Genomic DNA, 144,179 nt, shown 5'->3' with positions numbered 1-144,179 from the left:
AATAATCGCGGCGCCTGACCAACAGGCTATCCAATCCTGCCCCGATTGTCAATGATCATCTTGGCCTTTCTCCCTCTTTGTCTTCTTCTTCGCTTTCTTCTTAAGTAGAGGCTTGCGAGAGAGAGAAGCAGAGCAAAAGCCTGCAAACTTTCTCTGCCACCACTTTGCAACCTCTTTCTTTTGCATTACTCTCCTCTGTCATGGCCTCTGCACACGGTTCTCTCATAATTTTTCCAGACCTAAACGAGTCCACCATAAAGATGATCGACTCTGACTCCCCTGAACCTCAACCACGGGTTCCTCCTCATTTCCCTGTCTTTAACTTTCCAACGATGTCAGTTGAACAAATCATGGCGGCACAGTCTGACATCGAAGCAAACTCGTATACGCTGAGGTCATGTGTGGAGACCGTGACTGCGGTCTCCAACTTGTCTCATCGACTGCAGAACAGGACGTGTGAGGTACATCAGTTAAATGCATAACTCTCTCTCCTCCAACATATGTTCAAAGACGCTTGAGTAGAAATTAGTGCGCTAAAAAAGAAAAGCAAAGAACTGAAACGACAAGCCACCTCCGTGGCTCGATTCGGAGTGTCTTCGCACAACCAATTTGATGGTCGACGAGGAATAATCTCCTTCGGAAGCCCTGCCAAGTCCGAGGTAGAGTCTTCAAGAGTTCCGAAGGAGTAAAGATGAAGCGAGGCAATTGATGGTAAAGTCGGGCAACGAAGTTGTGTACAAATGAAGCCGGTTGTAATCTTCGTCACCGAGCTGCTGCCGAAGAAGAAATAAGAAAAAGAACCCTCTCTCTTTCTCTTTGTTTTTGTTTTTGTTTTTGTTCTTGTTTTTTTCTCTTTTTTTCTTATTATTATTATTATTATTATTATTATTATTGTTATTATTATTATTATTATTATTACTATTATTATTTTTTTTTTAAACTTTTTTTTTTTTTTTTTGCTTTTGTTGTTGTTTCTTTTTTTTTTTCCTTTGTGTATATATTTTGTACAAATGTGATCGGGGTTAATCCCTGAAATTAATAAAACGAGTTTGATTGTGAATCCGAATGGCAAATCAAAATGGTTTGAATATTTAGATGTTAGAAATGGTTGTATTTCAAACCGGACAATTTGAGCCTATTACTAAAAACGTAAAAGAAAACTCAATGAACTGAAATTAGGCAAAACACACTTGCGAATAAAATAGACACAAAACGGGCACAAAAACAAATTTATGAAATTTTTATTTTATTTTATTTATCTTTTTTTGTTTTTTGTTTTTTTGACCAAAACAAAACAAAACAAAACAACAAAAACAAAATTTTGTTGTGAATTTAATACACACAAAATAAATTACGACCTATCGGGACAAAAGAAACGAAAACAAAACAAAAATAAAATGCTTCTTTTTTTTCAGTCATTTTTTTTCCAGATAAATAAACCCCCCCCCTTTTTATACTACAACCCCAACAAAAAACCCCCCTTTTTTTTAGATAAACTAAAACCCCAACCAAAAACCCCTTTTGTTTTTTTATTTTTGCTTTTTAGTTTAAACACTAGCTTCAAATAGACTCTTTTCTTTTTGAAAGACTTCTCTTTTGTTTTTTATTTTGTAAAACAATGATCGGGCTTGGACCTGCTAGTTTTATTGCGGATGATCTCTTCTTGCAAATATCTTGTACTGTGTTTGCATATGATGACTGGATAACACTTGCATGATAATCTTTGAAGAACACTTGCGCTTGAATTGGTTCATGAATCGAATAATAACATTAACCAGACAAGATGGAAAAAAAAATACAACTTGATAACAAAAGAAACATAATGAAAATAACTTGAACATATTAAAACAAAAGACTTGGTAATAAAACAAGACTCAAAATACAACCACAACACCAGAGGACAAAAGGACACAAGAAGACAAAGGGAATCTTTTGGGAGTGCACTCCACAACTGCAACACAATGTTTGGCACACCCACCACTAAAGGCTATCATCACTACTCCATCTAAATTCTATAAATGGTACTCCCATAATGTTGTTTTTGGCAGAAGAGCAAGGTTTTACATTTTGCTCTCAAAATGGAGATGTTGCCCACCAATAGGCTCCAAGACTGGATAACCACTTTGGATGGCTCAGAAAAGATGAACTTTTGCAGTTTTGGCCTAAATGTTCATTTTCCGTTGAGTCACACTTCACTTTGCTTTCCATTTCTCCACGTCGCTGCTCGGTGCTGGAATCCAATCACACATATATTTCGTTTCGGTTCACAAGAGATGTGTCCAACACTCGAAGAATTTCAAGCATTGATGGAGTCTCAACATGATAAAGAAATCATGCTTCAACCCTGTTTTGGCCATGCTCAAGCTTTAGGACGAATGTGTGGGCTTACCTTACACGAAGCTCGATCCTTGGCTCACAATGGGGAACTAGATATTCCAGGTTTGATTCGTCGGTTTTCCATCACCGGTGACAAAGACGACCTCCTTTGGCGAGGTTATCGTCAGCATGCCCTTTGCTTATGCTTACTCGCACACTTCCTTCTTGCCCCTAGTCGCGGTGGAGTTAGCATTAAACTGATTGAAGTAGCCCAATGCCTTAAGGAGGGTAAGAGTTGTATGGGCTTAGTGTTGGCCGAGACTTTGACGAGATTAGATGCTTTTCAACGGGGAGAGACTACTCAATTCGCAGGGAGTCCATTACTTCTCCAGGTATTGTTTCCCACCCTCCATATTTATGATCCTTATATCACTCGGCATTCAATCTCTTTTCTTTTATTTTTTTTCTCAAAACCCTTTTTTTACTTTTCTCTCAACGTACATCTCTATATTCTTTTATCTCTCTTATTTTTTCATCCCTTTCCCCAGATATGGTTGATGGATAAGCTGAAAGTGGTGGATCCTTGCCCCGAGTACTCAGCCAGGACTTACTTTCTTCGTCCACAGCTAGTGGAGTTCTCCTCAGAGGGAATGTGGTGTGACTGGATGCACAGCAGATCTGCGGCTGACATTGCTTGGCGTAGTCCGTAGCTTAACTTGGCTAAGATGAGTTACAGCATGTCCCGGCAACCAGGTATACAGTTGATTGGCCTTACACACTGTGTATTCTATTTGCCATTCAGGTTTAGACGCCAATTTGGACATGATCAGATTTGTCCGGATGAAAGGATAAAGTACCCAGCTTCATTTCCCGTTCGTGGTTTGTACTTGCCTCGGTACCTCAGTGCTTGGAATACGAGAGAACTTCTGGCCCCTGCCCTTACTTTCAGTTCTATCCTTCCTAACGAATACTTGGTTTGGCTTGAGGATGAGGAACAGATTAGGCCGACCTCGGTTACAGAAACTTCCACAGGCATGAAAAAGAGACGAAGAACTGACACTTGACTCATCTATGCCCCTAATTTATTGCTTTGTCTTTTCTTTTCAAGTTTTTATGGAAAATCAACTTTGGTTTAAAGAATGTACTTGTGATAAATCAATAAAATTAAAGTGAGTATTGAAAAGTTTTATTTTGTGTTGTAAATGGTAAAGTTTTGAGAAGAAAAACAAAAATCGAATTAAAACTTTTCGAAACAATTTTTTTGTTTTTTTTTTCCGAAAATGGTCACCACCGGAAACATACAGAATTAATCCTAAGGCTGTACAGCCCCAAATCAGAAGATCATAACCAAGTCGACAAACTGTGGAGAATGACGGATTAATTAAACCAGATGAACAGGACAGTTGGGTTGAAAAATAGTGATGGCCGAACTTCGGGACGAAGTTGTCTACGTATCCTAAAGATGAGAATTAGGCCTTACATAGTTTGGAGAGGGTTCACTCAAGTATTTATTCTCTCCTTTTGCGCTCTAACTTTTGCCAAGGTTGCCCTTTCGGGTTTTCGGCCTTGCGAGCTCAGTTTTTTTTTTTATTTCTAATTTATTTTTATTTTTTATGCTCTAACTTTTGCCTAGGTCGCCCTTTCTGGTTTTCGGCCTAGCGAGCCTCTCAAGGATAATATTTCTTCAACTTGTCCATGTTGATCGGTTGTGAAAACTCCAAGCCATCCAAATCCATAAGAATAATTGCTCCTTCGAACCAAATTAACTTGATGATATAAGGGCCAATCCAATTGGGTCTGAACTTGCCCCTAGGGTCATGGATGGGGGCTCGGTTACCTTTGAGCACCATGTCTGCTTCCTTGAGATTTCTGGACTTGACTTTCTAAAGCCCTCGCAATTCTACGCTGGTAACCTTAGATATGATACAATGCCTTCAACCTCCTCTCGTTAAACAACATCAATTCTTCAAATCTACTTTGTTGCCAGCCCGCCTCCGCTATCTGACACTCAACCATAATTCTTGGTGACGGTACTTCAATCTCGATTGGCAGAACAACTTCCATCCCATAAACAAGAGAATAAGGAGTTGCTCCTGTAGATGTTCAGATCGACGTTCTGTAACCCCAGAGTGCAAATAGAAGTTTCTCCGTCTAGTCCCTGTAGGTTTCAACCATTTTCTGTAAAATTCTCTTGATGTTTTTGTTTGCAGCCTCAACAGTTCCATTGGTCTGCAGCCTGTATGTCGATGACTTACAGAAAGCCATGTTATATTTCTTAAGCAGGTCTGTCACCTCTTTCTTGAAATACGAGCCATTATCTGAGATGATCTCGTTGGGCACCCCATACCGACAGATAATGTTATTCTTGATGAACTTAGCCACATGCGACGCCTTTAGAACGGCATAAGATTGGGCCTCCATCCACTTTGTGAAGTAGTTGATTGCTACCAAAATGAACTCATGCCCGTTTGACCCCTATGGCGTGACTGCACCGATAACGTCAATTCCCCAGACTGAGAAAGGCCATGGTAAAGTCATATTGTAGAGTTTCGACGACAGAATGTTCATGCGATTGGCATGGATCTAACATTTGTGGCATCGCCATACAAAGCCAACACAGTCCTCCTCCATGGTTGACCAGTAGTAGCCTTGTCTAAGGATTTTTCGAGCTAGCATCACACCATTCATGTGAGCTCCGCACTCTCCTCCGTGGATAGCTTCCATAAGGCGCCTTGATTCTCCTTCCTCAACACACAACTTATGTATTCCCAGATGGCCTCTTTTGTACAACTTGTTTCCGCAGATGATGAATTGGATGGCCAGACGCCGTATTCCCCTTTTGTCCTTGGCACTTGCCCCTGGTGGGTACGCCTTTTTGTCCAGGAAATTTCAAATGTTGTAATACCAGGGGTTCGTGTCTTGAACCTCATCTATCATGGCGATGGTCTCATACGCTGGCGTATACTTCTGTTTAATGATGATCGGGTGCATCTTCACTCCAAACGGAATGTCCACCATGGAGGATAAAGTTGCCAATGCATTAGCAAATCGGTTGTTCTCTCTAAGCAAATGCGTGAATGTCAATTTCTCAAACCTCGGAATTAACACATCCAGGGCCTGATGATAAACCTTCATTTTCTCTTCCTTAACCAGCCAATCTCCGTTAGCTTGAGACACAACCAGATTTGAATCTCCGATAACATCCAATCTTATTGCCCCTAGTTCTACAGCAGCTTCCAAACCAGCAATACACGCTTCATATTCTGCTTCATTGTTGGATACTTTAAACCGGAGTTTAAAGGCTAGAGGTATGAGTGAATCATCGGGTGCTATGTGCAACACACTGATCCCATAACCATACTGATTAGACGCTCCGTCAAAGTACATTGTCCACGGTTCCTCTTCTATCTGCAGGCTGTCTTCATCTGGGAATAGATACTCCACTGTTTCATCATCTCCTTCTACTGGGTGATCCGCCAGAAATTCCGTTACAGCTCTCCCTTTGACTAATTTGAGCGTAACATACTTGAGGTCAAATTCAGAGAGAAGAAGCAACCAATGAGCTAGCTTACCCGTAAGTGCTGGTTTCTCAAAGAGATATTTGACGGGATCTAAGCTTGAAACCAAAATTACAGAATGAGCTAACAGGTAGTGTCTCAACTTCCTCGTTGCCCAAACCAAAGCTAAGAAAGCTTTCTCAAGAGGAGTGTAGCAAGTTTCATATTCTAGCATCTTCTTGCTTAGATTATAGATGGCCTTCTCCACCTTCGCTTCTGATTCTTGCGCTAGCATGCACCCCATGGTTGAATTTGTTACTGATAAATACAAGATCAGTGGTTTTGCCGGTTCTGGTGGCGACAATACATGAGGATTCTGAAGGTACTGCTTAACCTGCTCGAAGGCAAACTGACACCGATCATCCCATTAGAATTTCTTTCCTTTCTTCAACAGACCAAATAGTGGTTCACAAGTTAAGGTTAATTTTTGAGATAAACCGTCTTATGAATTGCACCTTACCCAGAAAGTCGCGCACCTCCTTTTTAGTCCTTGGTGGTGGCATTTCTACAATGGCCTTGATTTTGGAGGGATCTACTTCAATTCCCCTTTGTGTAATCAGAAATCCCAACATTTTTCCTGCAGTCACCCTGAATGTGCTTTTCTGTGGGTTTAACCTCAGTCTATACTCCTTGATCTACTCAAAGAATTTTTCCAGAGTGGTGTAGTGACCTTCTCGCTTCTTAGACTTGACGATCATATCGTCCACATACACCTCAACCTCCTTATGGATCATGTCATGCAAAATGGTGGTTGCAACCCGCTGATATGTAGCCCCAGCATTTTTCAGTCCAAAAGCCATAACTCTATAACAGTAGGTACCCCACGGCATGGTAAAAGCAGTTTTCTCTCTGTCCTCCAGTGCCATCGAAATCTAATTATACCCGGAAAACCAGTCCATGAATGAAAGCAAAGCATGGCCAGCTGTGAAGTCTACCAGTTCATCGATGTGTGGTAATGGAAAATCATCTTTCGGACTTGCTCTATTTAGATCCCGGAAGTCGACGCAGACCCTAATTTTGCCATCCTTCTTTGGAACCGGAACGATATTAGCCAACCAAGTCGGGTATTCAGATACCATCAAGAAACCTGCATCAATCTGTTTGCTAACCTCCTCTTTGATCTTTAATGCCCAATCTGGGCGAACTCTACGCAGTTTCTGTTTGACTGGTCGAGCCTCGGGATTAAGAGGGATCCGGTGCTGTGCAATCTCAGGATCTATTCCAGGCATGTCTTCGTAGGACCATGCGAAAACATCTTTGAAATCTTTTAATAAAGCAATTCAGCGCTCGCGTTCCTCCGAAGACAATATGGATCCGATCTGGACTAAACGGGGATCCTCCTCAGTACCCACATTAATTGCAGTGATTTTATCTGTGCAGGGCTTAACGCGCCTCTCTTTCTCTTGGTTAACCAAATTTTTCAAAGCCCAAGGAATTTCTTCCTCTTTGTTTAAGTCAAAATTTTGAAAATCAAAAGCAGTGCAACAAACTAAAGGCACAGAGAAGTAAGCAAACTCTACAACATTTCCATTAGTAAAGTCTAGGTCCTCGGTTACAGTTGACTCAAAAGAAAAACTAAAAGAAGACTTTGACAGGATTTTGGCATCCAAGTTACCACTCCCGGAAGTACCAGACTCAGAAGAACTCGAATCTGACTCCGACTCTACAGACTCGATGGAATCAGATTCAGACTTATTATCCGATTCAGAACTGCTGATGATGCCCTTTTCAAATTTTCAGATTAGGTGCGGAGCCTCAGATGCATCCACAATAAGTTTAGAGAAATCCGCTTCTGGTTTATCCCTGATCATTGAGATAGTAAAACTATCTCCCAAGTTGTAAGACTTAGTTCCGACAGTAGAATTTGTTAGTAGGTCAGTCAGTGTTTTTCCTAACAGCTCCTCTTCTTCAACGTTCACAGTTGCAGTCCTGCCTTGACCTGTACTAGTACTCAGGGCCATCTGCTCATCTTCCTCTTCCGGTAACTGGTACCCGAAGAAGATCTCGAACCCGGGATAGATTGTCTTTGTCTCCTGGTCAAACTAAGGCTCTGGAAATCCACAAAAGGGGAAATCTGATTCCGACTCTACATCCCGGCTTGTATTGTCATAAGCTCGGACAGCTTGAGTTGTGGGTGTGAAGTCAACAGGCCTCAAACCTATGGCATAAGCAGTCCGTGCCGGACACACATTGATCGTCAATCCAGTATCTACTAGCACTACTGGAATCCACTTCTTTCGGCTCTCCAGAGTTACCTACAAGGGCCGGTTATGGTTGGCACCCTCAGGTGGCAGCTCTTTATCTGTGAAAGATATCACTGGCGTAACATTGCCGGATGTGACTAACGACACCAGTTGGTCAGCGGTAGTGTCGATAGGCAGTTTGGTGCAATTCATTGCCTCTAGCAATGCTTGCCTATGCTCTCGGGAAGCCATTATCAATCTCCAGATTAAGATATCTGCCTGAATCTTCTTAAGCTATTTAAAAACCAGGTTGTCTTCACTGTCCTTCTCTCTGGTGTTATCAACCTCTTTGTTAGAGGATTCTGGTTGCTCTACAGCCGCAGGTTTGAAGTACCGACCACTTCGGGTCATGTGATTGATTTCGTCCGTATACCACGTATCGTCAGGGGTATTGGATTTCCACCCTTCGTCCGTGTATGCATGACTCAGATCATTATCGTCCCACCACTCTCCGGCAGTCATGGCCAAGCTTTTATCATACTCTACTTGGAACATGTTCACATCACACCCCTCAGCAACATACCTTTCCTTTCCAACTATGGTTTTGGTTTCTGGCAAGGCCATCTTTCTTTGAATTTATTCCATTCTCTCCTGCTGGAATTGTTCCAGCACTTGTTCTGTACTAGTAATGGATGTGGTCTTGGTTTTTTCCTCCTTGACCCCTTTTGTCTGTTCCACCTCATCTAGCTCTTCGTCACCAAACCAACCGTTGTTTGTTTCCGGCTGACTTGAATCCAACCAACCTATCTGGACACTGCTTGTTTCCTCTTCTTCAAAGAAGTAGAGGTTCGCTAGGTCTTCTTCTATCTGAACTAGATCCTCTTCCAATTCGGCCAAGTCATTTAGGCCTTGTTCAGGCCAATCATTCTGATGTTGCCCTAACTAGCCTTCCCCGATAGCATTGACACTGAGAACATCCGGCAATAGGACCATTGGTTTTGGTTTATCAATGGCCACAATGTATAAACTGGGGTCATACTCCTCTGCAAGCGAAGCCCCCTTTTCTATGACACAGGTATCAGATAACCTTGTCTTTAATGCACTCTCCTCTTTCTTTGTTCCTGCCACAACCTTTTTGGGTTGGATTTATAGGGCTAGATCCAACTTGCACATATCTGTGCCTTTTGGAATAACTACCTCCGGTTTCGGTAGGTGGGACGAGGTAATATATATGCTTGGGTTGAAGGTAGGTGATAGTGTTTGGATGTGGTTAATATTTCTGGGGGGAGGAACTTGGTTATGTGTAGGAAGTGGATTGGTTGTCACATTTGGTTTAGGAGGGGCGATGACTTTGTTGTCAATGAGATTCTGAATCTCATGACGTAGACGATAGCATGAATCTGTATGATGGCCATGTTGTTGGTGGAAAGTACAATATTGGGTTGGGTCGTGTCTAGCTGGCAGTGGGTCTGGGAGAGGGTGAGGATCAAGAGGCTTGAGATGCCCCTTGTCCATCAACACCATGAGGGCGCGAGTTGGACTCATGGAGGGGGCTAAAAGATCTTCGATTCCAAGGTTAACTATTTTGTGCGGTTTGTGAGTTTTTGGCAGCAGCAAAAGGCCGTGGAATAGTGTTAGTACTAGCATTAGTACTCCGAGTGAATGGCTTTTTTACAGGTTCACTTGTTCTGTGGATGATGCCCCTTTTGAAGGCGCTCTCAATTTGAACCCCTAACTCATGTGAGGAAGCAAATGTGGACAACGGTGCCACTATCATTCTCTGCAACATGTCTGGCTCGAGGTTTTGGACCACTAACCTAACTTGTTCTCTTTCAGAAGGTCTGCTCGTCATTCTGGCTGCCTTTGCCCTCCATCTTGCCACAAAGTCAATGAAGGCTTCTTTGGGGTTCTGAGTGGTTGCTTCCAGCTCACTGATTGTTACTTCTATCTGAGTATTATATGAGTATTGGTTAACAAACCCCTCAGACAGTTCTTCCCAATTCCGCTTCGTTGAGTTCTCCAGTTTGGCATACCAGATGGCCACTACATCTAACAGGGTCCTTCCAAATAATGAGAGTTTTTGTGCCCTAGATAAACCCATAGGCCTCAACACATCTGAAAATAGGCGAACATGCACAATCGAATCCCCACTCCCATCAAATCTATCGATGTGAGGCATTTTGAATTTTTCTGGCAACCTGACTGAAGCCTCAGTGTACCTGTCCTCAATGTCGAGAATTGAATTGAAACCTTGGGATTTCTTCAAGGCTTTCTCAAGCCTAGCAATTTTGATCATGGCTGGATCAACTTCATTCATATCGAAGGGAATGGTTCCCATAGAAGGTTGTACCGAAGGTCTGTAGGCTAAAGCTGTTGGAACCATCTCTTGAGGATCTGGGACCTAAGGCGTTTCCAGTAGTGGAGGGAGATCCGGATTTGGCTGGGTAGTTGGGACCGGATGTACAGTAGATGCAGATGCCCCAGATGGGCGTCGCAGATCAGCGATGACTTCATCTTGTGCGGCCAACCTTTGATCCATGGTTCTCAAAGTTGCCATCATGGCAGCAATTTTTTCTGTGTTCTATGCCAATCTTATAGGTGGGTGAGATATTGGTGAATTGCAGATATGAATAGGTGTTTGTGGAGTGCTTTGTACTGGTGCTGATGCCTGTTTGTTCTTTCTTCGTCGAGTGACTGGCGGGAGAGAAACTAACACTGGCTGACCGTCAACAAGATCTTGCATTTTACAAAGCCTATAAGAACGAGTCCAAACAACTCGGGTGATATCGAGTCTTTCTGAAGCTATGATGAAAAACAACCTAACAAAAAGAAAGAAAGAAAACATATTTTAAAAAAATAGACAGCACTTCGGCCCTAATTCTCAATTAATCACAACACGCAGCTGAACTGTGATCCCCACTGAACTTTGTTCTCAAACTGATTGCTTATTTGTACCACTACTATGAACCACCCTGTATATTTCACTATAAAAGCACATACTACATAAAAAGAACCAAAACACCCCTATGAGGGGGTAGGGTTACCTTGTCCTAGATTTTGACATGGTCTAGGTTTTACTATTCAAACAAGTGGTATCATACATCCTAGAAATGGGAGAGTATCCTGTCCTAAGTTGAATAGTCACTAGAGCGTGCTATATGCATTAGGTCAAATAGTCACAAAGGGTACCTCAGCAAGACTATCTAATATACCTCTCACACCTAACACCAAGAAGTGAAAGGAGGATCAAGCGGTATAGCGGTAATCCAGATCCAAGGGTTATGTTCCCAACTTGACAAAGCCCATGATTATAAACGTGCCCCGAGGGCCTCACGCTTCTACAGTTCGGACTTAAATGTCACAGTTCTGAATCTAATCCCGCAAAGTGCAATGCGAGACTGATAAATCACCAAAGAGTCCAAATCCGGTAAATCATTTTGGAAAACTGATTTTTAAGAAAGAAGTGTCAAACATGGACTGTTTTTCTAGATACAGAGTCACCACCTAAATATTTTATTTTGGGAGAATTTAGGAAATCCTGACTCGTTGCCTAAGGCCACGTGTCCGTCATCACCAAAGTTGCCTCGGCTCGGGAACTTGGATATGATTGGGGAAGGTCATCTATGAGCACCCCCGCTCGCCTGATCCGAAGATCGACCTGTACTAAGCATGATATCTTGTTTTTGAAAACACATGTGTTTTTATTCCGGTTATTAGCTAGCTTACTACGTGATGTGCACAGCATACAAGTATAGACCAGATCGCCTAAGTTGGAACAAAACATCTCATGTTTGTTTAGAAATGGTTTGAAGTTTGCTACTCGCAAGTAGGCTAAAAAAATACGGATTTCAATGAATTGTCCCAATTCAAGCAATCCCACCTTCACCCACAGGCATTCAGGCAGTTATATCACATAAGCAATTAGCCTTATGACAAGCATGCTGTCATGTTGACATTCACATACATGCGAGATGCTAAAGTATAAACACTCACGGTGTACTCCGAGCCAAAACAAAGAACATGTTAGTAATCAATGTATGATCCAAGTCCATGTTAAGATGGCTAATGCATCACATACAAAATGCAACTAGAATAGGCTCGGCTAGTCTAAAATGGCATGTGAGATGCGACAATTCGATACATGTATTCAACTTAGAATTGAAATACAATGCAGTTAGTATGATGCGCCGAGCCCGGTGCATGCAATACAGATGAATGATCTAAACATGCATAGCATAAGGATGCTAATTGAAACGTGCCCTAGAACTAACCGTCGTAAGCGGTTAAGTAAAAAGGAGAAAGAAGTGGAGGTTAGAAGACATGCATCACACACACGCACGCTTATTACACAATTGTGCCCTCTCGACGGAGGGACCGAAAGAATAATACAAATTACATAATTAACTAACTAACAAGCTAATTAATTATTACACAACACTTAACTAATTAAGCAAATCAATTAAGCTATGAAAACAGTAAAAACAGCCTCAGGAAGAGGGATGCATGCGTGCTCGGACGGCTTCGTTCGGAAATCCATCGCCATGTCACATGTTGCCTCTGTTTACACTGCTCTGTACCTTTGAAAACTGTGCCAACTTCTGTGACACTTCTGAACCAGCTTGGGGACTTTCTGAGAGTCCATCGGCCAAGAGATAGGGCCATCGGCTATGGGAAATTGGTCATCGACCAAATGTAAAGCGCTCGGCCAATAATGTTTAGCCGACCGGCACTGAAAATAGCCGGCCGGCCATTTCTTCCTGCAGAATGCTGTGTTGCTGCAGCAAAGGACAAACAGAGCATGGCAATACATTTACAAGGCAATGTTTGCACGACCACCTTCCTTATCATGTTTGAGACTCAAAGGAGTGTAGTCCTCGACCCTCGGACCACCAATCACGTATTTCAATGCATGATGGCCAAATAAGCCGAATGTGTAATTCAATATGGAATGAAATGAACAAAAAAAACACATAAGGGACCCCAACCTTTATCATGCTTGATCAAGAGGCAAGGGATGCAAACATGCAAGCAAAACTAATGCAACATGAAGCATGTCAAGGACAATGCCATACCAAGCTAATGGTAATAAGCATGCCAAATGTAATGCAACCTAAACAAGCATGCAAACATGCAAGGCATGTGGCAACATTCAAGGATAGGCAAGCATGTAACAACATGTAGGGTAAGCATGCAACAACATGCAAGGGACAATACATGCAAACATGCAAAGCAACTTAACAAAAGGGGCATGCCAAATGCAATATAACTCAAGCATGCAACAACATGCAATAGGCCAAGTATGCAACAACATGCAAAGCAAGCATGCAACAACATGCGATAAGGGTCTTAAACCAAAATGGACAGCTCTCAAATAGGTCCAAATTAGTGGCCAAAGTGATGAAACAAAGGCATGAAATACACATATAAACATGCATGCTAATGGTCCATTACCTTAAGCATTGTAGAGTAACTTTTAAGAACGCTTAAAGGGAGACAAACATGGATATTAGGCACACATGTTAAGCTCTGAAATCATGTTAGGAGAGCTGCCAAACCGACCAAAGTACACGAGCAAAGCATGCAAGAAAGCTTAAAGCTTGAAACTAGCCTAAGGGTTCAAACCATGGCTATACAAAGTAAGCCCCAAAGGGCCAAGAGGACCTAAAACAGTCCTAAGGCAGGTCCAAACAAGACCGAAAGCAAGCTCGAAACTAGCCAACACAAGCTAGAACACAACACCAAAACATGAGGCATGCAAGGCTACCAAAGAGGGTGTTACACTACACCTATCAAAACCAAACATGGCATAATTTAAGCAATGAAAAAAAGAGTTATGGCATGTCAAAGTAAGCCCAAAAACTCACTTAGATGGCATCCCAAAGACCTAAGCATGGTGGCATACACAATGACACATTCATGAGGCATAAAACACAAACCCTTTAAAACATTAAAGGAGTGACAAATGCAAGTACATGAGCATACTATATGGACTGAAATAATATTACAAGTGATGCCAAACCACTGAAATGATCCGAATAAAGCATGCTAGTGACTCAAACACCCAAAGCTAACAAGCTAGATTGCATGGTAGCTATACAAAACAATGTAAGCATGACCAAAACAATGAAAAACAGAGCTCAAGCATGTTGAAACAAGGCTAGAAGCTTCATGGAGTTGAGCCAAAACATGCAAGCATGGTAGTCTAAATGTTAGATACATATTAAGGCAAATGGGGGGATTGCAAGGTAAGTATATGGTGCATGCAAGAGACCACTAAACCAACTTTAAACAGAGGTAAATCATGGAAAAATAACACCAAATACTTGCTGAAATGAAGCTAAAACAAGCTAGGCATACAAGCCACCAACATAAGCCACTTTTGCCAGTATTCAAGATGACAGGGAGAGGGGATGACCCTCTCATATTTAGGACACCAAAACCACCTCTCCACCACTGAAAATTCTCTGGATTTCAGTGGTAGAGAAGCCATGCAAAGCTCAAAGCAAGGGCCAAAAAGGATGGCCTAAAACAAGTCCTAACAAGGCCTTGGAGGGGGTAAACAACCCCAAACCTCAAAATGACCTTAAACAAAGTTCAAAAGCAAGTAAAAATATAACTTTTATCAGTTAATAGCTAAGCTTAAAACAATAAGCAAGAAGGGCTAAAATCCTAAGCAAGAAAAGGGTATCTAAAGCAAGAATGCTCACCCTTGAAGAACACCTTCAAGAACACAACACTAGCACCTTTCTCTGATCAAAACTACTCCAAGAACCCTAACAACAGCTCCTTAGAACCTCAGCAACCAAGGATGGTGTAATGCTAGGTGTTTGTGTGCAATAGTATGAACAAAAATCACTTTAGGTCATAAATACACACACAAATGATAGAGATGGGGAGATATAGAGATAGAGAGAGATATAACTTTTTCTAACCCTAATTTCAGAACCTCTGGGAAGGGAGGAGGGCCTCCCCTCTTATAGAAATCCAATTTGCAAAGCTTCTTGGAGAAGCTAAGCAAAAGGCAAATCCCTCCATACACAGGGGGGTAATTATGGATGCCAGCTGTGCCAGCTGGCACAAAATATCTGCATAAAGCAGATGAACAGAGTTCGGCCACCAAAAAAGGCCGATCGACCAACATAAGTGTCGGTCAACCAAATATAGTGCCGATCGGCTAATACTTTTGGCCGATGGAAATAAAACAGGGCCGATGGCTTCAAGCCTTGGCCGATGGGTTGAGGGTATGGCAAACAAGCCACCCTCTTCTCTTAGAAGCAAAAACACAAGTGTTTGGTCCATAACCAAGCACAAAACAGAAAAGTTAAGAGATCTTGAGGCCAGGCGCGTAGCCGAGACCTCTGAGAACTCAAAACGAACACTAGCATGGATGATCATCGAATGTTCAAACGATGACGTCCGAGTCTTGAGAACGGTTAAAAATTGGGTGTCTATAATGACCGGTCAGCCTTTTGGCAAGCTTTATAGGCAAGCCTCCGGCAAACCGTCTAGGAATAACAAATGATAAACACAGGGACTTAGGCGCACCAATGCAAATGTAATGTAAAGAACATATAAATGTAGATAAAAATTCACATCATAAATTTCAAGTCAAGTTCTCTAAATCCCTAGCAGAGTCACCAGAAATTGTAGCTCGGCTTTTCGCGCTTCCTTTCGGAAGAATGAATAGCCGTTACAGTTCAGGCTCCACTTGTGTTGGTTCTGATTCTGATTTCACAAGTGCAACATGAAACAGTGAAAACACAAAAAGAGTCCAAATTCGGCAATTTCTTTTGAAAAATTGATGTTTGAATCAAATACCAAAAAAGGACTGCTTTGCCAGATATCATAGTCGCCACCTAAATATTTATTTTTGGAAAAATTAGGAAACCCATGACTCGTGCCAAAGGCCATTAGTCCGTCGTTACCAAAGTGTCTTGGTTTGGAAACTTAGGTATGAGAGGGGAAGGTCAATAATTGAACACCCCACTCACCCGATCAAAGATCGGCCTCTACTAATCATGATGTGGTTATTATGTACAGTATATGTTCTTGTTCTATTTGTAACATACAAATATAGACTAATTTCACGAAAAGTTGGAACATTTGATTTCATGTTTGTTTTGACAAAAGTGTTTTCAATCTATATCACTTAAAATGGTGATCTCATATATACATGAATCAAGTATCCCATTCAAATGATTATCCTTCATCCACAGGCATTCAAATAGGTATATCAAATAAGCAGTTAGCCTCATGGTAGTATGTTTGATATGACAGCATTCACACTTATGCAATATGCTAAAGCAAAAAATGCTTACCTTAACGTCCAAAGGCGAGTCCAAAAAGAAAGCAAATAGTTAGGAAAAAAAAGCATGATCCTAATTTTAATGACTAATGCAACACATGCAATGTGCAATTAAGGTTCGGCTACTAGTATGGCATGTGAGTCAATTCAAGGCATGTAATAGCGCATGTATGCAAGTAAGGAGTTTGAATTTGACATTTGAATAATATGATGAGCCGAACTTTTATCCATGTAAACGAATGGATGTAAATCATGAAAAATGCTAATTAAACATGATGTTCCTAATCTAACCATCATAAGCAGTGAAATAAATGGCAGAAAGAATGGGGGTTGGAAGACATATAACTTCTTATATATTTGTCCTCGCGAAGGAGGGTCTGAATGTCCAAATGTCCAAATAAATAATCATTATAAAACCGAATGAATAATAAATGAAAGAGGCTGTCTAATTTAGTACAAGAATTAATGTAAGGCAAGCCTTTACAGAATAAACTTGGTATAACGTCCGACCGAATTCAATTAATCATATTGGTTCTTTATATCGGTTGTAATCCAATTTTAACCAATTTTATTAGCCTTTTTTATTACCTGTCCATTTCTTTATCTTTTCTCCTGTTTGTACAAAAGTGATATTTACGTCCACTAAGTCCAAAATGCAATAAAGAGAAACAAGCATCAACTTAACCCGAGAAAATTTTCTTCAGGGGAAATTACAAAGGAAGAGTCAAACTTATTTACAAGCGATAAGGGATTCCAAGTCAAACTCAAGATGTGCAACAAGGACTAGTCAAACTCAAAAGAGTGATAATGACTTAGAAAAATCCAAACTTGAGTGATAATGACTTGAAATCCAAACTTGATAATAAGTGATAATGACACTTTCTTTGGTGATTTCCAAGGGTCAATTAGTCCCTTAAAAGTAAACACACTGATGAATAAAGAGAAATAAAAAATAAAAGATTGTGCTTCAATATAAGAACATGCATACATTTGGGGTAATGAACCTCCAGAGAATTTAAACCGTTAAGTATAGAACGTTTTATGCTTTTGGTAGTAAATCCCCTAAGAGATTAAATCAGTAAGCATAGGACATTGTATACTTTTGGTAATAACCTCTTAAGCATAAAATATTTTATGCCTTTGGTAGTGAATCTCCAAAGAGATTAAACCATTAAGAATAGAATGTTTTATACCTTTGGTAACGAACCTCCTAAGTATAAAACGTTTTATGCCTTTGGTAGTGAATTTCCAAAGAGATTAAACCATTAAGCATAGAGCGTTTTATACCTTTGGTAATGAACCTCCTAAGCATAAAATATTTTATGCCTTTGGTAGTGAATCTCCAAAGAGATTAAACCATTAAGCATAGAACGTTTTATACCTTTGGTGATGAACCTACGAAGAAATTAAACCATTAAGCATGGAATAGTTCATTTCTTATACTTGAACCACAATCTTAATTTTTCATAACTTTTTAATCGAAATAAGAAAAGAATGGAGGGAAGTTGCAGAGATGATTATGCGAAATTGATTAACTGGTTAGTACAAACAAACTTGATATTTAAAACATGAATCATTGAAATAAATTAAACAGCCCCCTAAATAGCATATAATGGTGTTGAAATTATAAACATACCACTTTTACTATTCACCGCCGGAGATACTATTCATCGTCGGGTTACTATTCACTGCTGGAGGTTACTATTCATCCGGTGGGGTAAATTATTTAAAGTAATAAATTACAACAGTTTATATACAATATTTAAATTACAGCGGATATGTAGGTGGTGCAGCCATCCCATTAAAGCGATAAAAAAAACAGTTATGAAAAGAAGTAAATGAAGTATTTCAACAAATTATATCACATTTTTAAATTAAATGAAAATTTGCGAAAACTCACCTTTTGGGGAAATGATGAATTTTCTGAGTCACAAACTTTCTTTTGATTACTCTCAAGCCTGTGGAATGTGTTCTCAATTCTCAGTCCAAAATCTGGAATTACAGCTTTAGTGGCTGGTTTTTGAATGGTGTATTAATGAAATGGAAATAAAAATATTGAAGAAAATATTTTATTTTCCCTCTCTCTCTCAAAAAAAAAATTAATTTTCTTTCTTTCTGATTCTTTTTCTCTCAAACTCTCTCGCATCACTTCTCTTTGTCTCACTGATTTCTCACATTCCTTCTTTTTCTTTGCTGGGCCTCCCCTTTCTTTTTTTCTTCGGACTCCCCCCTCTCCCATTAGCCTCTTGATTGCCTTATATAGACAACAAATCTTTATAATATATATAATATAATCATAAGATATATTTATATATATATACTTGATCGGGGAGATGTCGGTAGCCGAGCTGACCGACATCAAATTCTTTTATTATTTTTATTATATAATATATATAATATATTATATAAAATATATAAAAATATATAATTTATACCAAAATACTAAACATATAATATAATAATATTAAATATATAATATAATAAAATAACTTTTTATTATTTTATTTTATATATTAATAAAATATATAATTTCTACCAATTTATGTAAAAAAAAATACCAAAAATATGAACAAACACATAAAATTATGATAAATTACAAAAATACTAAACTAATGAAATATTTAGTATTTTAAAACAATTTGCTATAATGGTGAAGGTTGAGATTAAAGTTCAAATTTCATCTCTCTTACTGAGGATTCTGTGAGAAACACTTTCTAATTGTCACCATCGGGTAATCAAAAGAAAGCGCCCAAGTCTTAGGGCCGGTCAAAATGGGGTGTCTACAGTTGCCCCTCTTTGACAGAGCTCAAAGTCATTTCATAACGTAAGTGAATGTCAAAGCCTGAAGACGACCCTTTTGACAAGGCCGTAAGACTTGGGCAAACAAACAAATGTGCAAATGCAAGTGGTTGAACTAGAAAATTGCCTACATATCCCGTTTGCAAGGAATCAAACCTGCGTAGTTCAGGGGCAAGATGCAGAATGATATGTAAAACATAACTTATGATCATTCAATGAAATGCAAAACATAACTTATGATCATGCAATGAAATGCAACCAAGACAATGATGTGACACTGAATGAAAGCATAAATGTTGGATGTAGTGAATGTGAGATCCAAACGCTTCATCCGCGAGAGGAGGAAAGTGAACTTGAGATCCAAGCGCGTCTTACGCGAGAGGAGTATGTGAACTTGAGATCCAAGCGTGTCTTACGCGAGAGGAGTATGTGAACTTCTGATCCAAACGCGTCTTACGCGAGAGGAGTATGTGAACTTCTGATCCAAGTGCGTCTTACACGAGAGGAGTATGTGAACTTGAGATCCAAACACGTCTTACGCGAGAGGAGTATGTGAACTTGAGATCCAAACGCGTCTTACACAAAAGAAGTATATGAACTTGGGATCCAAGCACGTCGTACGCAAGAGGAGTATGTGAACTTAAGATCCAAACGCGTCTTACGCGAGAGGAGTATGTGAACTTGAGATCCAAACGCGTCTTGCGTGAGAGGAGTATGTGAACTTGAGATCCAAACGCGTCTTACGCCAGAAGAGTATGTGAACTTGAGATCCAAATGCGTCTTACGCGAGGGGATTATGTGATCTTGAGATCCAAACGCAGCTTACGCGAGAGGAGTATGTGAACTTGAAATGATAAACATCAAATCTTAACACGTTTCACGTGAAAAGAGGGAAGGTAAAGTCAAAATCCAAACGCGTTTCGCGCGAACGGAAGAAGTTATAGTAGAATGATTAGGGGTAACCTCTATAGGCAGAAGCCACGGATGCCATTTTTTTTTTTTTATCATATTCACAACTTTCCCTATTCTCTAACATGGTGACAGATTCGGTTGGTTCAGTATCCAAAATTAAGGCGCATACATGCTACCTCAACTTATGGGGCTGCCATACAGATTTCAAGCCGGGGATACACCCCTGGGTATTTAAACCAGACTTTAGTTTCGGAAATTCCAAACCTTTGCGTTCTAGGCATCGCCATTCGAACTCTAGTTTCCACCGTCGCAGTTGGTCTCCTAGGAACTCATTGCAAACACAGGCAGGTGGCTATACCAGACCACCTGAAGTCGTTCGGGCACGACAAATACCAACGAAATTGCACGTCTAGAGGATTTAAGGTCTCCTAGACCTCGACAAGTGCACAAGATAGTGCGATGCGCAAGATAGCGCGATGAATTGAGATTGTGCGATAGATGCACAATATGGTTATGATCATGCGATAGATGCACAGTGCGGATAGGATCGTGCGATAGATGCACAGTGTGGATGTGATCATGCGATAGATACGCGGTGCGGATAAGATCGTGCGATAGGTGCTGCGGATGTGACCGTGCGATAGATGCACGGTGCGGATGGGATCGTGTGATAGATACACGGTACGGATGTAATCGTGCGATAGATGCATGGTGCGGGTGTGATCATGTATATAAACAAAATATACACAGATATGTACATATGGTATACATATATTCATAAGCAGACATATACACAGACAGAGGCAGATATATACACAGATATATATGGTATATATATACAGTCAGATACAGATATGTACACAAATATATACGGTATATCTACACATATATACGGTATAGATACACAGAAAGATATAGATATATACACAGATATATACGGTATATCTACACATACAATGTACGGTATATATGCACAGATATATATGGTATAAAGACAAAGATATATATACAGTATATATATGCACGGATATATACGGATACATACAGGTATATACGACACAGACATATACGGACCTATATACAAACATATACGGAGATATACATAGATGGGAAATATTCTGTTTGCAGCCGTCAACGGGAAGATGCCATTACTGAGAAGGCATATTTCGCTTGCTGATGTCGGCACACATACTTCAAACACGCAAAAAAAAGAAAAGAAAAACTTAAAATGCATAGATGTGAAGATATGGGGTTTCAAACCCCTGACCTCAGGCTTAGTCTTTTGGTCCTTCAACCATTGAGCCAAACCACTGAACCAAGCCAGTCTTGTGACAAGATTTGCAAACAAATATATACATACATATATGTGAGACATATACACATAAAACCAAAACAAAACAAAAGAAGCATTTGTTGTGGGTTTCGAACCCCTGACCTCGGGATTAGTCTCTCAGTCTTCAACCACTGAGCCAAACCACTAAACCTAAGCCACTCTTGTGACCAAAATGTTCAAACAAATATATATAATACATAGATATACAATATATATACATATATGTATAAATATACAATTCTCCTGCTTCTCTCTCTATTTTTGTCTCACTCTCTCTTCCTTCATCTTCTTCGAGCATCGTGTCTGGCGCGCGATTTCAACAATCACGGCGCCTGACCGACAGGCTATCCAATCATACCCCGATTGTCAATGATCGTCTTGGCCTTTCTCCCTCTTTGTCTTCTTCTTCACTCTCTTCTTAAGTCGAGGCCTGCGAGAGAGAGAAGCAAAGCAAAAGCCTGCAAACTTTCTCTGCCACCACTTTGCAACCTCTTTCTTGTGCATTACTCTCCTCTGTCATGGCCTCTTCACACAATTCTCTGACACTGTTTCCAGACCTGAACGAGTCCACGATAGAGATGACGAATTTTGACTCCCCTAAACCTCAACCACGGGCTCCTCCTCCTTCCCCTGTTTTTAACTTTCCAACGATGTCAGTTGAACAAATCATGGCGGCACAGTCTGACATCGAAGCAAACTCGTATACACTGAGGTCATGTGTGGAGATTGTGACTGCGGTCTCCAACTTGTCTCGTCGACTGCAAAACAGGACGTGTGAGGTACATCAGTTAAATGCACAACTCTCTCTCCTCCAACGTATGTACAAAGACGCTTGAGTAAAAATTAGTGCGCTGAAAAAGCAAAGCAAAGAACTAAAACGACAAGCCACCTCTGCGGCTCGATTTGGAGTGTCTTCGCACAACCAATTTGATGGTCGACGAGAAATAATCTCCTTCGGAAGCTCTGCCAAGGCCGAGGCAGAGTTTTCAAGAGTTCCGAAGGAGTAAAGATGAAGCGAGGCAACTGATGGTAAAGTCGGGCAATGAAGTTGTGTACAAATGAAGCTAGTTGTAATCTTTGCTGCCGGGCTGCTGCCGGAGAAGAAATAAGAAAAAGATCCCTCTCTCTGTTTTTGTTTTTGTTCTTGTTTTTTTCTCTTTTTTTTGTTATTATTATTATTATTTTTTTTTTTTTGATTTTGTTTTTTTTTTTTTCCTTTGTGTATATATTTTGTACAAATGTGATCGGGGTTAATTCTCAAAATTAATAAAACGAGTTTGTTTGTGAATCCAAATGGCAAATCAGAATGGTTTGAATATTTGCCGTTTGGTAACACTTACGTTTTCAGTTTTCTGTTTATATTTACAAAAATTTAAAAAAATCAAAAAAAAATTTGTTTGGTAAAATTTTTGATTTATAAATCAGTGGTCTCAGTTTATAAATTTAGCCAAAAAATGAAAATACAAAAAATATGTTTCCATTTTGAGTTTTCAGTTTTTTTTTTTACCACCCAACACTAGCCACCACCCGCCACCATTTTCCACACCGTCTTCCACCGCCACCACCCCCTCACCACCACCTGCCACTGCCACCCACCACCCGTCACCGCCACCCACCACCCACTCGCCACCACTACTACCACCCACCTGCCATCCACCCACTACCTACTTGCCACCACTACTCACCACCCATCTGCCTCCACCACCACCCACCCACCACCACCACCCACCACCACCACCACTACCATCGCCTACCACCCATCCGCCACCTACCTACCACCACCACCACCCACTTGCTACCACCTACCACTCGCCATCGTTACCTACCCACCTACCACCACCACCTACCCGCCACCACCACCCACTCGCTACCACTTACCATCCACCATCCACCATCGTCACCCATCCATCCACCATCACTACCCACCACCCACCTGCCACCACCACCCGCCATCCGCCACCACTCACCACCACCCGCCATTTACTACCCACCTGCCACCACCGCCTACTCGCTACTACCCACCACCCGCCACCATCACCTATCCACCCACTAGCACCACCACTACCACCACCCACCACCTACCCACCACCACCACCACCAACTCGTTACCACCCACCACTCACCACCATCACCTATCCACCCACTAGCACCACCACCACCAACTCGTTACCACCCACCACTCGCCACCGTCACCCACCCACCCACCCACTACCACCACCCACCCACCACCACCAGCTACCCACTACCCACCACCCACCGTCACCACTTTCCACCACCGTCTTCCGCCGCCACTTGCCACCACTTTTCATTTCTCACTCTTTTTTATATTTTAAATTTTTTTTAAACATTTTGTCAATTACCAAACGCGTTTGTAGTTTATGTTTTTTCTAAAAATGAACAAAAAATAAACAAAAATCAGTTTATAAAATTTTTGTAAATATAAACTGAAAACGTAAATGTTACCAAACACACCCAGATGTTAGAAATGGTTGTATTTCAAACCGGACAATTTGGGCCTATTACTGAAAACGTAAAAGAAAACTCAATGAACTGAAATTAAGCAAAACACACTTGCAAATAAAATGCACACAAAACGGACACAAAACCAATTTACGAAATTTTTATTTTATTTATCTTTTTTTGTTTTTTGTTTTTTTAACCAAAACAAAACAAAACAAAACAACAAAAACAAAATTTTGTTGTGAATTTAATACACACAAAATAAATTACGACCTATCGGGACAAAAGAAACGAAAACAAAACAAAAATAAAATGCTTCTTTTTTTTCAGTCATTTTTTTTTTCAGATAAATAAACGCCCCCCCCCCCCCTTTTTTTATACTACAACCCCAACAAAAAAACCCCCCTTTTTTTTAGATAAACTAAAACCCCAACCAAAAACCCCTTTTGTTTTTTTATTTTTGCTTTGTAGTTTAAACACTAGCTTCAAATAGACTCTTTTCTTTTTGAAAGACTTCTCTTTTGTTTTTTATTTTGTAAAACAATGATCGGGCTTGGACCTGCTAGTTTTATTGTGGATGATCTCTTCTTGCAAATATCTTGTACTGTGTTTGCATATGATGACTGGATAACACTTGCATGATAATCTTTGAAGAACACTTGTGCTTGAATTGGTTCATGAATCGGATAATAATATCAACCAGACAAAACGAAAAAAAAATACAACTTGATAACAAAAGAAACATAATGAAAATAACTTGAACATACTAGAACAAAAGACTTGGTAAAGAAATGTGTTTGACACTCGAAGAATTTCAAGCATTGATGGAGTCTCAACGTGATAAAGAAATCATGCTTCAACCCTGCTTTGGCCATGCTCGAGCTTTGACGAATGTGTGGGCTTACCTTACACGAAGCTCGATCCTTGGCTCACAATAGGGAACTAGATATTCCAGATTTGATTCGTCGATTTTCCATCACCGGTGACAAAGGCGACCTCCTTTGGCAAGGTTATCATCAGCATGCCCTTTGCTTATGCTTACTCGCACACTTCCTTCTTGCCCCTAGTCGTGGTGGAGTTAGCATTAAACTAATTGAAGTAGCCCAACGCCTTAAGGAGGGTAAGAGTTGTATAGGCTTAGTATTGGCCGAGACTTTGACGGGCTTTGATGCTTTTCAACAGGGAGAGACTACTCAATTTGCGGGGAGTCCATTACTTTTCCAGGTATTGTTTACCACCCTCCTTATTTATGATCCTTACATCACTCGGCATTCAATCTCTTCTTCTTCTTTTTTTCTCTCAAAACCCTTTTTCTTACTTTTCTCTCAACGTACATCTCTATATTCTTTTATCTCTCTTCTTTTTTCATCCTTTTCTCCAGATATGGTTGATAGATAAGCTAAAAGTGGTGGATCCTTGCCCCGAGTACTCAGCCAGGACTTACTTTCTTCGTCCACAACTAGTGGAGTTCTCCTCAGAGGGAATGTGGTGTGACTGGATGCACAGCAGATCTACAGCTGACATTGCTTGGCATAGCCCCTAGCTTAACTTGGCTAAGATGAGTTACAGCATGTCCCGGCAACCAGGTATACAGTTGATTGGCCTTACACACTGTGTATTCTATTTTCCATTCAGGTTCAGACACCAGTTTGGACATGATCAGATTTGTCCAGATGAAAGGATAAAGTACCCAGCTTCATTTCCCATTCGTGGTTCGTACTTGCCTCGGTACCTCAGTGCTTGGAATACGAGAGAATTTCTGGCCCCTGCCCTCACTTTCAGTTCCATCATTCCTGACGAATACTTGGTTTGGCTTGAGGATGAGGAACAGATTAGGCCAACTTCGGTTACAGAAACTTCCATAGGCATGAAAAAAGGACGAAGAACTGACACTTGACTCATCTATGCCCCTAGTTTATTGCTTTGTCTTTTCTTTTCAAGTTTTTATGGAAAATCAACTTTGGTTTAGAGAATGTACTTGTGATAAATCAATGAAGTTAAAGTGAGTATTGAAAAGTTTCCTTTTGTGTTGTAAACGGTAAAGTTTTGAGAAGAAAAACAAAAATCGAATTAAAACTTTTCAAAACAATTTTTGTTTTTTTTTTTTCAGAAATGGTCACCACTGAATACATACAGAATTAATCCTAAGGCTGTACAGCCCCAAATCAGAAGATCATAACCAAGTCGACAAACTATGGAGAATGACGGATTGATTGAACCAGCTAAACAGGACAGTTGGGTTGAAAAATAGTGATGGCCGAACTTCGGGATGAAGTTGCCTACGTATCCCAAAGATGATAATCAGGCCTTACGTAGTTCGGAAAGGGTTCACTTGAGTATTTATTCTCTCATTTTGCGCTCTAATTTTTGCCAAGGTTGCCCTTTCGGGTTTTCAGCCTTGCGAGCTTAGTTTTTCTTTATTTCTAATTTATTTTTATTTTTTATGCTCTAACTTTTGTCTAGATTGCCCTTTTTGGTTTTCGGCCTAGCGAGCCTCTCAAGGATAATATTTCTTCAACTTGTCCATGTTGATTGGTTGTGAAAACTCCAAGCCAACCAAATCCATAAGAATAATTGCTCCTTCAGACCAGATTGACTTGATGATATAAGGGCTAGTCCAATTGGGTCTGAACTTGCCCCTAGGGTCATGGATGGGGGCTCGGTTATCTTTGAGCACCATGTCTCTTTCCTTGAGATTTCTGGACTTGACTTTCTTGTTAAAAGCCCTCGCAATTCTACGCTGGTAACCTTGGATATGATACAATGCCTTCAATCTCCTCTCGTCAAACAACATCAATTCTTCAAATCTACTTTGTTGCCAGTCTGCCTCTGCTATCTGACACTAAACCATAATTCTTAGCGACGGTACTTCAATCTCGATTGGCAAAACAGCTTCCATCCCATAAACAAGAGAATAAGGGTTACTCCTATAGATGTTCGGATCGACATTCTGTAATCCGAGAGTGCGAATAGAAGTTTCTCAAACTAGTCCCTGTAGGTTTCAACCATTTTCTGCAAAATTCTCTTGATGTTTTTGCTTGCAGCCTCACCAGCCCCATTGGTCTGCGGCCTGTATATCGATGACTTACGAAAAGCCACGTTATATTTCTCAAGCAGGTCTATCACCTCTTTTTTGAAATATGAGCCATTATCTGAGATGATCTCGTTGGGCACCCCATACCGATAGATGATGTTGTTCTTGATGAACTTAGCCACATGCAACGCCTTTAGAACGGCATAAAATTAGGCCTCCACCCACTTTGTGAAGTAGTCGATTGCTACCAAAATGAACTCATGCCCGTTTGACCTCTTTGGCGTGACTACACCGATAGCGTCAATTCCCCAGACTGAGAAAGGCCATGGTGAAGTCATATTGTAGAGTTTTGATGGCGGAATGTTCATGCGATTGGCATAGATCTGATATTTGTGGCATCGTCGTACAAAGCTAATACAGTCCTCCTCCATGGTTGACCAGTAGTAGCCTTGTCTAAGGATTTTTCTGGGCTAGCATCACACCATTCATGTGAGCTCCGCACTCTCCTCCATGGATAGCTTCCATAAGGAGCATTGATTTTCCTTCCTCAACTTTCAACTTATGTATTCCCAGATGGCCTCTTTTGTACAACTGGTTTCCGCAAATGATGAATTGGATGTCCAGACATTGTATTCCCCTTTTGCCCTTGGCACTTGCCCCTGGTGGGTACGCCTCTTTGTCCAGGAAATTCCAAATGTCGTAATATCAGGGGTTCGTGTCTTGAACCTCATCTATCATGGCGATGGTCTCATACGCTGGCGTATACTTCTGTTTAATGATGATCGGGCGTATCTTCACTCCAAGTGAAATGTCCACCATGAAGGATAAAGTTGCCAACGCATCAGCAAATCGGTTATTCTCTCTGAGCAAATGCGTGAATGTCAATTTCTCAAACCTCGAAATTAACACATCCAGGGCCTGATAATAAACCTTCATTTTCTCTTCCTTAATCCGCCAATCTCCGTTAGCTTGAGACACAACCAAATTTGAATCTCCGATAACATCCAATCTTATTGCCCCTAGTTCTAGGGCAGCTTCTAAACCAGCAATACACGCTTTGTATTCTGCTTCATTGTTGGATACTTTAAACCGGAGTTTGAAGGCTAAAGGTATGTGTGAATCATCGAGTGCTATGAGCAACACACCGATCCCATAACCATACTGATTAGACGCTCCGTCAAAGTACATTGTCCATGGTTCCTCTTTTATCTGCAAGATGTCTTCATATGGGAATAGATACTCCACTGCTTCATCATCTCCTTCTACTGGGTGATCCGCCAGCTACAGCTCTCCTTTTGACTGATTTGCGCGTAACATACTTGAGGTCAAATTCGGAGAGAAGAAGCAACCAACAAGCTAGCTTAACCGTAAGTGTTGGTTTCTCAAATAGATATTTGATAGGATCTAAGCTCGAAACCAGAATTACAAAATGAGCTAACAGGTAGTCTCTTAACTTCCTCGTTGCCCAAACCAAAGCTAAGAAAGCTTTCTCGAGAGGAGTGTAGCGAGTTTCATATTCTAGCATCTTCTTGCTTAGATAATAGATGGCCTTCTCCACCTTCGCTTCTGATTCTTGCGCTAGCATGCACCCCATGGTTGAATTTTTTACTGATAAATACAAGATCAGTGGTTTTCCCGATTCTGGTAGTGACAATACATGAGGATTCTGAAGGTACTACTTAACCTGCTCGAAAGCAAACTGACACCGATCATCCCATTAGAATTTCTTTCCTTTCTTCAACAGACCAAATAGTGGTTCACAAGTCAAGGTTAATTTTGAGATAAACCATCTCATGAATTGCACCTTACCCAGAAAGCTGTGCACCTCCTTTTCAGTCCTTGGTGGTGGCATTTCTACGATGACCTTGATTTTGGAGGGATCTACTTCAATTCCCCTTTGTATAATCAGAAATCCCAACATTTTTCCTGCAGTTGCCCCGAATGTGCTTTTCTATGGGTTTAACCTCAGTCTATACTCCTTGATCCGCTCAAAGAATTTTTCCAGTGCGGTGTAGTGACCTTCTTGCTCTTTAGACTTTACGATCATATCATCCACATACACCCCAACCTCCTTGTGGATCATGTCGTGCAAAATGGTGGTTGCAGCCCGCTGATATGTAGCCCCAGCATTTTTCAGTCCAAAAGGCATAACTCTATAACAGTAGGTACCCCACGGCGTGGTGAAAGCAGTTTTCTCTCTGTCCTCTGGTGCCATCGAAATCTGATTATACCCGAAAAACTCGTCCACGAATGAAAGCAAAGCATGGCCAGCTGTGAAGTCTACCAGTTCATCGATGTGTGGCAATGGAAAATCATCTTTCGGACTTGCTCTATTTAGATCCCGGAAGTCGACGCAGACCCTAATTCTGCCGTCCTTCTTTGGAACCGGAACGATATTAGCCAACCAAGTCGGGTATTTAGATACCATCAAGAAACCTGCATCAATCTGTTTGCTGACCTCCTTTTTGATCTTTAATGCCCAATATGGGCGAACTCTATGCAGTTTCTGTTTGACTGGTCGGGCCTCGGGATTAAGAGGGATCCGGTGCTGTACAATCTCAGGATCTATTCTAGGCATGTCTTCGTAGGACCACGCGAAAACCTCTTTGAAATCTTTTAATAAAGCGATTAAATGCTCGCGTTTCTCCGAAGACAATGTGGATCCGATCTGGACCAAACGGGGATCCTCCTCAGTACCCACATTAATTGCAGTGATTTCATCTGTGCAGGGCTTAACGCGCCTCTCTTCCTCTTGGTCAACCAAAATTTTCAAAGCCCATGGAATTTCTTCCTCTTCGTTTAAGTCAAAATTTTGAAAATCAAGAGCAGTGCAACAAACTAAAGGCACAGAGAAATAAGCAAACTCTATGACATTTTCATTAGTAAAGTCTGGGTCCTCAGTTACAGTTGACTCAAAAGAAAAACTAAAAGAAGACTTTGATAGGATTTTGGCATCCGGATTACCACTCCCGGAAGTACCAGACTCTGAAGAACTCGAATCTGACTCCGACGCTACAGATTCGTTAGAATCAGATTCAGACTTATTATCCGATTCAGAACTGCTGATGATGCCCTTTTTAAATTTCCAGATTAGGTACGGAGCCTCAGATGCATCCACAATAAGTTTAAAGAAATCTGCTTCTGGTTTATCCTCGATCATTGAGATAGTAAAACTATCCCCCAAGTTGTCAGACTCAGTTCCGACAGTAGAGTTTGCTAGTAGGTCAGTCAGTGTTTTTCCCAACAGCTCTTCTTCTTCAATGTTCACAGTTACAGTCCTGCCTTGTCCTGTACTAGTACTCAGGTCCATCTGCTCATCTTCCTCTTCCGGTAACTGGTGCCCGAAGAAGATCTTGAACCCGGGATAGATTGTCTTCATCTCCTGGTCAAACGAAGGCTCTGGAAATCCATAAAAGGGGAAATCTTCCCCTTAGCGAACAAAGCGTCCGTTCAAGGTTCCCTGTATTGGTTTGTGAACTAACTCATATTGTTTTCCATCATTCTTTTCTTTAATTCTTCCTCTCAACTCAGCCCACTTCTTTTGCCAATCCTCAACAGTAGGTTTGTATCCCAGCCCAAAAGCGTGGGGGTTGTGAATCAGCTCCTTGATAACAGCGCCTCCTTGCCTACCACTCCTGCCTAGTCCTGATCTTGGCATATGCCCCTGTTTGTTCATCATGTAGATGGACTGAGCACTTACATAGATTCCGTCAGCTTCTGCCATGATAGATTGGACTACTCGGGCTTCTGGTAGTACGAAACCAGAGAGGAATACATCTTCTTCCCCGTGTATGATTTCCAACACTGGTGTGGTAGTTCCCTGGGGAGGGTGGATCGACGAATTACCGTACACCGTAGCAATCCCACCTTTGATTTCACCAGCTGATGAACTGTTGATGACAAAGCTTTCATCTGATGCAGCGAAGGCCTTCCCAATAGTAGATTCAAGGTAACCGGAACATCCATTACATTGAATTCTACCTCATGTTCGGACGGGCCGATCAGGATATGGCTCTTGAATGTTCCCATGACATCCCAGCTTGTATTGTCATAAGCTCAGACAGCTTGAGTTGTGGGTGTGAAGTCAACAGGCCTTAAACCTATGGCATAAGCTGTCCGTGCTGGACATACATTGATCGTCGATCCAGTATCTACTAGCACTACTGGAATCCACTTTTTTCAGCTCTCCAGAGTTACTTACAAGGGCTAGTTGTGGTTGGCACCCTCAAGTGGCAGCTCTTTATCTGTGAAAAATATCACTGGCGTAACATCGCCGGATGTGACTAACGATACCAGTTGATCAGCAGTAGTGTCGATAGGCAATTTGGTGCAATTCATTGCCTCTAGCAATGCTTGCCTATGTTCCCGGGAAGCTATTATCAATCCCCAGATTGAGATATCTGCCTGAATCTTCTTAAGCTGTTTCAAAACCAGGTTATTTTCACAGTCCTTCTCTCTGGTGTTATTAACCTCTTTGTTAGAGGATTCTGGTTAATCTACAGCCACAGGTTTGAAGTACCGACCACTCCAGGTCATGTGATTGATTTCGTCCGTATACCACGTATCGTCGGGGGTATTGGATTTCCACTCTTCGTCCGTGTATGCATGACTCAAATCATTATCTCCCCACTACTCTCCAGCAGTCACGGCCAAGCTTTTATCAGACTCTACTTAGAGCATGTTCGCATCACGCCCCTCAGCAACATACTTTTCCTTTCCAACTATGGTTTTGGTTTCTGGCAAGGCCATCTTTCTTTGAATTTCTTCCATTCTCTCCTACTGGAATTGTTCCAGCACTTGTTCTGTACTAGTAATGGATGTGGTCTCGGCTTTTTCCTCTTTGACCCCTTTTGTCTGTTCCACCTCATCTAGCTCTTCGTCACCAAACCAACCGTTGTTTGTTTCCGGCTGACTTGAATCCAACCAGCCTATCTGGACACTGCTTGTTTCCTCTTCTTCAAAGAAGTAGAGGTTGGCTAGGTCTTCTTCTATCTGAACTAGATCCTCTTCCAGTTCGGCCAAGTTATTTAGGCCTTGTTCAGGCCAATCATTTTGATGTTGCCCTAACTAGCCTTCCCCGATAGCATTGACAATGAGAACATCCGGTAATAGGACCAATGGTTTTGGTTGATCAATGGCCACAATGTATAAACTGGGGTCATACTCCTCTGCAAGCAAAGCCCCCTTTTCTATGACACAGGTATCAGATAACCTTGTCTTTAATGCACTTTCCTCTTTCTTTGCTCCTGCCACAACCTTTTTGGGTTGGATTTGTAGGGCTAGATCCAACATGCACATATCTATGCCTTTTGGAATAACCACCTCCGGTTTCGGTAGGTGGGATGAGGTAATATATATGTTTGGGTTGAAGGTAGGTGGTAGTGTTTGGATGTGGTTAATATTTCTGGAGAGGGGAACTTGGTTATGTGTAGGAAATGGGTTGGTTGTCACATTTGGTTTAGGAGGAGTGATGACTTTGTTGTCAATGAGATTCTGAATCTCATGACGTAGACAATAGCATGAATCTGTATGATGGCCATGTTGTTGGTGGAAAGTACAATATTGGGTTGGGTCGTGTCTAGCTGGCAGTGGGTCTGGGAGACTACGAGGATTAAGAGGCTTGAGATGCCCCTTGTCCATCAACACCTTGAGGGCACGGGTTGGACTCATATGGAGGGGGCTAAAAGATCTTCAGTTCCAAGGTTGACTATTTTGTGCGGTTTGTGAGTTTGTGGCAGCAGCAAAGGGATCGACCATCTTGGCCGATGATGTAGCAGTGGTACTAACATCTGCAAGCCGTGGAATAGTGCTAGTACTAGCATTGGTACTCCGAGTGAATGGTTTTTTTGCAGGTTCACTTGTTCTATGGATGATGCCCTTTTTGAAGGCGCTCTCAATTTGAACCCCTAACTCATGTAAGGAAGCAAATGTGGACAATGGTGCCACTATCATTCTCTGCAACATGTCTGGCTCGAGGTTTTGGACCACTAACCTGACTTTTTCTCTTTCAAAAGGTCTGCTCATCATTCTGGCTGCCTTTGCCCTCCATCTTGCCACAAAGTCAATGAAGGGTTCTTTGGGGTTCTGAGTGGTTGCTTCTAGCTCACTAATTGTTACATCTATCTGAGTATTGTATGAGTATTGGTTAACAAACCCCTCAGACAGTTCTTTCCAATTTCACTTCGTTGAGTCCTCCAGATTGGCATACCAGATGGCCACTATATCTGACAGGGTCCTTCCAAATAATGAGAGTTTTGTGCCCTAGATAAACCCATAGGCCTCAACACATCTGAAAACAGGCAAACATGCACAATCGGATCCCGGCTCCCATCAAATCTATCGATGTGAGGCATTTTGAATTTTTCTGTCTACCTGACTGAAGCCTCAGTGTACCCATCCTTAATGTCGGGAATTGAATTAAAACCCTAGGATTTCTTCAAGGCTTTCTCAAGCCTAGCAATTTTGATCATGGCTAGATCAACTTCATTCATATCGAAGGGAATGGTTCCCGTAGGAGGTTGTACCGGAGGTCTGTAGGCTGAAGCTGTTGGAACCATCTCCTGAGGATCTGGGACCTGAGGAGTTTTTAGTAGTGAAGGGAGATCAGGATTTGGCTGGGCAGCCGGGACCGGATGTGCAGTAGATGCAGATGCCCCAGATGGGCGTCGTAGATCAGCGATGACTTTATCCTGTGCGGCCAACCTTTGATCCATGGTTCTCAAAGTTGCCATCATGGCAGCAATTTCTTCTATGTTTTGTTCCAATCTTATAGGTGGGTGAGATATTGGTGAATTGCGGATATGAATAGGTGTTTGTGGAGTGCTTTGTACTGGTTCTGATGCCTGTTTGTTCTTTCTTCGTCGAGTGACCGGCGGGAGAGAAACTAACACTGGCTGACTGTCAACAAGATCTTGCGTTTTACAAAGCCTACGAGAACGAGTCCAAACAACTCGGGGGATATCAAGTCTTTCTGAAGCTATGATGAAAAACTACCTAACAAAAAGAAAGAAAGAAAACATATTTAAAAAAATGGACAGCACTTCGGCCCCAATTCTCAATTAATCATAACACGCAGCTGAACTATGATCCCCACTGAACTTTGTTCTCAAACTGATTGCTTATTTGTACCACTACTATGAACCACCTTGTATATTTCATTGTAAAAGAACATACCACATAAAAAGAACCAAAACACCCCTATGAGGGGGTAGGGTTACCTTGTCCTAGATTTTGACATGATCTAGGTTTCACTATTCAAACAAGTGGTATCATACATCCTAGAAATGGGAGAGTATCCTTTCCTAAGTTGAATAGTCACTAGAGCGTACTATATGCATTAGGTCAAATAGTCACGAAGGGTACCTAAGCAAGACTACCTAATATACCTCTCACACCTAACACCGAGAAGTAAAAGGAGGATCAAGCGGTACAGCGGTAATCCAGATCCAAGGGTTGTGTTCCCAACTTGACAGAGCCCATAACCGGTCAGCCTTTTGGCAAGCTTTGTAGGCAAGCCTCCGGCAAACCGCCCAGGAATAACAGATGGTAAACACAGGGACTTAAGCACACCAATGCAAATGCAATGCAAAGAACATATAAATGTAGATAAAAATTCACATCATAAACTTCAAGTCAAGTTCTCTAAATCCCCAGCAGAGTCGCCAGAAACTGTAGCTCGGCTTTTCGCGCTCCCTTTCGGAAGAATGAATAGCCGTTACAGTTCGGACTCCACTTGTGTTAGTTCTGATTTTGATTTCACAAGTGCAATGTGAAATAGTGAAAACACAAAAAGAGTCCAAATCCGGCAATTTCTTTTGGAAAATTGATTTTTGAATCAAATGCCAAAAATGGACTGCTTTGCCAGATATCATAGTCACCACCTAAATATTTATTTTTGGAAAATTTAGGAAACCCATGACTCGTGCCGAAGGCCATTAGTCCGTCGTTACCAACGTGTCTTGGTTCGAGAACTTAGGTATGAGAGGGGAAGGTCAATAATTGAAAACCCCACTCACCCGATCAAAGATCGGCCTCTACTAATCATGATGTGATTTTTATGTACAGTATATGTTCTTGTTCTATATGTAACATACAAATATAGACTAATTTCACGAAAAGTTTGAACATTTGATTTCATGTTTGTTTTGACAAAAGTGTTTTGAATATGTATCACTTAAAATAGTGATCTCATATGTACATGAATCAAGTACCCCAATTCAAGTGATTAGCCTTCATCCACAGGAATTCAATCAAGTATATCAAATAAGCAGTTAGCCTCATGGTAGTATGTTTGATATGACAGCATTCACACTTATGCAATATGCTAAAGCAAAAATGCTTACCTTAACATCCGAAGGCGAGTCCAAAAAGAAAGCAAATAGTTAAGAAAACAATGCATGATCCTAATTTTAATGACTAATGCAACACATGCAATGTGCAATTAAGGTTCGGCTACTAGTATGGCATGTGAGTCAATTCAAGGCATGTAATAGTGCATGTATGCAAGTAAGGAGTTTGAATTTGACATTTGAATAATGTGATGAGCTGAACTTTTATGCATGTAAACGAATGGGTGTAAATCATGAAAAATGCTAATTAAACATGATGTCCCTAATCTAACCATCATAAGTAGTGAAATAAAAGGGAGAAAGAATGGGGGTTGAAAGACATACAACTTATTACATATTTGTCCTTGCAAAGGAGGGTCCGAACGTCCAAATGTCCGAATAAATAATTATTATAAAACCGAATGAATAATAAATGAAAGGGGCTATCTAATTTAGTACAAGAATTGATGTAAGGCAAGTCTTTACACAATAAACTCAGTATAACGTCTGACCGAATTCAATTAATCATATTGGTTCTTTATGTCGGTTGTAATCCAATTTTAACCAATTTTATTAGCCTTTTTTATTACCTGTCCATTTCTTTACCTTTTCTCTTATTTGTGCAAAAGTGATATTTATGTCCACTAAGTCCAAAATGCAATAAAGAGAAACAAGCATCAACTTAACCCGAGAAAATTTTCTTCTGGGAAAATTACAAAGGAAGAGTCAAACTTATTTACAAGCGATAAGGGATTCCAAGTCAAACTCAAGATGTGCAACAAGGACTAATCAAACTCAAAAGAGTGATAATGACTTAGAAAAATCCAAACTTGAGTGATAATGACTTGAAATCCAAACTTGATAATAAGTGATAATGACACTTTCTTTGGTGATTTCCAAGGGTCAATTAGTCCCTTAAAAGTAAAGACACTGATGAATAAAGAGAAATAAAAAATAAAAGATTGTGCTTTAATATAAGAACATGTATACATTTGGAGTAATGAACCTCCAAAGAATTTAAACCGTTAAGTATAGAACGTTTTATGCTTTTGGTGGTAAATCCCCTAAGAGATTAAATCAGTAAGTATAGAACGTTGTATACTTTTGGCAATAAACCTCTTAAGCATAATACATTTTATGCCTTTGGTAGTAAATCTCCAAAGAGATTAAACCATTAACCATAGAACATTTTATACCTTTGGTAACGAACCTTCTAAGCATCAAACGTTTTATGCCTTTGGTAGTGAATCTCCAAAGAGATTAAACCATTAAGCATAGAGCGTTTTGTACCTTTGGTAATGAACCTCCTAAGCATAAAACGTTTTATACATTTGGTAGTGAATCTCCAAAGAGATTAAACCATTAAGCATAGAGCGTTTTATACCTTTGGTAATGAACCTCCTAAGCATAAAACGTTTTTATGCCTTTGGTAGTGAATCTCCAAAGAGATTAAACCATTAAGCATAGAGCGTTTTATACCTTTAGTAATGAACCTCCGAAGAGATTAAACCATTAAGCATGGAAGAGTTCCTTTCTTATACTTGAACCACAATCTTAATTTTTCACAACTTTTTAATCGAAATAAGCAAAGAATGAAGGGAGATTGCAGAGATGATTATGCGAAATTGATTAATTGGTTAGTACAAACAAACTTGATATTTAAAACATAAATCATTGAAATAAATTAAGCAACCCCCTAAATAGCATACAATAGTGCTGAAATTAGAAACCTACCACTTTTACTATTCACTACCGGAGGTACTATTCATCGTCGGGGTTACTATTCATCACTGGAGGTACTATTCATCGCCGAAGGTTACTATTTATCCGGTGGGATAAATTATTTAAAGTAATAAATTACAACAGTTTATATACAACATTTAAATTACAACAGATATGTGGGTGGTGCAGCCATTAGGAATGGCAACGGGGCAGGGCGGGGCCGGGGATCACACTCCCCGTCCCCGATCCCCGACGGAAAAAATTTCCCTATCCCCAGCCCCGATCCCCGACGTGGAAGTTATCACCACCCCCACTCCCGTCCCCTAACGGGGAACGGGTTTTCCCGACCCTAAAAACTCCCCGGTCCAAAAAAAAAATGGCAGATGATCAACAAGAACAACAACAACATCATGCATCAACAATAGATGATCTGTTACAAATCATGTATACTTACACAACAACAAATCAACAAAATCATTATACATAATAGATCAAAAAAAGGAAAATCAGAGAGATGAGAAAGGCGTCGGAGTCCGGCAACGAAGGGAAAGGGCGTCGTCATCGTGTTCTTGAGCAGGGAGATCAGTGACGGCGAGATAGGAAAGATTAGCAAGATCTGTGAGGAAGGAGAGGACAGCAGAGGAACCGCCGCCACTGCCATCGGCGAGATCGAAGATCGGCGAGATAGGAGGAAGAAGAGAGCAGCGGAGGAGCTGCCGCCACTATCGACGCTATAAGGAGCACCTGCACACACACACACACACACACACACAGGCGAAACAGTTTGTGTATATGTGTGAATGAGTGTGTTCAGTTCAGCTAAACCCTAACACATACACATATATTATATATATAAACAGGGGCAAATTAGTAATTTTACGTCGGGGGGCAACCGGGGCGAGGATCGGGGCCGGGGCTAGGGTCGGACCGGGTCCAAGACTGAAACATGCATCCCCGTCCCCGGCCAGAGTATCATCGGGGATTCAATTTTTAATACCATCCCCAACCCGTCAGGGGTATTTTTCGGAGAATAACTGCTCAATTCGAGGTCGGGGGATCGGGTCCCTATCGGGTCGGGTTCCGATTTCCATCTCTAGCAGCCATCCCATTAAAGCAATAAAAAAAATAGTTATAAAAAGAAGTAACTGAAGCATTTAAACAAATTATATCACATTTTTAAATTAAATTGAAAATTTGCGAAAACTCACCTTTTGGGGAAATGATGAATTTTCTGAGTCACAAACTTTCTTTTGATTACTCTCAAGTCTGTGGAATATGTTCTCAATTCTCAGTCCAAAATTTAGAATTATAGCTTTAGTGGTTGGTTTTTGAATGGTGTGTTGATGAAATGGAAATAAAAATATTAAAGAAAATATTTTATTTTCCCTATCTCTCTCACTAAAAAAAAAAAACTAATTTTCTTTCTTTCAGATTCTTTTTCTCTCAAACTCTCTCGCAGCACTTCTTTTTCTCTCACTGATTTCTCACCTTCCTTCTTTTTCTTTGTTGGGCCTCCCCTTTCTTTTTTCCTTCAGACTCCCCCCCTCTCTCATTAGCCTCTTGATTGCTTTATATAGGCAACAAATCTATATAATATATATAATATAATAATGTATATGTATAATATAATCATAAGATATATTTATATATATATATGCTTGATCTGGGAGATGTCGGCAACTGAGCTGACCGACATCAAATTCTTTTATTATTTTTATTATATAATATATAATATAAATATTATATAATATATATCTATATACATATAATATATTATATAAAATATATAAAAATATATAATTTATACCAAAATACTAAACATATAATATAATAATATAAATTTTTATTATTTTATTTTATATATTAATAAAATATATAATTTATACCAATTTATATAAAAAAACACCAAAAATATGAACAAACACATAAAATTATGCAAATTACAAAATACTAAGCTAATGAAATATTTAGTATTTTAAAACAATTTGGCTATAATGGTGAAGGTTGGGATTAAAATTCAAATTTCATCTCTCTTACTGAGGATTCTGTGAGAAACACTTTCTAATTGTCATCCTCGGGTAATCAAAAGAAAGCGTCCAAGTCTTAGGCCTAGTCAAAATGGGGTGTCTACAGGTGGTAGTTGACTGGTTGACCAAGTCGGCGCACTTTATACCTATGTATGTGAGTGACTCGATAGATTATCTTGCCGACCTTTACAGTAGGGACATATTGAGATTGCACGGAGTCCCTGTGGTGATTGTTTCGGATAGAGATCCGCGTTTCACGGCTCGGTTGTGGCAGAGCCTACAGAGTGCCTTGGGCACAAGATTGACTTTTAGCACTATGTATCATCCTCAGACTGATGGGCAATCCGAGCGTATTATTCAGATCCTTAAGGATATGCTTCAAGGTTGTGTCCTTGACTTTAAGGGGTCATGGGAGAGACATTTTCCCTTAGTGGAATTTGCCTATAACAATAGCTTCCAATCGAGTATTGGTATGGCACCAATTGAGGCCTTATATGGCCGACCGTATAGATCTCTGGTGTGTTGGGTAGAGGTGGGTAGTGCACCTGTGTTGGGTCCAAAGTTAGTTCGGGAGACAACAGAGAAAGTTGTACTTATCCGTAAAAGCTTGGTTACGGTTAAGAGCCACCAAAAAAGTTATGCCGTCCGTAGGAGGAGACCTTTGTGTTTTGAGGCGGAAGACCGTGTATTCTTAAAAATATCACCTAGAAAAGGTTTGATGAGGCTTAGAAAGAGTGGGAAGTTATCCCCTCGATTCATTGGGCCTTTTGAGATCCTTGAGCGAATTGGAGAAGTAGCTTATCGTTTGGCCTTGCAACCACAGCTTTCTGGGGTTCATGATGTGTTTCATATTAGTATGCTTTGAAAGTATGAGCCGGATCCATCACACGTGTTGGATTAGACCGACTTAAAAGTAGATAAGGATGCCTCATATGATGAGAGATCGGTGAGAATCTTAGATACCCGGGAGGCAAAACAATCTCCTTGGTTAAAGTATTATGGAAACATCACGGGGTTGAGGAAGCAACTTGGGAGCATGAGTTGGAAGCCCGTGAGAAGTATCTGGAATTATTTGTTGATGTTTAAGCATATATTGAAATTTTTATTATGTTAATGAGATATGGAAGCATTGTATATGTTGTGTGTGTTTGGAAATATGGATTTAATGTAAACATTGTAAATGTTTTGGAAAATGTGAATTATACTTTCAATGTTGGAACTTATGTATCGAGTTAATGAGAATGGATGACCAAAGAATGGATCATGGTATTAGAATTGATTAATTATCGTTATTGTGTTTGGTTTAAACATAACTTTAAAACTTGATTTGAAATTTCGGGGACGAAATTCCTTAAGGGGGGAGATCATAACGATTCTGATTTAGACTCGACCCGTTTTGTATTTCAGACTTGGGTTTCATGATTTCATATTGTTGTTCATGTCTTACTTCCCTTGTAAATCCTTAAATTTGTTATTGGACTGCAGTAGTTGTGTTTGAAACAGGTTGGTTGCTTAGTTTTCAAACCTTTGTGGCCCAGAATTTTACTCCTCCGCTCGAGTGACACTTTTTGTGCTCGAGTGGGCTTTGTGAACTCTCAGCACTTTTGCAAGTCTGCAAAACTATTGGGAGAGTGTCTTCTACACTCGAGCGGTTCTTTCTACGCTCGAGCAAGCTCAGCTCGAGCGGCCTTTCTTGCACTCGAGCGTTGGTCTATTGTCTAAAAAACTATTGAGGGTGTGCATTCTGCGCTCGAGCGTCACTTCTTGCGCCCGAGCGGATTGTGCGTATATTGCTTCGCAGCAGCACCTTTTTACGTCACTTTTTTTATATCTTTTTCTCTCAAAACCCTAGATCTAGAGTTTCTCTCTCTAAAACCTACCTTCTCTCTATATTTTCACCTAGATCTAGTAATTTCTCTACGCATGTGCCTTTGTTAAAAAGATAGAGCATCTCAAGGGCTACGTTTTGATCCGAATAGAGTTTGGTTTCGACATCTTTGAAGTCCCTCAATCTCTTGCTTTGGTCTTCTAAACTTGAAATATGGATTTTTTTTTTTTGGTGAATAATTAAAGTAGGGATTTTCTACACTCTTCTATGAGTTTTAACTTAGTTATTTATTGATGTGTAAGAAATATTGAAATTTGGGGTGATTTTGAATAAACCTAAGGTTTTGGTTTAAAATCAAAAGAGAGGTTCCCCAATGTATGTATTAAAATTGGTTATGGGACTAGATATAAGGTTGTGTTATGATAAATTCATTGATTTTGATAACCAAAGTGGATTTCTGAAGAAAAACATATTTTGCCCCAATTGTCTCGAATAATTATTTTGTTTAAAAATATGAAATTGGCGGAGTATGAAATTGGATGGACATTTGTATAAATGGTGGAGTTGGATATATATTACTTCTCATCTATAGAAATTTGGATAATTTATCTGTTTTGAATATTATATATCTGTTTAGAAATATCTGTTTTAGGCTATCAGTAGAAGATAACTATGATTGTTGTAGAAATTGCATGTGGATTAGGTGAATTGAAACTAATCTCTTATTCGTAGTCATTGAATATGACTAGGTTTTAATACATTGTAAATGTATGATGTGTAGGAGGAGAAAGGAGATATACTCTATGTTTGGGAGAATAAAGGGGATAGACTTCATTGAATTAAGTTGGCATGTGTGTCCAGGGTAAAAGTCTCAAAAATCGTATGTATATATGGGTACCGATTCCTACGAACAAAATATCCGTAAAATGGCAAATAGAAGTGTTTGTATAATGGTTGTGTTGATTAGAAATCCATTGAGTTGTACCCTCAGTGTGGTCGTTTGAATGAATTGATGAATGACTCATGAAAAGAAATAAAACAGTGAATAAATCATGAAACAAGATAAAATGAATTGAGATAACATGAACTGTGATATAAAACTTCGCATAGCATGATTTTGCAAAGAGTTATAAAGGATTTTTATCGTGGGCATTGAATATACATCTCATACTTATATCTTTGTTAAGATTCATATATTATGTTAGATTATTCTTACTGGTCTTTGGCTCACCTTATTAGAAAAAATCATTTTCAGGTATTGGAGATATGTCTTCACCAAGACAGTAGTTTTGGGAGATTTAGAGCAAAAGCTTCCTTTTGATTGTATTTACTTTGTATAGCTAAGGGCTTAATTGTATTGAGTTAGACTCATTTTTGTTGTAATCAAGCAGTGACTTGGAAAGATGTAACTTTTTAGGGCATATGAATCTTTGTTTGACTTTCATTACTTTTTATTATTTGTAACACAAGCTGTAGATTCAGGATGAGCTATTTATGAATGTATATCGCATATGTCACATTTGTATATTAACTTTGATGAATGAAAATACTTTGTTTCAACTTGGTTTCCGCTTATGAGATGAGTTTATCATATTTATTATGGGGCGTTACAAATCCACATTGCTCTAACCGCTAACCGCGGTTTAAACTTTAAAATTTATAATCCGCCAACCAAACCGCTTGGCTCTATTATAGTTAATACATATATATTTTTTAACTTCCAATGAAATATCAATGTAAAAATAAGTGTGAGAGTGATTTAAGATATGAAATTTATTACAAATTAGTGGTTATATATATGAACCATATTATGAAAAATTACTTTGTGTTATATATCTGAAAAATATTATACAAATTAGTGTTATATATTATACAAATGTATGATAATTAGTTAGAATATTCTTCAATCTGTCAATCCACCAAAACCACCTAAACTGTAATTTGTCAATTCGCTAACCCATCATTTGATTTATAATTTTACTCTTAAACTGCTCGAACCGCACCGTGCACACCCTTAGTCATATCCCACAATTAGGGCTATCCACAATACCGCCAAAACTGTTAAAACCGCTCCGAACCGCACATTTTTTCAACTCTGGCAGACGGGTTGGGCCGGTGGGACTTCCAAGAATGGCGGGTTGGCACGGGTGGCGGTTTGAAAATTGCCAACCCGCGTAAACAACCGACTCGACCCGCCTATCAATATTTCAAAGTCTGCTGCTGTATATACAATGCAAACACATGGCAGCAAATGTAAATATACTTTCTCACACACAATACTTCTTTAATTAGCCCTAACTGACGCCCAAAACATCTCATCTCATTCACACATTATCGCTGATTTGCCGCTGCTCTCATTCACACCCAAACACCCAAACATCATCGCTAATCGTCGTTGCTCTTCACTCGCCGTTGCTGTTCTCCGCTCACCGCTGCTGGTCTCCTCATCGTCAGTACATACCCCTCTCTCTCTCTGCTCTCTCTCTCGGTCTACTCTCTCTGCTCTGTTTCGCTCTGCTCTTTTCTCTCTCTCTCTCTGTGCTCTCTCTAAAGTTTGATATGCATGACTTTGTTTCAGATTTTATCGATGGTAATCAGATGCATACCATTTTTAAAGAATTTGATACTTATGCCTAATGCTCATCTTTACTTCTTCACAGACAGCTGCACATTTCTTTGGTATGCTCTGTTCCATCTCTCTTTATCTTTATTTGGTGTTTCTTTTTCTTTGAAGTTCTGCATATATATGTATACATATTTGTATACATATTTGTATATATTGTTATACCTTTTTATCAAGTGTTTCTGCACATGAAGCATGATTTTAATATATAATATGCTTCACAATAGAACTTCAGAAAGAATAAAGAATGAAATCAATGGGGTAGACATAGAAGTGCAACCCTGTATCCATTTCTTGGATTTGGGAATTACATATTTGGGGTAGACTCTATTCTTATTCTTGAATATTATTTTTTTTAATGTTATATTAGATGAATATTTTAATTTTGACTATTTTAGTTCATTTATGAATTAGATTTTTTTACTCTTTTATTCAAGTTATGTAATTTGAATTATATTTTTTATAAACTGCTAATCTGTCCAAATCGCCAAGGTAAATTCGTCATTATTTGCCAGCCAAACCACCGGTTTTTTATTAAAAAAAATAATAAATTCTAATGCTACTTTTATCAATCCGCCACCCGCTGTACCATTTTTATTTTTCTTCCAAATTTTTCTTCCAAATCACATAGACCTACACCCCACACACCCCTGCCCACAATTACACGTTGGACATTTCTCTGTAAGTTTGAACCTCAATCTTTCCTTTAAAAATTTAGAGATACAACCATTTGAGTACTCAAGTTCCTAGTGCAGTCATTAGGTTGGGCTTGTGAGCACAATGTTCTCTTGCAGGCCCAATCCAACCGGCCCATATTAGCGGGAGATCGGGGCCTTTACTATTGTTATCATCATAACTAGTGGAACGGTAAACGGATCCAATTTGGTTCAAATTGTCAGATTGGTCTGTTTTTTTAATTATGGTTTTGGTTGTGAAAATTGGGGAACCATTCAAATCGGTCCATTTTTCGATTTCAAGATTTTGGTTATGGTTCTGAATTGTGATATATTTATTGATTATTTTTTCTAGTTGTGGTTCTAGTTTTAAAAATTGTGAAATTATTTAAATCGGTTTGGTTCCGATTGTAAGACTTTAGTTACGGCTCCAAACCGTAATATATTTATTTATTATTTTTTATGTTTTTATATAAAAAAATTTAAAAATTAAAATGTTTTTTATAATATTTGAACAGTAATCGTCATTGTAAAATTGATAAACTCTAACCAATTTTTCCAAACTAATTATTTTTAATTTATTTATTAATATAAAATATATATATCATATTATTGTTGTATAACATTTATAGAATCATAAATTGATCCGAACCGAACCGGTTTCTATGATCTGGTTCTGGTCCGGTTCCATAGGTTAATGGTTCGGTTACGGTTTTAAATTTTCTAAAACCGTAAAAAATGATTCGATTCCTGATTTATTTTAAAATCGGACCAATCCGATCTGTGTATACTCTTATAAATTACACTAACATTCTCTCATTTTTTTTTGAAAAAAAGAAAGTAAATTTTACAAATTTAATATAATTATAACGTATTTTCTTAAAATTTAAATTTATATGAATTTTTGTCTCGTTACCATCATTTATCCATTAGTTATATATAAAAAATAAGGTTATAATTATTTTTATATTAAAATATATATTTTATCATTGATTATCTATGCATGTATTAGCCTTATTTACTTTACGCTTATAAAAAGAGACGTTGATGTAATTATATTAAATTTGTAAAATTTATTATATTCTATTTGAAAGAGAAACGTCAGAGTAATTCAATCATTATTAGGGTAATTTGCAAACATGCCTTTTGAGGTTTACTTAAAATATGAATTGTTTTATGTGGTTCTTGAAATTACAACTTACTCTCTGAAGTTTCTAATTTCATAACAAGTGACCTATTTTATTAATAAATCATCAAGTTAATTAACAATTTTTAATAATGTCATAAATTTATTTCAATTAAGAATTCAAGTAATTTATTGTTTAGGAGAGCAGTTAGAAATTTTGTTTTTTCAATTAATTTTGTTAATTAAAAAATTATGACAATAAGATATTTCTAATTTTTCAAACCACAAGAAATAATCTACAGTTTAAGCAAATCTCATAATATGTATTTGTATTTTACACCATTATTATTTTTCCTGGTTTGCGAAAATTATAACTAATAACATAGTTTTCACACAGTTAAATTACTTTTTTACCATATTTTTGTTAAATTATAAGATAAATTACCAATAAATCCGAATAATTTGACTTAATTCTTATTAGTTCTATCAAAAATTAGTTATAGTAAAATCATCGCTAAAAATAATTTTTTGTGACGTTTTTTGCATATGTTGTTAAAAATTAACAATTAGCGACTTTTTTGTCACAGTTTTATAAATTTTTACTAAAATTTACAATTAGTGACGTTTTTCTATTACGAATTTTTCAAACTGTCGCTGAAAATTAAAAATTAGTGACATTTTTTGTGTCAATTTAATATTTTAAATTGTCACTAAAACTTATAATTAGTGATATTTTTTGTGACAAAAATTTTAAATTGCCGTTGAAAATTACCAATTAATGACGTTTTTAATAGTATTTGATAAAATTATCACAAAACTTATTAGATAATAAATTTAACTATTAAAATTTATACGTAAGTCCCATAAATTATAATGTTTCCATAATCATAGGAGAGATCAGTTTCATTAATTTCTATTATTTATTTATTAAAGAATTACTATTGTGGTTGTGGTCTCTAATGGGAAAAATTTTCTGGTAGGCCTAAATCTGTAATGGGCTTTCTTGCAAGTCAATGCAGATTTCCCATTTCTTGTGTTTCTTTGGCCCAGTTGACAACTGACTTAGTATTGATAGACTGGATGCTCTTTCAGTATCTCGACTCATATTAGGATTGTTAAAAAAAAAAAATTAGATTGATTCATTATATAAATAAATTAAATTTAAATATAATTATAAGTTCATTATTTTTTAAATTAAATTTGAATAGCCTACTATTTAGTTCAATTAATTTATATGTACCATACAAAAATCAAGCCACTTGAACTTAATTTGTATTCAACTTGTTAGAAATTTGTTCGAAATCAATTTGTCATGTAAGTAAACTAAATTTAAACTTGATTTTAAGCTTGTTTATCAAACTAAATTTAAACAATCTATTACTCAATTAGACTCGATTTGAGATATTATAATTTTATTAATGTTTGTAATTCTTATTGTATTAATTTTATTTTTAAAATGTTTACATTATATTAATTTTACTAATTGGATAACCTTCATTTAGAAATTGAACTAAAATCAATGGCTAAAAATTTATTTATTCTCTTCGAAGTGATTGAGGGATTAATGTCCATTTTGAAATGATTTTGATTTTTGTCTAAATTTTTAATAGGTTTCATCAATTAAGCTAAATTCATATAATATGAAAAATTAAAAAGAAAATTTGATAAAATTGAAACTAAAAGGGTAAATTACAAATACACTCTCGAGATTTGATTAAAATACGAATGGTTCCCTATGGTTCTGAAAATTACATTTCGCCTCCTAAGGTTTCTAATTTCATAATAAATTGTCCATTTTATTAATAAATCATCAAATCAATTAATAGTTTTTAATGATGTTAGAAATATGTTTCAGTTAATAATTTAAGTAATTTTATTATTGTATAGAAAAATAATTATGAATTTTATTTTTTAATTAATTATGTAAAATAAATTTTTTTGACAAGGGGATAATTGTAATTTTTCAAATCACAAGAGACAATTTATACTTTAAACAAATCTCAAAAAGTGTATTTATAATTTACCCAAATTAGAAATACCAAACTAACACACAATATATATTGAAATTTATCTATGGACAAGCTCACTGCCAATTAATTTTGGAGGAGGATTCCCTCCAGTCCGGAATTTAGACTGGAGAGTATTGTTTGGGCTCGTAGCGCCCATTATGGGTTTCGTTTCGATTATCCGAATTGTTCATGTTGTCGGATACTTTACATATTTCATCTACACAAAAAAATTAGATCAATTAAATAATTGTAACTTGTTTAATTATCGTGTTTTTAACCCAAAAAATATATGATTTATTTTTAAAAATACAAATTTTTCCTGGTTAAAAACACGATAAATTGAACAAATTATAGTTATCGGATCGGCCTAATTTTTTGTGTGGATAAAATACACAAAGTACCTGATAAAGTGAACTATTCGGATCATTAAATTAGGACCCATGATGGGTCCCACGAGTTCAAACAATGTCTTCCAATTTAAAATCCAGATTGGAAGAGATCCTCCTCCATAATACAATGGAAGAATTTGTATTTTGTCATTTTTTCATTAATGCTGACCTATCTAGGTAGATGAAAAGAAAAATACAATGAATAGAAAAATAAAATAAGGTATTTGGCCTAATGGTTGTATAACACTTATTGTAATGTGAGATTTCGGGTTCAATTTTGATATCCTTCGTGGTGATTGTTTATTTCTTCTCCATTGCGGGGGTTGTGTTGTGGTGATGGTTTATTTTAGTTACTAGACTTGAGTTTGGTGGGCTTAGTATATTAATTGTGTTATGCTTTCTTAATTTTCTAGTTATTGTGACTAGTAGTCTATTTGATGATATAAATATTTTTTATATTTGTGATTACTCTTCTATCAATTGACCCCTCAAAAAAAAAAGAACGAAAAGGTACAAAAAATACTCAATTATTGGAATGCCTATGTTTCTTATTTATTTTCGAAAGAGTAATATTATACAAATAAAAAGTTCATGAATAGTTCATAATGATGTGGTTCATCATGAATTTTTTATTTCAAAACAAAATATCATTAAAGATGAGTTTATTTACAATAATAATATTCACACATCATTTTTGTGAAATTTTTCATATGAATTTAATATATGAATGGAAGTTTTCTTTTCGGTAGGAGAAAGAATTTAATATATGAATAGAATTTAATATAAGATTTGAACACAATTCTGGTATGAGTGAATCTTATTTACTAGGCCAACTATTAATTTCTACATATGCTATTTTAACATAGTAAATACTAGAAATTACTGGAACAATTTATAACAAATGTGTTTAAAGTAAACTCAAAAAATATCATATCACTAAAAAGACTATAAATAATTTACATTTAAATTTTTAATGGAAATAATCCCAAAATTAAAGGTAATATTATATTCAATTTCCTTTAATTTAATAGAAATGATAGGTAAACAACTCAACATCATCATTAACCCCCCCCCCCCCCCCCAATTTTTTTTTTTTTTAAAGAAAATCACACATTACCACTTAATTGAAATATTGTCTCTACTATCCTTTCTTTTTTGTCTCACCCAAGAGTCATATAAAAAATAAAATAAAATAAAATTCCAAACCTCTAATTTTATGGACACTAGGCTATAAGTCTAATTTCAAAAAATTTGAGGTAGTAGTTTTAGAGAAAATTAATGAAAAATCCATCCTAAAAGAGATATAAGGCATTATTTATTTGGTAATAAGAACAAGTTAGAAAAGGTTGTCAGAAAAGTCATCGCCATTGTCAGCTAGCGACGGTGATTGGCAGTAGTAGGTGGTGGTGGTGAGTTAGAGAAATATGTGATATTTAACAAATAGACAAATAGGTTGATTTCAAACAGATAGATTGATTTTAATAGATAGTTGTTCTTTTGGACAAATTGTATTCATTTAGCCCAAAGATATTAGAACTTGGGCTTAATGGACCAAAAGATTTAGAAATTGACTTATAGCCTGAAGCCCCGTAGTTTTAAGCTCTATTCTTTTGTGATCAAACAGACAAAATTACTTATATCTATATATCCATCCATCTATCCACTGTCTAACTATTTGTCCACGTCACCTGTAATCCATCTATCTATCCAAGTGTTACTTATTTGTTGACATGTTTACCTACGTGTTATCTTATTTATTTGTCTACATGCCACTTATTAGTCGACCTAATATGTCTATCTATTCATATCACCATCACCACTGTTGGCGCTCACGGTAGTCTATTGGATGTGGGACAAAAATGAGAAAAAAAAATTCAAATCAATAATTTATTATTTTCACCAAATAATTTCATTCATTATGTTTTTATTTCTATAAAAGAGCAATTGTTAAACCTAAACTAACACAGATCTCGGGGCAATTACTTAAGCGATTATGGAGAGTGCACTTAGGTATTAAAGTGAGTGAGATTTGGTATGTCTTATAATCTTGGGTTAATTACACTAATAGTCCCTATAGTTTGGGACTTGTGTCACTTTGATCCCTGACTTTTCAATTGTGACACATTTGATCCTAAATTTTGAATTTTGTTCCAAATAAGAACAATTGAAAATATCATTAGATTTTTCAAGGGTAAAATCGTCAATTTGATAAAATATAAACTAATTTGACAAAAATAAATATCAAAAAAATATTTTTAATTTTTTTAAAATTATTTTTATCCACTAATGATAAAATTATGTAAAATTAATAAAAATTACATGATTAATTTTTTTAAATTAATTTTACATGATCATCACCCAAACACATAATAAAAATTAATTTGGTAAAAAAAATAAATAAATGTCTAAAAGATTTATCAATTTTACATAATTTTATTTTTAGTAGTAGAAATAATTTTTAAAAATTCAAAAATATTTGTTTGACATTTATTTTTGTCAAATTAGTTTATCTTTTATCAAATTGACAATTTTACCCTTGAAAAATCTAATTATATATTCAATTGTCTTTATTTGGAACAAGATTCAAAATTCATGATCAAATGTGTCACAATTGAAAAGTCAGGGATCAAAGTGACACAAGTCCCAAACTATAGGGACTATTTGTGTAATTTGCCCTATAATCTTACTACTAACATAGTCTTTATACCAAATACAAGTTATATAGATGTAATCCCCTAGTTTATAATTATCAAATGGGAAATTCTATTTACACACCATTACTTGTCTCAATACACACAATTTGCTTAGTTCACATCACACACAAATTAAAATTTTTGGTATCGTTTGGTTTAGCTTTTGAATCGCAATTTGACAACCAAAAATCCAAAATCTGTTTGGTTATGAATTTTCAAAACTGATAACCAAATAAGTTTTCAATTTTCAAAACTCTTTTCAGAAACTTATATTTCAACTCTTTTGTACGATTTGATGTTATGTTAAAAAAAAAAAAATTAATTATTTTATTTTGTTCTTTCAAATTACTTTTATTTTTATTTTTATTTTTATTTTTATTTTTATTTTGTTGAAAAAGTATTTTGTTATTTTTTTTAGTATGGGCCAAATAATTTGTTATGATTTAAATATATATGGGCAATCCAAAATTTTAAAAAATTAAATATTTTTTTGTATAATTTAAAATAAAATAAATATTTAAAAAGATTTTTAAAAAATATTTAAAAATTAAAATACAATATTTAAAATAAAAATTTTAAATATGTTTTAAATAAAAATTTAACAAAATTAATAAAAATTTAAATAATTTTGTAAAAAAATTTAAATAAAATTTATTTTTATAAAACTACAAAATAAAGTAAAGAATATTTTTTCAAAAATAAACAATATTTCTTTTGAAAACATAAAAAATAAAAGAATAAAATTTTTTTGAAAAAAAAAATAAAAAGTACATTTAGATTATGTATGTAAAAGAAGTAAACAAAATTGCTTATAATATTATAAAAGGTTTTGATTACGAGATCAAAAAAACAAACAAACAAGGCCCAAAAAGCTCTTTTCGAAAACTAGTTTTGAAAACTTGTAATCAAATAAGTTTTTAATTTGTAAATTTCTAAAAATTACTTTCAAAATATACAACTTAAAAATTAGTTTCAAAACTGATAACCAAACAATTTTTTCAATTTTCAAAACTCTTTTTAGAAACTAAACCAAACGGAGCCTTTGATTTTGTCCCAATACACATCACTAACTTTCAAATAATATTAAATTATTCTTATCTTTCCCAACAAACGGTAACCCTAACCCTTGCCCACCACCGCCCGTCGACCATCAACCGCCACTCATTTTCCCTCCTCGTCGCAGACAATACCACCTCCAGTCGCACCATTCTTGGCCATTCCACTTCTTGTCATCGCTGGCATTGCCGTTGTTGTCGCCACGGAAGCAATTGACAGAGACCTCTTTGAGAAACAAGCAGTGATTGAGCAATGTGTTCATGCATTTGACCCCGAAATTGTAAGACCTACATAAGAATTTCTTCAACTCCTTGTAGTTTTTGGCGAGTGTCACGACCCAAACCCGCCTCTATGGGTTTAGTATCGTAACCGGCCAGTAATCCGTGATTACCAAAGGCCTACTTAACAGTAAAGACAGTAATACAGAATAAGGGGCTGGCAGAAGCCAAACAGTAAATAAAAGATGTCCAATGAGCTGTGGAAACCTGAGACGGAAAAGACTTTTCTGGACAAAACCACATTCATAACCATAAATATATATACATATCAGATACACATAACATCTAGGTTAGGGACCTAATCCCCTCACTATAACTGTACAGTCAAGTCTTAAACAGTCGATGCATAACAGAGACAAAATGGTGAATCTGAAACACCCCAAAAATAGCCTTGGCTTGAGCAGACTCGGAACCTCGAAGTGAGGCACAATGGTTAGCTGGACAAAACATGGGCTTAACTCAACGCTCCTAGCTTCGGTCCGGTGCCTGACCACCTACATACATATATAAACAGTGAGCTAAAGCCCAATGAATAACAACTGTGTAAAGGGGTTAAGAATGAATGTCATTTCAGTAATTAAAACAATCATTTGCGTCAGTAGATCAGTTATTCAATCAGTGGCTCATATTTCATGCCATATCAGTCATTCAGAAATCATAGCGATCATACGTGGTACATCCAATAGCAGAACAGTACAGCAGGTCTTAATAGACTGAACAGTCAGTTGATGGCCATCGAAACAGTAAACAATATTGGTTCCAAACATTGGAACTAATAGCGATCTCTGTAATAGTAGCAATAACAGTAACAGTACAGTGGTAGTAACAGTGATAGTAACAGTAAATTGCTATGGATGCCACGAGTACAGTTCATAAAATAGGACAAACATTCATTCAGTAAACAATGTCACTTCAGAAAGCAGTACCGTCGATCGTTCAGAAAATAATTATAGTTGAATATATCTTTACAACATTGTTACTCACAGATTACTGAGCTATAGGCAGGCTAATCAGCGTCCTCGGGTGCCAACCCTACACAGTTGCAGAACGAACACACACTAGATTATACATTCTGGATTGATAACTTAGCCCCTATCTTGACTTGGTGTGGTTCTATAACCTTATCCTCATTAAGATGCCTTAAACATGTCGTACGAATGCCTAGAATGGAATGAGGATGCAAAAATGCACTTAACAACTTTTTCAAAATTTGCTGAAAACAGGGGTCTCGCTCGAGCGTGGCTTTTCCTGCTCGAGCGAGCTTACCGAAACAGAGAGGCTGCTCGAGCGTAGACTCCCTCGCTCGAGCGGTCTGGAAAAATATGAAAAGTACTGAATGCTGAAATTCTCCGCTCGATGCTCGCTCGAGCGTAGGTATCGTTGCTCGAGCGTGCGTCTGCACACGCAAAAACCTGAGAGCTTGCAATTTATGCTCGAGCCAGTATTTCGTCGCTCGAACGGAGCTCTGAACACAAAGGTGGTTGCTCGAGTGTGGAAGCCAAAATCTGGGTTTTCCAGATTTGCTCCCAAAGCTCAAACCAAGAGTCCAACATGCCAAAACTCATCCTCTTGGGCCAATTTCCTAGAAAACACTTAGAAACTCATAATACAGCATGTTTTAAAGATCATTTTATAAAATCAAGCCCAAAAGTGTGACAATTGAACACAAATTTTAATGTAAACATAAAGAACAATGCAAGAACATAACATGCATGAGTTCTTAAAAAACACAAATTATCCATGTGTGAAATTACTTTTAAAGACAAAACACTAAAATTAAATATATTTTATTATCTTCTTACATCCTTTGGTCTTCAATCTCTACTCTTCTATTTCCTTTCTCAATTTTTCTTTCCTCTTACACATCTCTTTTCAAAAAGTGAGAATCATAGTATTTTCATCATCAAAAAAAGCAATGGATATGGAAACGGTGGTGAAGAACCATAAAAAAGGTGAAATTATGAGTTTTTTATTTGTTTGGTAGGTTTTTGTTTTGATTTTCTAGAATGTACTTCGACTTTTGTTCAGTGTTTTGAAATCGAACAAAAAAATATAAGTTTGGTAACCAACTGCCGAATAAAAGATACATTTCCGATAACCTAAGGCCGAATTTTTTAAATTTGTTCGGTTACTCATTACCATGTATTTTCAGTTTCATATATATATACATATATATTTATCTTTTTGCTTGGAAGGATTATAAGGATTATACTTATACTCATTGCAACAGCGCAAGTACTGCATTATTAGTGGACTCAAGTCATGAATTCATTACAGACGAGGTTTGTTAAGTGTTTTTATGAATACAATTTTTTCTTATTTTTAATTTGTATTGAGTTTTATTAATAATTTGACGTATAAATGTATTTATTATGTTTAGATTTTTGGTAATCGTCAAGAATTAATTAAATGGGCTTCTGACGTTGGGAAGAAGACTGGATATGTCATTGTTATAAAGACATCAAATGCGAGAGGTAATGGTAGAAAATCAAGACTTACACTTACTTGTGAAAGAAGTGGTTACTATAGAGACAACAGGAAGATCAAGGGGGAACGATTAAGGTTGACAGGTTCTAAAAAGTGTGGATATCCATTTCTATTAAGGAAGGAAAATTACCTACAAATGATGTAGTGGATGTTGCATGTCTTATGCGGCGTGTACAATCATCGGCCTGTTGAACATCTTGAAGGGCACTCGTTTGTTGACAGATTATCTAAGGAAGAAACAACCTTACTAGTAACATGCTAAAGAGTATGGTGCGACCAAAAGAGATATTGGTTACATTGAAACAAAGGGATGCCTTCAATGCGACAACAATGAAGACAATCTACAACACACGTCATCGACATCGAGTAGTTCAAAGGGCTGGAAGATCACAGATGCAACAACTATTAGGGTAATTGTTGATTTATAATTATGTTGAGTGGCATCGATGTAATGATAGAGAGATGATGACTAACTTATTTTGGTCACACCCGGTTAGTTTGGAGTTATTTCGTGCATTTTCACATGTGTTGATTATGGATTGCACATACAAGACTAATAGGTATTGACTCCCTCTTTTAGAGATTGATGGGGTAACATCAACGGACTTGACATCTTCAGTTGCTTTTGCTTATCTTGGTCATGAACGAGGGGATAACTGTATCAACTTCGAACCGTGATTAGTCACTAAACCATGATTAAGAATGCCTAATAAGTAATTAAGAGGAAATTCTAAATTAATTGCCTATGTATTGTGTTATTTGTGCTTATATGTGTTTGACATAAAAAGATCTGTCTGAATTTTCGTTTCAGTATACAAATTGAAAGCCTTATCGACATCCGATCACAAAATTTACTCGATTTATGTGTTCTTTGGAATTTTTAGAAATTTATGGTAGGTTTAATTGAAATTCGATTCGAAGTCAAATAATTAGAATAAATTAAAACCAATTGATTAGTCTTAAGTCAAACTTAATTAAGCTCCACTAAATAGCATATATAAGGCCACTACCAAGCCCAAGACTTCCTTTCCTTATTTTTTTTGAGCTTCAAACGTGTAGAAGGAGAGGAGAGGAAGAGAGTGAATTCAAGCTTAAGAAAGGAAATTGTAGGGAATTGAGAGAACTCTGGAAGAATTAGCATGGAAACTCTAAGAACTAGTCATCTAGAGTCCAACTGAACACCTAAGGTAAGACTTCAAGCCTTCAATTACGTGATTGAGTCAACTAATGCATGGATTCAAGAGAATTTAGAGGTTAAAGACATGAATTGAGTTAAGAAAGAAGAGTAAACCATGCATGCATGTGCAATTCATTGCATTTTGAGCATGTTTTCTAAAGAATTCTCTCATGCATGTACTAATTCTAATTTAGTTTTGGGAATTCATCATGTTTTCCATCATTTTACTTCATTTGATCATGTTTTTGAAGGTTGAAGTTCATATCAACTCATGTATGTAATGTTTTCCAAGTTTCAAGTTTGATTGTAAACAATTGGCATGTTTTTGGGCCTTGATTTTGTGAAATGGTCTTTAATTCTTGATGTATTACAAGTTTAGATATGTTTTCTCAAGTTTTGGGCCCAAATGATGTGTTTTGACGCTTTGAATTTGAGTTTTGAAGCTGGAAGTGCAATCTGAAAATTCCAGAATTCGCAAGCTTCGTTCGAGCTTTAGAGTCTGTGCTTGGGCAACGAATACGAGCTTGCAGTACTTTTGCAGAGTTTGAGGGTTGGCTCGAGCGGCAAAACCTATGCTTGAGCAACCACCCTTATTTTTAACTTTTAGCTCGAGTGTAAAATTCGAGCACTTAGAAATTTTGCAGAGTTTTGCAGACTGCTTGAGCGACCAAAGTTGCGCTCGAGCAAAGACCATGTTTTCAACAAATTAACTAAGTGTTTTAAATCACGTTTTGGCATCCCATTGCATCTTAGACATTCCTAAGCCTTAATTAAGACATAATAATGAAGATAAAGATTAGAAACACACCAAGATAGAATATAAATGAATTAAGTATCTTTCGAGCGTGTGTTTCAATGTGTGTCCACTATGTGTTTGTGTAGGTCACGCGCCATAGATTGTCTGATCCATCTATTCTAACTTTTCTGCCTTTGGAGCTATGAGTAATAACTCTGTAAAGCTATAACTTTAAGTATTTTCTGAATGAAATGATATTATCTGTTTTCTGAAATGCTATCTTATAATTAAATGAATGATTATCCGAATTTCTGATATTTATTCGTGGCATCTTTAGTATCATGTGATATTTTACGTCATTTTATGGGTCATCAAGTTTCTTTATGAGTCATCAGCTATGAACGTCTCTGTGCACATGAGTCATTGGAACTACGTCCCACATAATTATGGGTCATTAGATTTGTTAACGCTAATGGATGTACCATGTATAATCATATATGAATTCTGAATGTGAAGATGAATATGATTATGATTATGAATATGACTTTGTTTCTGAATTTGAATTTTGAATTCTGAATCTGTTATGGACATCGTTTATTAAAACCCTTTTACTCCGTTATTATTCACTAGGCTCTAGCTCACTATATTATTTATGTATATAGGTGATCAAACGCGTGACCAGGTTTAGTGCTAATAGCCTGGAGGCCCGTTCAGTCAACCAACCACTGTGCCTCTCGATGAGGTTCCCGTTTTGAAGTGGTCAAGTTTTTGTGAACAATGTTTAAGACCTTTTTGTATTTCTTTGTTAAGTCTGAACATGTCTTTTGGTTATCTATATGTATATATGGTGACGTGTGGATGACGTCATAACTATGCAAATTAAGTTTTAATTTTTTTTTGTCCCATGTATATCTATACAGCTCTGTGGAAAATATATTTTGATATTTGTTTCTGCAAGCCTCTTAACTTTTGTTAATCCGTTTAGAGGCCTTCGGTAATCTCAAGATTACTAGTCGGTTACGATGCTAAACCTATATTGGTGAGTTTGGGTCATGACAACAACTATATATGGGGTTTAGGTGTATTGCGTACTATTATGAAGAAGACTGCTTTTCCAAAAGTCATTATTACAGATAGAGAGTTGGCTTTGATGAAAGCCATCTCAAAAGTTCTACCTATGGCCACTAATATTTTATGTAGATGGCATATTAACAAGAATATTTTGATGAAGTGCAAGAAAGTTTTTAAGACGAAAAAGAAATGAAATAAGTTCATGCATAGTTGGAGTACTTTGGTATTGGTTAGAACAGAAATAGAATTCAATCAACAATTTTCCAATCTCAAGACCGAATTTAGTATGTATCCTAAAGCTATTAAGTATGTTACTACCAATTGGATAGAGCCATACAAAGAAAAATTTATTGCAACTTGGACAAACTGTACTATGCATTTCGGAAATATCACTACAAACAGGTAAATTATGCTTATTACATTTATGAATTATTATAATTTTTTGATTTTTATATTAAATACCAAAATATACATACTTGTAGGACGAAGAGTTCTCATGCTAAATTGAAGAGGCAAGTTGCATCAAGGCAGTTTTGAGAGATCTTGGACCAAAATACACAACTTGTTAGAGTTATAGCATGCAAACATTAAAGCCTCATTTCAGCGGAATTTGATTATAGTCCAACACAATTACACACTCATTGAGTTCACTAAGTTACGTGGTTTTATTTCAATTTGTAGTTTGGACAAAATATTGGTAGAGTCAAAGAGATTGAATAGTGTGGAAATAGATGTTGCTGCATATGGCTGCATTTCGCGACGTACACATGGGTTGACATGTGCACATGAGATAGCTGAGTATTTTCAACAAGGTCAACCGATTCCTCTCTCATGCGTAAATTCTCATTGGAGGAAGTTAGATGTGCTTCTAGTTTCAGAAAGTGCTTTTGTGGGGTTGGATTGCAAAACAGAGACAGATTTTTTTGTTGAGAAATTCCAAATGATTGATGAGACGCAACAAGTGATCCTTATGAAAAAGTTAAGGGAGTTAATTAATCCAGACAATACATTTTTCGTGAAACCTGAACTCAAGACTAACACACGAGGTAAGGGTCGAGGTCGCAGTCATGGTCAATTCAAAATCGATACATTTACTAAACGCAACAATGTTACTTCCAGTAAATGGCACCATATCACTCCAAAACACTTTAATATTGTTGCAATGGATTACTAACAATAACAAATCCATATGTCACCAAAATGATTTTTCATTAAAATCATAATATAATTATTGAATACAAAATAGATATGAAATTGTTTAAAATTCATACAAAAATATAACACTCCATTACTTGTCTAACCAAACATCCAGTTTACCATTGATCCAAGACATCCACAAAAACTATGTCATTAGAAGAAAGTATGTCCAAACTATGTACAGGCTAGACATTCACAAAAACTATGCCATCAAAAACAAAATGGATCCCAACTTTCATGTACGATCAACACAAAAGTATATCCCAAACTCCGTACGGGTTAGACATTCACAAAAACTATACTATCAAACAAAAACTAAATCTCAACTCTTATGTACGGTCAACACAGAAGTATATCCCAAACTTTGTACGGGTTAGACATTCACAAAAACTAGATCCTAACTCTTATGTACGATCAACACATTTACATAACTATGACACCAAAAAATGCTAGATCCCAATCCTCATGTACGATCCATCCTATGACGTTTACGATAGTAAACTTGATGCTCTGTACGTGCTGATGTAGATCCCACACTCTGTCCATCAAGAACTTGCAGTATCCTACCAATGGTTTCATATAGCATGTCAGGGTGCAAGACACACTCATTACAATCGAGCCTATGGACTGCAGCACCAACACTGAAAGAAACATCATTACACTAAATTTTTTTTGGATAAAAATCATAGGTATTGTTTGATTTATGGTGAACCACTTAAAAGTGAAATAAGTTAATTCACAATTCGTTTATCCACTCGGGATCCATATTAACATCATTCTCGGGGCATTGAACACGTGCATCAAACTGAAAGTGATGCATAGGATTTTGAACAATTCAGTGCAAAACACAAACATACCATTGGAGGTATCCTGTATACATTCAGATGGGCTTTGCTGTATAGGCATACTGCGAGTGTTAATGGAGAACACATGATTCTTCTATTGCGCCCATATCGTGTCATGGTATTGATACGTGATTTTGTACTGTCCTAGTTTACTGCCTCGTATAGTTCGAACATGAGATAATAGAGCTAGTGGAATGGTTTGGACCCTACCAAACTGTTGCAAGACCATATTGGGATGATAGGGTTCAACAATATCAAAGCATTTCAAGCATCCAGTATAATATGCAATGTCATAAAATGGATGGTGTGTCCTACATAAATGGTATAGATCCCATTCGACCTACAAATAGGCAATGCATAATGTTAGTTATAAAATCTTATTTTTTTACAATATGAAACTATTATAAAACGCCTGACCTCATTAGCACGTAACATGTCAAGCTACTCTCATAATGTCTGCAAGTGGTCATTTATAGAACCTCCATCTTTTTGTGGACTCTAACAATAGACACGAGGTTGTTCATCAGAATACAACAAATTTGGATGAGGCCTTCCTAAACGAAATTGCTCATAAATTCATGGTTCTAATAGCTTCAAGTAACCCACAATTTGCTTAACGCCAACCATACTAGCAAGTCCTAATTGTCTATACAGGAATGCCAAAGCTGCAACACTCCATGCATATGAGCTAACAACATTAATGTCGGTCAACATGTACAAGTAAGCAACGGGTACTTAAGTCCCACTCTTGTCAATGAAGAGGGTACAACCTAATAAATATAGCAAATAAGCTCTAGCTACGTACTGTATGAAATTTGCATCATCTGTATCTTTAACTTCATGAAATCTGATTCTCAACCAGTCCAACTTCACGGATTGACCACAAGATTGAATTAATTTTGCGAATGCATCATTCACTGACACTTCCAAAGTAGAACTCACTAGTTTAGCAACCTCATGTCTTGTTAACTTAGGACATGACAATGCTCTACTAGTGACTGGAATGCCAAGTATGGTCTGTACATCATCCAACGTGATAGTCATCTCACCATCTGGCATGTGAAATGTATTCAACTTGCTTGGTTAGAGTTTTCCAAAAACATTTTTCAAAAAATTCTACTTTCTTTTTTTCCGTGTTTTTTTTTTTGTTTTTATTGAATTTTTTTAATATTTTAAGCAATTTTTTTAAAAAAAATTTAGACATACCTAACATAAATATACTTAAAAAGTAAAAAAATTGTGAAAAAAACCTTTTAAAAATTCACTAAATACCAAAAATATAAAAAAAAAAAAAAGAGAATTCAGTACATTTTTTGTATTTTTATGTATTTATTAATTTTTTAAAATATTTTTTCACTCTTTTTTTTTTTACTTTTTAGATATATTTAAGTAAGGTGCATCTAAAAAAGTAAAAAAAAAATGTTTAAAATTTTAAAAATATTCATTAAAAACAAAAAAATGTGAAAACCAAAAAAACTCAGTTTTTAAAAAACTTAATCCAAAAAACTCAAATCAAACACACTAATTTGTCTCTAGATGCTACATTTCCACGAAGACAGATATTGCCACTCTATTGCCATACCGATATGTGTGATCAATAAGGGCACTAAGACCAGACTGCTCAACCAAATGTCTCCGCCTATCATTTTCAACTGTTGGTGACATCCATGGCCACTCGGCAAGCTTTCGAGAACAATTCAAACATTTAAGAGGTCCTCATTTCTACATTTCACATAAAACATATAAATAATTTGAAGCATATAATACATATGATTAATTTATTGTTAAGAAATTCAAAAAAATACCTTTTTCTTCCAAACAACGGCAGGAATATGGTTACGAAAGCTAATTAGCAAAGAAGGATCCTCTGGAGCACCCGGAACTAGTTCTGTGTTGTCATCATCAATTTCAACATCATCTTCCATGAGGTCAGCCTCTATACTAATATCATTATTGACATTATCATCCTCCACGCCAACATCGTTGTCGACATAATCGTTACTCACATTGACATGGTCATCCTCCTCCACAGAGACATTCACTTCCAATGCTCCAGGATATGTTTGCTTAGCATGTCTTCTGTTGGATGCCGTTGGCCTCTTAGGTGAGACACCACTAATCATTTCTATGTTAAAAACAAATTAAATCCAATATCAGCAAAAACCCAAACATATTAAATGATTGATGTAAACAATATCAGCAAAGAAACCTGAATTTCATAAAATGCAATTTTAAAAAAAGTTTGAATGTGCAAATGTATATGTTATCCCAGATAGGCAACCCAAGAGGGGGTGAATTGGGTTATTAAAAATTTCACAATATTAAAATTAACACAATATTCAGAATTTTAATAAATAAAAAAAACAGAATAATAATTATCAATATAAAAGTAAGAGAGTTAGGGAGAGAAAATCAAACACTACGATTTATAGTGGTTCGGCACGCCAAGCCTACGTCCACTCCCCAAGGAACCTCCCTGAGAATTTCTTTACTATCAATTGAATAAATACACCACCAAGCTTGTGGATTTGGCACATGACTTACTCTTATCTATTGAGTTTCACTCAACAATAAATGCCTTACCCTTACAAAATCTCTCACAAAAATATGGAATAAGAATAAGTGGTACTTAAACCCTCTTTTACAATAATTCTCTCACAAAGAGTAGATATGAAAGTGTAAGAACAAATGCTAGACTTAGATATGAAAGTGAAAGAGCAGAATGCAATGTACTCAGAATTTTGGAACTTAAGAAAATTTTCTCTTCAAGTTCTTGATTTTTCTTCACACACAACACTTCCATTTATACACAAAAATATACCTGTTGGACGCTCCTTACGAACGTCATGGCTTACATAAGCACGCTCCTGACGTCATGGCTTACATAAGCACGCTCCTTAATTTTAAATAATTAGCAAATGTTAATAATTAAAAAAATAAAAGTAAGACTAATTTTTTCTTTTCCTTTTTTGTTTTTTTCAAACATGGAGTCACCGTTTTTGTAGACAATTTAATATAAAGTTCACAACTTTCAAACAAACAAATGATTTGCTCCATCTTATTTATAATATATATATATACATATATATATATATATATATAACTCCATCTTTTTCTTCTTATTTGATTATAATATAATATAATCAATGTAGTGTAGTATGATATGATATAATCAATGTAGTATAAAAAGTTTAATAGGGCACGTGATATATTCTATTTGTATTATATGCATTATATATATAATTTTCTAATCAAATATTTGCATACAGAAAAATCTCTTTAATAATATTTATGATGGATCTGAAAATATATGCCCTCTTTAAAATATTGTATATGTTGTAGAGATTTTAAACTAAATATATCCTACCACTACATTTGGATATATCACTTTTGTTAAAAGAAGACAACTTATTAATATCACATTTGTCAAGATAATACAAAATCAATCATTTTTGTCAAAATAATATAATTAATCAATTTTAATTTTGTCAAAAAATGAATAGTGATCAGCCTAAATTTTCAATAAGTGAATAGTAAAGTTTTCCAAAATATTTTTATTTAAATAATATTTAACAAATATATATATTTTAAAAAGATAATATTTTGTGTCAAATAAATATGTATATTAAAAAAATCCAAATTGTTACAAATAATATTTTAGATATCATCAAAATTAAATAATATGATTAATAGTATATAAAAGAGAAAAAATCCTAACTATGTGTATGCACTCTGTTTCTCTGGCCAAAATGTTGTCATCATTCATTAGATCATTAGAAGTACACAAAAACAAGATAATAAATATATTAGATTCAGATACATATAACATGTGTGTGTAACTAGATGAGATTTGTGGTTAAAGAGCAATTATACAATATTTTGCAAAGGAGAGCATTATTCATTCCATAAAAATTAGTGTAACTACTCTTATCTTGTCACCAAGATTATGTATGGAAGGACTGAAAAACCAGCAAAAACAAATTAACCAACTCCAAGTTGCATATATGTCCATAAACCAACTTTGCAAGTCATAAATCTTGGTGCACATCAAAAGTTTTAATAAATTAGAAATATGGTTAGTTTGAGTTGCCTTTTTTTTTAGTTCTTATATTATCACTCTAGATTGCCTATTTTCATATTTAGAGTTAAGAACCAAAGAACAAAGATGAGTCCTCTTTCTTCAGTCCAAGATTTTTTTTTGTTACTCATTGCTTAATCATTCTGCAGCATAGTTTTGTCATTCATGTCAAATATTCCATCAGTATTCATCATTTTCTTTTGATTAGGTTAGAAACAGTTTCCTGTTAATCTTCTGTTCATATGTTTGTTTTTTGAACTCACTGCTACATCTTGTGATAGAAATTGTATTTGCCTATATGATGAATTATTGGATAATTCATTACAATATTCTTGTCCTATTTTGCAACAACAATCCTTAAAATTCATAAAGAAGAATGTGTGATTCGAAAATCCAGGATTTGAATTAATGTCCTTTCATTGATTCTTTCTAAAATTGCATTGATTTATCCTAAAGATTTCATCTCAATTGGAATTTGCCTGAAATGGTTTCTGAAGTCAGTTTCTAAAGCCATAGTAGAAATATACAAAGAGGAGACTCAGTTAGTAAGGCAGTTGCATTGTGGTTATGAGGAAAGAGAGTGTTCACACACAACTGTATAATAAAAGTTAAAAGAACTAAAATAAATGCAAAAGACATGACATCAGTTTTCAATACATATTGACTAATGAATTACTGATAAATAAATAAATAAATAAAAGAGATCAAGTGTTATGTGAATTAAAACATAAAACAAATCCGATGTAAATTATGCAAAACTTGGGAGGCTTATTGTATTTTTTTCTAAACTTTATGAGAGGTAAGTGTAATTTACCCAATTAAGAACCGCCACCACCACAAACATCAGTAACTACATTTGGTTAATGATGAGAAAATGATATATATATATATATATATAAAAACAGAAGACTATCAACAACATAAATATCCAACAATTCCACTAGTATTTCAAAGCTGGATGCAAAGGTCATCCTCAATGCCAAGTTGTACTGTTCAAGATTAAATGTTAACACCTCCTAAAAGTTACTTATGGTCTCAGGTAAAAAATTTCCAAGTCAAGTTTTGATTTGGGAATAATTAGAAAAAAACCTTCATATTTAGTATCCCATAGAATAAAGATGACTCCAAATCCCAAAAAATACAAATGGGATTCCAATATATATATATATATATATAAGAAGCAAACTTCAATGAACATATACTAAATGGATGTAAAGTCAGAATAAATTTTGGAATCACATAAAACCTTGAAGATTAGCTATTTCACAATAAATTGATAAGCAAGTATTCCAGACAAGTTCAACCAAAATCAGCAGTTTACAGGTGCCATGCTCCCTAAAATTGGAAAAACACTATTCACTCATGAATGGATTACCTAATATACACAAGGACGCAAAATAACCAAATATCCAAAAAAAAAAACCACCAAAACTGTGTTCGGATTCTTTGTTTATTTAGAATAAATTATGATATAGATGATAGAGATACATATATATGTTTGTCAATATAGAGAGAGAAAGAAGAGTTTTTCACTTACCTTTGGCAAATGAGAAGAATGAGTTCAATCGTTTTGGCCGGTAACACAGACTACAACGTCGTTCGAACCTCTTCTTGCAGTCCGAACCACTTGTTTTCTTTGCGTCCGAACCACTCGTCTTTCTTGCTTTCTTTTTTCCTCTACTGCTACTCTCTTTTCCTTCCAAAAATTAGGCCTCGTTTGGGAACCAGCCCATTTAGCCAAAAAGTTAAAAAGTTACTTAAAAAGCCAAAAAACCAACAACCTATACCAAAAAGTTAAAGATTCTCTTTTTTCGTTATTTTTTGCACATCTTTTCGTAAAAAATCAAAAAGTCATCACAAACATACTAGTTTTTTTTAGCTCATATTTTAGCCAAATAGTCAAAAAGTTACTAAATTAGTCTGTTCTCAAACGAGGCCTTAGTGGTATAAAGAGATGAAATAGTTAATTTAGGATTAATTTTGGTGATATATTGGGCATGTGTAGACACCCCATTTTTGACCGACCTTAAGACTCAGACGTCATCGATTGAGCGCTCGGTGATGGTGCATATTGTGCTCATTTAGAAGTTTCAGAGTTTTGGCTGAGAGCCTTGCCTCTGGGCCTCTAAACTCTTTTGTGCTTCGGCTCGGTCAGAGGACCGAACTCTGTTTCTCTTCCTGGAGGGAGGGAGAGGTCTTGTAGACCATCTCTTTGTGGTCGTAGACCACTTTTCGTGGTCGTAGACCGCTTTTCCCGTTTGGAGACTAGTTTCTGATTTTTGGAGCCCTCGGACGTGCGCCTTGTCTCGGGACCGCTTAATGTTCTCCTTTTGGTATGGTTTTTGAACCACACCTTGTTTCCTCTATCTAGAAGGACACTGTGGTCTGAGAGAACACTTTTTGTGGTCATGTACCACTTTTGGTGCTCAACAGCTAGGTTTCGAGGCTCCGGGCTACGTGTTTTGCCTCCCGAACTCTTGTTTTGCATCCGTGTTGGTTTGTTTTTGGTACAAACCTTATTTTCCTTGCTTAGAAGGTGATACGAGGATGGAAGACCAGTTTTTCCCCTTGGAGACCACTTTCCTTCCCGCCAGCCGATTTTCTGGTCGGGAAACTGGTTTTCTTGGTCTTTAGGCCACCTTTTCTGGTTTCCCCCCCACCATTGGCTTGCTTTCAGTGTGGAGACCACCAATTCCCCTTGTTGTCCACTTTTTTTTTAGAAGACCACTTGAAGTGGCCGGCTGACCACTACAAGTGGCAGGCCGACCACTTTAAGTGATCGGCACCTCTCCCCCTGTTTTGGCAGACTCTGCGGATGCCAGCTGTGCCAGCTAGAGGGCACAGACTGTATACTCTGTGCACATGTATGGAGGGATTACAACCAAGTTTTAGCTTCTCCAAGAAGCTTGAACCTTTGTTTTTCTATAAGAGAGGCTCTCCCTCTCCATGGGAGAGGTTCTGAAATTTTTCTAAGGCATAAGTATATATCTCCCTCTATATCTCTATATTTGGTGCCTAAAGAGTGTTTTGTTCTTCACTTTTGCATCACAACTCTTAACCATATGCCCCCATCATTAAACTAAGGTTCTTGGAGGACATTTTGGAGGTTAAAAAGCTGGTTCTTGGCTGAGAAATTTGTTAGTATTGCAATGCTTTAAGGGTAACCTCTTTTCTCCCCTTTAAGCTTTGTTTTGATCACTCTCTTAGCCATATTTGCATACTTCTCTTTGCTTAACATTGATATACAAAAAGCTCTATTTTTTAGTCCTTAGTATGTTTGTTTAAGGCCCTTTTGGTGTTGAGGGCCTTCTACCCTCTTGCAGGCCTTGTTTAATCTTGTTTTGTGCTATGCCTTAAGGCCTTTGGGTTGGTCTTTGCTTGGCCTTTTAGCCACTGAAATCCAGTGGATTTTCAGTGGTAGGCATGTCGTTTTGAGGCCTCAAATCAGAGAGGGATGATCTCCTCTCTTCTTGTTTTGTTTGCTTGCATTTTTGGCTTATCAAAGGAGCATGCATCTTTATACTTTCAAGGCTTGGTTCAGGCACTTTTTCATGACTTTTAGGGCGTGCATTAGCTCTTTCTATGGCTGGTTTGGCCACCTTGTGTTTGCTTCTTGTATGTGTAGTGTATTCCCATTTGTGGCTTATCAAAGTAGCATGTCTTTATAGCATGTATTGGTTCCATTTCAGTAAATTTTTTGCCATCATTTGACATATCATGACTTTGTTTTTGGCTGGTTTGGTTAGCCCTTGCATGCCTCATGCACTTGTAGTGCAACCCCTTGAAATAGCCTAACATGCATCATGCTTTGACATGTCATTTTAGCATGCTTTTGGCTTATCTTAAAGAAGATTTTGTTCATGTTTTATCATGTCTAAGGTCTGATTTTGGTTGTTTTGGTCATGCATGACTTGCTTTGTATAGCCTTGGTTCAATCTAGCTTGTTAGCTTTATGTATTGAGTCCACTAGCATGCATTGCTTGGCCTATTTCAGTGATTTGGCATCACCTGTTATGTGATTTCAGTCCATGTTTCATGGCCATACATTCACATTTGTCACACATTCAATGCGTTGGAGGGTTTGTCCCTTTATGCCTTAACATGAATCATTGCGTATGCCTTCATGCCATAACTTGCGAGTTATCATTTCAGTGGTTATTTGGGGTTATTATGCCATGATATAACTCTGATTTTTATTGGTTAAGTCATCACATGCTTGGTCTTAATAGGTGTAGTGTAATCTACCTTATTTGCCTTGCATTCACCATGCTTCATTAGGAATGGCAACGAGGCGGGGCGGGGCGGGGCGGGGCCGGGGACTACCCTCCCGTCCTCGATCCCCGAAAGTAATACCCCTCCCGTCCCCGTTCCCGATCCCCGATGGGGACCCATAGCCCGGCCCCATCCCCGCCCCCGATCGGGGATCCCCGACCCCGGAAAATCTACGATTTTTTTTTTAATGTAAAAATCTGTAAACATCAATAAACATTCTCAATCACCCTTCACTACTGGACGTATAAATTTTGGAATTTATCAGTTGGAATATCAACACTGATAGCTTCATTTTTTTAATTAATTAGAACTCAGCCACAACAAACAAAAAAGAAAGAAAGAAAGAAAGATAGAAAGATCTTGAAACAACATACAAATTTGAATCCTGTAGCAACATCCATTTAAATCAATAAACATTAATAAACAAAACATCCTGAAGCAACATACAAATTTGAATCCTATAGCAACATCCATTTAAATCAATAAACATCCTGTAGCAAAACATCCTGTAGATCTGCTTAAAAAATACAACTGATTATCAATATAAAATAAATAAATTTAGAGAGAAAAAAAAAAACAGATCTATATTGTATTTTTTACAAATCTATACTCAGATCTAAACACTCAGATATATATATATATATATATATATATAATATACATATATGTAAACCTAGATCGAAATCCCTAGAGAGAGAGAGAGAGAGAGAGAGAGAGATACCTAAACAGAGATGGGAGGCACGGTGGTGACGGAGGGAGAATCGTCGGTGACGGACGGAGGCGCGACGGTGACGGAGGGAAGAGAGAGGGACAGACCAGTGGCGAGAGAGAGAGAGAGAGGAGCGGCGTGTGTGAGAGAGGCTTTGAGTGTGTGTATCTGTGAAACCCTAACAAAGACAAGCATATGCATATATATATCCAGGGACAAAAGGGTCATTTTACCTCGGGGACCATACGAGGCGGGGGCGGGGGCGACCGGGTCCGATTCTGAAACACATATCCCCGTTCCCGGCCTGGATATCATCAGGGATGAATTTTTGAATACCGTCCCCGGCCCGTAGGAGATATTTTTCGGTGAATAACCATTGAATTCGGGGTCGGGGGGTCGGGTCACCATCGAGCCGGTTTTAGATTGCCATCCCTATGCCTCATGCCCTTTATGCTAGCATATTTTGGCTTACTTCCATGCATGTTTTAGACTCATTTTAACATGTACTAGGACTATTTTGGGTTGCCTTGGTCACATGTTTCATGTTTTGTATACTTGTAGTATAAATGCTCTTGCTTGCCTCAAGCTTTGAGCACTATTGCATGCTATCCTTGAACTGTTTAGATGATTTGACATCATTTAATACTTCATTTTAGAGCTTATAGCATTGTTATGTTCCTACTTCATTCATGCTTTGAATGCCTTTGAGTGTTATGCATTGTTGCCTTGTTTGTGGCCTTGCATGTATGCCATCTTGCCTAGGTATTTGAGCCCTCATCTCAGCATGTTTAGGTCCTTATTTTGACCTACTTAAGCTCTGTTCATGCTTAGTTCATGCATTTTTGCCATGAATTGCATGCCTCCTTTGTAGTCCTCTTTGATAGCTTCATGCTTTAAGGACCCTACCATGCTATACTTATGCTGATTGAATGATTTGGCATCATTTCTTACCTCATTTCAATGCATTTAGTCTTGCTACATTTCCATGCTTTTCACTCTTTTAGTGCTCTTGAGAGTTGCATCTTAATGCCTCAATTGGTGAGCCAATTGGCATGCATGTTTGCATGTGTTTTCGATGCCTTCATTTTAGCATTATGGCCACTGATTTGGACATGGCTGAGGCCTATCCATTTTGGTTTAAGTCCATTGTGCATTGAGTATGCCATGTGGTTCATAGTATTGAGAATGCCATGTCATTACATGATTGATTATTGCACTTGTGCATGCCGTGTCCATTGCCTAGCGTATGCTAGTTACCATGTGCATTGTGTATACTAGTTGTCATGAGCATTGTGTATGCCATGTAATTCATAGCATTGTGTATGCTAGTATGTTAGTTGCATGTTTTCATGCTTGTCCTTTGCATCGTATTCATATGCTTGTTTCATTGCATTGAATGTTTGCATGCTTGAGCCGCATTGTGTATGCCATGACATGTTGTTTGTTGCATCATGTTTGGAATAGGAGTTAGTCCAAACACGGGAAACGAGGGGCGCTTCATACTCGAAGTGATGAAACGTGCCTCAATTCTCGGTCGCCGACATTCTTGACTATACATGATGGAGTTTTAGGCTTTATGTGTTCGCGTGTGCATTCATTTCATATTGAGTTGTACAACTTGGGCTTTTCGGCCATCATGCATCGAGATGCGTGGTTGGTGGCCCGAGGGTCGAGAACCATACTCCCTTGAGCTTACGTAATGATAGGGAGGGTGGTCGTGTATACATGTGTTGCAAATACTTTGCCATGCCCCTTTCTTGCTCTCTTTTGCAGCAAACTAAAATCTGGCAGTAGAAACTGGTCGGCCGACCAAATAAAGTGGCTGGCCGACCACTTTTCCTGGTTCTCAGCACAAAAAGTGGTCGGCAGGTGGTCTCCGATGCCAACAACTGGTCGGCCTCCCTCTTACAGATTCCCATGATGGAGTTTCAGCCTTCTGGAGCTTTTTGCAGTGTTCTGAGACCAGTTGCAAACAGAGGCAAATCGAGGCATCGCGATGGATTTTTGCACGAGGTGACCGGGCGCGCATCCTTCGTCATCTAAGGCAGATTGGAGGCAGCCCATTCCATATAGTTTACATGTTTATTCAATTGCTAACTTAGTTAATTTGTTAATTAGTTAGAATTGTGTAATAATTAGCTGTAGCTTGTTATTCATTCTGTTGTGCAATAACTAGTTTAATTAGATCAGCTTAGATTAGCTAGTTGGTTCTGTATTATTCATTCGGACTCTCGGTCGAGAGGGCATAACTGTTGTAAATAAGTGTGCGCGTGTGTGATGCATGTCTTTCAACCCTCATTTCTTTCTCCTTTTTATTTGCCAGCTTACGATGGTTAGTCTTAGGGCATGTTTCAATTAGCATCCTTATGCTCGTATGTTTGCATCCATTCATCTGTCTTGCATACACTGGACTCGGTGCATCATACTAACTGCATTGTATTTCAATTCCTGTTTGAATACATGTATCAAATTGCATTTCACATGACATTTTAGAATAGCTGAGCCTATCTTAGTTGCATTTTGTATGTGTTGCATTAGGCATTCTTGACATAACTAGGATCATGAATTGATTTCTAACATAGCTTTTGTTTTGGCTCGGAGTACTCGGTGAATGTTTATGCTTTAGCATCCTTACATGTGTGTGAGTGACTGCCATGATAGCATGCTTGCCATGAGGCTAACTGCTTATGTGATATAACTGCCTGAATGCCTGTGGGTAAAGGTTAGATTACTTGAATTGGAACAATTCATTGATTGCGAGTTTTAAGCCCATTTGAGAGTGGCAAATCACCATGTTTTCTAAACCCACTTGAGGATGGCAAAATCCGTATTTTAGCCTACTTGCGAGTAGTAAACCGATTTCAAAAACAAACACGAGATGTTTTGTTCCAACTTAGGAGATCCAGTCTATACTTGTATGCTGTGCGCATCACATAGTAATTCTAGGTTAATTATCGGAATAAGAGCACATGCGTTTTCAAAAACAAGATATCATTTTAGTAAAGGCCGATCTTTGATCGGGCGAGCGAGGGTGCTCATTGCATGACCTTCCTCTCTCGTACTCAAGTTCCCGAGCGGAGGCAATTTTGGTGATGACGGACACGTGGCCTTAAGCACGAGTCACAGTTTTCTAAATTTCTCAAAAATAAAATATTTAGGTGGCGACTCTGTATCTGGCGAAACAGTCCATGTTTGGTACTTCTTTCTAAAATAATTTTTCAAAACGATTTGTCGGATTTGGACTTTTTGGTGATTTATCAATCTTGTATTGCACTTTGCAAGATCAGATTAAGAACCGTGACACTGAGTTCGAACTGTAGTGAGCCCAATGAACAAAACGGGATTTTTTCGAAATGTTCGGGCATCTCTACAGCGTGTAATAAGAATTATATTTTTTTTAAGTGATATAATGAAATAAAGTATGTAAAATGATAAAATAGTAATTTCAGTAGAATCTCTCAATTTTAAAAAATAGTGTGAATTGAAAAAAAAAAAAAATAGTGACTTGTAAATAGAATAACACCTTATCAAATTCATGTTTTTTTTTTTTTTTTTTTTTTTTTTTTGGACAAAATAAACAATTCGGAATTGTAAAGACTTTGATCAGGCGGGCCCCCCCAAACCTCACTCGTGGTTAGGTGCGTACGATATCGGTAGAGAGAGAGAGGTCTCTGTGTACGTATATACACACATACGTGTATATCTATATATATATTTCCGTCGATCGATCGTCTACGGCACCATCACCGGCGTCTCCATCTCTCTCCTCGACATTCAAACTCAACTCGCACATTTTTTCTCTCTAGAATCAATTTCTCACTTCTCATTTGTCCATATTCAAAGTAAGTGTTTTTCTACTCTCTCTCTCTCTCTCCCTCTCTCTCTCTATATATATATATATATATAAACGCATATGCCAATTGTATTGACGAAGATTCGATAAGCCTGATGGGGCACAAGAAGCGAAATGTCGCTCCTCGCTCCAAATCATCGCCGTCGTGTGCGCCTCCGTCGCCGGCGTTTTCGTGCGGTGGTGGCGGATCATTCGATGATGTTCCATGCTCAATCGAGACCGAGCAAAACCTATTCTCGAATTCTTTGATTGAGCACGAGAAACAACAGCAGAGTAAGATCGAAGCGTCCTCGGTTGTTGAATTGGCAGCTTCGTCTTACTCTGCAATCAAGCTCGAATGCGAGCGAGCTCTCACGGCGCTCCGCCGTGGCAACCACACAAAAGCCCTAAGACTTATGAAGGAGATGTGCCTCAAACACGAAAACTCGGTTCTCTCGGCTCTGATTCACAGAGTTCAAGGGTCTGTGTGTGTCAAGGTTGCTTCGATTATCGATGATCCCAATGCGAAACAGCGGCATTTGAAGAATGCAATTGAGTCTGCTCGGAAAGCAGTCTCCTTGTCGCCGAACTCGGTTGAGTTTGCGCATTTTTATGCCAATTTGCTGTGTGACGCGGCGAATGATGGGAGGGAGTACGAAGAGGTGGTGCAGGAGTGTGAAAGGGCGTTGGCAATCGAGAATCCAGTTGATCCAGCGAAGGAAAGCTTGCAGGATGAGAGCCAGCAGAAGATATCAACCGCTGATGCGCGGATTGAGCACGTGCAGAATGAACTTAGGGTACTAATTCAAAAATCCAACATAGCGTCGATTTCGACTTGGATGAAAAATCTCGGGAATGGGGAAGAGAAATTTAGGTTGATTCCTATAAGGAGGGTTTCGGAGGATCCGATGGAGGTCAAGTTGGTGCAAGCGAGGCGACCAAATGAGATCAAGAAGGCAACTAAGACTCCTGAAGAAAGAAGGAAGGAGATTGAAGTTAGGGTTGCTGCTGCGAGGCTGCTGCAGCAGAAGTCAGAGTCACTGCAATCGCAAAATGATGATGGTAAGGCTTTAGACTCTTCGTCTGGGTCTTCTCAGAGGGCGGGTGAGCGGCGGAAGTATGGAAATATGAGGAAGAGTGCATCCTCAGCAGAGAGAAGGGACTTGGTAAGGTCATATTGGAATTCAATGGGTTTGGATATGCAGAAAGACTTGCTCAGAATTAGAATTTCTGAAATTAAGGCACATTTTAGTTCCTCAAAAGATAATTTGGCAAATGAAGTCCTCTCAGAAGCTATATCATTTGCTAAAGCCAATAAAACATGGAAGTTCTGGATGTGCTGCCGCTGCAGTGAGAGATTTTCTGACTCTGAGTCGCACATGCAGCATGTTTTGCAGGAGCACATGGGAAATCTCTTGCCCAAAATGCAGTCCATTTTGCCTCAAAATGTTGACAACAAATGGATTGAGATGCTTCTTAACTTTTCTTGGAAACCATTAGATGTCAATGCAGCAGTTAGAATGCTTGAAACCAAATTGAAACCCCAAGGTCCTGAACTTCCTGGTGAATCATACTCTAGGACTAATACAGAGGAGTGTAAAGACTGCGTCACTGACAATTATTGTTCTGAAGAGGCATGGGATTTGTCCCCTCAAAGGGGGGGGAGGTTTGGGGATAGTTGTAATGGGGAAACTGTGGAGAGCAAAAGCTACGATAAGGTTTCTGACAGTATGTGGCGAGAAGGTGATGAGAATCAGGGTGGTAAGGCATATTTCCTACCTGATTGTTGGCCATTGTCGGATGACACTGAGCGTGCAAAGCTCCTTGAGAAAATCCATGACATATTTCAGGTGCTTATTAGACATAAATACCTTGCTGCAACTCATGTTACCAAAGTAATACAATATACAGTGGGCGAGCTTCAGGGTCTTGCCTCTGGCTCGCAGCTTCTCAGCTATGGTGTTGACCAAACACCCACATGCATCTGCTTTCTGGGAGCTTCTGAGCTTAAGAAAGTCCTAAAATACTTGCAGGAGTTATCTCATTCTTGTGGCATAGGTAGATATTCTGAGAAGAGTAGTACCATTGATGATTCCAACAACACTGGCGCTCAAGGGGCTGAAATCACAGAGAAAATAATTCTCAATGAAGATGGATCCTGTCTTCTTTTGGATGAGCAGTTCCTGCCCTCAGATGATGCAGCTGGACCAACTTTCTCCAATGCTGGCTATGGACATAGGGTGCTACTTGATGCTGATGCATTGTTGTCGTGGATATTCAGTGGTTCCACAACTGGGGAACAATTGGCATTGTGGACACAAATGAGAGAAGAGAAAGCACAAGAAGGGATGGAAATTATCCAAACACTTGAGAAGGAATTTTACCACCTACAGAGCATGTATGAGAGGAAATGTGAGCATTTGAGTTATGAAGAAGCTGTGCAGGCTGTGGAGGATCTTTGTCTTGAAGAAGGAAAGAAAAGGGAGAATGTCTCAGAATTTGTGCATCAAAGTTACGAATCTGTCTTAAGAAAGCGGCGAGAGGAGCTTATTGAAAGTGACAATGATGTTATGTTTATTAGCAATAGGTTTGAGGTGGATGCCATATCAAATATTCTGAAAGAGGCAGAGGCTCTGAATGTCAATCAGTTTGGATTTGAGGAAACTTATAGTGGTGTGACTTCTCATCTATGTGACTTGGAAGCTGGTGAAGATAGTGACTGGAGAACGAAGGACTATCTGCATCAAGTGGACTCTTGTGTAGAGGTTGCAATCCAGAAGCAGAAAGAACAGTTGGCTACAGAGGTTGGTTATGTTTAGTTCTAGAAGTTTTTTGGTGAAAAAAAGGTGACACATCCTTGCTGCACTATCTCACTTGTTCAGTCATGCAGCTCAGCAAACTCGATGCGAGAATGATGCGAAATCTTACTGGAATGCAGCAGATGGAAGTTAAGCTGGAGCTCGTATCAACCTATGATTATCGATCAATATTAGTGCCTCTTGTGAAGTCATTTATGCGGGTTTGTATTGGGTTTGTCGCCCTTTTTATGATATTCCTGACAACTTCTGGATGCTTTATTTATTTACTCATTTGTCATTTATTTTATGGACAAAGCCTTTTCTAGACTAGAATTTGTGTTTTCTGGTTTTAATCTCTTTTCTCCAGGCACATGTGGAGGATCTGGCCCAAAAAGATGCCACTGAGAAATCTGATGCTGCAAGAGAAGCATTTTTAGCTGAACTTGCACTTGACTCTACAAAAGGCACTGGTGGAGGAAGTGATAATTTGAAACATGTACATGAGAAAGCAAGGGATAAGAAAAAGAACAAGGAGCTCCGAAAAACAAAGGATTCAAAGATTAGACTGTCGGTCAGGCTTTTCTCTTTCTTCATCTTGTTCTTCCTTTGTTAAAAATGCAGGAACTAGGGCTAATCGTTTCTTATCTTTACAGGGTACTGGTGATAATGAGCTTATGCTTGACCTTGAGACTGAAGAATGGGTGTATGTCTCTCTCTTTCTCTCTCTCGCCCATAATGCTCATTTCACACATTGCTATTTTCCAAGGCATTCCTTTTTATTAAGAATGTGGACACTTGGCATAGTTCAATTGCAACTTCTTCAAATGTCTCTTATCTGCAGCTCGTTTCCAGTTGCATCCGACGTAGATAATCCAGATTCAGAAATTATTTCCACAAGTGGCGATGCCTTAAAACAAGAGGATGAGGAATTTAGACGTAGAATTGAACTTGAAGCAGAGGAAAGAAAGCTTGAAGAAACTCTGGAGTATCAGAGACGAATTGAAGACGAGGCTAAACAGAAACACCTTGCTGAACAACATAAGAAAACTACTAGAACAATTCCAGAGAAGCACGATGATGTTGATCAATATGTACATGAGCAATTGAAAGACTCTAAGCAGGTGAACATTCTCTTGCTGAAATTCTCAGTAGTTGAAATGATGTAGAAGTTGGCCTTTCCTGTTCTCAAGTTATGTTTCTGTTCATAACTAGAATTTTGAATCAACTAACCTGGTAAATATCTTAGAATTTTGAATGGGCGGAACCATCTAATTGATTCCAATCCTTTTCCATTGATTTTGAATTAACGTAATTTTTGGGTCATGATAAAAGAGAAACTTACGTACTTGCAAGTTTCTAGGATCCCATGACCCAGAGAAATGGATTCCCCAATGGTTTAGAAGGTGCATTTGTGAACACTATTGCTAGAGCTGCTGGAAGAATTGGTAATACTCACGCTCACCATCCTACAAAAGTTAAGGAAGGTTAGCAATTATTTTTCACAGCTTCAGAGTTTGATGGGACAAATTCAATTTTTAGAGCTCTTGCCATCATTCCTTTTCTTGTGCAGGGTTACCTACTGGAGGAATTCCAAAGGATGGCCTTTTGTCTTCTGATCAGTGGACAGGAAGGAAAGGTAGACGTCAGAAGAATTCTGCCAAGTTGCTTGACACAAAGTATCAAGCTGTGTCAACTAAGAAAGAAAATATTGAAGTTCGACAAGATAGAGTTAAGGACGGTCTGCATGGTGACAGCAGTAAGTTTCACTCAGTTTTTTGTTATAGAGCCAAACTTGTTCTTTACATTTTACTCATTAATCAAATAGTGTTTTCCAATGACAATTGGCATTGCTCAAATTTTACTTTTCATTTACAATTGTTCTTGATTTGGTTGTATGGTTGTCCAAAAGGGTATAGGGTGCACTCCCAAAAGTTTGTATTTAGTCCTGAAATCAGCATGGTACAATCAGCAAACCATTACAGCATTTATTGCTCTGTCATTTTTAATTTTTGGAATGTAAGGATGAAATTGAAAATTGAACATAAACACATTATGGACATGGCAACTTTGGAGAGTTTGATGATAACTTTGCATGTTTCATGCTTAGTCTTATGTCTTTCACACTGCTGGTCCCAAGCCCAGAGAAAGGAGGAGGGTTATGATACGTAAAGAGCCAGTGTAGACATCACCACATATTAACATGAATTCAGACCTGGTCAGGATTTTAATGTAGTATGCAACTCTAGATGGGATGAACGACAAAAAGGGATTCATGTTGCCAACTTGCCACCCAACTAGTTGGTTCAACACTTTCTTCAGTTTGACTTGAGGCCTGTTAGATGATATCAGCTGTATTACAAAACTTACTGTACAGGGAGCAAATATTCCGGCGAAGCCCGTACTCCTTTCTACCAAACTCCGTGTCTATCCGATCGTCTTGCGAACACAATGGCGGTGAGCTATCCGGCGGTGTGTGGCCGGAAAACCCCTCCGATGGTTAAGTTAGCACACACTCAGGGATAGAGAGAGAGAGAGGAGAGAGTTCAGTGTTTAGTATATCTCACCAAATGATCATCTGCCTCAGCATGGGGGGCGCAGACACGCTTATATACCTTCTGCGTCCCAAATTTACTCCCATTAGTCTTTCGACACGTGGTGCTGCTATCCCATCTGTCAGCACAAATCCAGCAATCACCACCTAACAAACTGTTAGGATATCTTGGCGGAGCCCGGCAGACTGGCGGAACCACCTCGGCTTCTTATGACCGCGCTGCACGGCGTACCTGAGTGATCCACTCGCCGAGCCCCAGAACGACCGAGCTTGGTTGCATTCCGGCAAGCCGAGCTCGAGGTAGGTCGAACCGGTTAGCTGTAGGCCTTCCTACCGAGTTGAACGCACGAACCGTGGAATCCGGAATGGCAGGCAGTCATCTCGGCCAAGCAACTTCAAGTAGCCCGGTTTCTACACAATGAGCCCAAGTAGCTCGGCCCAACATGGCCCTATGCCTTAACCAAGCAAAACCTCTTTGGACAAGCCCAAGATACCGCGGCCCAAACGTGTTCGGCACTCAACTTGCCCGGCCTTTGCCATGGCCCATTTCAGCTCATAAAATCTCCCTCTCAATTGCCCCTTAATTCCATCCGCACAAACGTGACTGGGATTACATGATCCAACCGGGATAGACTCTTCCTCGGTCCTCAGTTTGCAAGTAGTTAACCGTGCTAGTTGACATGCCTGGTTTCCAAACTTGCCAGGTCGACGCCTCATATCGCCTCCCTGTCTCTTCAACTCTGACGCCGCCATTAATTGGGACACGCGTCGCTCGTTTATTGGCCTCGAGCAGCCAACCCTCATGTCCCTTCACATTCAAAAATTTTGGCAGTCTCTCTCTCTCCCATATATACGTCATTTCTCCCTTCATTTCGTTCTTACTGACTCTCCTTCAATTCTTGACATTCTAGAGCTCCAGAGCCTTCGAAGAGCCTCCTTCTTGCGTCTTGCTGCGTTCGTGCTTGAAGACTCACCTCCAGCCCCATTCTGGTAAGTTCTTCGACCCCTTTATTGCTATTTCATTTGATATTCTTCGTTTTAGGGCACAAAAACCATAGATTTTAGGGTATAGCTCTCCAAAACCCTCCCATGCCCCTTGTCCTCCTTGCTGTTCTTTAGCCCCAGTGATGAACACTTGAAGATCTGGGGCGGACCGGGCTCCAGGTCTTCTCTTGATCCCAAAAAACATTAAGACCGAGCAAATTGATAGTTTTAAGAAAACTTCTGTAGAAACCGAGGTAGGTAGAGTACTTGACCGATCGACCGGGCTAATATCTGGTCCGCTTGACCGGTCGAGCTCTGAATTTACCTTCATGACCGAGGTGGTCTGGCACTCCATCAGGCCGAGCTAAAGTCAAGCTCGTTTTGCGCGACCGCGCTTTTACTTACACTTACCCTCATTTTCCTGCAGAGTCCAAGGGGACCACACCAACTCCGAGGCTCTCTAAGACCGAGCAGCCATCAAACAAGAGTTTGTGCTAAACCACCTCAGCCGAGCTAAAACCAGCTGGCCACACATGGGGCGCTACCGCTTCCTGGTTGACACCCCGGTTGCTCTAGCCGTGTTTCGGGAAGAATACGGTATCCCGGACGACGTTCATTTAGAGCTCGGCGTTGAGGACACAACCCCATGGGGCAGATTAGACCAGTGTCCCTTCACCGTGCTGTCCATTATAGAAGGGGACCTCCGCTTCCCGGTTAACCCGCTGATCTGCGAATTCTTGCGGCGCACCGGGCTAGCTCTAATCCAGGTCTCAACCAACACTTACAGAATAATCAACGGGATCCACGAACTGAACAACCGGCTAGGAACCAACCTAGGACTAGCCGAGATATTGTGCCAGTATACTCTCGAGCATACAGGCGATGGCCTTGCCTATTATTTAAAAATCAGACTGGGCAAGGAGAGGATAGTAACCGGCACCCCGGACAAGGACTTGTACGACGATGACTTTTTCTGGGTGTCTGGTAACTACGAAACAACCAACGTACCGGGCTGGTTTATCAGCAAAAATTTCGGCGAGACATATAAGCCGCGCTAACTGTTCGGTTAATTATCTTTCTTCACTATTCTGTACTTAGTATTTTTTCTTCTTTCCTTTGCAGCAATCGAAACTTTGCAAGCCAACTATCACTACCCCAACGAAGCAGCCATCAGGACCGTGCTTCGTTACAGAAATCGAGATTGCCATGAGCTCCTCGGTTACGTGCCGACATACCGATATTCAGCCCCATGCCGGAGTAAGGTAACAGACTTTCTCCGCGCTCCGTCACCTCTAGACCCCACATTGCCAGACGCGCCCTTCATCCGGTTAACCGAGGCAGAAGAGATGGCAAAGAGAAGCCGCATCAAGAATCTCATCACTGCGACTTCCACTGAGCTACCGAGCATCCCAACCCGCACAGCTGCTGTCGGGCAATCAAGTGGGACCGTGGTCGCACTGGCGTCTCCCGCCGCCGGGCAAGCAAGCAAAGACAACCGCCAGGCTGGAAAAAGGCCACGTGTAGACCCTTCTGCCGAGCTGGTCGCGGAGCTAAATACCGAGCAACTTGCCGTCACGACCGACCCAACACCGACATGGAGGTAGCAACTCAAGCACCGGGGCAAGGAGATCCCGGCAACCGCCTCAGTCAAAGGTGACAAGAAGCACCTATTGGCCTTCGATCCGACCAAGGCCTTGCTGCTGCCGAGCGACGTGGTCGGCAGTGACCACGTGCCGGACACCCGGCTAGTGAAGTCTTCGGTGAAGTCCATGACCAGGGTAAGAATTTCGCACACTTTGCCCAAAAAAAAAATTTCTAAGTGTTTGCTCGGCTTTCTCTCTAATCAAACCTTCTTCTTGCAGGCTATCTAGAAACAACACTTGGTCTTGGAGCGCATTCACCGACTCCGGCAGAAGGCCACCGACTCTGCCAACCAGGTGGAACAACTTCATGCCGAGCTCGGTCGGCCCAAAGCATTACTGCAGATGGCGAACTCTGATAATTCTAGGTTGCTCGGCCAGCTTGGAACCGCCGAGAAAGAAAGGGACGCGCTCCAGGCCGAGCTGGAGACTTTGAAAGAATCAAATAAGAAGGAGCTGGAGGACGCCAACAATGCCGGTTTCAAGGAAGCCGAGGAGAGCTACACCAAGCAAGTCCATGCCACCCAAGATATCTTCTTCAAGGCGGGATGGAAGGTTGCTTGTGAACAGCTCGGCCAAGGACCTGGGACCGACGTGTTCGCCTCTCCCCCAGTTGCCTTCCTGCCGACGTACCTTGTGCCATATGCCAACGACGTCTTCAACGCGTTGCAGGCTGAGGCCGAGGAAGAAGAGGCAAAGGACGCCGAGGAAAATGCTGAGGGTGGCAACCGTGCAAAGCAGCCCGGCCAGGAGCAGACCGGTGTCCAGGAGATCACAACCACGGTCGACCTGGAAGCGACCGCAACCGAGGATGAATTCACAAATCTTTTCCCCTTAGTCTAGTTTTCTTTGTCTTCTTTTTGTTTGAACATGTAACCGGGCTATCTGCCCCTCTTGTAATTATTTTGCACATCAATGAAATAGTTCAATTTTCATCAAGTGTTTGCACGGTCTTCAAGCTAAATAACTTCAGCCGGACAAAATACTTTGGCAAAAAAGACCATTTTGTTTAACTTATTTAACCGGAAAAGACATCTCGGTTTGAATCATAAAGTTGAGTAAATCATCGACTCAGTCAACCGGAATAAAACATCTCGGTTGAAAACCTCAAAGTTGAGCAAATCATCAACTTAGTCAACCGGAATAAAACATCTCGGTTGGAATCTCAATTAACAGGAGTAAACAACTCGGTTCAAATCATAAAGTTGAACAAATCATCAACTTGTTCGACCGGAGTAAACATCTCGGTTCAAATCTCAAAGTTTGAACAAATCATCAACTTTTTTGACCGGAGTAAACATCTCGATTCAAATAACAAAGTTGAACAAATCGTCAGCTTAGTCAACCGGAATAAAACATCTCAGTTGGAATCTAACAATAAGCAACGAAAACACGCAAAATGCTGGAGCAAAGACAAGACACTTTTATATATTGACAAAAAAGAATATTACATTCTGAAGTGTGAGGCCAAAAATTCCTTTGCACAAAAAGAACACAAACTATGAAAAACTAAAAATAGTACAGTTTGAGATTGGCCGCATTCCATGGCCAGGGTATTCCTCTGCCCTCCAAATCCTCCAAATGGTATGCTCCCTTGCCCGCCAGACCGGTTATCTTGTAAGGTCCTTCCCAGTTTGTCACTAGTTTGCCTTCTCCTGGCACCAGGGTGTTGTCCGTGACCTTCCTTAAAACCCAGTCGCCTACTTTGAACGGTCTGGGGTGCACTGTCTTGTTGTATTTTCGTGAAAGCTCTTGTTGGTAGGCGGCTAAATGGATGAGAGCCTTTTTCCGGCGTTCTTCCACTAGGTCCAATTCTAGGGTGATCGCTTCAGAGTTCAGCTCGGGCTCAAAACTTTCATTGCGGAGGGTGGGCATACCGACTTCCAAAGGGATGACCGCCTCCATGCCATATGCCAAGGCAAAAGGAGTTTCCCGGTGGATCGCCGCGGAGTCGTTCGGTATGCGCAAAGAACGCTTGGGAGTTCCTCGAACCATTTTCCCTTGGCTTTCTCAAGCCTTTTCTTCAACCAATCAAGAATGGTCTTGTTTGATGCTTCGGCTTGACCGTTAAACTGCGGCTAAGCCGAGGTAGAGTTGTAGAATTCAATCTTCAAGTCTTCACAAAATCTTCTGAATAGGCGGCCGTCAAATTGGGTGCCGTTATCAGAGATCAGAATTTTGGGGACGCCAAACCGCGTTACCACGTTCTGCCAGACAAACCGTTTTACATCCTTCTCCTTGATCGTTGCCAAAGGCTCAGCTTCAACTCATTTGGTGAAGTAATCTGTGGTCGCGATAAAGAACTTCCGGTTGCCTGGTGCTGTTGGGAGTAGGGGTGTGCGCGGTGTAGGTCGGTGCGGTTTGAGAGAAAAATAGAAACCGAATGGCGGGTGGCGGTTTGATAAAAGTGTCACTAGAATTTGCTATTTTTCTTATCAAAAACCGGCGGTTCGGTTGACAAATAATGGCGGATTTGCCTTAGCGGTTCGGGCGGATTGGCGGTTTATAAAAAAAATATAATTCAAATTACAAAACTTAAATCAAAGAGTAAAAAAAAGACGAGAGATACCGTGATGTTAAGCATCCTGCGAAGCTTTCTTCTAATGCAATAAGTGTAGCAACAACATGATAATATCAACGACTATGCCATCAGTTCATTGCAGGCATCTGTGGAAGCTACAATGATCAAATACAATACATAAAATTAATATCATTCAAGGTTTACAATATATTGAAAATGTTTACTGTTGAAAAGTATTTAGATTGAAAAGTGAGCTGATGCAAGTTTGCAATATGGCCAAAAAAAAAAAAAGATTGAAAAGTGAATTGGAATCCAACTTTATTTTGGATTACTGACATCTTGAATTCTCCTCGAGCAGTAATGTAATACTATATTCTAAGGTATAGAACAACAAGCAAACTTAAGTAAAAAAGAATTTTTAGAATCTTATAAAACATGATTTAATAGCAGTGCGGGTCGGTGCGGTTTGGAAGAAAAATAGAAACCGGCGGATTGATAAAAGTGTCACTAGAATTTGTCATTTTTTTTACCAAAAATCGGCGGTTCGATTGGCAAATAATAACGAATTTGCCTTGGCGGTGCGGTTCGGTGCGGTTTCGGTAGTTTCGACGGTATTATGCACACCCCTAGTTAGGAGTGGTCCCACTATATCCAGCCCCCACATCGCAAAGGGCCAAGGGCTGGTGAGGGGAAAAAGTTCTCTGGCCGGTTGGTGAATTTGGTGGGCAAACTTCTGGCACTTCTCACATTTGCGAACATACTTCTGCGCGTCTGCTTGCATGCACGGCCACCAATATCCTTGCGAGATAGCTCGGTAGGCCAAAGATCTGCCCCCTATGTGACTGCCACAGATGCCCTCGTGAATTTTGTAAAGGAAAGCCTCCATGTTGTTTGGATGGACACATTTGAGATATGGACCAGTGAAGGACTTCTTGTATAAAGCGCCGGAAGGAGAGAGCCAAAACCACTCTGACTTCACCCAGATTTTATGTGCTTCCTTCTTGTCGGCTGGAAGGGTCCGTTCTTTGAGAAAGAGGATAATTGGGTCCATCCAAGAAGGACCTAGCTCGGTGCAGAGTACTTCTGTCTGCTCGGCTTCGTCAATGCTGGGCCTTAGAAGGAATTCAATCAGGAGAGGGCTGGGAGATGTGCTATCGACCATGGAAGCGAGGCCGGCTAATTCATCTGCTCGGCCGTTTTCTTCACGGCCAATCTGTTGGACCCTTATTGCCTGGAATCGTTTGATGTGGTCACTTACCAAAGCTTGGTACTTTGCCATTCTGTCGTCTTTAGCTTCGTAAATTCCAGAAACTTGGTTAACCACAAGTTGGGAATCATTATAAACCATTAGCTCGGATGCGTGCATCTGAAGCGCGCTCTTGAGCCCGGCCAAAAGCGCCTCGTACTCATTGTTTGATGCAGGGAATCCAAGAGTGATAGAGTATTCGATGGTCAGTCCGTCTGGCGAAATCAGAACTATGCCCAGCTCGGCATTGTGGCGGTTAGAAGCCCCATCTACGAAAAGTTTCCATATTTCGCCCACAAAGAGCTTCCAACATTCTGAGGGGTCCTGGGAGGTTTGCAGGTGGATGGGCGCAAGGTCGCTCGGCTGTGCGGTGTCAAGTTCAATGCTGATCGGTTCCACTTCCTCCCCTTCTGGCGATGCAGCACCGGACAGAGCAGGTTGGTTAGTAATACCCAACTCCGTCGTCGCATCGCCGGGCTGTAGCGTCGTACTGGCTGAAGGTTCTTCGGCGGGACGCACAAGTTCTGTGTCGCCAACATCGCCTTGCTGTGTTACTTCGGTTAAATCTGCACTCACCTCCTCGGTTGTCCCCGCAAGATCCACTGGGCAGATGGGATGAATCCCGGGTGAGAATTCAGCAACAAAATCGGCCAATGTCTGGGCCTTTATGGCAGTGCGTGGCTGGAACTTGACGTCAAACTGTCCCAATTCGACCGCCCACTTGAGAATTCGACCGGAGAAGTCCGTCCACTCGAACAAAGCTTTGAGGGGGAACTCGGTCAAAACAATGATTGTATGAGCATGGAAATAGTGCGCTAACTTAATGAAGGCCATTATCAATACCAACGCAAGTTTTTTCAGCGGCAAGTATCTCGACTTTGCCGGTAGCAAGGTTTTACTTACGTAGAAGATAGGGAGGTGCTTGATTCTTTCTGACCGGATAGAGATGGCAATCGGAACCCGGCCCGACGGGGACCCGATCCCCCGACCCCGAATTGAGTGGTGATTCCCCGAAAAATACCCCCGATGGGCCGGGGGTGGTATTAAAAATTAAATCCCCGATGATATACGGGCCGGGGACGGGGATACATGTTTCAGCCCCAGCCCCAGCCCCGCCTCGACCCTGGCCCCGATCCCCGCCCCGTTTTCCCCAATATAAAATTACTGTTTTGCCCTTGTATATATATATAACATATATAGGGTTTGGTTGAACCAAACCGCAACCTCTTCCCCTCCCTTCTATCTTCCTCTCTCTCTCTCTCTCTCTCTCTCTCTCTCTCTCTCTTCTACTCTCACTCTCGCACCTCTTCGCGACGCCAATCGCCTCCTTCGTCGTCCTCCTCCGACGCCGATTGTCCTCCTCCATCGTCCTCCTTCGCCGATCGTCCTCATCCGTCGTCCTCCTCCCCCGATCGTCCTCCACCGACACAGATCTTGTTTTGAAACAGATTTTGTGTAGAGGGTTTGTATGAAATACCATTAACCAAACCAAACCTCAGCCTCATGTCCTAGGGTTTGGTTTTGTGTAGAGGGTTTGGAAATACCATTAACATATATGTATAGGGTTTGTATGTGTGTGTATGTATGTATACCAATTTTTTTTTTTATAATTTTTTTTGAACGAATACAGATCTGTTTGTGTATGCAATTTTTTTTTTTTTTTTTTTTGAACGAATACAGATCTTTGTAACAGATCTGTAAGTGAATTTTTTTTTTATTTTTTTTGAACGAATTTTTTTTGTGTTGAGGGTTTGTATGAAATACCATAACAAAACAAATCTGTTATTTTTTTTTTTAATCTATTATTGATTTTTTGATCTGGTGGTGGTGATGTTTTTTGATCTGTTGATGAGGATCGGGGAATTTCGGGGTCGGGGAAACCCGATCCCCGTTGGGAACGGGGATGGGGCCTGTGATTGGTTCCCTGTCTGGGATCGGGGCCGGGGATGGGTAAGTTTTGGCGATCGGGGATGGGGAGGGTGATCCCCGGCCCCGCCCCGTTGCCATTCCTACGACCGGACAAGCACCACACTAACTGCATGCTGAGAAACGGCTAGATAAAGGTAAAGTTCCTCGCTGGGCTTCGGTGTTACCAACAGTGGTGCTGAAGACAGATACTCCTTGAGCTCGGCCAAAGCTCGGTCACATTCTTCATCCCACGAGAACCTTGATTTCAAAGCTTGAAAGAAAGGGCGGTAGCGATCTGATGATCGGCTTATGAATCGGTTAAGCGCGGCGGCCATTCCGGCCAGATGCTGCACGTCCTTAGCCGAGCTTGGCTGCTTTAATTCTTATACGGCTTTGATCTGTGTGGGGTCTACCTCGATGCCTCGGTTTGTGACTAGGAAACCTAAGAATTTTTCGGATCCCACGCCAAAGGCACATTTAGACGCATTCAGGCGTAGCTTGTGCTGTTTGAGGATGGCAAACATCTCGGCTAGGTCGGACAAGTGGTCTGCTTGATGCTGGCTTTTAACCACCATGTCATCGATATAAGCCTCCATCGTCCAGCCTAGCAGAGGAGCAAATATTTTGGTTACCGTCCTTTGGAAAGTTGCCCCGGCGTTCTTCAAACCAAAATGCATGACTCGGTAGCAGAAGAGTCCCTTGGGAGTAGTGAAAGAGGTGATCTCATGGTCGGGGCCATGCATTGCAATCTGATGATAGCCGCGGTAGGCATCCAAAAAACTGAGCTTGTTATGTCAGGCCGTGAGATCGACAAGCTGGTCTATTCTGGGCAGAGAAAAGCTGTCTTTAGGGCAAGCTCGGTTAACAGTCTTGTAGTCGACGCAAACTCGCCACATCTCATTCTTCTCAGGTACAACGACCGTGTTTGAAATCCACTGAGGGTAGTGCACTTCCTGAATAGCTCGTGCCTCAAGCAAGTTCTTCACCTCTTCTGCAACTACCTCGGCATGGTGTAGCGCTGATCTCCTCGTTCTCTGAATGACCGGTTTTGCCCCGGGAAAAACATTGAGGTGATGGCAAATAAAACTCGGATCGATGCTGGGCATGTCGTAAGGCGACCATGCGAAGACTTCGATATTTGCCATAAAAAACTCCACCATCTCGGTCTTTTCTTGGGCGGTAAGGCTTGATCCGAGCAAGAAGAACTTGTTCGGGCTCTCCGTGTCAATCCGCACTTCCACTAACTCTTCAACGGCTTTGTCCTCAGCCTTGGTGCCCACGTCGTCAAGGACTTCTCGGTCTTCTGGTCCTTCAATCATTTGGGCGAAGCTCGGCTTCCGTTCACTGCCACGAAGCATTGCTTCGACATGACCTGATCGCCCCAAACTTCCTCAATTGCCCCCATAGCCGAGGGAAATCTCATCACCTGATGGTAGGTCGACGCTACGGCTTGCATAGCGTGAAGCCATCCCCTTCCAAGGATCAGGTTATAAGTAGACGGCACTTGCAATACCCAGAACTCCACTTGCTTGACCACGGATCCCGCTTTGACCGGCAGAATAATTTTTCCCAAAGGCCACTCTGGTTGAGCGTTGAAACCAACCAGTGGCGAAGTTGCTGGAGCCAAGTCTGTGTCTCGGAGTTTAAGCTGTTTGAACGCGTCGTAATACATGATCTCGACCGAGCTTCCCTGGTCAATCAAGATGTGCTTGACATCAAATTCCTTGACGCGGAGTGTGACCACTAAAGTATCGTTGTGCGGTGTCTGAATGCACTCTAAGTCCCTTGTAGAGAAACTGATCACGTCTTTTTCTTCGGTCTTCCCCCTCTTGATCGCGGGCTCGACTGACAAAACTTTCCTCATGTGTTCTACCTTCTTGATCATACCTCGGAGCTCGCATACACGCGCCGGCTCCACTATGCCGTGGATGACATTAACAACTCCTTGTGGAGACGCCTCCAGGTCATCCGATCCACGCGGGTCAACCGGGGCTTGATGTGTGGGCTTCACACCCCCATCAATGTAAAGGTCCAAGTGTCCGGCCGCGACTAGCTCCTCCAAGTGTTGCTTCAGAGGCAAACAGTCCTCTGTTTGGTGTCCGCGCTCCCGGTGGAATGTGTAGCAGTACTGCGGATTGAAGCTTTTTTGCGCATCGCCTAACTTAGCAGGAAACCGGACGTAATCCTCGTCACGGATTTCACTAAGTATGCGATAGATTGAAATTTTAAAGACCGTGGTGATGCCCGTCTGAGCGTTCAACCTTCTGTTTGCATCAGCTTCGTCGTCGCGGGGGTATTCATCTCGGTCATTCCGTCGACCTCTATCCCGGTTTCGACGATTTGAACTTCGGTCAGATTCCTCGGCGCGATCATTTGAACGGTTGGCCTCCTGTCCGACCGCGTGCACCTTGCCAGCCGACCTCTTGTCTGTTGCTACCGGAGTTGCCTTCGCGGTAGATCCTGCCGCATCATCTTCTACTCGGATGTGCTCGTTGATGCACTGCATTAGTTGGCCCATGGATGTCGGATTGTGCATGGTAAGCGAGTCCCGCAGTCTATGTCTGACCTAGAGACCACGCTTATATTGTGTGATTGCCAGGTTGACCGGGGAATCCAAGATCTCGTTGAAAGTTTCCCAGTATCTGGAGTTGTATGCCTTGAGTGTGTCACTCGGCTCCATCTTGACACTAAAAAGGTGGTTAATTTCCTTTGGCGTTCTGGTGTTGGTTTTGAAACGCGTCACAAAGGCTTCCGCCAAGTGCTGCCACCTTTCGATGCTCCCCTTCGGCAGCCTCTCAAACCATTTCAAGCCCAGCTTGCCCAAACTTGACAGGAAGATAAGGCACATAAGAGCGTCATTCCGCCTATATCCGGCCATGACCTATCGAAAGTGGCTGACATGCATGTATGGATCGGTCTTTCCGTCGTAGAGCATGAACTTTGGCTGGTGGAAGCCCGCGGGAAGCGGTGTTGTTTCTATTTCCAGGGAGAATGGAGTGGCACTCAGTCTCGCCAGATCTGTGTCTAGAAGGAGGGGCACAGCTGGGCGGGGTGGCGGCATTACGACTTTTTCACTGGCATGACCCCCGTAAGATAGCCGCTGGAGCGCCGGCACCCGCTGAGTCTCTCGCCGGCGTGCCCGCTCCTTCAAGACTGCCCGCAAGTCCCCTGAGCAAGCGGAATAGGAATACCTCGACGTCGTCGCCGTACGTGAGGGCTGATAGGTACTGTCTTGCGCGCTAGACCTCTTTTCCGGCGCGTCAGACTCTCTAACCTTGTAACTTCTAGTGATTGAGAGGGACGGAGTGTGCCGCTGGCCCTGACTGCTTGAACGGCGGGGTTGGGTGCGCTAACTGTGGTCTCCCACTCCAGCTACACCCTTCCCTTTGACATGCCGCTTAAGATCCTCCATCTTCGTCGCCATTCTCCGGATGACGGTGTCTTGGTCCCGTAGCTTGTGTTCTAGACGTTTGGCGTGTGATTCTCTCCGCCGCTGGTGACCGTCTGGACTCCGAGAATGACCAAAGCTTCTTCCGCGCTTATCCCGCGCGTCTCTTGAATGTCCTCCTGGAGAAGTCTCCAGGTCCGCCATCGGAGGAATGACGAGGTGTCCTTCTCTCTGTCTGGCTAACTCCGGAGTAACTCCGTCGATGGTGGACAACGGAATCTCTTCGTTGTTCGCCATGGACGGTGATCAGATAAGCTGGGAAGACAAGGTTTTGTCTATCAAGTTCCCACAGACGGCGCCAAATAAAGCCACCGGTCCCCGTGCCTTGCACATATTGTCCGCTTTGGCATTTCGACTGCACGGTTTTGTTCCTCTCCCACTGGGGGAAAAGGCCTATGCAAGGTAAGAGGAGCTAGCCTGCTTATAAGGTGGGAAAGTAGTCCCTCACAGATTGATGTGGGATTTCTCGCACATTAGCCCCCAGCTGCGCTGGCTTCGGTCACCTCGGAGGGAGTTTCCACAGACGGCGCCAATTGTACGGGGAGCAAATATTCCGGCGAAGTCCGTACTCCTTTCTACCAAGCTCCGTGTCTATCCGATCGTCCTGCGAACACAACGGCGGTGAGCTACCCGGCGGTGTGTGGCCGGAAAACCCCTCCGACGGTCAAGTTAGCACGCACTTAGGGATAAAGAGAGAGAGGAGAGAGTTCAGTGTTTAGTATATCTCACCAAATGATCATTTGCCTTAGCATGGGGGGCGCAGACACGCTTATATACCTTCTGCGCCCCAAATCTACTCCTATTAGTCTCTCGATACGTGGTGCTGCTATCCCATCTGTCAGCACAAATCTAGCAATCACCACCTAACAAACTGTCAGGATATCTTGGCGGAGCCCGGCGGAACCACCTTGGCTTCTTATGACCGCGCTGCACGGCGTACCTGAGTGATCCACTCGCCGAGCCCCAGAACAACCGAGCTTGGTTGCATTCTTGCAAGCCGAGCTCGAGGTAGGTCGAACCGGTTAGCTGTAGGCCATCCTGCCGAGCTGAACGCACGAACCGTGGAATCCGGAATGGCAGGCAGTCATCTCGGCCGAGCAACTTCAAGTAGCCCGGTTTCTACACAATGAGCCCAAGTAGCTCGGCCCAACATGGCCCTGTGCCTTAACCAAGCAAAACCTCTCTGGACAAGCCCAAGATACCGCGGCCCAAACGTGTTCGGCACTCAACTTGCCCGGCCTTTGCCATAGCCCATTTCAACTCATAAAATCCCCCTCTCACTTACTATGATGTAGACAGGCTCTTATGGTTTTGAAGTTAAGCAAATGGAAAAGTTGATTTAGGTTGGTGTTACTTGCACAGCCCAAAACAAAGGCATAACGATGCCTATGCAAGTGGTGTCAGTTGACACCATTGAACTTTGAATTTTCTTTCAAGTAAACACACATTAATGTGTACTATTTGGGCATTGTTTTTTTAAGTGTAGAACTTAATCCAAAAGTTTAGAGGTTACACAAACTGACTTACGAATTGATCCAGTGGCGTTGGCACTGGTAGTGGGTGCGGGAGGGGGGGGGGGGATGTTTTTTATTACATTTTATGTTTTTAAGAAACTGATCCATTAGGCCGTGACTAGTCCTGACTCTAGTGCTCTCTCTCTCGGCCCTTTGTTCTCTCTCTTGCTCTCATGTGTTTGTTCTAGGGCTGTACATGGGTCGAGTCGGACCGGGTTTGGTACTGGCCCATCACTCGAATTGATTTTGTTAGGTAGAAAATTTCATCAACCAATTCCGACCGTACTAGTAGTCGAAACCGTACTATTTGAAACCGACATGGCCGGTCGGATTTTTGCCCGAACCATTAGGCCAAAAATGATAAACTTTGCTCTCTCTCTCTCTTCAAACCCAAAGTTGGATGGATCTGGGAGAAGAGTTCAAGAAAAAGAAAAATAAAACAAAGAAAACTATAAAGATGTTCAGATTTGGGAGAAAAATAGAAAAGAACACAGATAGATCCATACATATTCCCATAAATCTTCACATAGATTTGAGAGAGGAGTTGAGAATTTAAAAAAAAAAAAGAGAAAGAACAATCTACAAATTTGAGTGAAAAAAATAAAATAAAGATGTATATCGTTACCTTCATCATAAATCTGAGCAGATCTAAGCATTACCATCATCATCACCATCAACGTTGAATAGCATCATTTTCACCGTCGACTACAAATTTCACACAATCGCCACCAAGAGTGGGAGATTAAAAGGGCAAAAGGGTTTTTGTGAAGGGAGACTAGAGAGTAAGAGCATGAGAGAGAACTGTGAGAGGTAGATGAGTAGGTGATAGGTGAGACCATGAGAGATACTAAAGGGGAGAGAGATGAGCGTGAGATTCAAAGTTGGAGTAGAAAGAGGTGAGATGATAAAGCTGTCTTGGAACAGATGAATATAATCGGTGGAATTGTGGCATGGCATACTTAGCATCAGATATATACATCGGTTTGGTCGGTTTCAACGAATTTCCTTTGGCACACCCGTCGCTCGACCGAAAAATGAACAAATTTGCAGAATAAGGCCCGCTTTTGACCGTTGGAATTTTGAAATTGTTGGCAGCAAGCTTAGTTTGGTCAGTGTGAGTCGGGTTTTTCGGATGAATCAGTTATCTGTACAACCCTAGTTTGTTCTACTCCAGCGAGTAATAACCACTTTGAAGGTCTTCATTTGTTCACTGAATGACCTCATTGAATGAAATTTTTGGCTACGTCACTGGCTCAAAACCAATATAATTGTGGTTTTGCTTTTAGTGAAGTTTTGTAATTTTTGATGTAATCTAATCATTAGTCACGTAACACTTTTAGGCAATCAGAAAGTCACCACTGGTTTGGATTGATATATTTGTTTTATTTTATTTTTATATTTGAATGCATATATTATGTTTCTATGCGTAGGGTCAACTGTCTCTGTTCGCATTTTTTTGGAAAATGAATTTGTATAGACTGCTAGAGTGCGAACAATCACACTATATGATTGGTCCAAAATTGTGGGCTCCATATTCAAAAGTGTATTGACCCCACCTAAACTTATGGGCTCCACAGTTATGGACCAATCAAAATATACTTTTTGTTCACACATCTTGTTAGGTGTGTGAACAAAATTGGTCTCATTTTTTTGGGTGTAGGCCAAAAGAAAAAGAAACTAATATGATCAAGGGTTACTTCTCTTAATTAGATAATCTTCATGTGGGAGACAATGGAACAAAGACATTGAGACAATTACAAGCGGATGAGGAGGATGACATAAAAAAAGCTGTATGCCAAAGCCTTGGTAAATTTTCTGTTATCAATTCATGTATACAACCACTTTATTGTAATTTACAATTTTTTTTTTTTTTTTTTTTTGCCAACTGTCAAATATCACTAGATATTTTTATGGCCACCAGCTGTTTGCTTGAGTGGTATTTTCAAGCACCTTCATTGGGTGCAGGGTTTTGGGATGTGCGTGTTTTGTTATTTATATAAATTTTAGGACTGCAGCACAGATAAACCTTACAATTAGGATTCGTATGTTGGTTTTGGAACTATAATGCTATTTACTTGTATAAGATGAGATTAAAGTTTATATATTTTCTGATTGAGACTAACTTGATGCCTCATAACATATGCCTCTCTATAGTTTCCAAGTTCTGAATCTCTGACTGAGCTTCAATTCTCAATGTTAGGTAATTGATCCAATTCTAGGTGAAATAATATTCCCTTGACTTCTGGGAAAGTAGTGCTTCTTTATGCATGTTCTGTATAATTCACAAATTATAAAGGTGTATGGCTAGACCCGAAAGTAGATATTGGAACCTGAACCAATTATATGAAAATTTTGAACCTTATGTTTTGGCATTCTTGGAAAGCAAACACCATTTTTTGCTTCAGAATGTGAAATAGGATTTGTACACCCAATTTAATTAACTGTGGCAACCTTGTTTATAAAAAATGATGAAAACAGTGGGGATAGATTCATGGTAACGTTTAGTTAGCAAGTTTTCTTAAACATATGGTAACGTTTGGTAGAATCAGCAAGAGAGAAGAATCTCAATTTTTATGTTTGTTGTAATACACCTTTTCTTTTCTTTTGTTGTTTGTATTAGTGTTTGTTGGATATTTATGTTTGATGTTTAATTCTTTAACTTGCTTTTGATGTTTTGAGATGTTTAAACTTAAATATTGGTGCTTTTAAATTTTTGTTTTTGTTTTTGTTGATTATTTTGCATTTGGAATGATATGTACTTTTATAGCTTTGGGAATTTTTCTACAATTTGCCTTAGTTCTTTTATTTATATATTATTTTTAAATCTTTGACTCAGTGCTTATTATAAGTTGTGAATTCTTTATTTTGCTTATGTTGAAGTTTGAATTACTAGTCTATGTTGATTTGTCTATTTTTTACTCAAAAAGGCGTGCCTTGCTTCAACGAAGCGCGCGCCTTGCCTTGTGCCTAAGCTATAAGAGACTTTCGGTGCCTTGGTGAACCTTGAGCCTTTAAAAACACTAATGTGTTTTATGTGTATCTAAACGATAGACACGTGCGTACCCGAAGTGTTGGGAGCCAGGAGCACAATTTTGTTTCTTTTCCATTGAAATGGCCTAAATGTTTTCGTTTTTTAAGAAACCAAACAAATATTAGTAGAATACCAAAATTCCCATATGTTTTCACCAAAACACTACAATGAGTTGTTTCAACGAGGAGAAGATAAAGCAATCATGATTAAGCCCTTGTTTGGGAACTTGGCTATTGGGCTATTTTATGAGAGGAAAAAGAAGTTTTGTTTGGTATGATTTGTGGATTTTTTTTTTTATTATTATTTTTTTGTAGTTGAATAGATGATTGTGAGAGAAAAAGTGATTGATTGATGTGTACGATGTGACATTTTGTCTTATTGGCTATTTTAGTCTTTTTTAGACAATCCATTTGATGGGACTTAACGCTTGTTTGGTTTGCTTTGTCTATTTTAGCATTTTTTTTGTCTTTATTAACTATTTTAGCCGAAATAGATCATCCCAAACACCGCCTAAGTTACTCATTCTCTTTCTTTGTCACTGCAAAGTACTTTTTCATCGCTACTACTATAATTTTTCTTTTTTTTTTTTTCTTTTTTTTGACAATGACAAATCATTTCCCCAATTAAGCCTTTAAATATTTGTTTATGAAATTCACTCGTAGATCTCAACATGTTAAACTATTTAATTGTTCAGAATGCATTAACATTTACATTGGTAAATGTTTCAGGTATGCATTATATAGCCATGCAGGCACTTATTTTCTTCATACCTTGTTTCTAACTTTTTATGTATGGTACTAGTTATTTCTAAATTTTCATCCATAATTTTTTGACCTGCTTTTGGCTCTCAGTTCTCATTAACGTAATTTCTTTTTGAAAGCTCTTTGATTTCTTTACTTCTATCTATAATGGCACCTAGCAATTTTGTGTTACGGATTATCTATGAAGCACAGGTACGGGTACGAGTACTAATACTGGTACGATACGGGTACGTCGATACGGTAAAATTCAAAAAAAGTATGGTACGGGTACGGGTACGGCTTGGTACGCTTGTAAAAAAATATTTATTTTTAATTTAGAGTAATGCAAAAATTAGTTAAATGGTTTAATTTGTTAAGATCCAATCTATAATTAACATTTAATGCCAAAAGTAAAGGTATAAATCAAAATTAAATGTCAATATATTAAATAACTTACAAACCATAATTTGATTTTAAAATCATGCTAAGTATAAAACTAAAAAATATAAAAGAAGTCCGGTGAAAGTAGTTTTATCTTTGTAGTAGAAGAAAATATTGTTTCAATTGAGGTATGGTATGGCTTGGGTATATACTAGATACATTTGGGTACACAAAAAATTGAGAAGAAAAAATTTGGATATGTGTTTCGTGTATCCGGTACGTATGCAGAAGTACCATGCAACGTACTATATGCCGGTAAGTAGCCGGTACGGCCACGGCATGTTTTTCGAAGTATCTATGCTTCATAGTGGATTATGCTTTTTGGTGTTTCTTTATTTAAAGTCCAGTTATCTGCCACTACCGTACCTACGTCGTGTTTTGGAAAAATAATGAATTGGAGAACATCATCAATTGTCACTTTGTTTTGGCTTATTATTCTGCAGGTTTTCATTAACATATATTTCAAACAAATTGTTGAAGGGACTTCCCCCATTTCTCTCTGCAGGGAGAGGCTTTGTTGATCACAGCTTAGTGAAATTGAATCTCATTTAGAACCATTTTTTGGTTTTCAATCTTGTTGGATAACTAAGTTTCCTACATATCTTTAATTGGTTCTTCTTGCTTTGCAAACATTAATTCTATTGGTTTGCCAGTAAAATAGTTGGAAGAAGTTATATCACGCTGGTCAGCTGCTTGTATTGGTGCAAGCTTTTGCAATAATGTCTTATGTATGTGTAATATTTGTCTTATTAATGTACACTAATGCACTTGCCCATCCAAAAGAGAAGCATGCCAATATGAAAGTTTTAAACGATGTATTATGTGGTTGATTTTTTCTTGCACAAATTTATTGCTTATCAAGGTTTTTGCTTTTGGTATATCATTGAATAGTGCAGAATTGAGCACAATTAATTGCATTGTGTGTGATAGGAGCACGAGATTCTGTTTTGGTCAATGGAGCTGCAGACAGACAACAAGGGTGTGTTTGGTTTGGTTTTGGGAGATAAATTTTCGAAAAAAATATTGGGGAAAGAGTTTAGAATTTTTTTTGATTTGTTTGGTTGTATATTTTGAAAATAGTTTTGGAGTATGGGAGTTTTGGGATGATTTGATATTTTGTTGTAGTTGAGTAGATGTGTGTGAGAGAAAAAGTGATTGAGAAGGAGAGATGAGAGAGGAAGTTATTGATTGATGTATAGGAGAGAGAAAGTGATTTTGGAAATTTTTTTCGAAAATTGTGTTTTGAGAGTTAGACCAAATAAGGCCCAAGAACTTCACTCCCTTTCTGCCACTGCAGGCACCGCAGGGGGGTTGGTGGGGGGGGGGGGGGGGGGGGCGCAGTTTTTTGGGAACTGTGAAGGGGTTCATAATAATAGATAGGGTGTTTTTTTTATTTAAATTGGTATTAGATGGAGGCAATTTATATAGTTTATCAGCCCATGTTACTGCTTTATTTTTGCGTAGGTGTAAGGTTTCTCTGAATTTTTCTGTCAATGGTAGAGGCCAGCATTGGTACATTTCTTTTTGGCTATGCTGGGTGGTGGTTGTGCATTGCACTAATTTTTTCTTAGATTGCATCTTACTTTGTTAATACTCTTGTTCTTGTATGCATTTTGACAAATCAGATGTACTAGGATTTCCCCCCCTTAAGGCAGTATTCTTTAAATGTAACCTGCTTCAATTGTGAGTTCTGGATCATTTTGAGACTTCAGATGCTAAGAAGCTGGTTTGGGTCTGTGCTTACGTTTGCATTTATTTTCCCCATTTGTTTGAGTTTCCATGAAGCCAAACATCGGGGATCATTTCAGTGTTGGATCTTGTGGTAGGAAGGTCCAAGCTGAGGGTTAGCTTAGACGAAAATCTCATTTTTCTCCAAGGGAGTGAAGCTGACCATAACTAGCAGCTCCATATATTGCTTTTCTTTTAACCATTTCTCTTTGATGACATCAGTTGCCATTAGGTAACACTCTGTTTGGAAGTAACATACTTTTTTCATAAATTGCATTCCATATTTTCTGACGTTTGGTTGTTGTTTGTTGGTGAAATTGTGTATTTGTGTGTAAAACATCTTCTTCAAATGGCCTGAAATTGACTTTCCCTAATAAGCATGGACACGTGACATGACACTAGCATGGAAATTTTCAAAAAATGTAAGACACGACACGCGAGGCACACATGTAAACTACATAGTTTTATATATTAATATATGGCATATATAATAGAAGGATAAATAATTTTTGCCATATATATTAAAATTTAATTCAGTTGTAACGATTTTTAAAGTCTAAAGGAGGAGAATATTTATAAATTTGTTTGTGTGTGTGTGTGCTTTTTTTATATTTTATTTTTTATTAGAGTCCAAGTTATTTTTTTTTTCAAACTTGTGTAATGTCTTTCATAGACATTTAAGTGAGACACATGTGTTCCTCAAGAGTCTAAAGTGTTCGAGTCTAGAAATTTTTAGAAAATAGTTCAATCATGCCAGAAAGACGGTTGAGGCCAACGAGGTAGTGTTTGTAGTTTCAAGCCTGTCATAGCTACCTTTGTGTCAGTGCATTTACCAGCAACTTGAGCAGAGTTGTTTACCTTGTTCCTTGAAGTTGCTAAAGTGTACTCTGCAGTTGCATTTGTCTTGTTCCCCATACACATTTCACGCACACCAGAAATTTCCCTTGATCTCAAGTTCAGGGATGACACAAAAGATGTATTCTGAAATGGATGACCTGGGTGTTTCAGTTAATGAAGGCGCGCCTGAAAATGTGAATGCAGCAGATGTATATGGCACCGGCCTGAGGAATGACGTTGGTGAATACAATTGTTTTTTAAATGTTATCATACAGGTTGGTTATTGAGAATGTGTAATTTCTATGGGTAAATCCATTTTTGTAGGACTGTCTTCTCTGTGACCTGAAATTTTTGTTTCTTGTGAAATTTTAGTCACTATGGCACTTAAGACAGTTTCGAGATGAATTCTTGCGTAGATCAACATCAGAGCATGTTCATGCTGGAGATCCTTGTGTTACCTGTGCATTATATGATATTTTTACCGCCCTGAGCAAGGCATCCACAGACATGCGAAGAGAAGCTGTGGCCCCTACTTCTCTGAGGATTGCTCTGAGCAACTTGGACCCGGATGAAAATTTCTTTCAGGAGGTCAGACAACCGTGTTCCTTATATCTGGCTATTGTTGTTACTTGCACTTCAATTTGTCCTCTCATCGTATGCTCTAAAACCATGCATTTGGATGAAGGGTTAATGCTACAAAAAATTCTAACTAGTATGGCTTCAACTGACAGGCTCAGATGAATGATGCTTCTGAAGTGTTGGGAGTAATATTTAACTGCCTTCATCGTTCATTTACATTTAGTTTGGGTGTTTCTGATACCGACTCAATAGAAAGCAATTGCACAGGCTCATGGGATTGCGCAAACACTGCTTGTATAGCACATTCTCTTTTTGGAATGGACATTTTTGAAAGGATGAATTGCTTTAATTGTAGATTGGAGTCCAGACACATGAAGTACACTTCTTTCTTTCATAATATTAATGCCAGTGCCCTTCGAACAATGAAGGCATGTCTCTATACAATTGCTCATTTTGTTGTGGTGGAATCACTCTAGTGTTTCAGAAAGTCATTAAGTTTCTGTGTTGGGTAATATAGTTAATTCACTTATATTTGTTGATTTTGAGTTGGTTCTTTACTTTTCAGGTGATGTATGCAGAAAGCTCCTTTGATGAGCTTCTAAGCCTTGTGGAGATGAATCATCAGCTAGTTTGTGACCCTGAGGCTGGTGGCTGTGGGAAGCTTAACTATTTTAATCATACTCTTTCATCTCCACCACATGTTTTCACAACAGGTAGCTGCAAAGTTGTGGAGAGAATTGTCACTCTGTCACTTAAAGCAGTACGGCTTGTAAGAAATTCAAATTTACATGTGGTTTGTATCTTGCAGTTCTGGGTTGGCAGAAGACTCGTGAGAATGCCAAGGACATAACAGCAACATTAGCATCTCTGGCAACGGAAATAGATATTGGTGTCGTTTATCGTGGACTTGATCCTAATAACAGACATTGTTTGGTCTCGGTGGTATGTATATATAATAAAACCTAAATACGAGTTTCCATTGTGCATTTGATTATATATATATATATATATTTTTTTTTTGATGATTGTATATTTTTTGAAATGCGTATTTACATCTATGGAAACAAACATTTCCTTATCACTTTTTTCTTCTTTTTCTATAATTCCTTAAGGCTGTGTTTGGATCAAAGAATTGTCACTTTTTCCTTTCCCTTCACAAATACTCTCTCAAATCCTTGATCCAAACGTAGCCTAAAAGAAACAGGAGCTTTCTTTTTTTGGGGAATTAATCAAGGACAGCTTCAAATAATTTTAATATCATTTAATATTCTAATAAAGATTTGAATCAAAATTAAGAACACAAAAATGCCGGGAGCTTTTGATAATAGATAATTTAGTTGACAGAGAGGTCCTGATGAACTGGTGCTGCATGAAAAGTGGTAGACAAGTCATCACCACCTTTGGTGTTGATTTATTGGTAGAAGCTAGGGCATTATGGCTAATTATGTTGATGCCCTTTGTTGTGAATCGGGTTTTTCAACTTCAGTGGTGGAAACACTTGAAGATGGGGTTAGGAGTTAGGGGCATGGGTTGGACAATCGCTCTGCTTAGTCTCACATGATGCATTGCATTGGGAGTTGAATTGTGATGCTTTTGAATATACAAAGATTCGGTTTCACAAGTTGAAGGCATTGTTTTTTAGTTTCCTATATTGCTGGAACACTGTGCTAGGGTTTTGGGGAATCCTAACCTTATGCTTTACTCTTGGTTTTCTGTATTTCTTCTTCTTCTTGTGTGGTTCTCTCCTTTTCTTGTGTTGCTCTTTAGTCGAGAGTTTAAAGGGTTGCTTAAAAGGAAAGAGCTGTAGCTCAAAGCAAGAGCTGAATTTATACCAGAACACTTAAAAGAATGCTTTGATGAAGTACTTGAACTTGACTAACCTAAAATACCAAATTAGTAAATGGATTAATTGTCCATTTCAGTTTATACTAAAATTATCATTTGTCATTTGAAAAGAATACCATGTTGTAACAAGGATAGTCTTCATTAGATTCCAATTATGTTGTAACAAGGAAAGTCTTTCTCATCGTACCACATTTTAGAATATGTGGTGTAGCAACCACATTTTTTTGTCACATTTGTTAATGACATCATGATCTTAAGATAAAGCTACTGAATCCAAGCCAATTATGACCTTTATTTAGTCCTTTTTGAGCCTTCAACTCGCTTCTAGTCTCTCCTTCATAATGGTTTAAGTTGCTTATAGCGATGAAAAGCCACTCTAGTATAATAAACAGGGAACAAAATTTCCAACATCTATCGAGTTAGGCTATGTGTTACTGCCTTTTGGTGTTTTCTCTACATATATTCAGATTTTTGAATAAATTATTGTTTAGTTTCTGACATTGGATATGCATTACTTCATCCTACTTTTTTTTTATTGTTCCTTTTAGGTTTGCTATTATGGGCAACATTATCATTGCTTTGCCTATAGTCATGATCATGAACGGTGGGTGATGTATGATGACAAAACTGTAAAGGTAAAATTCATTTCGTTCGTATACTAGTTAATTGCATTATACTTCCATTTATTTTAGTTTGACAATCCATATTTTGAAATCCAGGTAATTGGTAGCTGGGATGATGTTCTTACCATGTGTGAGAGAGGACATTTGCAACCTCAGGTTCTTTTCTTCGAAGCTGTAAATTAGTGTTTATTCGAAATCCATCACCTTGTTTGGTGCACTTGGAGAAGCTCGGGTGTCGTTTTAGTAAAATGATAAGTTGCTGCCTGAGCTCCACAGAGTCCTGCAAGTAAAGCTTGCGATATTTGTTAAGAAGTCAAGTAAAGTTTTGATATACACAATAAAATTTGTGACATGAACTAGGAGCCTTGTTATAGAGGTTTTGTAGGAGCAACTGGTTTTCTCAGAGGCACACGACATTTGAAAAAAAACAAAAAAGTTTTGATTGTAGAATGAAGAAATAAAGCAATTGAAGAGCCCAATTGTAAATTTTTGCTACTAGGAGCATACAACAGTCGTACACAGGGAATACTAGTTATTTAGATTCAGTAGTCTGCTAGATTGTTTTTGCTATATAATGACGGTTTGTATAGATTGCAATGGCTCCTTTGGGTTAAATTCTGCGGCATGTTGTTGTTCCCCTTCTGTGTAGTTAAGGCTGTGTTTGGATTTAGGATTTGAGAAGAGGTTTGTAGAGGGAAAGAAAATAAGATTAGGAAAATATAACAAAAATTTAGCTTATATTTCATTCACTATTCCCTTTCTATTTACTTTCCCTTCATAAATTCTTAATCCAAAATGGTCGTCAGAACTTGTAGTATGCCCTGATAACGCTACTGGAAGAATGAATACATCTCTTTTTCTTTTTTTTTGTTCATGCTTTAAAATTTGGCGCGTGTAATACTCTCTCCGTTCCATTTATTAGTCCATTACACTTTAAATTTGCAAGTTTCCAAAATGCCCCTTATAAATAAATTTAAAAATAAGAATTGAAGGGTATTTATTGAATTAGTACTTAAAATTTGAATTCGAAGTGTAATGATTATTTGATTCTTTAAAAAATTGAAAATTTTCGAATGGGATTATTAAAATGGCCCTGAGGGAATATTTTATTTAATTAGCATTTAATTTTAGGGCAATTGTTGCTATTTTGTTCAACAATTATAGTGAATTATGTACAGATATTTTTGTATATAGATCCCAAAAGGCTATACAGTGGATGAAGTTGGGGTTCCATCTCAAGTCTCCAACACAAGGAGATTTCACAAGCTAGGTTGGTCTGTTATGATGCTTCCTAAGTGGTCCATTACAAAATGAATAATGATAGGATGTTCAAATTTTATTTTTTACTTTATTATTATTATTTTTAATTTTGGAAATCTTTGCTAGGTAGGGGAGGTTATCATTTTGTCTCACCGTTTTTTTTATTTTATATTTATTATAACAACGCTTGCTTCGGAGTATGGGAAAGACTTGCAAATAGCGAAACTTTTACTCCACTTCTTAAGGGGATGTAGTCTTATAGGACGCGTTTGGTATAATTTTTTTTAAGTAAAAAAAGATAATTACATAGTGCTGTTATTAGTAACTCATAAGTTATTTTGAACCCCTCAATTTTTAATTTTTTTTTATTACAATAATAACCTACACTAATTTTTAGCACCTAAAAAGGACATTATTAATTTTGGGATATCTGATCTCACAATTAAACTTACACACCTATTACATTATGAATTAGGGTTTATGAGAGTACCCACCTCCATCACCACCCATCCATCTTTCCTAAATCTCACATTTAAAACCTACCTACCTACCATCAAAACCTTAAAAACCCTCTAATGGCAATATTCTAGCAGAAACAGTGGCAATCATTTGAATACATACACTTCTCTGGCAATAACAATGAGTGAAAGTTTTTTTAGTAACCACAACTCCATAAGACGAGAGGAGTACAACAATAAAACCTTAATAGCTTTGATGTTGTTCTTAATTTAAAGGAGATTGGCTTTGTAAAGGTATGTTTCTCAAAAAAAAATGACAAAAATAATAAAATCTGTTTGTCATTTTTTTGGGACTGAACTCCCAAACATATTACTGAAATTCGGGAACATAGGCTCGAATATTGTTTATTTGTTCGGGAACTAGTAATCGAACATTTATTATTTATTCGGGAATACAGGTCTGAATATGGAAATTTCTTAACACATTGAAGGTTAAAATTGTTAACGCTTGCAGAAGTTTTTATTTTTCAAGTTCGAGAATACAAGCCCGAACCTCGAACAAATAAGTAATGTTCGGGAATGCAGGTTCGAACATGGAAATTTCTTAACACATTGAATTGTCAAAATTTTTAACACTTGCAGAAGTTATCGGAAGTAGCCCAAATCCATTATCAAGTTCAAAAGTTATTCCTTCATTGCGTAACTTTGATAATATTGCTTCGTAGTTCTCTATTGAACTCACAATTTTATAATATTTACCAACAAAACTAACCAAAACTATCTATATTACTAACAAATTATTGATAAAAATAGAATTAAGTGCTTTGTGAATTAAAATTTTAAGAAAATTCAATATAATTATGTTAAAATTGTACAATTTATTGTATTTTCTTTAATTACAAAAATTTGAAACAATTAATTACCAAAATTTGAGAAATCAAAACAATTGTACTGGGATGAAATTCACCCATTCAATTGTGACAATGCTCCTCCCTCTTTCTATCTTTAAATTCCTCTCCTTTTCTCTCTCCTCCCTCTCCTCTCCTCTATCTTCCTCATGCTCTCCAACCGTTGGCCACCCCTACCCCACCCTCTACAATCAACCTCACCACCTCGAGTCCCATCTCATCCTCCCTCACCTTTTCCCAACCCCTCTTCCACGAGTAAATTGAAAAAATTATTATGTGACTGCATCATCAATTAACAAGAAATACTTTATATTAATAAGAACTATATGATTAAATTAATGAGATACCCCACCAAACCTTATTTACATTTGTATCAATAAGTAATATAAGGTATTAGTTGCACCTTTATTTTTTTTGTTACCACATGTTATTGTATATAACTCTTACATGAGTGGGCTCTATATATTTGTGTAACTCATTTTTATAATGACGATTGTAGAATTTTTTTGTACATAAGAGTTTCAAATATACCACATTGACATTAATTAATGTGACATGAAGTATAGCAATGTATATTCGTACACTTGCTAAATAAGATTTATCATCTCTTTTGCATTAAAAAAAAAAAACTAATTATACTACAATTATGTCATACTGAATCTTGAAAAGATTTGCAATGAGCATCTTTTTTTATTTTTTTTTCTCTAAAATAATGTTGTTGTGATAATTTAATGATCTAAATTTAAAGTGAACTGAAATAAAATGTCATCTTGATGGATTGAGATCCTCTTTATTACATCATTTAAGAGTTGTAAAATAATCATGAGAATTTATTAATATTTTAAATTTAGAAAGAATCATTATAAGCCCCTAGATAATGTAATAAAGATCTTCCATTGGAACTTTGGAATGGAGAGTATAACAATTCCATTTTGATGTGTGTAGTTCGGAATAAAAATGTAGCATGTATGGTTTAGAATAAAAATGAAGGCCTTATTTAGTTTGTTTTTGAGAAATAAATTTTGAAATTTTTTTTTAAAAATTTTGTTTGGTTTAATGATTTTGAATTTTTTTTTTCCAAAATCAGTTTGTCTCTCTTACACATCAATCAATCACTTTTTCTTTCTTCTCTCTCATTCTCAATCACTTTTTCTCTCACATGCATTTACTAAGCCTCCGTTTGGGAAGTGGGTTAGCTTTTTGGCTTTTTGACTTTTTTAGCTATTTTAGCCTGGGCTAAAAAGCTTGGTTTGGGAAGGACTTTTTGGTTTTTTTGACTTTTTTTTGTGAGAGAAGAGTGTAATGATTGTGGGTTAGATGTGATGTTTTGTTTTTTGTGATTAAAATAGCTTATTTTGTCTTTTGTGGCTAAAATAGCCAAAAAAGCCTACTTTAGTTCTTCCCAAACGGACCCTAAACTATAACAAAATATCAAATCATCCTAAACTCTCATGGAAAATTTTATTTCCAGAGGCCTAAATAACTCAGGGAACACACTTAATGAATTTTTAGTTTAATGAAAATTATACCTTAAACCTCAATGACCATAATACATATATAAAAATTCTCTGTACATATTTTTTAAGAACAAAAATATTTCAATATACACATTTTGAGTTAAAAAAATAAACCATAATTTTTTTTTCCATTGTTGTCTGGGTGAGAGTAGTTTTCCTAGAGATGATTTGATTCCCTCTACCACCCAATGCAACCCCTGCTTTTTTAGAATGCTGTTGATTCCATGCTACATCTATAACAAACCTGTCAAAGAGTGGATTTGAGGAGCATTGTGCACTGTTATGTTAGTAATAAAAATAGAATTCAAACCATTATAAATTTCCGTATTAATTTGTGGTGACCACAATTTGAAAATCTGTTTACTGCAATCCCAATTCATGTGGTTAATTGCGAAGTGGCGGTGATTTTGGTTTTAATTCAGCGAACTAGTGTTGAATTTATGTATTAAATTTGGATATCAACAGCCGAAATATTTACATGCTTCATTCGGAATGTAACTGTTGAATATTATAACTATTTTTGACTCTATTCAGTCGATCTATAACAGTTTATTCGGTCGTTGATTTTCAAATTTGGTGCACAAATACGGCAAACTAGTGCCGACATCCCCAACCCGTGAACATGGAAAAATCAAGAATTTTACGACAATGGAGTGTACAAATATCTGAAAATGATAAAATGTAATAACAAAATGATAAATATAATAACAAAATGGGAAGATTCTTGACCTTCAACACTATTTTAGAGGTTTTCAATGGAGGTTTTCATGGAGGTCTTCCATGGATGGCTTCAATGGATTCACTTCAGACATGTGAGGTTTTCACTTCAATGGAGGTCTTCAAGTTCACGGGTAGCTCAAGAATGTGGTCTTCAGACTGGTGTTCAAGCTTCACGGGGGTGGAAGTTTTTTGGTCTTTAAGTTTTCAAAAAGTGTGTGAAAAGGAGAGGTAAGTGTGTGTACAACAATATTTGAGTGAAGGATATAATTGTAATTTTTAGTGCGTGGATTGAGAAAAACAATCAATAAATAAATTAACAGGTGTGTGTATTGAGAAAAGATTTGTTCTGAGTTATTTAGGTGTGTGGAAATAGAATTTCCCAACTCCCATACTCCAAAACTATTTCCAAAATATACAACCAAACAAATCAAAAAAAATTCTAAACTTTTTCCCCAATTTTTTTTTTTTTAAATTTATTTCCCAAAACCAAACCAAACACACCCGAAGTCTTTATCAAAATATTTTCATGATTCTTCTACTTTAATTGCAACAGTCAACCTCTTATATTTTAAATTAAATTGTGATATCACCCTTACGTTCATATAATGTTAGTGTAGAATTGATTATTCAGCTCGATTAATGAGATAAATAATTTATTCTCATTCATGTTTGTTTACATTATCAATTGTAGCTGGATTAGTGAGATAAATAATTTTTTTCTTGTTTTACATTTTTGAAATATAGTCCGAAAAACAAAAATTACAATCAAATAACATAATATGATTAAATGTTTTGAATTAATAATTATAATCTTATGCTATAATCAGCCAAATCAAATAAACCTAAATTCACACCATAGACTCGCTTTTTGAGTTACATTTTGATAGTGATAGCATTTTTATAATAAAATCATTACAAAAAGTTTTGTTATAAATTTTAGGTAAACTATCGATTAGTCTTAATAGTTAAACTTAATTTTTATTAAGTCCTATTGAAAATGAGTCTTGGTAAAATTATTGTTAAAAATAATTTTTTTGTGATAATTTTTTACATACGTCGTCAAAAATTGAAAATTAGTAACTTTTTTTTGTTATGATTTTTATAAATTATCGCCAAAATTTACAATAAGTGACGGTTTTTTATAACAAATTTTTTTTTATAAGATCTATTAAATAATAAATCTAGACCACGTAACTACCCCTAAATCTGGAGGCAATCCATGCACCATGCACTCCAAACCAAACAGACACTCACTCACTTGATTGAGAGAGAGAGAGAGAGAGAGAGAGAGAGAGAGAGATGGGTTCTATAGAAGCAACAACCAAGAAACCCCATGCAGTATGTTTCCCAATGCCATTCCAAGGCCATGTAACCCATTTCTCAAACTAGCAAAGCTCTTACACCACAGAGGCTTCCACATAACCTTCGTCAACTCCGAATTCAACCACCGCCGCCTCCTCGAGTCCCGGGGCCCCGCCGCCCTCGACGGCTCCCCGGACTTCCGCTTCGCCTCCATCCCCGACGGCCTCCCTCCCTCCGACGACACCGATGCCACCCAAGAGCCCTTCGCTCTCTGCGCCTCCTCTCAGCAAAATTTCTTGGGACCCTTTCGTGAATTGTTCGCGAAACTCAATGACTCATCGAGTTCGGGAGTACCACCAGTGAGTTGCTTGATCACTGATGGTGTGTTGACATGTACACTCACCGCTGCTGAAGAGCTTGGGATTCCTAGTGGACTCATCGAGTTTTGGACTCTGGCTACTTGTGGGTTCTTGGGTTATAAGAAGTACCCTCAGCTTATTGAGAATGGACTCATTCCACTTAAAGGTATATCCATGGAGACTGGCTGCTTTTATGTTTGGGTTTGAACTTGAATATTATGACATGTCAGCATTTTTTTTTTTAGGATTCATTATACTCCGTATTTAGGAAGAAGCAATGGATCTCGAATAATGTATCAAATTTTCTACCAAATCTCTTATATATGAGGGTGAAATTCATATAAATTTACATGTGTGTAGTCCCAGAGATTTGATAAAAAAAATTAATAAATTACTTAGGATCCCCAAATCTTATATTTATCAATCCTGTACTTTCATTAAAATTTTAATTTAATTTAATCTCTTCATTTTCAATTGCAGCAGTCAACCATCTATACATACTTGCAATTAAATTGCAATGTCACTCTTATGTCTATCTGCTATTTAACAAAGTTGATGAAACTTATTATTTGAAAAGGCGAATTACAATAACGATCCCTATAGTTTGAGGATTGTCACTTTGGCCCCTGATTTTTCAATTGTGACACATTTGATCCTGAATTTTGAATCTTGTTCCAAATAAGGACAATTAAAGATATCATTGCTTAATTTCAATGGCAAAATTATCGATTTAATAAAATATAAACTAATTTGAAAGTAAATGTCAAAAACATATTTTTAAATTTTTAAAAATTATTCTTCCCACTAAAGATAAAATTATGTAAAATTGATAAATCTTTTAAACATTTATTTATTTTTTTTATCAAATTAATTTTTATTATGCGTTTGAATGATGATCATGTAATGAGTGATTGTTTTTATTTTCATTAAATTAGTTTCTATTTTTTCAAAAGTTAAATACGACAACAATTTTGATATCATTATTAAACCAATATATTAAATCAAAAAATTCAAAACTAAAAACATTTAATATATTAAATATACTGATTACACATTAAAATCTTAACAACCTCCATTACATGTTCATCATCCAAACAAAATAAAAATTAAATTAATTTGGTAAAAAAAATAAAAAAATATATGTCTACAAGATTTATCAATTTTACATAATTTTATCTTTGGTGGGTAGAAATAATTTTTAAAAGTTCAAAAATATTTTTTTGATATTTTTTTTTGTCAAGTTAGTTTATATTTAATCAAATTGACGATTTTGCCCTTCAGATTAAGCAATGGTACCTTCAATTGTCCTTATTTGGAACAATATTCAAAATTCAAGGTCAAATGTGTCACAATTGAAAAGTCAAGAACCAAAATGATATGAGTTCCAAATTATAGAGACTGTTAGCGTAATTCATCCTATTTGAAATATATGTGACATTGTTTTTTGTCTCATTTGTATCTTTACACTTTTATTAAAATTTTGCTGTGGTCTTTACATTTTTATAAAAATCTCAATTTAGTCCCTTAATTTTAATTTTTGCTAGCGTTATTAATGATAGCTGAACGGAAGGGTAAGATTGTAACTTGACTAAAAAGTATAGGAAATTGACTACTACAATTGAAAGTCAAAGGATCATAATAAAAAAGGAGGTAAATTACACTTAGTACACCTAAATTTTTACCAAAATCTCATTTTAGTTCTTTTAAGTCAAATTACAATCTCACCTTTCATCCGTCTACCGTTAACAAAGTTGATGTAACTTATCGTTTGAAACATGTGCGGCATTTTTGTTATCTCATTAGCACCTTTACATTTTTACTAAAATCTCACTTTAGTTATTACATTGTCACCAAACTCTCACTTTAATCTCTCAATTTTCAATTTCCGTTAGCTTTATTAATGGTAAATAGACGAAAGAATGAGATTAAAACTTGATCTAAAGTATAAGGATTGACAGTTATAATTGAAAGTGAAAGGATCGAAGTAAAATTTTAATAGAAGTTCAAGGGTACTAAGTGTAATTTATTCTTGAGTAATATTACAAACACACTCTAATCAATCTAGAAATTACCCGGAAATTAATCTCTACCACATCTCATATGAACCCCACATTACATAAATTAATCACCATCACACAACCACCCACCTAAAATATTCTGAATGTGTAAGTTTGGGCTTTATTCTTTCCAAAACTAACACACTATACATGTGTTATATGCAGATGAGAGCTCCTTAAGAAACGGGTATTTGGACAGTGTCATAGACTGGACTCCAAGGCCCCGTTTGTTTTGGGCTATAGGGAGGGTATTGGGACTAGTAGTACCAAGGTATTACTAAAGCCCCTGTTTGTTTGCAGAGAAAGCCTTAGGACTATTAGTCCCTTGGTATTGCTAATACCCTTGGAAGGGGGATTGGTAAGGAGGAGGTAGATATGGTATTAGAAAATAGTGAGGGGATTAGAAATTTTTTTATTTTTTATATATTGGGAATTTTTTTAAAAATATAATGTTTAATTTTTTATATTTTTTTATTTGTTTTATTATTTTATATAAAAATAATTTAACAATTCCTCATTATTAATCCCCTCACTATCAATCCCCTCACTATTAATCCCCTCACTATCAATCCCCTCACTAACAATCCCCTCACTATTAATCCCCTCATTATCAATCCCCTCCATTCTATCTCCCAAAACAAACGGGGCCCAAAAGTGAAAAGCATCCGATTGAAGGACTTACCAACCTTCATTAGGACTACAGATCTCAATGAACAAATGTTCCAATTCACAAACGGAGAAGCCGAGAGATCATCCAAAGCCTCAGCTCTCATTTTCAACACTTTCGACGCCTAAGAGGGCGATGATTTGGATGCTCTCTCAGCCATGTTTCCCCGTGTTTATGCCATTGGTCCTCTCCAGCTTCAGCTCAATTCTTCGATCCTGGATGGTGAATTGAAATCCATTGGATCTAATTTTTGGAAAGAAGAAACTGAGTGCATCAAATGGCTCAACACAAAGCCACCAAAGTCTGCGGTTTATGTGAACTTTGGCAGCATCATTATTATGTCGCCGCAGCAAATGGCTGAGTTTGCTTGGGGACTTGCTAACAGCAACCAAACTTTCTTGTGGATAATCAGGTATACAATGATCAAAATTTAATTTTAGTATGTTGTTTTGACTAGTTTGAACAGAAATTAAAACCTATATAAATGTGAATATATATTCTCAATAATAGAATAATTGCAAGTATATGCATATTAGAAACTCATCAATAAAAGGGTTAAAAGCTTAGTTGGAATAGAAATTTGTCATTGTAAAAAAAACATTAAAAATGCAAAATTCTATAGTAGTGGGAATGGGAAAAGAAAAAAAAAAATTGTTGTGTTTACGGTAAAAAAAGAAAATACTTAGTTTTATTTTTTCCTATCTATCTTTCCTTTTCTCCTTTATAGTTTATCATATTCTCTAATAAATTTATGATTTTTCTTATCGAAAAGTCTAGGAAACCAAAAAAATACCATGAATGTGAAATATATGGTATATATTTAAAGTTCTTAGCGTGAGGCCACACTTTAAATGAATCTTGGCCATTAATGTTGAATTTTAGATATTTTTCTCGTCTTTTTTCTTCTAGGATTCCAGATTGTTGTTTTCTTAGTTCACATCTTTTCTTTGACAAAAATAGACAAATAGGAATGACCGTTGTTCAATATTCTTAATAACTATCGAGACAACTCATCTATTTCGTAGTATTTCGGTATGTTTCAGTGAAAACATTAGAATTTTGATATTTCACTTCTATTTCATTTCGGTTCCCTCAAAAATGAAAACATTTTGACTCTTTTGATGGAAAATAAACAAAACTTTGTTCCTTACAGGTATGACCTTGTTGTTGGCGAGTCTGCAATTCTTCCACCAGAGTTTTGGGAACAAACTAAGGAGAGAGGTTACATTGCAAGCTGGTGCTCACAAGAGCAAGTCCCAAACCACCCATCTATTGGAGGGTTTTTGACACACAATGGGTGAACTCCACACTCGAAAGCATTTCAAGTGGGGTGCCAATGATCTGCTGGCCATTCTTTGCCAACCAGCAGATCAACTGCAGGTACTGTTGTGCTGAATGGGGAGTTGGAATGGAGATTGACAACAATGTGAAGAGAGATGAAGTGGAAAAGCTTGTGAGAGAGTTAATGGAAGGTGAGAAGGGTTTGGAGATGAAGAAAAAGGCCATGGAGTGGAAGAAAATGGCTGCGGAAGCTAATGGGGCTAATGGGTCATCTTCATTGAATTTGGATAAGCTGGTGAAAGAGGTGCTTCTGTCAAAAGACTAAGTTGAGATCTTCCTTGTTTTCATGAATTGTTTGCTTTTGATTGTGCTTTTTGTTGTCAAGTGATATTGCATATGCATTCTCAAATTTTATAATGTTTGAAGTGATGGTGCATTTTTATTCAGATTGTAATATGGGATAAAGTGATCATAATTGATCTCTTGCTCGTTTACAAGAGATATTGTGGTGTTATTAAGTTGTCAGTCTTATGGTTTTGTTATTAATAAGTTGCTATTCTTATTATTTGGTTTCTCAATGTACAGTTAGATTTTGATTTTTAAAATAGATGAACGGTAGGTATTTCATGATTTGATTATAATTTTATTTGAAACCAAACCAAACTCTATGTACTTACTATAAACATTCAAGTACCTAATTAGTTCCCATAAAAGAGAGAAAGCCGAGAGGATGATGAGGAGGGCCAAGGTGCTGGGCAAAGAAGAGAGGAGAGGTTGAGTGGTGGTAAAGGAGATGACGGGTTTGTTGGAGAATAAATTTATACAAAAAAATTGTTTTTTTGTGACGGCAAAACGCTGTCGCAAATACCTCAAATGCTGTCCCAAAAGATTTTTTGCGACGGTAAGTGACTTTTTGTGACGGCAAGTAGGGGGTCGCAACAAAGGAGGTTGCAAAAGGGTTTTAGCGACGGCATAATGCCATCGCCTTTTTTCTGCGGCGGCAAAATGCCTTTTTTGCGACGGAAAAATTCTGTCGCAAATAACGCGTGAAAATCTAAATTTTTTTTTAGACAGCACTGTGTTGCCGTGGATAAAAATGTCTTTTGCGACGACAAAAAATACCGTCGCTAAAGGTTTAATTTAGACAACCATTGTTAAAGGACTATTGGCAACGGCAATAAAACCGTCGCTAAAGGCGTTACGTTTCAACCAATTCCCTATCTTTTGCAACAATAAAGGTGCCGTCGCAAAAAACTCTGGTTCAATTATTTTTTGAGATAGTGTGCTGCCGTCTCAAAAAAAAAAAAAAAAAAAAAAAAAAACTGTAATAAAATTATTAAAATTATGAAAATGACCTGTATTAAATGAAAAATAACTTTAAAAAAAATCGATAATTATATAATAATATAAAAAGTCCAGTATATAAATAAAAATTCATCCATAATTAAAAATATGAAAATGATCTTCCATTTTTTTTTTTTTTGCTGTCATACATTGTACAAGAAAGACTAACTAAGCAGTAATATAAAGCTAACAGAAGAAAGGGCATCCCTAGCATCATCTCACTAAAGTTTAGCAATAAGCACATATATCTTATTCACATCTTCATGTCTGCCATGGCACAGATGATTTCAAATTAACAGAATGGAAAGACAAGGGAAAATTACAGCTCTCAACACCGCCTTCTCCACTACTTTCACACTATGCAGATATTCTTCCTTCAAGTCATCATCCGGTAGCCAATTACAAACCTTGAAAAATAAGGATTATATTAAAACTAGACTAAAACAAAAAATTTAAAACTAAAATGTGCATCCCTTGAAACCATCATTAGTCTAAATTATCAAGACACACCGATAGTTTTCCAAGTCACAAAATCATACACCTAAACGTAGGAATGGCAACGGGGCAGGGCGAGGCCGGGGATCACCCTCCCCGTCCCCGATCCCCGATTGTGAAAATCTCCCCGATCCCCGATGGAGAACCTACCACCCTCCCCATCCCCGCCCCCTACCGGGGATCGGGTTTCCCCGACCCCGAAAATTCCCCGCCCCCAAATCTGTTTCAACTCCCCCATCATCAACAACAACAACAACAGAATCATCATCATCGACAACGTCAACCGAATCATCAACACCAACATCAACATATCAACAAAAATATCAACAGATTATAAACAAAAAATAAAAAAAATGGACAGATACACAAATAGATTAAAAAATAGACACAAACAGATCTGAGATCTGTGTCACAGAGAGAGAGAGAGAGAGAGTGGACGAGAGAGAGAGAGAGATCTATGTCACAAACAGATCTGAGATCTGCGTCACAAACAGATCTGAGATCTGCCTCCGACGCCGACGCTTCCCCCTGTACACGATCGGACTGCTTCCCTCCGACGTCGATTGCCTCCGACGCCGACTGTCCCTTCGTTATCGCCTCCGACGCCGACTGTCCCTTCGATCTACTGAAAGAGAGAGGGAAGATAGAATAGAGAGAGACGAAGTGGAGAGAGAGGGGGTCGGGGCCAGAGAGAACGATAGAGTTAAGAGAGAGAGTAGAGTCAGAAAGGGATTAGAGAGTGAGATCACAGATATTATATATATATATATATATATGCATATAATTAAGGGGTTTATTATATATATACATATAAAGGGTATAAACGTAAATTTATTTCGGGGATACTCGGGGATGGGGCCGGGGTCGGGGCCGGGCCGGGGCTTGAACACTGATCACCGTCCCTGGCCCGAAACAAATCGGGGATTGATTTTCAAAAACCATCTTCTCCCCGTCGGGGGTATTTTTCGGGAAAAAACCGCATAAATCGGGATCGGGATCGGGATCGGGATCGGGATCGGGGATCCCCGCCGGGTCGGTTTTAAATTGCCATCCCTACCTAAACGCCAATCCCGCAACAAGTGACAAATATCAAATGTCTGAAATAAAAGTCACTACATTAATATGGCAATGATGCTTTACTTGGAACTGATCTAATCCAAAGACAACACAAAAATGGTCAAACACAGACTGCTGAGTAGGGGTGTGCATAATACCGCCGAAACCGCCGAAACCGCCAAAACCGCACCGAACCGCACCGCCAAGGCAAATTCGTTATTATTTGCCAATCGAACCGCCGGTTTTTGATAAGAAAAATGGCAAATTCTAGTGACACTTTTATCAATCCGCCGGTTTCTATTTTTCTTCCAAACCGCACCGACCCGCACCGCTATTAAATCATGCTTTATAAGATTCTAAAAATTATTTTTTACTTAAGTTTGCTTGTTGTTCTATACCTTAGAATATAGTATTACATTACTGCTCAAGGGAAATTTTATGTATTGTATTTGATCATTGTAGCGTCCACAGATGCTTGTAATGAACTGATGGCATAGTCGTTGATATTATCATGTTGTTGCTACACTTGCTGTATCAGAAGAAAACTTCGCAAGATGCTTAACATCACGGTATCTCCTCTTTTTTTTACTCTTTGATTTAAATTTTATAATTTGAATTATATTTTTTATAAACCGCCAATCCGCCCGAACCGCCATGGCAAATCCGCCATTATTTGCCAACCGAACCGCCGGTTTTTTATAAGGAAAATGGCAAATTCTAGTGACACTTTTATCAATCCGCCACCCGCCATACGGTTTCTATTTTTCACTCAAACCGCACCGACCCGCACCGCGCACACCCCTACTGCTGAGTCCCAACTTTATTTTCCATGCATTGCATGATTGGTGAATTAGTTCCCAGATCATATGCTCTTGCATCATTAGATTTTGTCAAGTTCTTCCTTTTCTTCTGGCCAAACTTTGATGGCGTGTTACCTTCAAAGCCTCCAGGCAAATAATAAGTGCTTGTTTCACCTTCATCCTCTTCATATGCACCACCTTGAGATACAAAGTCTTAAAATTATGGAACTAAGGTTACTGAGTATACAAAATTAATCAACAAGAAAAACAGAAAGTTACCATAAAAGTCAAAGCAATACCTGCTGCAGCATCATACATAGAAGTCTCTACTTCTTCTTGGATGCAACTGCCAGTTTTCTACGAAGAAAAAAAAAGAGAAAAGAAAGATTCATATGAATAAACTAAAGGAACTAGGGGGAGAACGATAAAAATTTAAAAGCATAAAAATAAAGAAAGCAACCAGTAGCATAAGTTTTTGCCCATCAAACTGTACCAAAGAACATGCTATATGAAGAATGATATTCATGTCATCTCCAATTATATATTTTTTTGCCATAGAATATAGTAGGTAGAAGAGGCTGAAGACCTACAATATCATAGGTCAAAAGACTCCTAAAATGTTTAAGGAACAATAGCCTCCTGGTACCTGTTTCATGTGCATGATTCTCTTGACTGGAATTTTAAGTTAAAACCACAAATATTTTCACTAATTCCGCTGACATCACTCACATTAACACCGCTCCATCTAAGCTTGCAGTACACTCCACAATCTTTACTCATCCTACTCGCCTATTCAGTAACAAAATGAGGAAATTCATGGGCCTTGAAATACTTTTTTGACAAGTAAATTTACATTAGAAAAGCACCCAAAAAAAGAAATCGGGGATGCCCTTGAAATAATTTTCAAATACCTGATCTACCAGATAATATTGGCAATTTTACTCACGCCATAACCACTGGAACAAGGATCCTAAAATCTCATGCCAAAAAAGTTGCATGTTACATCAAACTTCAAAGATATTATAAATGAGTTCTAACCACCAAATTCCACTGACGAATGTAAAAAATGTATACTCAACTATTACTGTTCTTAAATCATGGAAGCATCATCAATACCCAAAAGTATTTATTTTAGAAGCTAGGTTATATTCCAAATATTTTTAGGTAGTTAATTATGCCTGGACAGAGACTTGTTCCTATTTGCTGTGGTCCAATTGTTCTCTATTTGCAGATATATCTAACTGATTTTTATGCCCATTCCACCTTGGCCGTTGCTATCTAGTTTCTGGAACAAAGTAACCCCCATTTCAGACAAGGACTAGAGCAGAATTGCAGAAATAGATTTAGTAGTATGCTATTGAAGCTCCACTCAAAAAACTGATTAGCTCCTAAAGAATATCTGGTAAGGAACATTAATATCTAACCACCTTCCATCAAGCTAATTTAAGTTGGACCTCAAGAAAGGTAGTTATCATGCAGTTTTCAGAATTCAGAACCTCATGAGCTTATCAAGCCAAGGTCAAGCCTGTTTAAAAAATTAATTAGCTCAAAGAAAGGGATTTGGCTCAACTCATCTATCTCACAAATGTTCTTAGGCATGCTTGGAAGTAAGCCAGTCTCAGCAACATTCAAGAAGCTAGGTCTATCTGAAAGCCCTAATAGTGAAGATTTCTTGCCCAACAAGCTTACTCGATCTCATTTTCCATTTATAACAAAGAACATTCATCAAAATGGAAAAATAGAAATAATAAAAACAAATGTCAACCCCTCCAATAGCATTGGCAGTATGCCCGTGCTCCATTTCACACACAATCTCTCCTGCACCATGAAATTTCTTAATTATTCAACTTAAGTGGGAGTACAGGATGATGTGGCAAGATTTACTTTAATCATATTTGTAAGACAGATGGGGGGATTAAAATTCAGTTATGGGAATAGAAAGAGGGAGCGAGCGCAGAATGGCCTCGTTTTCTCTAAATATCAAGAGAGAGCTGCTGACAAAGAGCAGAGAGATATTAAAATTGCATCAATGATGTACATTTAACCCTCCTCAAAAACTTGAGCTGCTTCTTCACTAATCAAAGTTTCTCATGGAAACTCAAACATACTATCCAGGTAGTTTTTTTTTTTTTTTTTTTTTTTTTTTTTTTTTTTTTTTTTTTTTTTTTAATATATGAATCTATGATCATTGAAAAACTATATTGTAGACACTACCTTGACAGAGAGGTAGAGTTTTCTAGAATAACATAAATTCTTATTTTGACTAAGCTCTACAAAAGAATGGATCATAGAGACTTGGAAAATGAAAATATCTGTATAAGTTATACATTTTGTCACCACTTGGTGGAAAATAGTTAATTTATCCCATATAACAAACACAGCGATGAGCAACATGTTTACCTCAACTTTGGCTAAATGAGATTCTATTGAATTTCTGTATGTTTCCATTGCACCAGGGGGCACCACGTAGAAGAGGTTTTCCTGCAAAGAAAAAAAACTCAATGTTGAACTTTAGAATGAAAAGACAAAAGTACAACAAAAAGGAATACAAAATTTCTCTCCCAGGTATCAAATTCAGACATCCTAAAACAGTTTGATCAACTCATGAGAGTGAGAGAGAGGTTTCCGGGGTCAAATTTAATTGTTTAACCAATAGGGCAAAAGTATGCAAGTGTCAATCCATACTTCTGTAAGGTGATCCTTCCACGACAGAATGCCCAAATCAGATACCCTGTCAGGTGTTGCCGGAGCTTCAGCCAGGCCAAGCGGCACAAGGGAGGTATTATTCTTCAGAAACCTCACTGCATATCCCTGAACAGCACATACGAAACCTCTTCCAGAACATTGCAGACTGCTCGCCGCCATTGTTGCCGATCGCCGATCGTCGCTAGCCATCACTGTCGCCGATCGCCGATCGCCGCTCGTCGTCGCCTCCGTGAGAGAGAGAGACTGTTGTTTCGAAACTTAGGGCTCCGAAACTTGGGGCTCTACAAACCTGAAAAAAAAAAAAAAAAAAAAAAAAAAAAAAAAGAAGAAAGGGGAAAGACGGGGGAAAATTTGGGGAAAATTAAGGATTTGTTTGGTTTAAATTTTCGGAATATTTTTAATATTTAAATATTTTTAATATTTTTAATGTTTATATAAGTTTAAAAAATTAATTGATAGAAAATAATTGATATAGAACTTGTTTGAAAAAAAAAATATTCAAAAAAATTACTTAAAAAAAATTAATTGAAAAAAAAATATTTTTTTATTTGAGTATTTTAAAAATAGTTTGGTTATGACTGTTGATAAAAAATACGGATATCGAGTTATGAGTTATGTGTTTGATTATCAATTATAGGTTGAATTAAGTTTTGAAAACTCATTACTAAATAAATTTTCTTATTTCACATGTCACATCAAACTTTCAAAATTTAATCCCACATACAATTCAAAACTCAATTCAACACTCTATTAAAAAAACCATAACTAAACATTTTTTTTGTAGTAAAAGAGAAAGAGTGGCAGTAGTGGTGAAGGTGGTGGATAAGAGGTGGTGGTGGTGATGGCGAAGGAGATTAGTGATGAAGTTGTGGTAGTGGTATGGGAGATGGAGTGGCGGCAATGGATGAGAGGTAATAGTAGTAGTAGTAGTGGTGGTAGCAGTGGTAGTAGTGGTAGTCGTACAGGTGAAGTGGTGACAGTGGAAGTAGTGGTGGTGGTTGAATGGCGTTTGCAGTAGTGGTGAAGGTGGTAGAGGAGATGAGTGGTAAGAGAGAGAGTGACGAGTGAGAGACAAATAAAGGAGAGAGAGAGAGAAAGAGAGACAGAGTGATGAGCGAGATAGAGACAAAGTGGTCGCTAAAAGTGCATTTTCTTGTAGTGGATCAATAAATCGAGAGGGAGCTTAGTAAATAGAGAAGACGGAAGGGAGAGAGTGAGCAACGCAAACATAGTGAGAGAGAGAGAGAGAAAAAGAGAAAGAGATAGAGAGTAAGAGACAGAAAAAAGACAAAGAGAGAAGAGAGATGGACGAGAGAGATGGACGAGAAGAGAGATGAGCGAGAGAGACAGATGAGAGATGAGAGAGATAGAGAGAAGAGAGATGGGCGAGAGAGATAAAGAGAAAAGAGATGAACAAACGAGACAGAAAGAGAAAAGAGATGAGAGAAGAGATAGATGAGTGAGAGACACAGAGAGAGAGAGAGAAACAAATAGACAGACAGAGAGAGAAGAGTGATGAATAAGAGAGAGAAAGAGAAGAGAGAGATGAAGATGAAAAAATGGATGAAAAGATATAGACAAAGAGAGAGAGAGAGAGAGAGAAAAGAGTGAAAAGAGATAAACGAGAGAGAGATGAGCGAGAGAGCGAGAGAGATAAAGAGAAGAGAGATGAGAGAGATAAAGAGATAAAAGATGGACAAGAGACACACAGAGAGAGACAGACAGACAGACAGACAGAGAAGAGTGATGAGTGAGAGAGTGAGAGAGAGAAAGAGAAGAGAGACAGAGACATAGAGAGAAAGAAAGAGACAGATAGACAAAAAAGAGTGATGAGTGAAAGAGAGAGAGAGAAGAGAGACAGAGACAAAGACAGAGACAGAGAGATAAAAAGATGAAAAAATGGGTGAAAAGAGAAATGTTCAAAAGAGTAAGACGACGTCGTTTTTATTTTTTTATTTTTTTTTGCAACAGAAAAATACCGTTGCATTTATTTAAACCATTTTATGACTATATATATGAAGCCGTCTCAAAGCCACAATATATATACATATATATATATATATATATCTTATTTTTTTATTTTTTTTTGCAACGGTACGTATTACAATGGCAAAAAATTTTTTTTTTTTTTTTTTGGCGATTGCAGCTGGTACCGTCGCAAAAATTCTATTTTTTTGCGACAGCAATCTCTACCATTGCAAATACTCTTTTTTTTTTTTGCGACAGCAATTTCTGCCGTCGCAAATACTCTATTTTTTGCGACGGCAAGTTATGCCGTCTCAAAAAGTCACATTTTTTTGCGACGGCAAGTTGTGCCGTCGCTAAAAGTCATTTTTTGCGACGGCAAATGTGCCATCACAAAAAGTTCCGTCTCATAAGCCCACTTTTCTTGTAGTGAAACTTGAACCTTCATCCCCTCTCCAGAAACTGCCTGAAGATGGAAGAAGAGAATGAGGAAAGCAACCATGAAGCTTCTTTGAAGCTCACCAAGTAAGAAACTTAAAAGGTAAGAAACTAAATTCAAACCACAGTTGTGAATTCAATACATGTTTGATACACGGATTAGAAACCTATAAATAGATGGTTAGGTTGTTGTTATAGAAATCAATTACATAATTAATAAACCCATAAGAGATTTGAGGGATAGAGAGGTAGGAGACAAAATCCACAGATTGTAATTATTCTTTTGTTTGAAAATAAATTCATTCAATTGTTTGTGTGTGAGACATCATAAATTCATAAAAAATACATATGCACCCACTATCAGAGGTATCAGAGCCTAGGAGGCTGAATTTCTGCAAAAACAAAGGCAAAACAGAGCAATTTTCAGAGTTGCCTAGAAATAAAAGTTGTCGAAATCAACTTTTGATCATACCACGTTGAAGGTCTCGTCAAGACACATAGGAAAAAACCACATCGATAACCAAACTTCGAGGAAGCCGCACGTGCCACGCGCCGACCGACGCCATGACTACGCGCAGCTGATGCGCCCTAAGTGTCCTACGCGCGCCAGAAGAAGATAGCGCATGAAAGCTGATGTCACACCCCTAACGTCATCAACTCCCACGTGCACACCGAGCCACGCCACAAGTCGAGTCGTGCACTGACAAACCGCTAACGTCACCTGACGTTAGCCTGACACATAGAAATTATCCAGTGCTTCGCGCGCCATATTTTTCCAACAGATCTGAACCGTTAGTTTTATTTTAGCTAAATCTAAGCCATCCAAAGTTCAATCACAATGATCCAATACTGTTTTCCAACTATTTAGACCATTCTGCACTCATCCGTAAGGACAGATTTTGGAAATTCAATTTCTAAAAATATTTAAAGATTAAAGCAAGCTATCCGATGGCATCTACATGCAATTTCTTCCAACCTCAGTTTCCAAAATTAGACAAAGGCAATTATGAGTGTTGAAGTATACAAATGAAGGTACTTCTATCATCCCAAGATTTATGGGTTTCAGTGGAGCACGGATATGATGAATTAGCATCCAAAGAAAATGAAGAAAATTTGATAGAAGCTCAGAAGACCGCACTTAAAGATGCAAAGACAAAAGACAAGAAAGCCTTATATTTGATATATCAAGGCATAGATCCAACTACTTTCGAAAAGATCTCCATTGCATGCACATTAGAAGAAGCATAGAAAACTCTTCAAAAGGCAAATTGAGGAATTGAGAAAACCACAAGGATTCAACTCCAAGTCTTACGAGGAGAATTCAAATTATTGCAAATGAAGGACAATGAGTCAATTTCTGAATACTTTACTAGAATTTTGACTATTGTTAACCAAATTAAAAGACTTGGTGACAAGATTGAAGAAATTTGAGTTATTGAAAAGGTTCTTAGATCACTTTGTTCTAAATTCGAACATGTGGTTGTTGCCATTGAAGAATCAAAAGATTTTAACGACTTGATAATCGATGAATTGCAAACATCGTTAGAAACTCATGAGCAAAGAATCAATAAGAAGACTGCACCAAGTTCCTTTAAGCAAGCACTCCAAACAAAGTTTTCGATAAAAGGAAGAAGGGAAACATCAAATCAACAAGGAAGAGGAAAATATGCCCAGTACAATAATACAAGACGTCCACAACAACAATGTCCAGAACAACAACATGATTATGGAGATCTCCGACCATCAACAATAAACAGTCAAAGAAGTCGAGGAAGAAGTCAAAACACAAGACCACAAAGATATGATAAATCTCAGATTCAATTTCATGTTTGTAAAAAATTTGGACATTATGCTACAGAATGTTGGTATCGAAATACCAACAATGAAGAAAAAGAAGTCAATTATAGTGATGTTAAACAAGATTCCACTATGCTACTGACATATGATGATAGTGGTGAAGCAAATCAAAATAGCTTATGGTACCTTGATTTTGGTACCAGCAATCATATGTGTGGCAAGAGAGAATTGTTTGTAACACTCGACGAAAGTCAGCAAGGAGAAGTCACATTTGAAGATTCAACAAAGAGACCCATGAAAGGCAAAAGAACTATCGACATTAAGTTAAAGAACGGAGAACAACAACATATCAGCAATGTTTATTATGTGTTAGATTTAAAGAGTAACATTCTGAGTTTGGGTCAGTTACTCGAGAAAGGCTACAATATCCACAAAAGAGAATTAGGATTATCTATCTACAATCAACACAACAAATTGATCACTCATATAAACATAACCAAGAATCGCATGTTTTCTCTCTATATACAAGCCAGCAATGCTATTCAATCCAATTGTTACAAAGCCAAAATCGTAGATGACACTACATTATGGCATTTTAGATTTGGTCACTTGACCTTTCAAGGATTGAACATTATGTCAAAGAAAAACATGGTGACAGGGTTACCATGGATCAAGCTTTCATTAAAGAAATGTGAAGGATGTCTTATCGACAAACATCACCAAAAGAGCTTTGGAGATGGAGGAATAAAAAGAGCAACTCAACCTCTCCAGTTGGTCCACACAGATGTATGTGGTCCTATACAACCCATGACACTCGGTGGAAACAAGTATTTTTTTTTACTTTCAATGATGATTTTTACTGGCAAGACATGCGTTTATATCATAAAAGAGAAAAGTGAAGTTTTTCAAAAATTTAAGGAATTCAAATCCTTAGTTGAAAAACATAGTGGATATTTCATCAAGACGATGAGATCTGATTCTCAAGAAGAATATACCTTAAAGGAATTTGAAAGATTTTGCAAAGAAAATGAGATTATTCATCAACATACTATCTCGTATACACCTCAACAAAATGGTGTCTCAGAAAGAAAGATTAGAACGATCCTAAATATGGTTCGTTGCATGATCAAAGAAAGAGTTATGCCAAAAGACTTCTAGGGAGAAGCTGTTTGTAACGCCCCAAAATAATTATAATAATCCATCCACAACATCAATAAGTGACAACAATGACAAAGTAATCATCTTCCATTAGTTTCCAAATAAGTTTTACAAAAGAGTAACATATGCTGATATACATTCACAAGCTTAACCATGAATCTATAACATATGTTACATAATAAGGAAGTAGAAAGAAAGTTAGACAAATAAGAAATGCCCTAAAGACTTACAACTTTCCATGACGGTGTTTAGTTACAACAAAAGTAAAATTTAAGTCCAATACAATTGTAACATGCCTGAAGGATACCCGTGCGTGTTAAACAGTTCGGACCTTCGGTCTCTTTGATCTACTCTCACTAGTGCAATGTGAAACACAGATGAGAGTCCAGATTTGGTAACTTTTAGAAAATCCATTTTATTGCAAAACCTTTTGCCAGAAATGGACTGCGTTATTAGATCTCAGAGTCGCCACCTAATATTTTTGAGAAATTAGGAAACTCATGACTTGTGCTAAGGTCACTGTTCGTCATAACCAAAGTTGTCTCAGTTCGAAACCTTAAGTATGAGAGGGAAATGTCATTAATTGAGCACCCCCACTCACCCGATCAAAAGATCGGCCTTTACTAAACCATTATATGAATTTTATTTATTTTATATGTTCATATTTCAATAATTTAATAAATCCTAAAAATTATTATGTGAAGCATACAAGTATATCTATGTCATTTAGTTTGGAATAATTTAATTTCATGTAGTTTTGAAAGAGTTTTGGAGATGTACAACCCAAATAAATTAAGTTTATAAATATGAAAATCAACACTATTCCAAATTAAGCGACACAACCTCCATCCGCTGGCATTCATACAATTATATCAAGTGAGCAAGTAGCCACATAGTAGGATGCTTAAACATAATAAGAAAAACGCACACAAACGGGATGCTAAAGCATAAAAACTTACATATTTACTGACGTCCCTTGAACAGCTACAAAACAAAGATAGTAAAACATGCATGATCTTATATACAAAATTCTAATTCAATTCACTCATGAGATGCAATTAAAGATTCAGCTTCTAAGATATGACATGTGAATCATCTTAAGAACATGAGGTAGCACACATAATCACATAGGAATTGATTAAATCCACAAATGCAAACTTAGCCGAATCAAGATGCATGAAACATAGATGTAAAGCATGGATATAACGACAAAAAAAATAAAATAAAATAAACATGATACATATTTACAAATAAGGAAAGCAAGTAAAAGAACAGGATAAAAAGAAGCGGGGCGGGAAATTATTACAACACTTTGAATAAATTATTACAAACCAAATTAGAGAGGGGGGAGGAGAATATTACAACAAAATAAAAACCTCACAGTACACTCAAAATAAAATAAACAAAAGAAAAAAAAAAGTTTTATGTGCCTTGGAAACCACCAGAAATTGGTTAACATCGGAAGACAACGCTGTCTTGTCCAAAAGAAGCTAACCGGTCGGCCAAATAGGTCGGCCGGCCAACTAGGCCTAGCAAAACCTGTCTTATTACGAAACCAAGAAAAGGAACAAACAATAAATATGTAGGTGGCTCAACTAATCACTACCGGTTAGATTAAAAACAAGAAAACAAATATAAAATAAAAGAAATACAAACTTACAACAAAACTAACATGAATTTAAAACAAGAAAACAAATATGAGGTAGAACATGGAAGATTACAACATAATTACTATGAAGCTAAAACAAGAAAACAAATATAAGATAGAACATAAACAAAAATATGAGTTAGAACATGCAAGATTACAACAAAACTAATATGAGACCAATACAAGAAAAATCTAAGCTAGGAAATGCAAGATTACAACATAATTACTATGAAACTAAAACAAGAAAGCAATTATAAGATACAACATGCAAGATTACAACATGAACTTAAAACAAGAAAGTAAATATGAGGTAGAACATGCAAGATTACAACAAAACTAATATGAAATTAAAGCAAGTGCATAAATACAAATAAATAAATAAATAATTATGAGCTAAACAAACCACTTAGACTACAACAATACGCTATGAAATATAAAGTAAGAAAACAAATATGAGATAAACAAACCGCATGGATTATAACAAAACACTATAAAATAAGAAGCAAGAAAATAAATATGAGATAGAAAATATAAGAAAATGAAAGACTAGAAATTCACCTTCCAGAAAAAGATCGAACTTCTTGATTTCCAAACTTCCTCTTGATCACCCTCAAGTTGTGGAGTATGTTGTTGAAATCTCAGCAAGAAAACTCAAGTTTTAGCTTTGGTGAAGTTTTTGGTGATAACAAAATAAACTCTTTATTTGATCAAAGTTTAGACCTCTCTCTAAAAATATTTTCACTCAATTGGAATAAAATAAACTCTTTCTTTGATCAAAGTTTAGACCTCTCTCTCATCAAAAATTTTCACCACCTCTCATAGTTCTAATGGTCTTCTATATAAAGGCCAAAAACCAAGACTTTTTCATGTTTTGAAGGGCCAACTTTGAAGAGCCAAAACCTATTCTTGTTTTGAAAAGCTAATTGTGAATAGTCAAAAGCCATCCATTTGTTTGAAAAGCCAACTGTGAATAGTCAAAATCCATTCATTTGTTTGAAAGGCCAATTGTGAATAGTCAAAATCTATTTAGTTTTTTTTTTTTGAAAGGCCAATTGTGAATAATCAAAATCCATTTTATTTGTTTGAAAGGCCAATTGTGAATAATCAAAATTCATTTGAAAGGCCTATTATTTCAAACTGCTAAATTTTCTGGACAAGAGAAACAAATGCATAAAAAGATTTTTGAATAGGTCTCAACTAATTTGGCAAAAACAGGTGCAAAATTGGGATTGAAACTTAAATCTAATTTTTTTTACTAAGAAATTCATAAAATAGCACCTTATAATTTTCATCATTGGGTGTTCAGAAGAAAGCGCCCAAGTCTTAGGGTTGGTCAAAATGGGGTATCTATAACAGTTAAAGGCCCTTGACCTGTACAAAACATATACAACAATCAACAAAATGAAGCCCTTGCTCCAAGTTCTCCCAAGCTATTGCCTTGGCGAAGGCATCTTATCAACACCTGAAATGTTTTTCCCACATAGGGTAAGCCAAAGCCTAGTAGAAATAATCCAACACTGTCACAATCCAAACTCGCCCCTATAGGTTTAGCGTCATGACCAGCCAATAATCTTAGATTACCTACGGCCTCTATTAACACAATCAATCTTAGTATAATTTGTAGGGCTTAGCGGAAGCAATAACTGAAAATAATCCATTGAGCTGTGCTTATATGAAAAGGCTTCACATTAAAGCTGTGCAACCATTCTTAAAGTGCATACATAACAAAAGTTTAAAACATCTAATCCATATATAACAAAACTCCATAATTATGATTAAACAAAACCCCTATACAAAAACCAAAATAAATTTACAAGGTAAACGTTCATAACAAAAGGGGTTTAGACTTTGCTTGGCTTCGCTTGAGCCCAAGCTTGCTCCATCACGGAAGCTCTTCAAAAAAGATGACAATGAGGTAGACTCCAAGGCAATCTCTATCTTTGATGCTCACCTTGCTCACCTACATATACATATAAATAGTGAGCTAGGGGCTAGTGAGTAATAACAGAATAAAGAGGCTATATGAATGAAGTTCAATAACATATCAAATAACAATTTCCAATTTTGTTCAAATCTCGATATCAATAGTTATTTCATTCAATTTACGTAGCACGTCCAACAGAATATCAATGTATCAATGACAATGGGACCACTAGGGTCAATCAATGAAACCACGATGGGTCATTCAATCATTTCATATTCAATGTGACCATGAAGGTCTAACATTAGAGATCTCTATGTTTCAATTATTCTAATAGGCCACGATATTGTTTCCCCCGGGAGAGGGCCAATGGGCCATGGTATTGTTTTTTCCCAGGCAAGGGCCTATTAAACAATGGGCCACGGTATTATATCCCTCAGGCAAGGGCCTATTAAAGGATGCCATGATTACAATTTCAAATGGAACTTCATTCATTATGAAAAATAGCATTTCAATAAACTATTCCATCAATCACATACCGATTTCAAGAATAATAACAATTTCGAAAAATAAAGATAACTTGAACATATTTTCATAAAGTCACTACTCACAGTGGGTTCTATCGATGCTAGGCCTCAGACGTCCACCTATACAAAACACATAACAAATACACGATTGAAGCACCATTCAATAACCATTTTACTTTAATTCAACTCATCTTATGTATTTCTAACTCATTCCGTGATTATATCAGTCCAATTGAAAGATTGAGGAGTATCATGACTAAACGAGAATTAAATGAAATTGAAAAATTGAATTGACAATTAAACGTAGGGTTTGAGGTACTGATTTTTAGGAAAATCCTAGGGCAAAGAATTCACCACTAATCACATAAATAAGACTTAACATCAGCCATCAATTGCAATCCAGTTTGAACTACCCAATATTTCACAACTACAAGTTTGAAACATTGATCAAGAGGATTGTTGCATTCAACATATAGGCAGGCAAGAATCATCCTAAGTAGCACGAGTCGTTTGCTTTAAACTATAGTAACAACACCACCCGTCTCTCGTAGCATGACTCGTCTCATACTTTGAACAAAAACACAAAGAAAATTAATGTATGGAAAACATTAAACAATCACAGACAATAAAATACTTGAAAATATGAAAAAAAAAATTATTATAAATTCCTAAAATAACCATACATTTATTCAAACCGTTTCACGATCAAAGCCTGAGAAAAATCTTTTTACATGGCTAGGGTTTCATCAAAACCCTAAAATTGGAAGACTAGCCACTCATGGAGGAGTGGGAAGATGTGGAAGAGGAAGAAGCCCCCATGAAAGTTGCCCTTGAAGCTTGAGAAATCCGTCTCTTCAAACCCTAGCCTCCCTTTTCTTTAGAATATTTTCGAACCTGGTTATAGCTTATTTTTCTCCTTTTTATTCCCAGCAGAAGAGCCTTAAATTTTCATGCACGCAACCCTAGGTTGGCCGCTCGAGCTGTGGTGGGCCGAACGTGTAGTGAGGTGGCAGGTCGGGACTTTTCACTACTTGCACGAAAAATCTGCTTTTGTGCCACTTTTTGCTTGAATTTACGTGTTGCCTGCCAAATCTGTATAAGTGCACAAAACACATCATCTCCACCAAATAAACAAAAGTCAAAGACTATAAATGTAACTTAAGCGGCCTCAATCTAGTACATTTCAGCCTGCATCAGTGCCTAAGAGTACTTGAAATGATATGAGGATGCAAGCATGCACTTAAAAGAGTTAGTCAAACTTTGCTGAAATAGGGTATTTGCTCGAGCGCAACTTTGGTTGCTCGAGCGGTCTGCAAAACACTGCAAAAGTACTGGTTGCTTGATTCTTAGGCTCGAGCTAACTTTCTATCGCTCGAGCCATGAGTAATGCAAAACAAGGTTCACTCAAGCGCAAGTTTTACCGCTCAAGCCACCATGCAATTCTCTGTAAAACTTTTGGGAGCTTAACTTTTACGCTCGAGTGCCACTTTTTGTGCTCTAGCGAACTGGTCGAATTCTGGAATTTCCAGAACTGTGTTTGAAATTCAAAACATGTTTCCAAAGGCTCAAAGCTTGCAAGTTGGGCACAAAGACATGGAAAAACATTATGTGACAAGAAAACACTCTCAATTCGAAATCAATTACTCAAAATCATGAACCACTTTCTCAATTTGAACTCAAATTTTAAGTTATGAACCATGTATGGCTTAACTTGAATTCTCTTCTTTCAAAACATGATCAAATGACATGAGGAGTATGAAAACATGAAGAACTCTTCAAGTTAAGGTGTAAAAGTACCATGCATGTAAGAATTTCATGAATTCCAAACTCAAATATGCATGCATGTACATGATCATGCTCAAACTTTACATAACTATGATGATTCTAGCATATACTTACTAAATTCATGAAAGAGGCCTCATATCTTGGTAAATTCAATACCTTTATGGATTATCTACAAGAATTGAGTGTGATTACCATACCTAGAATTAAGTTCAAGTGAAATCCTAGCTCAAATCTTCAAGTCTCCCACAAATTCTCTACAATTCTGCTCTCCATCTCTCTCTAGAGTTAATTCTCCTTCTCTCTTCTCAAATCTCAGCTCATGTATGTATATTATGTGAGTTCAAGTCATGAGTTGGCTTTTATATGGTATAATTAACTTAAGTTAATTAAGCTTGTTTAGAACTAATCAATTTCACTTAATTCTAATTAATTTCAATCAATTATTCTAATTATTTTCATTCGAATCAAATTTTAACTAAAGTTTCCATAAAATTCTAAATATTCTAATTAGCCTATTGGATTAGTCAAATTTGATTTTTGAAGCCATTTGGGCTTTCAATTTTTGATTCTAAGTCGAGAAGTGAATAGATATTCTATGTAATAACAAATAATCACAAAATTAAGCATTTAATCACACAATTAACACACAATCATGCAATTAAGTTTATTGAAATAATATAATATAGTAGTATGGAGGTCGGGGATGTCACAATCTCTTTCCCTTAGAAAGTTTGGTCTTCCAAACTTAAGTTACCTTCAAACGGAAACAAATGCAAGTATCGTTGCCGCATCTCATCCTCTTTTTCCCAAGTGGCTTCTTTCCCATAATATTCTTTCCACTCGACTTTCACCATAGGAATAGTTTTGTTCCTTAGTTGCTTTACTTGCCGATCAATGATTTGAGTGGGCCATTCTTCATAGATCATGTTCTCATCTAAAGCAATCTAATGGTGATCAATCACATGGAACGGATCTCGAAGGTATCCACAAAACATGGATACATGGAATACATTATGCATTTGTTCCATTCCCCTTGGCAAAGCGATACGGTAGGCAACATGGCCCAATCTCTCAAGAATCTGAAACGGTCCAATGTAGCGGGGAGTCAATTTTTCCTTTCTACCAACCTTGTCTGCCCTTTCATCGATGTCACTTTGATAAATACATGATTCCTCGTTTCATACTCTAAATCCTTTCTTCGTTGATCTGCATAGCTTTTTTGTCGGCTTTGTGCAGTTTTGAGCCTTTGCTGAATGATTTTTACATTCTTGATTGTTTCTTGCACAAGTTATGTTCCATAGATAGCTCTATCACCAAACCTCTATCCAACAAACTGGCGACCTACACCTTTTTCCATACAATGCTTCATATGGTGTCATACCGATACTAGCGTGGAAACTATTGTTATAAGCAAACTCAGCTAATGGAAAATATGTTTCCCAGCTGCCTTGAAAATCCAAAACACACATACGAAGCATGTCTTTTAAGGTCTGAATAGTCCTCTCTGTTTGTCTATCAGTTTGCGGATGAAATGCCGTACTAAACCTCAATTCTGTCCCCAATGCATCCTGTAGACTATGACAAAATCTAGATACAAATTTAAGATCTCTATCTGATACAATAGACACTGGAACCCCGTGTAATCAAATAATCTCGTCAATGTAGATAGTAGCAAGTCTATATAAATTAAAAGAAGTTTTTACAGCAAGAAAATGAGCAGACTTAGTCAATCTATCAACTACAACCCAAATAGAGTCCATACCTCTAGGTGTTCGAGGTAGGCCAATAACAAAGTCCATGGTTATGTGCTCCCACTTCCATTTCGGAATAGGGAGGGACTGAAGCAAGCCTGTTGGTTTTTGGTGTTCCGCTTTTACTTGTTTGCATTGTAAGCATTTAGAGTTGAAGTCGCCCCATCTCTCTTTTCATGTTTGGCCACCAATACACTAACTTCAAATCTTGTTATATCTTGGTATTTCCGGGATGCATAGCAAACACTAACTTGTGAGCCTCCTCTAAAATTCTCCTTTTAAAATTTGCAACATAGGGAACACATAATCTCCCTGAAATTTCAATACTGAGTCTTCAATTGTGAATCTGAGTTTTGGTTTGGCTTCAAACTCATCACAAATCTTCTTCAAAAACACATCACTCATTTGCTTTTGTTTGATCTCTTCAAAAATTGCTGGTTGTGCGGACATTACAGCTATCAAGCTATTTTGTTCAAAAAAACACTACTTCTATTTCAAGCTTTTCAAATTCTTGCAGCAATTCTTTCTGATTTGTAAGCAAACAGGCTAGATTCCCCATATTCTTCCTACTAAGTGCATCTACCACAGTATTGGCCTTGCCCGGATGGTAGTAAATCTATAAATCATAGTCCTTGATCAGTCTAGGCTAGCGTCTTTGTCGCATATTCAATTCCTTCTGGGTGAAAAAGTACTTCAAACTTTTATGATCGGTGTATACTTCACATTTGTTTCCATACAGGTAGTGACGCCATATCTTCACTGCAAACACAACTGCAACAAGTTCCGAGTTATGTGTTGGATAGTTTTTCTCACGTGGTCTTAATTGTTGGGAGGCATAAGCAATCACCATGCCATTTTGCATTAAAACACAACCTAAACCCTTGTAAGATGCATCACTATAAATTACAAATCCTTCTGTACCTAAGGGTATAGTAAGGATTGGAGCTGTGGTCAATCTTGCCTTTAGTTCTTGAAATGTAGATTCTCTTTGATCTGTTTACTCAAATGGTTCTCCCTTTCGAGTTAATTAAGTCAATGGCACTACAATCTTTGAGAAGTCTTTAACAAACCTCCGATAATAACCAACCAGACCCATAAAACTGTGAACTTCTGTTAAATTAGTCGGAGTAGGCCAATCAAAAATTGCTTCGATTTTCTAAGGATCAACTAAAATACCATCTCTGTTAATCAATACCCCAAAAATGTTATTTGATTAAGCCAAAACTCACACTTCTTAAATTTCTCATACAGTTGTTTTTCTCTAAGTATCTGAAGAGTCATTCTCAAATGCCGTTCATGTTCGTCTTTACTTTTCGAATAAATCACATGTCATAAATGAATACAACAACAAAATCATCTAAGAAATGTTTGAAAACCCTATTCATGAAATCCATAAATGTTGCGGGTGCATTAGTGACTCCGAAAGGCATGACTAAAAACTCATAATGTCTATACCTGGTTCAAAAAAGCATTCTTTTCAATATCTTCAGCCCTCACTTTCAACTGATGATATCCTAATCTCAAGTCAATTTTTGAAAATACCTAGGCCCCTTGCAACTGGTCCAATAAATCATCAATACGTGGCAATAGATATTTATTCTTCATTGTTACCTTGTTGAGTTCTCAGTAATCAGTACACAATCTGAGAGTCATATCTTTCTTCTTTACAAAAAGAATCAGTGCACCCCACGACGAAGTACTCAGACGAATAAACCCCATATCAAGCAATTCTTGCAACTGAACTTTCAATTATTTCGTTCAATAGTAGACATACGGTAGGGAGCTTTAGAAATTGGTTGTGTACCCGGTATTACATCAATTATAAATTCAATTTCTCTATCAACAAGTTGTCCAAGCAATTCATCAAACACATTAGGGAAATCTCTCACCACTGGTTTATTGTCTAGAGCAATGTCCATAGTTGGTTCAGTTATTACACTACACAAATACCCTTGACAACCTTTACTCATTAGTTTTTGGGTTTTTATAGCAAATATAAGGTATGGTATTTAGATAGCCAATCTATAAAATTTATTCTGTCCGAGAGGTCGGAATATCACTTGTTTTAAAGCACAATCAATGGTTGCATGGTATTTAGATAGCTAATCTATTCCCGAAACAACATCAAAATGTCTCATGTCTAAAGATATTAAATCAGCATACAAAACAGCATTTCCGAGTAATAATTCACATGCTACATATACAGATGAGCATAACATGGATCCCCCCCCATAGGTGATGCAACATAATACATATCTCAATGTTTCTATAGGTCTATCCAAAGTTTCAACAAATACTATAGAAACAAATGAATGTGTAGACCTTGAATCAATTAAGACATAAGCAGGTTTACCACAAATGGAAATTGTACTTGACACCACTGCCTTTGTATTTTGAGTGTCCCCTGGAATTAATGCAAAGACCCTTCCTTGCCTTTGTTCATTTCTTGTGGTAGATGGTGTTACAGATGGTTTTGCTATGGGAACTGATCCAATTGAGCTCGTAGTACCTTGGTTACCACCCTAACGTGACTGTGTACAATCTTTTGCCATATGTCCAACTTTTCCACATTGATAACAGGCTCCTGTGGCGCGATAGCAAACACCCCGGTGCTTCTTTCCACAAGCAGTGCAAGTAGGTATTGAGTTGCCACTTTGGGTTGACCTCGAATTACTGGAAGCCCCAGATTTGGATTTCTTGCTTGATGCGGACTATGCTCCCATGTTAAAGTTTTTTCTTTTACCTTTTCATTTGAATTTCTCACTGCGGTCGGCTATGTTCTTTTCCAACATCAATGCTTTATCTAGCATATCCACATATTTTGGCAATTTAAGCACATTGACTCTATCCAAAATCGAGTCACGTAAGCCTCCTTCAAACTTTCTGGCTTTCTTGTAGTCTGTGTCAACCATGTGTGGCGTGAAACGAGCTAACTCTGTAATTGAGCCTCATATTCGGCAACTAACCTGTTCCACTGTTTGAGTTGTTCAAATTCAGACACTTTTCGATCTCTAACACGCTGTGGGAAGTACTTTTCATAGAAAATTTCTAGGAAACGGGCCCAAGTGATGCCCCTATTTTCTTCTCGTACCAGCATCCACCATCTTCTGGCTTCCTCTTCTAATGTGAATAAGGCCAATTGTACCTTCTGACCCTCTGTGTAGAGAAACACTTCAAATAGTTTGTTTATGCCCAAAACCCAGGCTTCAGCTTTAAGTGGATCTATGCTGCCATAAAATAAAGGCGGCTTCATTTTCTTGAACTCCTTAGTCAATGCAATAGTGCAATCACGAATCTAACACCCTGGTACTGGAGGTGGCATAGGCATTGGTGATGGGGATAGTGGTTATTGCTACTGTTGTTGCCACTGTTGCTGTTGTCTTATAGCTTCAGCTATGTCCTGCATCATTTGTTCCATTCTGTCCAATCTTGAGGAGGTTGCCTCCTCTAGCTCATCACCTCTTGTTCTCACCATTTTCTAAATGAAACTTTGTATTATGATAAACATAATATATTTACATACACAATTTCACACATACAATCACAAAAGTATCTCACTCTAATATTCAAATGTACATGAATGCAATCCTGAAGTCTTTTCTAGACTCTCTATAGCCCAATGGACAAGTGAGTGAGATTTAACTCGTGCTCTAATACTACTTTGTCACAACCCAAACCCGTCCTTATAGGTTTAGCGTCATGACTGGCCAATAATCTTAAATTACCTACGGCCTTTATTAACAAAATCAATCTTAGTATAATTAGCGGGGCTTAGTGGAAGCAATAACTGAAAATAATCCATTGAGCTATGCTTATATGAAAAGACTTCACATTAAAGTTGTGCAACCATTCTTAAAGTGAAAACATAACAAAAATTTAAAACATCTAATCCATATATAACAAAACTCCATAATTATGATTAAACAAAACCCCTATACAAAAACCAAAACAAATTTACAAGGTAAACGTTCATAATAAAAGGGGTTTAGACTTTGCTTGGCTCTGCTCGAGCCCAAGCTTGGTCCATCACGGAAACTCTTCAAAAAGGCAGACAATGGGGGTAGACTCCAAGGCAATCTCTATCTTTGATGCTCACCCTGCTCACCTACATATACATATAAATAGTGAGCTAGGGCCCAGTGAGTAATAACAGAATAAAAAGGCTATATGAATGAAGTTCAATAACATATCAAATACCAATTTCCAATTTTGTTCAAATCTTGATATCAATAACCATTTTATTCAATTTACGTGGCACATCCAATAGAGTATCAATGTATCAATGACAATGGGACCACCAGGGTCAATCAATGGGACCATGATGGGTCATTTAATCATTTCGTATTCAATGTGACCACGAAGGTCTAACATCAGAGATCTCTATGTTTCAATTATTCCAATGGGCCACAGTATTGTTTCCCCCAGGCGAGAGTCAATGGGCCATGGTTTTGTTTTCCCCCAGACAATGGCCTATTGAACAATGGGTCACTGTATTATATCCCCCAAGTAAGGGCTTATTAAACAGTGGGCCACGGTATTATATCCCCTAGGTAAGGTCCTATTAAAGGACGCCACGATTACAATTTCAAATAGAACTTCATTTATTAAAGAAAATAGCATTTCAATAAACCATTCCATCAATCACATACCAATTTTGAGAACAATAACAATTTCAAAAATACAGATAACTTAAACATATCTTTATAAAGTTACTACTCATAGTGGGTTCTATTGATGCTGGGTCTCGGACGTCCACCTAAACAAAACACATAACAAATACACAATTGAAGCACCATGCAATAACCATTTTACTTTAATTCAACTCTTCTTATGTGTTTCTAACTCATTCCATGATTATATGAGTCCAATTGGTGCCTAATAGTATTTGAAATAATATGAGGATGCAAGTATGCACTTAAAAGAGTTAGTCAAAATTTACTGAAAATAGGGTCTTTGCCCAAGCGCAACTTTGGTCGCTCAAGTGGTCTGCAAAATACTGCAAAAGTGCTAGTTGCTTGATTTTTAGGCTCAAGCCAACTTTCTGTCACTCGAGCCATGAGTAATGCAAAACAGGGTTCGCTCAAGCACAAGTTTTGCCACTCGAGCCATTGTGCAATTCTCTGTAAAACTTCTGGGAGCTTAACTTTTACACTCGAGCACCACTTCTTGTGCTCCAGCAAACTAGTCGAATTTTGGAATTTCCAGAACTGTGTTTGAAATTCAAAACATGTTTCCAAAGGCTCAAAGCTTGCAAGTTGGGCACAAAAACATGCAAAAGCATTCTGTGACAAGAAAACACTCTCAATTCGAAACCAATTACTCAAAATCATGAACCATTTTCTCAAATTTGAACTCAAATTTTAAGTTATGAACCATGTATAGCTTAACTTGAATTCTCTTCTTTCAAAACATGATCAAATGACATGAGGAGTATGAAAACATGAAAAACATTCTGTGACAAGAAAACACTCTCAATTAGAAACCAATTACTCAAAATCATGAACCATTTTCTCAAATTTGAACTCAAATTTTAAGTTATGAACCATGTATGGCTTAACTTGAATTCTCTTCTTTCAAAACATGATCAAATGACATGAGGAGTATGAAAACATGAAGAACTCCTCAAGTTGAGGTGTAAAAGTACCATGCAAGTAAGAATTTCATGAATTCCAAACTCAATTATGCATGCATGTACATGATCATGCTCAAACCGTACATAACTATGATGATTCTAGCATATACTTACTAAATTCATGCAAGAGGCCTCATATCTTGGTAAATTCAATACCTTTATGGATTATCTACAAGAATTGAGTGTGATTACCATACCTAGAATTAAGTTCAAGTGGAATCCTAGCTCAAATCCTCAAGTCTCCCACAAATTCTCTACAATTCTGCTCTCCATCTCTCTCTAGAGTTGATTCTCCTCCTCGCCTCTCAAATCTCAGCTCATTTATGTATATTATGTAAGTTCAAGTCAAGAGTTGGCTTTTATATGGTGTAATTAACTTAAGTTAATTAAGCTTGTTTAGAACTAATCAATTTCACTTAATTCTAATTAATTTCAATCAATTATTCTAATTATTTTGACCCGAATCAAATTTTGACTAAAGTTGCCATAAAATTCTAAATATTCTAATTAACCTGTTGGGTTAGTCAATTTTGGTTTCTGAAACCATTTGGGCTTTCAATTTTTGATTATAAGTAGATAAGTGAACAAATATTCCATGTAATAACAAATAATCACAAAATTAAGCATATAATCACACAATTAACACACGATCATACAATTAAGCTTATTGAAATAATATAACGGAGGTCGCGGTCTTCACATACACAGTATATGAATCTTAACAAAGCCATAAGGTGAATGTATATGCAATGCTCGTGCCAGAATATTTTATATCTCTTTCCAAAACCATGCAATGCCAGGTTAATATCGTAATTCAAAAATCAATTCCTTTCCAATAGAAAACAGGGAGGTGAATCACATTCTGGGAATCTCAAAACAAATACAACCTTTCACAGAAATTTCATCCACGAGAAACTGTAAACTGGTACCTATGTAAACGTAGGCTATACAAGCACTACTATTGCTATTTCAAGGAAATTTTGTCCACAGGATCGGCACCCATGTATACGCGCGATTTTTAGAACTTTCACTATGGACACTCAGGCCAACTTATTTCAACGAGACAATACATACTTCCCAGATTCATCCATTTTTCTCAAAATGATAAACATTTCTAATGTAGAAGTGCTAGATAATGCTCAATGCAATTGAATGAGAAAATAATTTCAATTCTCATAATTTTCATGCAATTTCTACAACAATCATGGCTATCCTGCACTGATAGCCTAAAATAGATATTTTTAAACAGATAAACAATTATCAATAAGGATAAACTTTTCAAATTTCAAGATATGGGTGATAGTACATATCCAACTCCACCATCCTCATCAAAACCAATACAATTTCATATTCCCAACACCAATTTGATAATTTATATAAAATCAACATTTGACACAATTAGGGCAAAACCCCATTCCAAAATCAATTCTATGTATCGAAACCAACTATTTTATCACAACTTAATCTCATTTCCAACTCCACAACCATTCCCATGAAACCATTAGAAAAGCACTCTTTTGAGTTTTGACCAAAAACCCTAGGTTTGTTTCAAGAATCCCCAAAATCACAATATTGTTTAGAAATCGCAAATAACTAAGTTAAAACTCATAGAAGGTGCGAAGAATCTCTACCTCAAACTTAGAAGACGAGAAAGAGAATGGAGATACTTCAAAGACGCCGAAACCCAATTTTGTTCGGATCAAATGGAAGCCCACGGCGTGCTCTACCTTTTTAACAAAGGGACATGAGTGAAAAGATCGATGGATTTAGGTGTATTCGAGGGAAATAAATAAGTTTTAGAGAGAGAGTGAGAAAATTAGGGTTTTGAAATGTTTAGAGAGAGAGAGAAATGAAAAAGTGATTCAAAAATGACTCTTCACGATCTGATATACGCATAGATCGCTCGAGCGCAAGAAGTGTCGCTCGAGCGATCAGTCACAACAAGTTACACTGCTTAAGCGCAAGAAGCTTCGCTCGAGCGAAGAATACCAACTCCTAGAAGTTTTACAGACAGAAGACCACTGCTCGAGCACAAGAAGGCTTGCTTGAGCAAACACCGCTCGAGTGTAAGAAAGACCACTTGAGCGAAAAATGTCAATTGTCGCTCGAGCGAAGAAGCAAAATCTTGGGCAACAATAATTGGAAAAACAAGCTACCAACCTGTTCCAAACACAACCAACACATCTCAATAGCCAAACTCAAAGAGAAGTAAAGGGAAACAAGATATGGAAAACTATATAAGATAATGAAACCTGGATCCAAAGCATTCAATATGTCGGGTCTAAACCAGAATCGCTATAACCTTCCCCCCTTAAGGAATTTCGTCCTCGAAATTTTGAATGAAACAAGAAGGCCAAGTTTAAACCAATCACAACAATGATAATAAATCAAATTTACACCATGATCCATCCATCGGTCATTCATTCTCATTACCATGATAAACACGTGTTCATTACTGAATATACAATTTACATTTCCAAAACATATACAATGTTTATATTACATTAACATGGCAAAATTCCAATACATGTTTAAACATTAACAAATAGGTCCTAAGTGGCCTCCTCAACCCTGTGGTGTCGCCACAACACTTTTACCAAAGGAACCTTCTTGTCTCGCAAGACTTGGTCTCGATTACCTAAGATTCTAACCGGTCTCTCCTCATACGAGGCATCCTCGTCTATCTCTAACTCCATCCAATCCAATACGTGTGATGGATCCCTCCATCCAATCCAACACGTGTGATGGATCCAGCTTAAAAAGTGCTTCTCCCATGACCCCTTAAAGTCCAGGACACAACCACGAAGCATATCCTCAAGGATCTAAATAGTACGCTCTGATTGCCCGTCAGTCTGAAGATGATAGGCGGTACTAATAGTCAACCTAGTACCCAAGGCACTCTGCAGGCTCTGCCACAACCAAGCCGTAAAACAGGAATCCCTATCCCAAGCAATAGTCACAGGGACCCCATGCAATCAAACAATGTCCCTAATGTATAGGTCGGCAAGACAATCTATCGAGTCACTCGTGCGCATAGGTACAAAGTGCGCTGTCTTGGTCAATCGGTCAACTATCACCCAAATGGCATTAATACGCCATTGAGTCCTCAGAAGACCCACAACAAAATCTATCGTGACATGCTCCCACTTTCACTTGGCTATAAGCAATGGTTGTAACAAACCTACTGGCTTCTGATGCTCTGCCTTCACTTGTTGACAAGTAAGGCATCTTGACACAAATACGGCTACATCTTTCTTCATTCCCTTCCACCAAAATTGGCGACTAAGATCGTGATACATCTTTGTGCCTCCTGGATGCATCGTAAGTCATGAATAGTGAAACTCTCGGAGTATCTCCTCTCAACAAGACTTCGACATGAAGAAACGGTTAAGGTATTTAACACTCGAGTCAGCATACATGTTCAATCCTATTTCTACCTTCCCACTAGAGATCTTCTCCCGGAGGGTTTCTACCTCAAGATCATCTTTCTGTGCTTTTATAACTTGGCTCGCCAGTGTAGGTTGGGCAACTACGATAAACAAGGTAGCCGACTCAACAGACTCGCCAAAATGTAAGTCGAACTCACCAATAACACCTAACATCTCCCATTCTCGAATGACAATACTCATTACACTGTTAATGGATTTCTTACTCAAAGTATCGGCCACACCATTTGCCTTCCCCGAATGATAGTGTAATTCAAAGTCGTAATCTTCCATAAACTCCATCCACCTCATTTGCCTCAAATTCAGATCTTTTTGTGAAAACATGTACTGTGGACTCTTGTGATCAAAAAACACCTCAAACTTCTCACCATAAAGGTAATGCCTCCAAATCTTCAAGGCAAATATCATGGTTGCTAGTTCTAAGTCATAGGTAAGATAGTTCCTCTCATGTGTTTTCAGCTGACGTGAGCCATAAGCAACTATCTTCCCCTCTTACATCAAAACACAACCCAAACCTTTCCGCAACGCATCACAATACACAGAATAGCCCAAACTCTTCTCTGGAATAATCAACACTAGATCAGTGGTAAGTCTAACCTTAAGCTCTTGAAATGACTTCTCACAAGTCTCACTCCACAAAAACTTGATTCCCTTCCTCGTAAGCCTGGTTAAAGGTGAGGCTAATCTAGAGAAATCCTTCACAAACTGACGATAATACCCTTGTCAACCCCAATAAACTACAAATCTCAAAAGCGTTCTTAGGTTGTTCCCAATCTTGCACTGCTTCTATCTTAGAAGAGTCTACAGTCACCCCTTCCCCGGATACCACGTGGCCTAAGAACTTTACTTCTTTCAACTAGAATCCACACTTCTCGAACTTAGTATATAGTTTGTGGGGTCTAAGCAACTCAAGCACAACTCGTAAGTGTTCCTCATACTCTTCCTTAGAGGGTGAGTAAATCAAGATATCATCAATGAAGACAACTACAAAATAGTCTAGGAACTCACGAAAGATCCGATTCATCAAATCCATGAATATGGCCAATGCGTTGGTTAACCCAATAGGCATCACTAGGAATTCGTAATGGCCATACTACGTACGGAATGTCATTTTCTAGATATCCTATTCCTTCACTCTCAATTGATGATAGCCCGATCTCAAGTCTATCTAAGAGAAACAACAAGACCCTTTCAACCGATCAAACAAATCATCTATACGGGGCAATGGGTGCTTGTTCTTAACAGTTACCTGGTTCAACTTCCAGTAATCAATACAAAGTCATAATGCACCATCTTTCTTCTTGGCAAAGAGAGTCGGTGCTCCCCAAGGCGAAGTACTAGGGCGGATAAAATCATTTTCTAACAATTCCTAAAGTTGAATCTTCAACTCACTCAATTCGGTGGGTACAAATCTATATGGTGCCGTAAAAATCAGTGTCGTGCCAGACACTAAATCAATAGAGAACTCAACCTCATGGTGAGATGGTAAACCAGTGAGATCCTCAAGAATGACATCCGGGTATTCACAAACTACCCTTGGTAACTCAACTCGGACCACATCACTCTCAACACCCAAGAATGTAACAAGAATGAGAATAAGCACACCCTGACCACGTGAGTCACACACAGACAAAAAGGCTCTATCGACTCTATCCCCCGTGAAATAAAAACAATCACCACTCGAGGTATATACAGTAACCCTCTGATGGTAACAATCTATGACAACTCGGTACGAGGACAACCAATCCATGCCTAGGATGGTGTCAAAACTCGACATGTCAATCAACACAAATGAAAAAAGAAATCGGTGACCGGCAACCTCAATATCACAACCTCGACACCCCTAGTCCAAAACAACTTCACCACCAATAGGTGACTCTATCCTGAGCGGAGATGCTAACCGAGCCACTTCTAACCGCAATGCTGATTCAAATGCAGACTAGATAAAAGAATGAGATGCACCCGTATCAATCAACACATTGGCAATAGAGTTGCATAACAAGAAAGTACCTCTCACAATTGAAAGCGTTGACACTAAGTCTGGCATGGTACTAGCATACACACGCCCTGTAGGTCTCTGCTTTACTTGCTCACCCCTCAAAGCATAAGTCTGATGCACGGACTGAGCCGAAGAGGCTCCCTAATTGGCCTTCGATGCTTGAACTGATAGGATAGGCTGGTGGCTCTATGCCTACCTCGAACAAGACGCACTAGGTGTGCCACCTTACTGAGGGCAAAACCTCCTCACATGCCCTGACTATCTACACTAATAACAGGTAGGCTGCTATCCTCTCCCTTGACTCTGGCTCTAAGAATGAGCCGCCGACGATGCAGACTGTTGCCCTCCTCCTCTCTGCGGGCAAGTTGGAGACTTGTGACCCAACTAACCACAATTAAAACAAGAAAAGCCTCCCTAATTACCTCTCCCTAAACCCAAACTCAGCACATGAAATGTGGATCTAGACTGTGCAGCATGGATCTAGACTTTGACTCTTACAGTCTCGACTCTCCCCTTGAACTTCCTGACTCCTCCTGGAGCCCCTCATCTATTCTTCATCTGCCTGAACCACAGTTTCAAGATGAGTCGCCGCCTCCCCAAGGCGTCTGTAGTCCCTAATCATGGACCAAACTACTTTGAAAAGAAGCCCAATCCTCAATCTCTTCTCGAACTTGATACAACGGCATTCCTTCGTCACCACAAGCTCTAGTGCAAATCTAGAGAGGCTAGTGACAACTGCCTCACACTCAGCTACAGACAAGCTAAGTTGCTTAAGCTTCAGAAACCGATCCCTCAGCTTCTCCCTAGCAGTGGAAGGCAATAACTTGTCCTGAAAGGCATTGACAAAGGCCTCCCAAGTCACCCTAATGTGCTCACGTACATACTTTCACCACTTACCCGTATCTCCCTTCAGCTGGAAGGATGTCATAGTCACTCTCAGTCCGTCATCCTCGATGCCAAGCATCTCGAACGTTTTCACCATCTGTTCTAGTCACTCATCTACCTTCAGTGGCTCTTTAGGATCACCCAAAAACTTATCTGGATTCTACTGGAAGAACTCCCTCTTCAAGAAGGACTGCCTTGTTTTAGCAACTTGGGCCTGGACTTGATTTTCAGCCCTAAGAAAGTCCATAGATTTTCGCAAAGATCTAGCCATTTCACGAGCCAACGCGCCCATGGCCTGCTGACCAACTAGTTTGGCCACATTGGCTTGACCAACCCCTTCTTCTTGTGCCGAAATCTTATCTAGTAATAGCACCTCATGTCATCTAGGCCTACCACGCCTATCACCACCACGTCTATGTCCTGATATCCTAATGAAGGTAACAAAAGAGATTAGCACATTTACAAATATGTCGAAGCTAACTCACTCGCGTCCTAAGGCAATGGACAACAGTAATTCACTCCACATAAGCATGTCGTCACAAAAACACATACAAATTTTCTTCCTAGATAATGATCGTCCTGCCGCATTGCCAAAGTTCCAATTAGAAATAGCAGTGATTAAGTGTTCTTCTAATAGAACTTCTAGAAACCTAGAGACCTAACCATTATCTTAGAAATTTAATCTCATACCCATATAATCACGTAGCATACCAAATATACAAACATCTCTATCAAGCGAGATAAACCCATTGTGGTAAGAACCACTTTCCACGTATCCAAAGTATTCAAACTTGGTACGCTTTGAAACCAAGTTGTAACGCCCCAAAATAATTACAATAACCCATTCACAACATCATCCATTAGTTTCCAAATAAGTTTTACAAAAGAGTAACATATGCTGATATACACTCACAAGCTTAACCTTGAATCTATAGCATATGTTGCATAATAGGGAAGTAGAAAGAAAGTTAGGCAAATAAAAAATTCCCTAAAGGCTTAAAACTTTCCAAGACGGTGCTTGGTTACAACAAAAGTAGAATTTAAGTCCAATGCAGTTAAAGGCCATCGGCCTGTACAAAACATATACAACAATCAATAAAATGAAGCCCTTGCTCCAAGTCCTCCCAAGTTATTGCCTTGACGGAGGCATCTCATCAGCACCTAAAATATTTTTCCCACATAGGGTGAGCCAAAGTCTAGTAGAAACAATCCAACACAGTATATAAATCTTAATAAAGTCATAAGGTGAATGCATATGCAATGCTCATGCCAAAACATTTTATATCTCTTTCCAAAACCATGTAATGCTAGGTTATTATCACAATTCATAAATCATTTCTTTTCCAATAGAAAACAGGCTTTCCAATAGAAAACAGGGCAGTGAATCACACTCTGGGAATCTCAAAACAAATTTAACCGTTCACAAAAATTTTGTCTGCGGGAAACCGTAAACCGATACCCATGTAAATGTAGACTATACAAGCACTACTGCTGCCATTTCACAAAAATTTCGTCCGCAGGATCAGCACCCATGTATAGGCGCGATTTTAAGGACTTTCACCATGGATACGCAGGCCAACTTATTTCAACGAGACAATACATACTTCCTAGATTCATCTATTTTGCTCAAAACGATAAACATTTCCAATGTAAAAATGCTAGATAATGCTCAATGCAATTGAATGAGAAAATAATTTCAATTCTCCTAATTCTCATGCAATTTCTACAACAATCATGGCTATCCTACACTGATAACCCAAAATAGATATTTCTAAACAGATAAACAATTATCAATAAGAATAAACTTT

General features: G+C 38.0%; 4 protein-coding genes, 2 long non-coding RNA genes and 1 pseudogene across 13 annotated transcripts; 4 read left to right on the top strand and 3 right to left on the bottom strand.

Moving 5' to 3' along the window:
- Window positions 1-9,632: 9,632 nt before the first annotated feature.
- LOC145813174 (uncharacterized) lies at window positions 9,633-10,439 on the bottom strand. The gene has a single exon (XM_082908446.1). The coding sequence runs from the start codon at window positions 10,437-10,439 to the stop codon at window positions 9,633-9,635; it is 807 nt and encodes a 268-aa protein (XP_082764572.1).
- Window positions 10,440-43,135: 32,696 nt separating this feature from the next.
- On the top strand, window positions 43,136-57,008 carry LOC114293034 (uncharacterized). Its single transcript, XM_082907677.1, has 5 exons — window positions 43,136-43,256; window positions 43,382-43,482; window positions 53,882-53,933; window positions 54,032-54,548; window positions 56,714-57,008. The coding sequence occupies exons 2-4, from the start codon at window positions 43,391-43,393 to the stop codon at window positions 54,281-54,283; spliced, it is 396 nt and encodes a 131-aa protein (XP_082763803.1). The 5' UTR covers window positions 43,136-43,256; window positions 43,382-43,390; the 3' UTR covers window positions 54,284-54,548; window positions 56,714-57,008.
- A 14,753-nt stretch (window positions 57,009-71,761) lies between these two features.
- On the top strand, window positions 71,762-101,124 carry LOC114293027 (uncharacterized). 3 transcript variants are annotated; one of them, XM_028237043.2, is made up of 15 exons: window positions 71,762-74,859; window positions 74,946-75,074; window positions 75,221-75,424; window positions 75,507-75,556; window positions 75,695-75,974; window positions 76,214-76,337; window positions 76,424-76,609; window positions 92,376-92,471; window positions 97,614-97,717; window positions 97,815-98,030; window positions 98,174-98,449; window positions 98,587-98,734; window positions 98,830-98,963; window positions 100,415-100,501; window positions 100,586-101,124. In XM_028237043.2, exons 1-15 carry the CDS (start codon window positions 72,172-72,174, stop codon window positions 100,670-100,672), a joined length of 4,809 nt encoding a protein of 1,602 aa, XP_028092844.2. In that variant the 5' UTR covers window positions 71,762-72,171; the 3' UTR covers window positions 100,673-101,124. The 3 variants fall into 3 exon arrangements, with proteins under 3 accessions (XP_028092844.2, XP_028092846.2, XP_028092847.2); XM_028237045.2 differs by lacking the exon at window positions 92,376-92,471; XM_028237046.2 differs by lacking the exon at window positions 98,174-98,449.
- Window positions 79,511-80,967, top strand: LOC114293029 (uncharacterized). The gene is made up of 2 exons (XR_014356131.1): window positions 79,511-80,166; window positions 80,251-80,967. It is a non-coding gene; the product is annotated as an uncharacterized LOC114293029 (long non-coding RNA).
- A 5,527-nt stretch (window positions 101,125-106,651) lies between the features above and the next one.
- Window positions 106,652-111,653, top strand: LOC114293032 (7-deoxyloganetin glucosyltransferase-like; annotated as a pseudogene). The gene is made up of 4 exons (XR_014356130.1): window positions 106,652-107,179; window positions 109,236-109,299; window positions 109,733-110,149; window positions 110,891-111,653. The product of XR_014356130.1 is annotated as a 7-deoxyloganetin glucosyltransferase-like (transcript).
- Window positions 111,654-112,459: 806 nt separating this feature from the next.
- LOC114293030 (chromatin modification-related protein EAF1 A) lies at window positions 112,460-117,772 on the bottom strand. 5 transcript variants are annotated; one of them, XM_082907672.1, is made up of 6 exons: window positions 117,399-117,772; window positions 117,114-117,194; window positions 115,013-115,070; window positions 114,727-114,926; window positions 113,998-114,054; window positions 112,460-112,769 (listed from the first exon to the last, which is right to left on the bottom strand). In XM_082907672.1, exons 1-6 carry the CDS (start codon window positions 117,606-117,608, stop codon window positions 112,650-112,652), a joined length of 726 nt encoding a protein of 241 aa, XP_082763798.1. In that variant the 5' UTR covers window positions 117,609-117,772; the 3' UTR covers window positions 112,460-112,649. The 5 variants fall into 5 exon arrangements, with proteins under 5 accessions (XP_082763798.1, XP_082763799.1, XP_082763800.1 ...); XM_082907673.1 differs by having other exon boundaries at window positions 114,727-114,911; XM_082907674.1 differs by lacking the exon at window positions 113,998-114,054 and having other exon boundaries at window positions 114,849-114,911; window positions 114,993-115,070.
- Window positions 117,773-122,840: 5,068 nt separating this feature from the next.
- Window positions 122,841-125,236, bottom strand: LOC145813542 (uncharacterized). Its single transcript, XR_014356689.1, has 2 exons — window positions 124,984-125,236; window positions 122,841-124,316 (listed from the first exon to the last, which is right to left on the bottom strand). It is a non-coding gene; the product is annotated as an uncharacterized LOC145813542 (long non-coding RNA).
- Between the last annotated feature and the right edge of the window lie 18,943 nt (window positions 125,237-144,179).

Source organism: Camellia sinensis, chromosome 15, assembly GCF_055761805.1.
Source record: "Camellia sinensis isolate YWXY chromosome 15, ASM5576180v1, whole genome shotgun sequence".
Lineage (NCBI taxonomy): Eukaryota > Viridiplantae > Streptophyta > Magnoliopsida > Ericales > Theaceae > Camellia > Camellia sinensis.
This window is presented reverse-complemented; position numbering and strand designations above follow the sequence as displayed.

Coding starts and splice junctions, on each gene's coding strand:
- LOC145813174 (XM_082908446.1), bottom strand. CDS start 10,439: ATGGTTCCAACAGCTTTAGCCTACAGACCTTCGGTACAACCTTCTATG.
- LOC114293027 (XM_028237043.2), top strand. CDS start 72,172: ATGGGGCACAAGAAGCGAAATGTCGCTCCTCGCTCCAAATCATCGCCG. Junction 92,472..97,613: donor AGCTGTATGCCAAAGCCTTG/GTAAATTTTCTG, acceptor TGGGTGTTTCAG/TTAATGAAGGCGCGCCTGAA. Junction 98,450..98,586: donor GTGCCCTTCGAACAATGAAG/GCATGTCTCTAT, acceptor TTTACTTTTCAG/GTGATGTATGCAGAAAGCTC.
- LOC114293030 (XM_082907672.1), bottom strand. CDS start 117,608: ATGGCTAGCGACGATCGGCGATCGGCAACAATGGCGGCGAGCAGTCTG. Junction 114,055..114,726: donor GCATGGAAAATAAAGTTGGG/ACTCAGCAGTAG, acceptor ATGCACACCCCT/ACTCAGCAGTCTGTGTTTGA. Junction 112,770..113,997: donor TTGGATTAGATCAGTTCCAA/GTAAAGCATCAT, acceptor TTATTTTTCAAG/GTTTGTAATTGGCTACCGGA.
- LOC114293034 (XM_082907677.1), top strand. CDS start 43,391: ATGGTAATCAGATGCATACCATTTTTAAAGAATTTGATACTTATGCCT. Junction 43,483..53,881: donor GACAGCTGCACATTTCTTTG/GTATGCTCTGTT, acceptor TCATTGCAACAG/CGCAAGTACTGCATTATTAG. Junction 53,934..54,031: donor ATGAATTCATTACAGACGAG/GTTTGTTAAGTG, acceptor TATTATGTTTAG/ATTTTTGGTAATCGTCAAGA.